Source organism: Carya illinoinensis, chromosome 9 (genome assembly GCF_018687715.1).
Source record: "Carya illinoinensis cultivar Pawnee chromosome 9, C.illinoinensisPawnee_v1, whole genome shotgun sequence".
In the NCBI taxonomy this organism is placed as follows: domain Eukaryota; kingdom Viridiplantae; phylum Streptophyta; class Magnoliopsida; order Fagales; family Juglandaceae; genus Carya; species Carya illinoinensis.
The window spans coordinates 10,711,110-10,850,406 of NC_056760.1; the positions used below are offsets into that span (position 1 = coordinate 10,711,110).

Below are 139,297 nucleotides of genomic sequence, written 5' to 3' on the forward strand. Positions count from 1 at the left end.
GCCTCAAGATCCACTCCACCCCACCGAAAAGTCCAAACTTTTTACTACCCAGAAGATTACTCACCTGCAAAAGCCATGACGATCGATCAAGATCTGCGATACCCGGTATTCATTTCTCACGTTTGATAGAGAGCTCAATCTCATTGATTGCTTGGAAGCACTAGAAGGCCACCAAAATGCCCACAAACCTATTGCAAAAGAAAATTCTATAGTTCACAAGCACTAGGAGGCCACCCAAATGCCCACAAAAGAGAGAGGACCTAGCAAAAAGAGGACAAAAGATAGCAGCACACATATTGGCCTCCGCAGAAGCTTTTGGGCACTCCCTCCACCAACAACGGCACCGGCACTACCCAAGCATGGCTTCTCTTCCTCTTCATGGTGCTAATTATAATAACAGATCGTTCGGAGTTCAGACGCATTCTATGATCCAAAAGCCTTCTCACAAATCATCTTCGGTTGGGTTCTGGGAACCTCAGGGCTGGTCAAGACCCCTCGTTGACCAACAACCAGCAGTTGAGAATTTTCACACAGCAGTAGGATCGCTTTCACGAGGCAGCGTTGGTAGATTTGGATTGCTAAGAATGATGAATGGTTCTCCAGCCCGTGATGATAAATTTAGTGGATTTTGGTCTGCAGATAGTGCTGCTCTTTACAGGATTAATCAAGAGGAGATGAAGACGCTTGACTTATCTCTCAAGCTTTAAGAGCTGCACGCTTCGTCTTTATTTTTTCTTTTTTTACGGAAATTAATATTGTATATTCAAAGCTGCCTTACTTAATGGGAAAAGAAACTTATTTGAGAAGAAATTTTAAATTTTTTGAAATGAAAATTTGAGAAAAAACTTGAGATTTTTTAAAATGAAAATTAATAAATTAAAATATGTATTTATTTTTATAAAATTTTTGACAATGAAAATTTTTTAATTTTTAAAATTTTTATTTTAATCGTAAAAGTTAACGAGACCTAAACAGTAGCGTGTAGAGACGTGTAGGGCCTTGATTTCAACTGACGGTGGTGCGGGGATCGATGAATTTGCTTTAGTAACGTGACAGGGACATATGGCATCATAGAATTGACCCCATCAATAACAAAGTGATATATCTTGTGTGAATGGAAGATTTATTAATGATTTCTCAGTACTTTTTTTTTTGATGTCGATCGACTCAAATGGGTTCAAGTTCTCGCCCTCATGACATTAAACAACAAAAAAATGGAAATTTCAAAAATTATGTCTGCCACAATGAAAATGCAAAACATGCCTTCCATAAATCTTATGCATGCGCCCCCACCGCATGCAATACTGTACCAGCACAAACGTCCATGCATGCAACAGCATAAGGATAGTAAATAAATATTTTATAGCCAATAATTATTGAGCCAATTGCATGCATGTCACATCAGCATTCCCTTCGATATAATATAAAACAAATATCTCCAAGATTCGTACCATGTGGTTTTGGGTTAACTATTGATTAGTGGACACATATGAAATATTATCACTCCACATATGAGATAGAGAGAGAGGGATCGAGATCAATTGCCTTGGAGGAGAAATTAAAAAAATTGTAAGGACTTGAAATTATTGAAGTTAAATAATTACATGATCTAATTAAAAATTGATAGATGGAAGAAAATCATGTCTATCAGCATGCAATACTATACCAGCACAAACGTCCATGCATGCAACAGCACAAGGATAGTAAATAAATATTTTATAGCCAATAATTATCGAGCCAATTGCATGCATCTCACATCAGCATTCCCTTCGATATAATATAAAACAAATATCTCCAAGATTCGTACCATGCATGCAATACTGAACCAGCACAAACGTCCATGCATGCAATGGCACAAGAATAGCAAATAAATATTTTGTAGCCAATAATTATCGAGCCAATTACATGCATGTCACATCAGCATTCCTTTCGATATAATATAAAACAAATATCTCCAAGATTCATACCATGTGGTTTTGTATTAACTATTGATTAGTAGACACATATGAAATATTATCACTCCACGTATGAGACAGAGAGAGAGGGATCGAGATCAATTGCCTTGGAGGAGAAATTAAAAAAATTGTAAGGACTTGAAATTATTGAAGTTAAATAATTACATGATCTAATTAAAAATTGATAGATGGAAGAAAATCATGTCTATCAGCATGCAATACTATACCAGCACAAACGTCTATGCATGCAACAGCACAAGGATAGCAAATAAATATTTTATAGCCAATAATTACCGAGCCAATTGCATGCATGTCACATCAGCATTCCCTTCGATATAATATAAAACAAATATCTCCAAGATTCGTACCATGTGGTTTTGGGTTAACTATTGATTAGTGAACACATATGAAATATTATCACTCCACGTATGATATAGAGAGAGAGGAATCGAGATCAATTGCCTTGGAGAAGAAATTAAAAAAATTGTAAGGACTTGAAATTATTGAAGTTAAATAATTACATGATCTAATTAAAAATTGATAGATGGAAGAAAATCATGTCTATCATTGTCCACGATCAACGACCTTGATCGTGGAAGCCCTGCCGTCCTCCGACTGAGCCAAAAGCCGGTCAATTCCCTTGGCGATCTCGTTCCCTTCACCAACAAAGTATTTTCCAGAAGAAACTCTTTTTATTTTATTTTATTCTATTTTTCAGGTCTCTCGTGAACAACTGTGTTAAAATAAATATGCAAAGGTTATATACAGAAAGATGCGATTAAACTGAAGGAATGTTGTTGGAGAGGTTTGTTTTGTGGGTGATTGATTATGTATGTTGTGGGACTAGGCTCTTTTCCATGCATGCTAGCTTTGTTTATTTTATTTTTATGAATCTTCATGGATAGCAAAAGATCATCATATAGATATAGGTCATGTGTTGACATATATAAATGATGAATAATCAGAGGGAATTTAAAAGGTTTGTGTATCGGCAGCTTGGATTTTTAGCTTTGTTAAATGCATCAATTCAGGTAGAGAAAAAATGATCTATTCTGGAGGGAGACATTATAACACCTAGGCCCAAAGATATACATATATATATTAAGCGAGTGCACCAGCTGGTTCTTTATAGTCCAATCAAATCATCATCATGATAAGTACCTAATCCACAAATTAGTAGCATGTAGTCTGATATGGATTGAGAAATTAGCTCAATTTGTTTGACATTTTGGCCTCTGAATTAATTAAGTAGTATGCTCTTGGGCTAGCTGCTGCTGCTATATATATATATATATGTTTTTTTCACCCTTTTATTTACCTAACCAAAGAAAAGACATTATTCAATAATCTTACAGAGCTTGTCTTGTCATTGAGGTGCACGACTTTATATACACATATATTATTGATGTCCACTCCTTTCACTTTATCACCCAATTATTGTCATGGAAGCTTGCAAATAATTACCGTACATGGGTTTGATCATCCGGTAATTTCGATGTACATTTTTTACTTGTTTCAACTTTTTGTTTATGAAAGCATGACATAAGAGTGACTTCATCCATGAATTAATATTGTAATGCATGAAATCGTAATTCGTAAAAGGATGACGGATTTTTTATTTTATTTTTTACATTTTTAGATAATTTAATTAAGATATCTTATTCCCTGAAAGCCAGAGAAAACATTATTACTGTTAGAGAACAGATCTGTGAAATATTTTAGAGAGCAAGAGAGAGGCTTTTTAAAATATTTATTTTCTCTAAATAAAACAAAATTATTGTTCTTGCTCAAGCCCTTTAATTGCTTGTCTTACAAGCAAAAATATTGAATTTAATATGCTAAGGTGGATGGAAAGTTTATATCGATAGGGGTCCAATCACTGATGATTTTAACAATTTTGATAACACATTGTCTAAAAAGTGACTTTAGTCATATCCAACAAATGGGTTTCTTTTATTCATCACTCTCAATACTGTTATGTTAAAAATTATAAATTATGCAATGAACTCCATTTTTTTATGTTTTATTTTAAAAGTTTTAAAAATCGTAACGATGAAATAATATCATTAGATAAAAAACTTAAAGCTAAAAGATATTTTAATTATATTTAAATATTAAAATGAGATAAGATAAAATGAATCAAAAAATTATAATATTTTGCTAAAAATTATAATATTTTGCTAAAAATATAGGTTGACAGTTTTATCCTAACACTCTTTTTTTATCATTTTATTAAGATATAAGTTTATTTAAAATTGCCTACTACTTAATTAATTAAATTAAATTTAAATTAAATTATGTCAGTTTAAAAAGTTTACAGCAACAATACTTGCTAGAAATGATTGATTGAAACAAAAAAAAAACAAGTTATGTACAGATGGATGACACTTTGAATTATGGAAGCTTAAGGCAGCTTCGAGATCACAACTGGATTGCTTGCCTTTTAGTGCGCGTCACCTTTTTCCTGGGGCCTCTCTCTTATATTTAGCAATTTAATTTTACAAGTTGTACGTACGATGTGGCCGATGCAAATATTTATCAATCGTTTTACTTACTTTGTTGCAAGTTGCTAAAACTTTGTTCCGATGTGCCTGCCAATATTTTAACGTTTTCTATCCATCCATTTCATTTTATTTATAATTATTTTTTATTTTTGAAATCATAAACTTTAGTCGAATCAAAATGTTTGGACAGATCAAAAACGATTGAAAAAAGCAAATACTACTTTAATTATAATGATTACCATCATTTTCCTATATTCAAATTTTGCCTAGCTTTTAATAAATATTATTAAAAATCTAAATATACATATTTTAATGCCAAGTGACAAGTCAATTATTGACAAATTAACACCGCGTATGGTTGATGGATTAATATTCTTTTTACTTTGAGTTAGAATTTTGGATGATAATTTAACGGAGAGACATTTATAAAAAAAGTAATGACATTCTTGACTCATGACATTCTTTTCAACACTTACCTACACAAGTAAAATTAAATCTATGTCATACATTTAAATAAAGAGTCTTTATATAACATTTCTTTATCTCAATTAATTATAACAATATTAATAATAAAAAAACTGCATGTGTATTGTCATCTTCCACTAAATTTTGTCTTTTGTAATAAAAACAATGGTGTCAAGTAATTGGGCAGATATCATACAAATATGACTACAGGTATACAATAATAGATTATAACTTTCGATATATTAAAACTTAATTCAATAATTTATTTCAAGAAGTCGATGTCTAATGTCAACAACCAAGTTAATTTATATTATATAGATGTATATATGTATATAATATAAGGCAAATCCAACGAATGGATCAAGAAGATTGAACTCAATCATACAGATAAGATATTACACAGATCTCGAACACAGGCATATCAATAATGCAAAAGTGGAAGTCTCGAAAGATTTTAGAGGAAAGACGTGGAAACTGTAGAGACTGATATCGAGATGTGTACTGGTTTGTGTCTATGTCATAGATTTAAATAAAGAGTCTTTATATAAAACTTCTTTATCTCAATCAATTATAACAATATTAATAATAAAAACACTACATGTGTATTGCTATCTTTCACTAAATTTTATCTTCTGTAATAAAAACAATGGTGTCAAGTAATTGGGCAAACATCATACAAATATGACTAAAGGTATACATTAATAGATTAAAACTTTCGATATATTAAAACTTGATATATTAAAACTTAATTCAATAATTTAAAATGCATGGGTGTATGCCAGCTATTGATGCTCTCTGTCATCAAATAAAATAAAATAAATGAGAAGATGCAATTAGACTCGGCAACCGAACAAAGCATCTTCACATGGCATCAACTCCAGAATAGTTTCGCGCCTTACGGTGCGCAATTATTAAGCAAAAAGTTGTATCAGAAAAGATTGAATACGATTTTATATATAAAAATATTAGTGATTTTTAGAGCTAATTAATATAAAAGTATATGTTTTTCTTGCATAACATGAATAATAATTAATAATGAATTGAGTTGATCATGATCAGTTTATTTCAATCTCTAACCAGCATGTTTCCTAATCGAATGGGGTCCCCTCAATTATTCGAACCCATCTTATAAAAAAGTATCAGTTACTATTCATGTGTCGGGAAAGAATCCAAAATTGATTGACGTGTTGAATTGAAGATTGTAAAAAATTAATGAAAACCGTTCAGTTATTTTTCTGTCGACTTCTCTCTCATTTTCTTTCTTTAATTTAGAAGTTTAAGCACAATTTTTATTTTTTATTTTTTTATTTTTTGCAATCTTTAATCAATCATAATTAATGTTTTTATATTTTTTTTGTTAAGACTAAATACCAATACTGTAATTGAATGATTGATTAATAATTAACGGGTAGTGGTGGCTTTGGTTTGAGATCTCTGTTGGTCAATACAGACAGGTAAGGTTATAATAAAGCATAAGATTTTGAATTAGTTGTTGGACGCTACAACTAATTTATCTTTGACTTAATACTTTAGTAATAGAAAGTAATTATTACTATCATTACTATCTTTTCATACATTTTATTTATTCAATCATTGGTCTTTATTTTAGAAAATTTTGATAATTTTCTAGTAATATTGTATCTAATGAATATATTTTTTCCTTCTCATTAGAGAAACGTGCCTTACACGTTGAGTGCCAACTAGTGTATCTATCTATAATAAAAAGCATATATGCTTCTGCTACAGTAATGAACAGTACAATCCCATTCCGTTTCCGTGTTTTATGTCTTTACTCTTTGTTTCAATTTGTGTATTCCATCCGTGCAAAAGTCTTTAAATTCATTGGTTGTGCAGTCTAAATATGCCGGTTGCATTGGTACCAAGGCCTACTCTTGTCCCCTCTTGTCAGTTATCAGATAAAAGCAGCAACTTTTCTCTCTCATCTCTCTTACTTTTCTCTCTCATCTCTCTCAACTCTTGTCCCCTCTTGTCAGTTATCAGATAAAAGCAGCAACTTTTCTCTCTCATCTCTCTTACTTTCTCCGTCGACAATCTTTTCTCAATTTTCTTTCTCCATCAGCCACCATTCTTCTTGAAGAAGCAGGAGCTGGGCTTCTCCATTCTTGGTCTCGCTGCGGTCTGGATTTTTTGTGAAATGTATATATATATAATTTTTTCATGTTGTCAAACATAATCCGAAATTTGATTTGAATTTTTTTGTTTTTTATTTACATGTCGTGATAGATCTTTATATCTTTGTTTTCTTTTTTCAAGTTTATTTTTTTATCCGTTTTCTATGTCTTCTACCGGTGGAGGCTGTGGGTTGAGAGACAGAGAATGGGAGAGGGACGTTGGGCTGGAGCAGTGGTGGATCGGGGTGGCTCGACTGCGAGGACCATGGTGGCTCGTGGTGACGCTGTAATCAGCTGTGGGCGGCAGCACTCGGCGTGGGTAGACGAATCTGTTTAGATCCAAGAGGAAGAGAGATCCAATGGGAGGGAAAGGGCTTGTCGTAGGTGGTCGGCATCGGGAGATTGGTGGCTTGAGGGACAAACTGGGAAGAGAAATGATGTCAATTTCGTCATGGCTACGGGTAGAGAAAGAGACAGTCCGATGTGGGGTCTAGCGTGGGGTGATGTCGTCTATGCTGCGATGGTGACTGCTGGACACGGTGGTGGTGTGTGACTGACGGGGGAGGCTATGTTGGGTAGGGGAATTTGGGAGAGAGAGGGTTGGAAATGGGGGAGAGAGAATGAAGAATAAAAAAAAAAATTGGAAAAAGCTTGGTGTGATGGATTTTAATCTGGGCCCTTCGTCTGAGTGTTTTTAAATCTAATCCAACGGTGAGAATTTAATTATGAGATTGAACCACTTTTTATTTTAATCACTTTTTTTTTCCTATTTTTTATATAGTTCCATTGCAAGGTTTTTATAGAATGTATCAAATAAAGATTGAATAACAAGTGCATTTAATATTTTTTAAGACTATTTGATGTTGCAAACGATATTATAATTCAAATCATAAGAAATATTATTATTTAATATTTATTACAGGGGTGATTATCATCCGTTAATCAAAAGGCTGGATTTAAATCTTTTCAAATTAAATTATTATACACTGAACAATAATATAATAATGTGCAAGTATATATAAAATAATAGTTTATATAAAAAGTCTTTTGGGTCAATGTGCAACTTGATTCTGACAATCCTCCTCATGTTGGTTGTAACGTCTTTTATGAGTGAATAATAAATAATGTGGTATATAAAAGTAAAGTAAAATGATAACAGTATTTGTATATAAAAAAATTTATATTTCATAACACGAAAAATAGAAATTTAATATAATTGATTTCAATTCATCGATAATTGTATCAAAGTTCGGGGATTTTATATAAAAGAATACAACATCTTGATAATTTCCAATTATTTTATTTGTAAAGCATCCATATCGCACAAAGTTAATGGGTTAAGTGTTCGTCTCTCTTATTACCTTCTCACCTTCTCTTCTTACAAACTTTACTATTTAGATTTGTTTTGAATCAGATAAGTGGATTTGGATTATGAGATGAGATTGGAAGATTTTAGAAAAAAGATGAGAATTTAATATAATATTATTAGAATATTATTTTTATTTTTTATTTTTTAAAAAGTTAAAATAAAATTTTAAAAATTTAAATTATTTATTATATTTTGTATGAAAATTTAAAAAAATTACAATAATGAGATTAGATATATTAACTTTTTTTCCAAACAAATAAAAAAAAAAAAGTCTATTCCAAAGGCTACACACTAAAGAATTAACTTTGTTTATATTTTTTAATTACAATAATTAATATGTCACATTAGTAATATGATCTAAAGATAATATAAAAAATAGTATTATTTAAATAATAAATATATATATATATATATAAAATAAATTAGAAGGGACGGAATGAAGATCGAGAATGACTTGAACAATAAAACAAGAATTAGAGAGTCTTGTACCTATTCATAATTTTTACGGTGAACCCCAAAACATTTTAAATGGCAAAGAAAACAAATTCCGTGATGTTTATATTATATAATATTGAATAAAGACAATGATGGAATATTCTACTTTATCATGTACTGTCTTCACAATTATTATGCTGGTGGAACAAAACTGTGTACTACTATCCAATTAAGGGGTAGAGGAGGGAAACCTAACCAGATCATCACATGGTGACTTGGTGCATGACTCTCTCAAAATTATATCATTCGTTAGGCCCATAATGTCTTCTAGATCTAAATTTAATGTATATTAAAGTCATAATTATCTTTTGAAAGTAATTTTTATTATAAATCCTTATGAATGATGATTATCGTCTGGTTATTAAAGTCTATAAATCCTAATCCTATTTCTAACTTTATTATTTTTCTTATCCAATATTATCACACACATCATTAATTCATAAGGGCAAACGTGCCTTGCACATAGCCCACTACTAGTATATATATATATACGTGCGTGTGAGATAGATTTGGTATATTACATAGATATGCAGTACTCTATGCATGGGTCTCTTAGAAACAGGCTAGGGTTCAATCCGGCCATCGCTACTAGAAATAGGATTTCTGTTACTAGAAAGTAAAACACTCATCCTTAATCTGTCAATTTTCATCGTTGCTGTCGTTAATTGTACGGATCATGATTAAGTTAAAAAAGTAATTAATTAGAACCCCCGGAGTACGTGCAACCTGATTGGCAACGCACGCCAGTCTTGCCCGATCAGTTGAATTTTAAATTTTTCTTGTTCAAAGCCAGTAGGAGAGAAAAAGCAAGTTTCATGCCCTTGTTTTCTGCAGACCAAAAACCCGTTTCACATGCAAGCACGTACATCGCTGGCCAGCTAATTAAGAGTCTTTTTAATTAATTAATAATTAATATATCATTTAAAAAAAATCTGATTATAAGTAATTTTACTCATCAATATATGCACACATTTAATATAATTGATCAAAAAGTTAAATTTTAATAAAATTTATATTAATTTAAATTTTAAATATAAAATTAATAATATTAATATATATAAATTTATTTATAAGTAATAAAATTCTTATTTTAATTAATGTATACGGTTGACTATTTGTTAATATTATTAAAATTGATCGTGACAAGATCAAAAGCATGCATCAAGCTGGTGGATGTCAGGATCTTGTACGTATTTGATTTCTTCTAAAACTACTCGTGTGTGCATGCCTTATTTAGAAGAAGTGATACCTTACAATCGGTTCATTATTTATTTACTATTTTTAATAATATAATATTTTTTAATATTTAAATCAATCACATCAAAACAAAAGTCAAATTAAAATTTAAAAAATATATTACTTTAATTTAAAATTGTAAACAAATTGTAAAGGAGATGGTAGTCTATCATTTTTCCTTATTTAGTTATATCCCACCAACCCTGCAAGGAAATAGACAGAAGAGAGAAGCAAATCATCATTAGTACGTAATTACTTCCCATGGTTGACGGACCACCTTTAATATATTACATATAATAAGAATATACATTTTCACATACAGTCAGGTACGGTGTGAGCTGTATAATACGCTTCCATGAAGCTGGTTACATTTTGCATGTAGGAATGTGACTGTGGGAGCTAATACTAGTTGCATTATGCATTATCAGATCTATATTAAGAATATAATATAAATAATTAAATTTATTTGTTTCCATTAAGTTAGGTTTTTGAGATATAAATAGTGATTTTACATGAAAATGATCAGTTTTGACGGTATAAAATTACCATTAATTTAATTATATAGAATTATAAAAGATCAGTTGTAAACTAATCATTCTCCATGAAGGGATATATGTTCTCTCATATCCTTCATAAAAAGGACTCGATCAATCTTCGTTCAAATATGGTTGCACACAAGTTATAAGCTCAACATGCTAAGCATATATGTTCCTGATATGGTTGTAATTTGGTCCCAGATTTCATAGTTTCAGTTAATCTTTGGGCTGATACAGATATGTATTAATACTTTTGCTGATGAATAAAGTGGTTTGGATTAATTTCTATCAATATATATATATGGTATACGATTGCAAACAGTACTATATATAAAGGTCAAAATTAAATTAGTTTAAGAACGTCCCGATCGAGGAATATTATAATTCCATGATTTCCATCCATATCATGATCAGAAAAACCGGTACAGAAGCACTTCCCTGGAGTATATATTTTGACCTTAATAATTTTCTTATATATTTAAAAAATAATATGATTCTCAGCATTGACTATGTGATCTTAATTTAGCCAAATACTTGTCACTTTAATTCCCAACAAATCTTCTTTAAATATATATATATATATATATTTAAAAATATTGTAGTTGTTACGGCTAATTAAACTTGTCAATAATTAAGTAACGAAGTTGGGCTAGATTAATGGATCATGTTCCCCTATATTGTTTGCATTTATATTTTTCAAAATTTAATTAAAGAGATATATATATATATATATATATATATATATAGATATAGATTTTAGAACTTTTAATATTTATTATTATTATTCGTATACAGTTTTAATATTAAATATTATGAGATTTACATATTATGTTACTTTATCATGTTTTAATTATAAGAAAATATTTAAGATAGATAATTATATAGAAGTTTATGTTTGATATTTCCAATCGTTTAAATTAATATAAAACGAAATATCACCCCTCCTTGGTTATTACGTAGTACATGCATATATCCTCATGACAAAAGCATCAACTTATATAGTAATATTAAATCAGCTTTAAATTATACATGAAAGCTAGATTTGTTTGTCATAGATCAAACAATATATTCCACGCTTTATTTTGCTTGCTTCCTATATATATATATATATATATATAATATTAAAATATAGTAGTATAATACGATCATCACTTGCTATGCATGCATGCTACTCGATCATGTATAATCTGTTTGCTAGTAATTGGTACGAGTAGATCATCAAAAGTGCCGGTCTGAGCTAGCGCCGATCATCTTTAAGCGTAGCTGCATAATCCGTACTGACATGAGTTTCCCTTCCTGCACTTGCTGTTGCACCGGCCGCAGTTTCTCGAATCCCTAGAGGGGTTTATGTTGTATTTATTTATAATAAACTAGCATTATAGTTTAATCATTGAGTCTATAATAAGATGTGCTATTTTATAGACACATGAAAGCTCCTACTCTCACCCCAATTAAATAGAACTAACTCATTGAGTTCTATTAGAGTTTTTCTTTTTTCTGGCCATTTTATCTCATCTCTTTAATAAGTAAGGGCTAATAGACATATTAGATAGAGAGAGAGGAAAAACTCACATAGAAAACTGGGTAGACAGTAATTTGCTCCATAGACACGAAAACTTTATTTTCTCTTTTGCAAGAACTCTTGGATTTGAATGGAAAACTCATCACAAATTAGAGACATGTTTTTTGTTAATTTTCTTCACAATTTCGACGAGAGATCTTGGTGATCTCGAATTTATTCAAAATCCAACAAGTGGTATCAGAGCCAACTTGTCAGATTTGTGAGGAAATAAGTTCCTGTAATATTTGTTCTTCGTATTTTTTTTTTTCACCACTCAAGTTCATCTTTTTTTGTTTTGTTTTTGGAGTTCTTGGATGACCAAAAATTTCGCTATTGAGTTTTCTGTTGCCAACGCCGGTGTATAGCTCACTGGAAATGTCAAAAACCGCTACTTTTGGTGGTCAAATTTTTTTTTATTTTTGTATCTTCGTTTTTTGACTAAAGTGGACTACCGGAGACATGGGAGGATGCCGAAAATGTCCTCACTGGCGTCCTCTCATTCAGATTGGCCGGAAAAACGATTCGGATGGCCAAATCGGTGGTCGGAATAGTGTACGAAACAGTTGCGGCACCGGAGTCCTTTTCGCTACAGTAACTCAGGTCAGACATGTTAATTATCTAGGTAGGGTTTTGATTCAAATCATGGGTTTTGGATTGGGTTTATTATAACTATATGGCCCATGTGTTATTTAGACCCTTGTCTAAGGGAATAGTTTTGAGAATAGTAAATATGGACAAAGCCCATATTTATGGGTTGATGGATTATATATATGGGCCAGTTTTAACCACCCAGTTTGACCCGGTTTTGACCACCCAGTTTGACCTGATTTTGACCATCCGGTTTGACCCATTATTAAAAAAATTAAAAATTAAAAAAAATATTAAAATAAATAAATGTAGTATAATAGCACTATTGTACTATTTGAATTTTTGTTTTATAATTTTACTCTCGAAATAAAGAATCTTATATGGAGATTATGTCATTTTGTTGTAATACCGATGGTTTGGGATGACTATGTACCCACCTCTCGTGGGACTAGTAATAACAAATTATCGAGTTGTTATTATTGATCATGCTTCCGCTTAATGATATTATACTAAGATTCATACAAATAGTGAATTTACCCTGTTGGCAAATCATTATTTGGTAGGATACTTAGAACGATAAAGATAATAGTTAAATACTTGGCACTTGGTGGCCTAGTCCTATCCTCTTGGCAGCGGGTCATTTTAAGTCCTTGTATTTAATTATTCTGCTTTATCATGCGTAAGAGTCTTTTAATGTATCTTGGGCTCTAGCATAGTATGTAAGAGTCTATTTTAAATAAGACTCTAGCATGGATATAAGATTGCCTTGAGACATTTATGGGTGCATGTTACTTATTCCACATGCATAATAATTTTTTTTTATTATATTCTTCTCAGCTTATGGCAATGCGGCTATGTCTCTCTCTTTATCTGTCATCAAGAGTCTGACATGAACCAATTATGAGGATTGGTATGAGTTTCTCATTATTAATTTGGCTATTATGAATTTGGATTTGACTTTGAGGATCGATGCGCCTATTGAACCCACTAGTGAAAATTCTGCGGCTGAAAAGACTCCCTATGAGAAATGGATGCATTCTAATAGGACTTGTCTCATAATTATGAAGTATACTATTGACAAGCTTATCAGGCTGAGCATATCTGATACTGATAGTACTAAAGAATATCTTGATGCCGTTGGGAAGAAATTTATTAAGTTTGACAAGGCAGAGAATGGAACTTTAATGAAACTTCTTACTACCACAACCTATGATGAGGTTAGTGGAGTCCGAGAGCACATCATGAAACTTACTCATTTCTTTAATAAGCTCAAAGGAATGAAAGTTGAGTTAGCAGATAGCTTTCTTGTATGACAAGTGCTTGAATCTTTGTCACCTTAGTTTGATGCACTCAAGACCACTTATAATGCTCAGAAAGATGAATGGAGTTTGAGTGAAATGACTGCTATTGTAACTCAAGAAGAGGAGATGATGAGAAAGGCCAAGTCTCATGCTGCCTTTATGGTAACTGTTGATAAAGGGAAGAAGAAGTTCTTCAAGAGTAATAGTAACAACTTCTATAAGATGAAGAAATATGGAAAGCCTCCTCAACAAGCTGGTATGAGTATTCCAAATAGGCCTAAGAAGGAAGTTTTTAAGAGAAAGTGTAACTTTTGTCATTTATTTGGGCACAAGAGTATTGATTGTAGGAGATTTAAGTCTTGGTTAGATAAGAAAGGTACACATTCGCTACTAGTGTGTTTTGAGTCTAATCTAGTCGATGTACATTCTGATACTTGGTGGCTAGATACTGGTGCAACCATTCACATTACAAATTCTTTGCAGGAACTAAGGAATCGCAGAAAACCAAATGACACAGAGTTAGTAGAAAATATGGGCAATAGGGTGAAGGTTGAAGTTGAACACATTGGTACAATCATATTTATTTTGGCTTCTAAACATATTTTGAACTTGTCTGATGCTGCTTTTATACCTTCCATCAGAAGAAATCTAGTCTCCGTGTCTGTTTTGGACAAATGTAGATATGTTTTTCATTTTGGAAATGGAAAATCTACAATCTTTTATGGCTGTATTATAGTTGGTATTGCTACCTTGTATGATGGTTTGTATAAAATCGACTTACTTCCTGCTTTAAATCCTATTTCTTCTAGTGTTTTTGTTGTGAATACTGTAGTTGGCTCTAAACGTACTAGATCCAATAAGAATTCTTCCATGTTGTGCCACAAAAGGTTGGGTCATATTTCTAGAGAAAGAATGGAAAGGTTGATTAAAGATGGCATTCTAATTGACTTGGAGTTTTCTGATTTTGAAACTTGTGTTGCTTGTATTAAAGGGAAACTTCCAACGAAAACCAAAAAGCAAAAGATTAGTAGAAGTCAGGAGATTCTAGATTTAATTCATACTGATATTTGTGGTCCCATTTCACCTGTCGTTTTGCAAAATTATAGATACTTCATTACCTTTATTGATGATTATTCTCGTTATGGTTGTATTGAACTCATTCGAGAAAAATCGGACTCATTGGAAGCTTTTAAGATTTTCAAGGCTGTTGTGGAATTCCAGAAAAATAAGAAAATCAAAGCGTTAAGATCAGATAGAGGAGATGAGTTTTATGGGAGATATGATGAAACTGGTAGAAATCCTGGACCTTTTGCTAGATTTCTTGAGACATGTGGTATTGAGGCTCAGTACACAATGCCTGGAACTCCTGAACAGAATAGTATTGCAGAAAGAAGAAATCGTACTCTCATGGATATGGTGCAATGTATGCTTAGTCATTCCACTTTGCCTGAATTTTTGTGGGGTAAGGCTCTAAAAACTGCTACATATATTTTGAATCAAGTGCCGAGTAAATCAGTTCCTAAAACTCCATATGAGTTATGGTCAGGTAAGAGACCTAGTTTGCATCATTTCCGTGTTTGGGGTTGTAAAGCGGAAATGAGGCCTTATAATCCTCAGCAGAAGAAACTTGATCCTAAGACCATTACTGGTTATTTTGTTGGTTCTTGTGTGAGATCAAGAGGCTCTAGATTCTATTGCCCTTCTAATGTTACTAGAATTATTGAATCAGATCGAGTCATCTTCTTTGAGGATGTTAGTGACAGTGAGAGTTTAGCGACACGTGAAATTGTATTTAGGGAGGAGCGTGTTGTTATACCTGTTCAGGTTACTTCCCCAGCAGTTGTTGCACTACCATTGACAGAGGGAACCAGTTGTCCAAGACCAGGTTGTTGATACTATAGCTGATGTTGATATGAGAACAGATGATATTGTTTTGAGGAGATCACAGAGAAGTCGTCGACCAGTAATTTCTGATGATTATATTGTCCATTTGCAGGAGCATGAGTTTAATACTGGTATGTCTCTTGATCCAGCCTCTTTTAATGAGGCCATTGATAGTCCTCAATTTTCATATTGGATAGATGCTATGCATGATGAGATGGCATCAATGTGTCGAAACGGTGTATGAGACTTAGTTGAACTACCATGTGGCTATAGACCAATTGGTTGCAAATGGGTTTTTAAGACCAAGTATAATTCTGAAGGTCAAGTAGAAAGGTATAAAGTTAGACTTGTTGCTAAGGGCTTTAACCAAAGAGAATGTATTGATTATAAAGACGCTTTCTCACCTATTTCTACCAAAAATTCTTTTCGGATTATTATGGCATTGGTAGCTCAGTTTGATCTCGAGCTGCATCAAATGGATGTCAAAACAGATTTTTTCAATAGACATCTATTTGAGAATGTGTACATGAAGCAACCATATGGTTTTCAAGTAGAAGGAAAGGAACACATGGTATGTAAGCTTAATAAGTTCATTTATGGGCTTAAGCAGGCATCAAGACAATGGTACTTGAAGTTTGACGAGATTGTTACCTCTTGTGATTTCAATGAGAATCTTGTTGATCAATGCATATATTTAAGGATCAGTGGGAGTAAGTATATCTTTCTTGTTCTTTATGTTGATGATATATTACTCGCCACAAATGACATTGAGCTTCTGTTTGAGACAAAACGCATGTTATCATCTCATTTTGATATGAAAGATTTTGGTGAGGTCTCTTATGTTTTGGGCATCCAGATTTTTTGTGAGAGAACTAAAGGCATTCTTGGATTGTCTCAGAAAATCTACATTGATCGAGTTTTAAGTAGGTTTAATATGCATTCTTGTTCTCCTGGGAAAGCACCTATTGTAAAAGGTGATAAGTTTTCTAAGTCTCAATGTCCTCTAAATGATAATGAGAGGACTCAAATGCAAACGATTCCCTATTCATCAGTTGTGGGCAGTTTGATGTATGCTCAAGTATATACACGACCTGATATTGCTTATGTTGTTGGTGTACTTGGAAGGTACTTGAGTGATCCTGATTTGGCTCACTGGAAAGCTGCAAAGAAAGTACTTAGGTACTTGCAAGGCACTAAAGACCTAGTGCTTACATATCAGCGATCTGACATTCTTGATATAGTTGGATATTCTGATGCCGATTTTGCAGGTTGTTTAAATGACAGAAAATCCACTTCTGGTTATATTTTTATGATGGCAGAAGGAGCTGTTTCTTAGAAAAGTATCAAACAGACACTTACAGCTTCCTCTACAATGGAGGCAGAGTACGTAGCTTGTTATGAGGCTACACGTTAGGCTATATGGTTGCGAAACTTTATCTTGGGGCTAGGTGTTATGAACACCATTTCGAGGCAGCTGAAGATATTTTGTTACAATTCTGCAACAGTTGTTTTCTCTCGAAACACCAGAATCTCTTCTCGTTCCAAACATATTGATATTAAGTTTTTGTTTGTTAGAGAGAAAATAGCCGAGTCTTGTATTTGTGTTGAGCATGTTTCCACAGAAAACATGTTAGCTGACCCACTAACTAAAGGTTTAGCTCCAAAATTTTTTCAGGAGCATGTGAGTCATTTGGGATTGTTAGAGTCTTCTGTTGTAATTAGTTAGTGGGAGTTATGTGATCATTGACTGTTTGCTTATATTGTTTATGCTCATATTCTGTTTTAAATATATCCATGTCAATGTATGCCTGAGTCACGCGCATGTTGGACAGGGCATACTTTATGTATTGAGACATATTGATTAGTTTCATGCCTAAGTCACGCGCATTTTGAACAGGGCGATTGTTTATATAATGAAACATTATGTTTAGTCTCATGCCTGAGTTACGCGCATTTTGGACAGGACATACTTTATGTACTGAGACATATTGATTAGTCTCGTGTCTGAGTCACGCGCATTGTAGACAAAGCTTATTACCTATTAGAGATAATCTATTTAGTCTATGCCTGAGTCATGTGGTTGTGAGTATAAGTTTAGTGTCATATATCTTGTCGATATAGTCACTAGACTAGGTACTACAACTGCATGTTTTTTTGGACAAGGCCTATTGTTTTAAAGACATTAAGTTTTGTCTCTGGGCTTCTTCTGGAAATAGTGTTTGGATTTATGTTATGATTAATTATAATGTTGTCCAAGTGGAAGATTGTTGTATTTATTTATAATGGACTAGCATTATAGTTTAATCATTGAGCCCATAATGGGATGGGCTATTTTATAGACACATGGAAGTCCTTACTCTCACCCCAATTAAATAGAACTAACCCATTGAATTCTATTAGAGTTTTTCTTTTGTCTGGCCCTTTTATCTCATCTCTTTAATAAGTAAGGGCTGATAGACATATTAGATAGAGAGATAGGAAAAACTCACATAGAAAACTGGGTAGAGAGTAGTTCGCTCCATAGACACAAAAACTTTATTTTCTCTTTTGCAGGAACTCTTGGATCTGAATGGAAAACTCATCACAAATTGGAGGTATGTTTTTTGTTAATTTTCTTCACAATTTTGACAAGAGATCTTGGTGATCTCGGATTTATTCAAAATCCAACAATTTATGCACTTCCCTCGGCAGCACATTTCGGAGTAGTTGCACTTCTTCCCGCACTTGCCACAGTTGAGTTTGTCAGCCATCAGATTAACGCATTGCTTGTTGCAGCAGTTTGGTCCAGGACTGTCCGAGGCGCGACAAATTCTAGGGTACTTATTGCAAGTACTCCTCACGGCCTTGACCTGTTGGGCAAGGAAGCGACCGTTTCTTTTGAGAAAAGAAGAGTGCTCATAATCAGCTTTATCATCTTTCTTTGCATTGACATGTGATTCGTTAATGGACGTTGGTGTTGCTGATGAAAGAGCAAAGGCTGTGCTTATTATAAAAACCAGCATGGCCATGATCAGCATGATATTTGTCGAGACGTTCATTGCCATAATGTATATAAATGTGAATGCGTATGTATGTGTGAGAGAGAGAGAGAGCGTACGTATGAGCAGATTGGGTTTGAGAAAGGATGTGAAGTTACTTACAACAGGGAATGAGTATATATATAGAAAAACTCTTGTTATAGTTGCCCAGAGGTCTCTATCAACAACTATATGAGATTCAAGTAAATGGAAGTTAGCCTGCAATTTGATCCAAAAATTCCAAATGTAAGAAAGAATTTAGGGGAAAGGAGAAGAAATAGAAGACAGGTACGTACGTATTTCTTGATTGACTAAGATAGATGCATTGTAGCCGGCGTACGTTTAGGAAATTACTTAATACCCTTGATCACCCAAATAGGGGGAAAAATGCTATTGAGCGCCTCATTTGGATTCAGAAAGATTTGATCTCATCTCATCATTATAATTTTTTTAAATTTTCAAACAAAATATATTAAACAATTCAACTTTTTCAAAATCTCAATTCAAACTTTTTCAAATCTCAAAACAATAATAATAATATTTTATTTAACTTTTATCTTTAATAAAAAAAATCATTTTATCTCTGAATCCAAAGTACTTTACCTAGAATTCCATGGTTATATATATTTGGCCACTAAAATCTCATTCATGTGGTCCTCAGATACTTAATTTATAAACAAAATATTACTTACGAGTATATTGTTTAGAAAAATTTTACTCATGATCATCCCTATACCACACACTTACTTTTATTTTTATTTTTTTATTTTTTTCCGTTAACAAGTATGTGGCATAAAAATGATGAGTAAAAGAACTTTTGTTGCTTATTTATATTTATATATATATTTGATCGACATGCTACTAAATATACATTAGATAACATAAATAAGAATAATGTTAGATATAGTCATGGGTTGTACAAGCGTCGTGTATTCTATTATTAAAAAACTAATTTTTTCATATGAGTTAGATATTTTTTTATTTTTTTAAAAAAAATGTGTGGTACTTACGTATCGTATAACTGTAAATATCATTTCTAAACTTTTATTTCTTAAGCGTGACAAAAGTCATAAATTCAAAACAAACAATAGAAATTTACACTTCTTAAAATGTATATATAGGACGTATCAAGGTTTCCTTAAGTTTAAACAATAAATAGCTTGAGTTTCAAATAAGATAGATAAATACATAAAGTGAACCTTATAAAATTTATTATATATTTAAGATTGCTCAAAATATTTATTATGCAAATAGCTATTAAGAAATATTATAGAATTGAGAAATTCAATTCTCAAGCTTGTGTCTAAAACACATGACTTACTAAAGTGTTTATATATATATATATATATATGAGATAATTTGATTTAGAAGATAAATTTTAAAATTTAAATATTATAAATTAAATTTTATCATTTAAATAATAAGAATTATGTGATTTACACACCAACTTAATAATATAATAATTTTATAATATTTATTTCATATATTTATTTCTCTCGTAACTTCATCCTTAATTCGTAAATTTAAGGGATTTTTTTGTATGGAGGCTACGTATACATGCACGACGAAGGCAAAGCCTATAGCCCACGTGGATGGCTAATAGAAAGGACTTTGAATTGATCATTGTTAGAATTAGAATTAGGGGTGAGTTCTTACCGGTCCGGTCCGGGGAGGTTTTGTGGACCGGACCGGACCTATTCGGTCCAGGATTTTCCCACCCTAGACCGGACCGAACTCCATCAGGACCGGTCCGGTCCGGTCCGGTCGGTCCATTCGGTCCAAGGTTGACTTTTTTTTTTTTTTTTTTTTTTTTTTTTTTTTTTTATCTAATGACATTTTTTTTAATATTTATGTAATTATATTGTAATATATTTAATATATATACATATAGTATTATATATATATATATTAGTAATATGCTAATACTATTAGTCTATTAGTAATAATACTATAACTAATAAATATATGTAATAATAACTATACTATAACTAATAACTATATGTAATAATAGTAATAGTGATAACTATATATTTATATAATATGCTAATATTTAATGACATTTTTTTAATATTTATGTAATTATATTGTAATATATTTAATATATATACATATAGTATACTATTGTATATATTAGTAATATGCTAATACTATTATATAAATAATATTTATTTTTTTTTATTTCTATTCGGTCCGGTCCGGTCCGGTCCGGGGTAAAAAACTCCCGGACCGGGACCGGACCGAATCTTTTCGGTTCCTTAAAAATGGGACCGGACCGGACCAGACCCAATTTGGTCCGGTCCAAACAATGTCGGTCCGGTCGGTTTTACCGGTCTGGACCGGCCGATGCTCAGCCCTAATTAGAATCAGTTACACAAGCACTCAAAAGTCAAGAGTTTTGCAAAGCGACATGTGGATTGATTTGCATTGCACGTCTCTTTTGGGCCAGAGTTTTGACTAGGAGGCAATGGATCTGGATCTGCTGGTCTGCCAGCTGGGAGTCCAAGTCATCCGGAGGGGAGGTTCGGCTATTTTGCAGTGAAAATCAAAGCCACCGATCTAGTCCACGAATTTTGCTGACTCATAAAATTTAAAGAGAAATACTTTTTGCAATCTGCAGATGTAGTCGACGTGCAGTCGGTTGTAAAAAAAAATTAATACGGGACCTATATGAAAAAAAAAATTATTTTTATAATTTTTTATAATTCATGTAGGTCCCCTTGAATATAAAAAAAATTTTTTATAATTTTTTTTATTCATTCCATACAGCCGACTGCACGCCGACTGCATGTGACGACTATATGTAGCAAAGCCCAAAATTAAAATAGTGGGCGATCACAATATCTGAGAGGGACTTGTCGGCTGCTATAATTTTGATTACCCCAAGCCCATCTCCTACTTGTTTGGAAGTTGTTTCGGCTTGGGCTCGCTTATAATATCATGGGCTCGGAAAATCCAAGATGGGTCCATTAACACATGAAGCTCGAGTTAATGGCATGGAGATTTTTTTTAAAAAAAAATTTATTTCATCCACCATGATAGGGTCTGCAATTGGGCTGGATTTTTTTTCCCAATCTGGCCCCGAACTCGAAAATTCGGATGAATTTGAATTGTTATCCACGTGGATTGAACCTGGGCAGATAATATGAATCTAGATCCGGTACAGATCCGGTTACATAACCGGTTATCCGTAACTGAGTTTTATTTTCAAACAACATAAAAATAATTTAATTTTAAAATTTTAAAATAAAAATAATATACGAAAATTATATTATAATAATATTTTAACTTTATAATATTATTTTTTATTTTTCCTCTCTCAAAACTTCATAAAAAATATTTTTTAAGATAATGAAGTGTTCCAGTAGGTTGGAGGTTTGTAGGCACCACACAAGTGACGTGCAATTGTCGTTTGTTTTCAAAAATGATATGAGATAAGTTAAATAAAATATTATTAAAATATATTATTTTTATATTAAGATTTAAAAAAGTTATATTAAAATTTAAAAAAGTAGAATTATTTATTTTATTTTATATAGAAATTTAAAAAAGTTGTAATGATTAATATGAGATGAGATGAGAGTTTTGTAAAAATAAAAAAGACTGAGTCTTCGTACTTTCGTGTCATGCACTATTTAGTAACTTACTAAAATTAAGCTGTTAATTCTTTTTTAAGATAGATTTATAATTTACTGTTTTTAAAGTTTAATGTCTTTTCAACTAATAACAACTTAGAGACCAATAACAAAAATTTCCTAAGAAATATATATATATATATATATATATATATATCATGTTGCAAGCTATAGTAATGGTAAATAGTGTATCTTACTTTGGTTTTAGCTCTCCTATTTGTATGTTAAGTCTAAATTTTCAAATATTAACATCTTATGTAGTTCGAGAAAAAGAAAAATATTATATGGAATATAAAATGTTTTTTTTTTTGTTTATTATCTTTCTTATTATTTTTTTTTTATCTTCTAATGTGATAGAATAAATTTATTATCCCAAAATAAAATATTATTAAAAATGAAAAATGTTTTTTTAGGTAAAAAAATAAAGAAGAAGCCAGGCTAAATTTCATTTAAAGAAAAATCTAATTGTAAGCATAATTGCGTACTAATATATGTATTAATATGGTGATTGGTCAAAGAATAGATTTTATTGAAAACAATGCTAATTTAAATTTTGAATATGAATGAATCAATATTAATAGATAAATTAATACGTGACTTTGCTTGTACGTAACAAAACTTTTCATTTAATAAAAATTCATTTGATTGCATGTAAAGAAAGTTAACCTTTCTGTATCCACAAAATAAATGTAAAAAAGGCGACCAGTTCAACCCGAAATTAATTTTGGCTGCTTGGGAATGATTTTTCCTGTTTCCAGCAAAGGAAAGTGCATAGAAGCTTTAGCTCTAGAATATGTATGGGCTAGGTTTGCATAATCTTTGTCAAAACTGGGTCCGGCAGAGCTGGTGGCTCATCTGATTGCCTCTAGCAAGATTTCGTTCTGTACAAGGTCCTAACACTCGCTTTTAAAAGGTCAAAAAAGATTATTCTGAGTACCAGATTATGGTCAGATTGTTTTATTGCTATTCAAGCAATTCAGAGTAGGTTACCTATTTCAATAAGAAAAGCACATATTCCTCACAACCAAGTACTACTTAACAAAAGTTTTAGGCCATGAAATCAATGTCCAACAAACTACTCTTTGTTGGATCCTGAATAACTGGGTAGTTTCATACAACATTGCTGATTTCCATTGCATTTAGCAACTAGAATGCAATGGAAATGGTTGAATTCATTTAAGACATTGATTGATGTTACAAATTGTTAGCGGGTGTGTTATATATATCCAAAATTGATGTTCAGATTTTAGATTTTTATTACTGAAAATTGTTAATCCATCTGAAACACATTCTTCAGAGAGAGCATGAATTCCCATTGCATTATGATTCTCAGTATGGTGTTCCCCCTCCAGTATTCCATCACTGCCCAAGCCTCTTCATGGAATGGGGGGCTCCCTCTCATACAAACAGAAAGAGGAATTGACTCCATTGTTGCAGATGTAATGCTTCAGATGCATGCCACTTCTCTACAAAGTTCTAATAGTACTGGGGTGACTATAAACCTGAGATCTGGGAAGGCGGCTCGTCACTTCAGGCATCATCACCACCTCAAAAATGTAAGATCAGTAACTTCTTTCCTAAAATCCCATTTGCCCTACAGATCAAATTCAATTGTCTTTATCCAATGTGAGACAATATATACAGTAGATTTATTTTCTTCAGCTAATTTTTGACAGGTTCAGGGCGTTTTAATCATTATAGGATGGGGAACAATGCTCCCCATTGGGGTAATGATTGCAAGGTACTTTAAGAACTTTCCCATCGCATGGAGCGAATGGTACTCGGTTCACATAATATTTCAGGGAATTGGATATACGCTGGGCACAATCGGATGGGGGATTGGGATATGCCTTGAAAACACTTTGAGGCTACACATCTCTAAAGCACAAAGAGTTCTGAGTATCATTGTATTTATCTGCACAACTATACAAGTGAGTCCAAATCTCTCCTCCTGAACAGTGCCTCAAAACTCAGTAGCTTTTTTTTTCCCCCCAGAGTTTAACATTTTAGCACTGCCATTCATCAGATGCTTGCCATTTTCTGGCAACCAAAGAAAGAAGCTGAACATCGCAGGTGCTGGGAGGTATACCACCATTTTCTTGGGTATGCAGTGATTGTACTAATTATAACAAACATATTTCTGGGGATCAATGATGAAGATCAAGCTGAAAAATGGAGATGGGTTTACGGGGTAATACTCGGAGTTCTAGCTTTAATAGCTCTAGCTTTGGAAACTTATAGATGGATTAAGTCCAATCAACTTCGGCAGGCGAACAGCAACATGTTCACCTTCCCCTGAGTTCTAGGCTCTCTGAACAAACAGAACCCCAAATAAATAATGATTTTTTTTACAGTAAACGTATTTTTCCTAGCTCTTTTGCATTTGTGTATCCTTTTTTTTTAAATTTTTAAAGTAAACAGGGTAAAATTAAAAAGAGCCAAAGAGGTGGTACTCTTGTGCAAATAGGATCATTTAAATTGAAGGATACAGAAGTGCTACAGGTATAAAGAATTTCACAAAAATAAATTTATAAAATGAAATGATTTCATATATTATATTAGATCTATTTTACAATCTAACGTATTATACTAAATCACGTCAATTTGTAAGTTTGCTTTTATGTAATCAGTTTGCGAATAAAGAATTTCTCATTTATAAATACTATGATATTTAATGCACTCTATGAGAATCTCAAACAATGCACACTATATATGAATATTTAATATCGTATTTTTTTCTTATATATAAAATTACCAATGAGAAAAATATTTTATGGTGAGTAATGCTATATGCAGTCGAAAAATAAGCAAGCGTTATGCAATCGTTTTGAAAAAAAGTAAAGTCTATTATTAAAAAATTAATTTCTTTTTATGTAAATCTTGTATTGATTTATTTATTTTAAAATAATTATACGACACTTACACATTTATTTTTATTTTTATAATTAAATTACTCTTTTCGTGAGAATATTTCGGTACGCAACTTTGAATGAGCCCAAGGACGTCTAAGCATTGATCAAATTGGGCCAAGGTCCGGACTGGGATTCCATTACAAGCATATTCAACTTCAGCTCGGCTTGCGTACGGGCTGACGGGCTGTCATAATATTATCTGCGTTAAATATTAGAGAATTTAAATATTATGAATAATGTTAGATATATAAATTTAAAATATGAAATTAAGTCTTCCGAATAAAATTAGACTTATAGTCAAATAAATGAGATAACTTATAGAGATATTATCATGATAACTTTTAAATAATATATAATTTAAGAGAGAATTAACGGAATATAACAAAAAAATTTTAAGTATGTTTAGATGTTTAAATTATCTTAAAATTTTGTAAATAGTAGTAAAATAATTTGAATAAATATGTTTTATTAAATTTTGAAAAACGAGAAAACAAATAATAAAAATATTTTTTTAAATAAGTATTTTATTGGAATTGATAAAATTAATATTATTTTTTAATATTTTATTGTATATAATTTTATATATTATTTTTATTTTAAAATTCGCATAAATTGTGTTAATTTTCATGTTTGAGTAATAATTATATAGTGATTAAATAAAAAAGTTAAAAAATTTAAAATTAAAAAATATTTATATTTAAATAATATTTAGAAATGAAATTATAAAACATTCTACGTACAACCGAGGTACGAAACCGTGGGAAAATGGGCTGTGCCACGTTAGTCGATATATTAAAAAAAACAGATGAAAACACGGGGATGGAGGGAAATTTCATATTTCAGAAGCTTTGTGATTTTGGGTTTGGGGGAGAAGAAAAACTCTTACGATTTTGGGTCTGGAAGATAGAAGAGATAGCCGCCGCTGCCGTTGTCTTCGAGTCTGGAAGAGCTCTTCGTCATCATCTTCGTGTGGGTCTGTATCTCTCTCTCTCTCTCTCTCCCTCTCTCTCTCTCTCTCTCAATGGATTGGGAATATTCCAGTCAAAATGAACGCGCAATTGGTGCTTTGTGTGTTTTTCTTTCAAACATCAAATTTTTCTGGCTTTGAATGATAGGGTTTTTTTGTGGTACTAACCATTTTGTCTTTGTTTTTGTTTTTTTGTTTTTAATTTTATTTTATCAATTCAAAGGCTGTTATGGAGAAGGTGAAGAAAAAGGAAGAATCCATGGCAATGCCAATGCCAGGCCAAACAGAATGCAAGGTTCTTATTACTCCTATCATGGTCTTTAACTGACATCCTTCCAGGCTACATTTTTAAAATTATTGTTTTGTTACTACCTATATCATTGCATGTATATTTTTTTTTTTTAGAGATGAGGACCCCCCCCCCCCCCCCCCCCCAACACAACACAAAAAAAAAAAAAAAAAAAAAAAAAAAAAAAGAAAAAGAGGCTTAATATTTGAGGGAAATCAATCATAGTTGATGCGCTTGTATATATTGCATTGTTTACCAATAAAAAAAAAAAATATTCGAGGGAAACCGTGGTGAGGGGGAAGTAATGTTTTTGTTGTGATACTATGGATTGTGGTAGCTTGGTTTTGATATGGTATTATGTGTTTGAGCTTAGTTTGGAAGGAAAGTAGTTCCATCAATCAATGATCTCTCTATCTCATTCAGGAATATTTCAGTCGAACAGAACAGGTAGTTGGTGCTTTGTATGTTTTTCTTTCAAGCATCAAATTTTGTTGGCATCATATGATAACATTTTTTTTTTTTACTAAATCTTTTTCATTGGGTGGTTCAATTTTATTGATTTGAAGGTTGTTAAGGAGAAGGTGAAGGAACCAGGCAAATCCACATAGAGGCCAGGCCATACAGAATGCAAGTTCTTATTTCTACCATCAGGGTCTGCAGGCTACACTTTTAGCACAATTTTTCCGCTAGCATGGATCGTATATTTCTTGCATTTTCCATGTGATATTTCAAATATATTTCGCTGATTATCTATGGCCCAAGATAAACCCGATTGATGTAAGGTTATTATCATATTAGTCATTCTTTGCACCTGACTCAAGATAGTTTGCTCAATATCTAGATGAATTGTTATTAACTCTGCCCATGTGTGTAAATAAGGAAGATTACGGCTTCTGTGTAACAATGTGGAATAACTAATTTGGATTGGACTATTTAGCCACTTTATGTAATATTATTTTCTTCTTTTTTTTTTTAAGAGTACTTTCTCCTTTTTGAAAGGGTAACATTTCCTACAAACATATTTTTGGTGACTTTTACATTTAGTCTCTTTTTGTGGCTCATTTTGACTGTGCTTTTTGAATGATGCATAAATGATGGTTTTCATCATCTAGTGGTTCTTTTCTTGTGCTCTGTTTCAGAGTTACTTGACGTCAGGGGTGTGCAAGTACGGAAGAGCTTGTAGATACTAACACACAAGGAGCAAAGCTTCAGGAACCTCTGTTATAGAGACCTGTCCTACGAAATTCCAATAAGCAACATCCAATTGTTTCTAGCAATCATGCATCAAGCATTAACATTAGTCATTAGCCTTTTTTTGGATGGAGAACTGCTTTGGGTAAAAACTGCTCCAAACCTTTTTTTGGTGACCAATTTCAGGAAGGGATGGGACCTCCGATTTCTCTCATCACTACAAGCTTCGCAACGAACTCGATAGTTCGTGTATTGGAACTGTGTATTGTGTATTGGAACCAATGACTATATTATATTGGACAATTATTTGTATTTTTGGATGGATAGCTTTTTATTTGTAGTTATTTTTGGATGGTATGAGACCTTTTATGTGGAAATATGATGTTGGTACTTGGTTGCAGGTGGTTCCAGGTGTTTTATATGTGAAATTTCAAGCTTAAGAAGTTTAGACTTCTTCCTTTTTTTTTCTATTGTATTGAATTTATTTTAGTTATTAATCTAAAGCAGCCATGGTCAGACCAACGCTACAATCAAATTAGAAAAAGAAAAGGTTCCATACTTTCTTATAAGTTTAAAGAGAAGTTCTCAGCAAGAATTTGATTCCATTATGCTTCTCTTTCTAAGTTTCTAATAAGAAACCCCAACAAAAAAAGTAGATACTAGATTCCAGCATAAAGAGGTTCAGAATAACGTGATAGAGAAATACAGCAAATGCACACATCCAGGACTTCACCCTGCATCCGTTCCCAATTAATCAGAAAATTCACCAAAGCAATGCTCAACATGAGTCACATTGATTTTTGGTTTTTGGAACAATAAGATCACCACCTAACAATCAATTTTTTTTACGTGTAAAAAGTGGCGACTAATTTTGTGATACACAGACTTAAGTTATACATTTGTCAGAAACACAGAGACTTAAGTTTTACTACATCAATCTATTAATAACTTAGATACTGTCAAATACCAAACAACATATACCAAGTAACACGACACAACAACTACAAAAGCCCAATACAGCCGGAGTAGTGTGCGTGAACGCCTTATTTCAACTTATTGCTCCAGAAGCACCAACTCCTTCAAGACCTCATCATTTCTATTGGATAGTACCATCTCTCTCATCTTGATTGTTGTGCCTCCGGCCTGTTTGAAAATCACACAAAACAATTTTAAAGTGGTTTAGCAAATTGCTTACGTCCACTGGAGCCTTTTTTATAGAATTTATACGAGATTTACAAAACACTCTAAAAATTCTATTTCTCTCTCTCACGTCCCTCTTTCTCTCTTCACCCACTGCATTTTTGCATCAGAGCTCTCTCCTATTTATAGGAGAAGAGCAGCTCACCTATTGCAGTTTCTTCTGACTTGGGAGAGAGTGGGTGGCCTAACAATGGTAGGTGGTGGTGGGTGAGCATGAGTTGGTGGCTGCAAACCCAAACTCATTTCACACTCACACTTGGGTTGATTTCAACAATCACCCCTTCCACCCAAGTGTGCCATACCAGGATGCTTACAAACTGATTCATTCTTCAAATGAATGCACCTCTTTCTTTGACATGAGAGACTTCTGCTATCGAATACGCTCCAATGTACCCGAGGGTGCTTAGCAGTGTTCAATACTGATCAAGTCCAAACAGTGTTGGAACTTGATCCCTGTGACGACCTTCGCCAACATATCTGCTGGATTATCTTCAGTGCCAATCTTCTGAAGTTTGATGTCATCTTCTTCTAATATTTCACGTACAAAGTGAAATCTGACATCTATATGTTTTGTTCGAGAGTGATATACTTGATTCTTGACCAAATGAATTGCACTCTGACTGTCACAGTAAATGGTAACCTCTTACTGTTTAAAACCCAAATCTGTTACCAATCCCTGTAACCAAATAGCTTCTTTCACGGCTTCTGTTACATCCATGTATTCAGCCTCAGTTGATGGTAGTGCAATTGTTGACTGCAAAGTTGATCGCCAACTAACTGGTCCTCCAGCCATAGTGAACACATAACCAATTGTCGATCGGCTTTTGTTAAGATCACCTGCATAGTCTGAGCCAACATATCCAGTTACTAGACTATCTTCACTCTTCTCGAACCTCAAACCAACATCTACGGTCCCAACAATATACCGTAGAATCCACTTAGCCGCATGTCAATGATCCTTTCCAGGATTATGCATATAGCGACTAACTAAGCTAACGGCCTGGGAGATATCAGGTCGTGTACACACCATGGTATACATTAAGCTTCCAACAACACTTGCATATGGGACATTCCTCATGTAGTCCCACTCTTCATCGGTTTTAGGAGACTGCAATGCACTGAACTTGAAATATGGGGCCATAGGAGTACTCACTGGCTTCGTCTTCGTGTCGATGTTGAATCGTTGCAGTATTCTCTTCAAATACTGTTTCTGAGTAAGGTGAACTGTACCTTTCACCCTATCTCTGCTGATCTCCATCTCCAGTATTCTTCGTGCTTCTCCTAGATCTTTCATTTCAAACTCATTACTTAACTGAGTTTTTAAGCGATCTATCTCTCCCTTGCTTTTACATGCAATTAACATATCATCTACATATAAAAGCAAATAAATGAAAGATCCATTTGCAAGTTTTCTAAAATATACACAATGATCGTATTGGCAACGAGTGTATTTCAGATCCAACATAAAGCGGTCAAACCGCTTATACCATTGCCGAGGTGACTGCTTCAAGCCATAGAGAGACTTCTTCAGACTGCATACCCAATTTTTTTTGCCAGCTTCTTTGAATCCTTCTGGTTGAGACAGATAAATCTCCTCTTCCAGATCACCATGTAAGAAAGCTGTCTTTACATTAAGCTGTGCTAACTCAAGATCATATTGTGCAACTAAAGCTAACAATATCCGAATGGATGAATGCTTCACAACAGGAGAGAATACTTCACTGTAGTCAATTCCCTCTGTCTGAGCGTAGCCCTTGGCTACCAACCTAGCTTTGTATCGCACTCCATTTTTAGCAGCTTGATCATCTTTCTGATTGAAGATCCACTTACAACCAATTGTCTTCTTTCCTTTTGGAAGCGGCACAAGCTCCCAAGTCTGGTTCTGGTGAAGAGACTGCATCTCTTCATTCATCGCCTTTGTCCATTCAACTTGTTCACTGGACTGTACGACTTCTCTGTAAGTGGTTGGGATCTCACCCCCTTCAGCTGGTAATGCATATGTCACATAGTCTGAATAACGTGTCGGTACACGTTTCTCTCGTCTCGGTCTGTTGGTTGCTATTGACTCAGGTTGACTTGGAGGTACTGTGACTAGATTTTCAACCTCATCTTGTCCATGCTTTCCCAACTTCTTTGAAATAAACTTCACACTCTGTGAATCATTTGATGTTTCGCCATCACTGCTGCCTTCACTGGAATCTTTATGCTTATGTGACTTAAGCATTTCAGATTCGTTGAATGTAACATCTCTACTGATGATTACCTTTTTGGACTCTACACACCAAAGTCTATACCCTTTTACACTGATACTAAAGCCCAAGAATTTTGTTTTCTTGGCTCTAGGATCAAGGTTACTTTCTTTAGCATGATAGTAAGCAGGACATCCGAAAATGTGTAAAAAGTCATAATCAGTAGCATGTTTACCTCTCCACATTTCAATGGGGGTCTTTCCATTATTGGCAGCTGCTGGTAGTCGGTTGATGAGGTGGCAGGCATAGGTCACAGGTTCAGCCCAAAATTGTTTACTGAATCCAGCATTCAGCAACATACATCGCACTTTTTCTAATAAAGTACGATTCATTCGTTCTGTCACACCGTTCTGCTGCGGTGTACCTCGTACTGTGAAGTGTCTGACAATTCCCTCTCTCCGGCATACTTCCATGAAGGGGTCTGAAGTGTACTCACATCCATTATCAGATCTGAACCGCTTGATCTTCCTGCCGGTCTGAGTCTCAACCATTTTCTTCCAATCAAGGAAGATTTTCAGCACTTTATCTTTATTCTTCATTGTATACACCCACACAAGACGAGAATAATCATCAACAAAAGTTACAAACCAATGTTTACCTCCCAAAGATGCATTTTGGGTAGGTCCCCAAATATCGGAATGCACATAGTCAAGTATTCCCTGTGTATTGTGTACTGCGGTTCCAAACTTGATTCGCCTCTGCTTCCCCAATACACAGTGCTCACAGAAAGACAGTTTACCTGTCTTGGCACCTTTAAGTAAGCCTTGCTTCACCAGTGTTTGCAAAGCTTTTTCTCCTGCGTGTCTCATATGCATGTGCCAAAGACTGGTGGTGTCGGCATCAGTCTCATCTAGCTTCTCACAACCTGTGGAAGCTCTTCCATCAACAGTACTTCCTTGCAAGAAGTACAAGTTTCCTCGCCTCAAACCCCTCATTGCCACCTGAACTCCCATTAATACTTTGAGAGTTCCGTCCTCAATGGCGATTCTGAATCCCTTTGAATCCAGAGATCCTAGTGAGATGAGATTCTTCCCCAAGTCCGGAACATACAGAACTTCTGTCAGAATCTTGACGCTACCATCATGCAGCTTTAACCGAATGCTACCTATTCCTTGAGTCTTACAAGCACTATCATTGTCCATAAGTACTGCTCCACCATCAATCTTTGTGAAGTCAGTAAACCAGTCCCGTTTGAGACACGTATGATAGGTACATCCGGAATCCATAATCCATTCATCGAAACGACAAATGGATGATGAACTTGCCAAGGCAAAATCTGACTCGTCATCTCTGTCCACGACATTGGCTGTGTTGGGTTGATTCTGCTGTTGTCCCTTCCGGTTGGGACAATCCTTCCTCCAGTGTCCTTTGTTGTGACAAAAGGAACACTCGTCTCTGGCGAGTTTTCTGCCGACTGATGAACCACGTGATGTGGCTCGGGTTTTTGAATGAAAACCTTTCCTCCTTCTGGGATACCTTGACTGTGGTCTCCCTCTTACTGTTAGCGCTTCACTTGATGTATCTTGGTGTACCTGTTTATCTTTTCTCCGGTACTCATTGCTAACATCTTCAAAACTAATCTTTTCATTCCCATACAATAGAGTAGTAATTAAATACTCATATGTATTAGGTAAGGAATTCAACAGTAGTAAAACCTTATCTTCATCTTCGATTTTAACATCCAAGTTTAACAAATCAACAAGAATTTGATTATAATTATTCAGATGTTCAGACATTGAAATACCTTCACGAAATTGGAATCTGAAGAGCTTCTTCTTCAAGTGCAAACGGCTCTCAATGCTCTTCTTCATGAACTTATCCTCCAATTTCTGCCAAAGTACCCTAGCATCTGTCTATCTCATGACAAAATACTTTTGTTCTTTGGTAAGGCATAATCGGATTGTACTACAAGCTTGAGTATTAAGCTTCTTCCAACCCTGATCAGTCATATCATCTGGCTTTCCTCCCAACGCAATATCCAACTCTTGTTGGATCAACACATCCATGACTTCACACTGTCACATGCCGAAGTTGCTTGTTTCATCGAGCTTTTCAACTTCAAACTTGGCATTTGACACAATGGACCGACGTCCCAAGCTACTGGCATGTTCAGAGCTCCTGTCTCTTCCAGATCCTTCCATTTGAATTTAGAAAATTTAGATTTAGAATTTCAAAATTCTAACCATACGGATGAGTCTGGAACGATCCAAATAGTAGGAAAGCACTATTTGATTGCTAAAATCGGCCTCCAAATGGCTTAGATCAAGCCGAAAATGGATCTGAAAAATGGATGGTTGTGATCTGTCTGGCGCGTGGGATGCACGCGCTGCACAGTGCGAGTGGGCGCGAGTTGGCGCGTGGATTACACGAGCTTCAGCACTGTATGCGCGTGGGGGCGCGTGCCTTTCACGCGCGAAACCTCTGTAGGGCGTGTGGGGGCGCGTGAGGCGCGTGTCCGTCACGCGTCTTCAACCTCTGGCACGCGTGAGGGCGCATGGGTGCGTGTGGCTCAGCCGTCTTCCTCCTCCAGTGCGCGTGGGGGCTCGTGGATGACAGCAGTGCACGCGCGGACCTTCTAGGGGCGTGTGTGGGCTACTCCGACCTCCATTTTTTATTCCGTTTGCGGCAACGGATTCGTCTCGACGCAAGGAACACCCTGGAGTTGTCAAAAATTGATTTTGAGCAACTTGAATTTTCAGACAGCTCGAACCAGAGCTCTGATACCAATTGTTGTGCCTCCGGCCTGTCCGAAAATCACACAAAACAATTTTAAAGTGGTTCAGCAAATTGCTTACGTCTACTGGAGCCTCTTTTATAGAATTTATACGAGATTTACAAAACACTCTAAAAATTCTATTTCTCTCTCTCACGTCCCTCTTTCTCTCTTCACCCACTGCATTTTTGCATCAGAGCTCTCTCCTATTTATAGGAGAAGAGCAGCCCACCTGTTGCAGCTTCTTCTGACTTGGGAGAGGGTGGGTGGCCTAACAATGGTAGGTGGTGGTGGGTGGTGGTGGGTGAGCATGAGTTGGTGGCTGCAAACCTAAACTCATTTCACACTCACACTTGGGTTGATTTCAACATTGATCTCATCCACCTTCTTGCAGTATTTGAGTACCTCAATGTGGCTTCAACCTCACAGAAGCAGAATTTCTTCAACCTCAATGATGAAGAAGTCCTTGATGATTTTGATGATGATGACATCTGGATGAAGGCCGTAGAAATGAGCAAGTAAGCAGTGTAAACAACCCTGACTGAGAAGTAGAGGAAAAGGTAAGCAGTGCAACATTCAGAGCAATGCATACCTTTAAGCAGTGCTAGAGCAAGGATCTCAAAAAGTAATGAAACTATTACAGAGAACAAGATAAAAACCTGCAGACTAGGGTAGACCAATTGTAAAACAGAGGCAAAAAAAAAAAAATATCAAATAATGTATAGTTAATAATGTAAAACATAGGGCATGTGGCAATCTGAAGGCTCATTGAACTGTATTGTAACTTACCATCACCTCCCAACTAACTTTTTTTTATAAGTAAAAATTATTGTGTACTTGAGCAATGCCTAGTTTTGTAAAATAAAAAATCTTTGTCATGAGTTATCTTAGTTCTTTACATTTTCTTTTACAAATCTTCTAAACTATAAATCCTATGACTAAATCTTCCAAAACTATAAATCTTAGTTCTGTACATTTTCTTTAACACATCATTGAATTACATAAGTATCATCATCTATGAATACAAGAATATGAAATTATGAAGGTAAAAAGAAAGCTTTTTTTTTTTATAAGTAAACTTTCATAAAGGAAGCTAACAATTCATCAGGTAATTTAGTTGCATCTCTTGTCACCAATTCATAATTAATTAATCAAAGATTCAAACATAAACATATGCCAGTGATCAATGCTGTCGTACAGGTGAAGCTGCAACAAGCCTCCTCAACCGATTTGCACTTGCTGGCTGCAAAGGGTAAAAATCAGTATTTAGATTAAAAAAAAACTTCAAAAAAAAAGAGGAAGAAAAACAGAAAATGATAGAAGGTTTACAGCTATAATTAGCTCACAACTCTATCCCACCAAGTGCTCACTAATTCCATCCATGTTGCTGCCACAAAATTATTTCTTCAAAATAATGCTAAATGAGATGTAATACCTTTGCCAAACAACGGACATCCCCCTCTCTCTTAAGCCAAATTAAGCCCTCAGGTTATTGGCCACCAAAGTAAATATCCCAAAAACAACGGTAAGAACAGGTCAATTTCCACGAAAGTTCCTCCATTGAACATCGGAGATATCCTGTACCAAGGAAAATTTAAAAGAAAAAGAAGGAAAGGGGAGGTTGAAACGCAAAGCTTTGGTTAGGGTTTCGGGTAAGGAGATTGCGTCGAAGGGAGAGGTAGAGCTTTGGTGTCTTTCGGCTTCGAAGGGGGAGGCAGAGCTTTCGGTTTCAATGTCGATTTTGAGTGGGAAGGTGGGGTTCCGTGAGAATGGAGCTTTCGGCTTCAAAGGTCCTTGGTAGCAGGTTTCGTGTGGTAGATTTCGAGTGAGGAAGGTGGAAGACGAAGGAGCGAAGATGGAAGAGAGGTCCGGAAATGGGGGAAGGGGGGATTTCGAGTATGAAATGAAATAAAAAGGGGGAAACGGAAGAAAGAGTAAACGACATCGTTTACATTTTCCACGTCGGATGCGGTTTCCCCGCAGTTCCCCTGGCCAGTTTCCTATAGAGTTTTTCAAAAAATTTCGTGAGAATTCTCATATTTGCCAAACATGCATAGTGTCAGGATGATAGTTGTTAATCATAGATTAAGGTACGTTTCGATAATGAGATAAGAAGGGAAATTATTAAAAAATTCTCATAATTTCTTTTCCAATCATAACCAAAACATAAAACACTATTAGATTTCAAATCTTTAACATTTTTCATCTAAGGCCAAGATCATTCATTATAGATTTTACAAACTTTAAAACAAAACTAAAAAATCAATACAATTTTTCAAATTTAAAAAAAAAAATTATATTCAAATAATTTGTAACTTTATAATATTTTTTTCTGTAACTTTTTCTCTCACATTTTTCAAGATCTAATAAAATATCTTAATTCAAATTATTTTTCTACTATTTACAAGTAATTTTACTTCTATTCTAAGTAGGAGTGGCAATTTGTATTTAGGGATGGTCATGGAGATTCAACTATATGAATCAACCTAAACATAATCTGTTAAGTTAAATGCGTTAGACCTTTAAATTCTAACATGCCCCATTTAAATAAGGAGTAAAGTTATGTCTGTTTTGACCCATTCAATAATTAATTATAAATGTGTCAATACGACATAACTTATTTCAACTTTTTTAATGTAAATGGATTTTACTAACCCGCAACCCATTTAACTTAATTAACATAATTTTACATGAAAGTTAAAATTTATATTTAGTACTAGCCATAGTATCTTGCAAAAAAAAAAAAAAAGATTAATTTTTTTTTTTAAGCAAGCAAACTTCATTAAAATAAAAGATGATACAAGTTAGAGAGAGTGAGGTTCCCCAACAAAACACCCCAAAACAACAACTACAATGCAAACAAGGTGGAAAAAAAAGAAGAAAAGAAGAAGAAGAGGGTTTTAAGACTAATTTATTGGTCTCTACCCAGGTCTTACAAAGAGGACACCGTCTTAAAAGACGTTTTGAAAATAAGCGACCGCTTGAGGTTGGTGTAAGTGGAAGCATTATAGTTGAAAGTCTTAAGATATTTATTGGTGAGGTCCTTAACCTCTTTAACAAGATCACTGATTAGGAAAAGTAATAATCCGAATAAACTGACATCGAAAGGGCAGATATGCAGTGGCGGAATAGCCAACTTGCACCTCTAGAGTGGTGCTTGAGGACCATGCGCTAGTAGAATGAAGGTGGGGTCATGCCGATTTGAAAGATCGGAAATGGTAGAGTCTGCTAGTACGGCGTGTGTAGCCAGCGGAGTTGTCAAAATGTAGTCGCGCATGAATGCCATGTGTGGAAACAAGCTAAGCGTGAGGGTCACGCGTCGACATTTTGAGTGCAGTTTCACGTCGTTCCAGTCTATCGGCAGGAGGGAAACGTCGTGGTGGGGTGCGTGTCGACTGTTCATGGTCGGTGAGCTGCAAATCTAAAAAAATCTAAACCGGTGGAAAAACAATACCATATAAGTGTAACAGCCGCTAGAAATTCAATTGTGGAATTTCTATTGACTTTAGGAATCTCGTGAAAACTCCGTAAGTTTACACAAATTGATTAATCGCATAGGTTTTAGCATGTCAACATAGTTAGTGTTATCCCTCACTATGGTGCTAGAAATGCGATTTTAATTATTTGAGATAGTTAGAAGTGTCAGAATACATTATAGTCTACACCACTAGGCTTAATTGAATATTGAAGATTTTTCAGTACTAAGTTTGTTACGTTTATTTTTGGTGTGAATAGTAAGCTCGGTAAACGTACTAAGCGCAGTGTTTTTCAAAATCACAGTATGTAATGTTCAAATTAGGTTAGCAAAATTTTATTTAGACACATGAAAATATTTTAGCCACCTTACTCTTCCAAATCTACTCCACATTTGGAAAATATATTGAGCTGATTTTTGTAGACATTATTGGATAGAATATTTTGAGATAATCTTTTATAGATATTTTGGGTAGGAGAAAACCACACTCAACTCTCAACTCCAGCCTTATCACCTCCCTTATCTCGTCCATAAGTATGTCCAGCCAGCACCCATGAACTTATCTTCAATTACACCTTCCAATAAAAGATTATCAAACACTCTCTCTCGGACAGCTTTTAGGAGTTCTTTTGCACGCCCATTTCGAAGCTGTTGTAAGTGTTTTATTATAAAGTCTCTTTCATATAAGTTGTTCTTTTTTGAGTCTAGTTTACATGGATATCTTATTTGCCCTATTTGAAGATCATTTGGTCAGTCAAATATTGTGTAAACTATAGAAAGGTCATTCTGAAAGATAAACTGGAGAATATGTTATAGTTTGGAGTTTTTGACCAAGCTAATGGATAGATATTGGTCCGAAATTTTTATGGAGTATTGTTAACATGTATATGTGACTATTGGTTGAGTATTTTTGCATGATTAAAGGTTTTGATGAAAGATTTTCTTAGATTTAGAAACTTAGAAACTGGAAGAAGAAAAACAGTTTCTGTTTTGAGAAAGTTTAACTCTTTGGTGGTCTAAACCTATTCTAATGACTTTAATAATTTTATTAGAGGATCCTAAGGATCTTATATACATGTTATATTATTATTTTGAAGATATTTGATATTAGTTTCAAAGATATGAAATTTTATGCAAAGAGATATTCAAATAAGCTAAAGTGTGGATATTCTTGGCTAAATTTATGTTTTGGTTAATTTCTAACCATGTGATCTTGAATTAGAAGCTTATATATGTTTTAGGACATTTTTTTAAACCATGTGATGGTTTGGTTTGAAGATCATATATTTATAAGTCATAGATCAAGAGATTTATCAAAACTAGTTGAGGAAAAAGTTTTTGTTTTTGGACTAAGTGTAAAACCAAAAACTCCAAATGTTATTTTTTGATTTTGGTGACTTTGGTTTGATGATTTAAAGCATGGTTGATGTTAGGATGATATTATGAATATGTTAGAAGTAAGATTTGATTTTTGAAACTCTTGGAGATGTTTTGATTTAAGGTCAAAACTTGTGATTCAAGTGCTTGGATCTTTTTACAAAAAAAAGTTTGGTGTTGATTATTAGCTTTTTCTAAATGGATGTTTTAAGTATGGTTTTGAACTTAGGATTGGAAGATGTTTGTTGCAAAATTTTGGTTTAAGGATGAGTTTTGAAGTTGAAAGGAATTGCAACAAAAAATCAAGGGAAATGGCCTATGGATGTTTCGGCCATAATGTGTTTTCTATAGTTGTGTTTTGTTTTAAATTTTTCTGAGTTGATATTTAAGTTTAGGACAACATTTACATAAGGAATGTAAATTTTGGAAACTTTTGGAGTTAGTATGCAAAATCCTTAAGTTATGGGTAAAACGGTCATTTTCCCACATGTAGAGAGTAAAATGAAAATTTTACTCTTTAAGTTAGTATTTTCCATATTTTAAATTATTAGTGATTTAGTTCTAACTTTTAGAATTACTAATTACAGTTCCTCGTGATCGCACTTGAAGTTTTATAAGAAACGCGGAGATCGAGGTAAGTTAGCTTTTAACTTACTAGCAGTCTACTATGTATGTGTACTAAGTAAAGGAACTACAGTGTATGTATGTTATCATATATGTCATGCTATGCCAAGTTATCACGTAATTGTCTATTATACAGAATTTATTCTGTCATCAATTTTTATCTGTTACATAATATATTCTATCATGTATTACTGTACATTACAAGTATGTCATGTTAAATATATTGTCTATTATATGTTATGTCATGTTACGAAATGTTTCTATCTCAAGTTGGTCATGTATTTCAAGTTATGTTCAAATCACGTTATGTTACGTCAGGGCTCCAGTCCTTTCGTTTTCCAGTCACGTTTCATCTTGAGTATATTCAGTTTGTGTAGAATACATGGGGCCACAACAACTGTGGAGTATGTATTTAACTGCATTGTGATGTGTAGAATACATGGGGCCACAACAACTGTGGAATATGTATTTACACGTAGAATACATGGTGCCACAACAACTGTGGAATATGTATTTTTCATGTTAAGTCAAGTTTGCGTAGAATACATGGGGCCACAACAACTGTGGAGTATGTATTTACACGTAGAATACATGGGGCCACAACAACTGTGGAGTATGTATTTTTCATGTTAATTCAAGTTTCAGAGTAAGTTCATACTAAGTCAAGTTTCAGATCAAGTTCATGTCAAGTCAAGTTCAGTTCATGTTTCAATTTAAGTTATGTCAATTATGCTATGTTGTATGCTAAGTTATGCTTTAATTATTTATGAATTTGATTATGCATTTATGTTTTTACTGTCATCCATGCATCATTAGCATGTGTGGAAGTTTTTTGATAACTTGCTGAGATTTGTAATCAAATCTCATTGTGGTAGTCCCAACTACCATTCCCCCCGAATGGTAGATCTTGTTACAGGACCTGAAGGAGGATCAGGAGCTGACCAACTAGACACAGTCGATTGAACGACAGTGCGTCGTTAATGTTAATATAGTAGTTAAATTACTACTTGTACGATGGAGTTGCATCTCCAGTACTTTTGGATCATAACTATTTTGGACTAGTGTTGTGATTTTAGTTGTTCAATAGGTTTTTATGTATGAAGTATGTTTTAAGCATTTGAGATATTTTCAATTTGGTGCATAGTATTGCTAAAGAAAAAAAAATTATCCGTTGCGAATATTGCATATTGTTAGATGCATGTTAGGAACATTGCATCTTATATATCATGAACGGGGGCAAGTAACCTTGTGTTGCATGTCTCGACGCTTCAAATTTCCGTTCGATCCCAAACGGAATTTGGGGGCGTCACAGGGTGGTATCAGAGCCATACGTCTCTGTGCAGTAAATCCACATGTCCTTAGGAAATGCACCAAATATTAGGTTTGAAATTTAGTTGTCATTAGGCTTGAATTTCTTAAAGGTATGAGAGGTATTATGTGATTGTAATATGTATACTCGTGTGTTACAGGAAGGGACAAATGACTCATGGTAGAATACCTCAAAACCTTGAAGGTGGTATCAATCAGGAGAATCATGATTCCCCGATGGATGGAGGATTAGCTGAAGTTGTGCGTATGCTGACTGACGTGCTTAGACATCAGCAACAGCAACAAGTGAACGCACCTAGACCTGAAGTTAGGGGTTGTCCATATAAGAAGTTTATGCTTTACCGTTACCCAAATTTTTTTTGGTAATGAAGGGCCACTGAGAGCCGAGAAATGGATTATAGATCTCGAGAGAACGTATGAGATTTGTGGATGTCTTGAGGACCAAAAGGTTCTATATGCTGGATACTTATTCCAAGGAGAAGCTGGAATATGGTGGGATACACGTAGGCAATTTCTAGTTAGGGAACTAGGTAGAATGACTGCATTGTCTTGGGAGAGGTTCAAGGAAGAGTTTGACAACAGATTCTTCCCAGACTCTGTCAAACAATTGAGAGCCCTGGAGTTTACGTCCTTAACACAAGGTAGTTTGACTGTAGAGCAGTATGCCGCTAAATTCATGGCATTGGGAAGGTTTGCACCACACTTGATTTCAACTCAAAAGATGCAGGCACAAAAGTTTCAAGCAGGACTTCTGCCTAGAATCCGAAGTCAAGTAGCTTGCCTTAGAATAGAGAATTACCAAGAGTTAGTAAATGTAGCGACAATAGCAGAGGCTGAGCAGAAGGAATTGGCGATCCAGAACATGACCGATCGAAAGAGGGCCATGCCATTTACTACAAGCAGTAGTGCTGAGAAAAAGAGGCCTTTTTCTAGTCCGGAGAAAGGCAAGGAAATAATGATTGGAGGACAGAAGCCGTCCTTTTATTCACCATGCCCTAAGTGTGGTAAGTTTCATTCTGGAGAATGTTACAAGGGATATGGAGTCTGTTACCGATGTGGAAAACCAGGACATATGATTAGAGATTGTCCTAACGCCAAACAAGGTAGTGGAGCTGGTGATCGCAAGCCAAGGCCCCACATCCTGGCACGAGTGTATGCAGTAACACCCAGTGATTTTGATGTTGACGCACCTGAAACTGATGAAGCTAGCGTCATGACTGGTATTTTTTTTTTATTTTATATTTATTTTTCTTTCCTTTTATTATTTATGATGTTGCAGGTATTATGAATGTGTTAGAATTAGTATTAATATTGGTGTATATATATTTTTTTAGGAATGGTTAATTTGTTTAGGTTCTCGGCTTGTGCACTATTCGATTCAGGTGCGTCGCAGTCCTTTGTGTCTGCAGCGTTTGCACGAATTTGTAGTTTGCAAACTGAACTATTACTACGACAGGTTGTAGTATTAATTCCCGATGGGAATACAATATCTTGTACCCGTTTAGTTAAGGATTGTCCGTTAGAGCTAGAAGGAAGGACATTGAAGGCTAACTTGTTAGTATTCGGTCAGATGGAATTCGACCTGATTTTGGGGATGGACTGGCTTTTCAAGCACTACGCTAAGATAGACTGTCGGAAACGAGAGCTTGTGTTTGAACCTCCAACTGAAGACAGGATGAGTTACGCAGGAACATCAGTTAAGGCCACCCCACCTTTGATCTCGGCGTTGCAAGCTAGGAAGTGTATCGATGATGGAGCCTCAACGTTTCTATTGATAACTGTAGAGGAGACAACCAAAACTATAGGAATCCAAGGGATACCTGTGGTTGAAGACTTTCCTGAACTTTTCGTTGATGAGTTACCTGGTTTACCACCAGATAGAGAAGTAAAATTCCAAATAGAGTTGGAGCCGGCAACAACTCCGACTCACAAGGTGCCATATCGTATGGCCCCTACCGAATTGAAGGAGCTCAAGCTACAATTGGAAAAACTTTTGGAGAAGGGTTTTATCCGCCCTAGTTCTTCGCCGTGGGGAGCACCTGCGTTATTTGTGAAGAAAAATGATGGATCTATGAGGATGTGTATAGACAATAGAGAGTTGAATAAGGTGACAATTAAGAATAGATACCCATTACCCAGAATCGATGATTTGTTGGATCAATTGCAAGGAGCAGCAGTGTTTTCAAAGATTGACCTGAGATCCGGGTATCATCAGCTAAAAGTCAAGGATCAAGATGTGCTGAAAACTGCCTTTAGGACAAGGTATGGCCACTTCGAGTTTTTAGTGATGCCTTTTGAGTTAACCAATGCTCCAGCCGCATTTATGGACATGATGAACAAAATATTCAGACCTTATTTGGATAATTTTGTTGTCGTATTCATTGATGACATCTTAATCTACTCTAAGAACAAGGAGGAACACAGACATCATATAAGCATGGCTTTAACTATACTTAAGGATCAGAAACTTTATGCCAAACTTAGTAAGTGTGAGTTCTGGCTCGAAGAAGTAAAATTTCTAGGTCATGTGATCTCTAGTAGAGGAGTAGCAGTAGACTCGAGCAAGATTGAAGCCGTAACGAACTGGCAGAGACCGACCAGTGTGCATGAGATCCGAAGTTTCTTAGGACTAGCTGGTTACTATAGGAGATTTGTGGAAGGATTCTCCCGTTTGTCTGGACCACTCACCGCCTTGACTAAGAAAAATGTGAAATTTACTTGGAATGATAAGTGCGAAACAAGTTTTCTTGAGTTGAAGAAAAGACTTACCACCGCACCGGTACTTACACTGCCGGAACCTCTTAAATCTTTTGTGGTATATAGCGATGCATCTAAGGCAGGACTCGGATTTGTGCTAATGCAAGAAGGGAAAGTGGTTGCTTATGCTTCACGACAACTGAAGAATCACGAACAGAATTATCCTACTCATGATTTGGAATTAGCTACAGTAGTTTTTGCTCTTAAGATTTGGAGACATTATTTGTATGGCGAGAAGTGTGAAGTCTTCACGGATCACAAAAGCCTAAAGTACCTGTTTGAGCAGAAGAATCTTAATATGAGGCAAAGAAAATGGCTGGAATTAATCAGCGACTATCAGTGCGACATCAAGTATCATCCTGGAAAGGCCAACGTGGTAGCTGATGCTTTAAGCCGCAAGAGCAGACAAGAAGCTTCATCAGTTCCTTCATCAGAAGTAAATTCCCTCTTATGTAGTATGAGAAAACTGTTGATTAGAAACTGTAGTCAGGAAACCATGTTGACTACAATCCAAGAATTCATTCCATTGGACTGGGAAGAACTGAAAGACCGTCAAAAGAAGGACAGTAAACTTGCAGAAATTGTAAAAAAGATCGAAAAGTTAAAAGGACCAGTGGACTTTAGCCTCAGAGAGGATGAGACTCTGTATTACAAGGACCGAAGAGTCATTCCAGCATATGAAGAGTTAAAGGAAAAAGTACTAAAGGAAGCTCATAACACACCTTACACTGCTCATCCTGGTAGTACAAAAATGTATCAGGATTTGAAACAGTCTTTTTGGTGGGAAGGAATGAAGAAGGACGTAGCAGAATTTGTGAACAAATGTTCTGTCTGTAGATTAGTAAAAGCAGAGCACCAAAAGCCAGCCGGTAAATTGCAGTCATTGCCAATCCCAGAATGGAAATGGGAGGATATTTCCATAGATTTTATAGTAGGCTTTCCAAGGACCTCAGCCGGAAATAATACTATCTAGGTAATAGTTGATCGTCTGACAAAAAGTGCTCACTTCATACCCATCAAGAATACAGATTCTCTAGAAAGATTGACGAGAATTTATATAGCAGAGATTGTCAGATTGCATAGAGTGCCTAAGACGATCGTATCAGATAGAGACCCTCGTTTTACATCACGCTTCTGGAAAAGTTTACAAGAATCGATGGGCTTTAGTCTGAGGTTTAGTAGTGCATACCACCCACAAACAGATGGACAGACAGAAAGGACGATTCAAACTTTGGAAGATATGCTAAGAGCCTGTGTTTTGGATTACGAAGGGAATTGGGAGAAACAATTACCTTTGGTAGAATTTGCTTATAACAATAGTTTCCAGGCCACTATTCAAATGGCACCATATGAAGCCTTGTATGGTAGGAAGTGTAGATCACCTCTGTATTGGAATGAAGTAGGGGAAAGCAAAGTAGTTGGACAAGAAGTCTTACAAGAGATTAAGGACCAAGTACACTTGATTAAAGAAAAGATGAAAACAGCACAGAGTCAACAGAAGAGCTACGCTGATAATCGAAGGAGGAGCATAGATTTTAAAGTTGGAGATTGGGTCTATGTGAAGGTATCTCCTATGAGAGGAGTAAGTCGTTTCGGAGTGAAAAACAAGTTAAGTCCGAGATATGTGGGACCCTATGAGATAGTGGAGAAAGTGGGAGTAGTTGCATATCGTTTGGAATTGCCAACTGAGTTCCATGGAATTCATAATGTTTTCCACGTGTCTTCTTTGAAAAAGAGTTTTGGAAATCAGACACCAATGATAGTGGATCCCGATAGCATACCTTTACAACCCAACTTGACCTATGAAGAGAAGCCAATGCAAATTCTTGACTGGAAAGATAAAGAGTTGCGGAACCGTAAGATCCCATTGGTCAAAGTACTTTGGCAAAATCATAATATTCAAGAGGCGACTTGGGAGAAGGAAGTTGATATGCGAGCCAAGTACCCCCAGTTGTTTGACATCTAAATTCAGTCTTGCAGAGTTGTTTTGGACTTTTGCTTAATTGATACTTTGTGGTTCACTTGTACGGGACTGACAATATCAGACGTTGTACTTCTTTATTCGAATATCAATAAAGTATATGTGTTTCCTTAACTTTTGAATTGTTACTTATGTCGATTTCGAGGACGAAATTTTTTTTTAGGAGGGGAGATTGTAACAGCCGCTAGAAATTCAATTGTGGAATTTCTATTGACTTTAGGAACCTCGTGAAAACTCCGTAAGTTTACACGAATTGATTAATCGCATAGGTTTTAGCATGTCAACATAGTTAGTGTTATCCCTCACTATGGTGCTAGAAATGCGATTTTAATTATTTGAGATAGTTAGAAGTGTCAGAATACATTATAGTCTACACCACTAGGCTTAATTGAATATTGAGGATTTTTCATTACTAAGTTTGTTACGTTTATTTTTGGAGTGAATAGTAAGCTCGGTAAACGTACTAAGCGCAGTGTTTTTCAAAATCACAGTGTGTAATGTTCAAATTAGGTTAGCAAAATTTTATTTAGACACATGGAAATATTTTAGCCACCTTACTCTTCCAAGTCTACTCCACATTTGAAAAATATATTGAGCTGATTTTTGTAGACATTATTGGATAGAATATTTTGAGATAATCTTTTATAGATATTTTGGGTAGGAGAAAACCACACTAAACTCTCAACTCCAGCCTTATTACCTCCCTTATCTCGTCCATAAGTATGTCCAGCCAGCACCCATGAACTTATCTTCAATTATACATTCCAATAAAAGATTATCAAACACTCTCTCTCGGACAGCTTTTAGGAGTTCTTTTGCACGCCCATTTCGAAGCTGTTGTAAGTGTTTTATCATAAAGTCTCCTTCATATAAGTTGTTCTTTTTTGAGTTTAGTTTACATGGATATCTTATTTGCCCCATTTGAAGATCATTTGGTCAATCAAATATTGTGTAAACTATAGAAAAGTCATTCTGAGAGATAAACTGGAGAATATGTTATAGTTTGGAGTTTTTGACCAAGCTAATGGATAGATATTGGTCCGAAATTTTTATGGAGTATTGTTAACATGTATATGTGACTATTGGTTGAGGATTTTTGCATGATTAAAGGTTTTGATGAAAGATTTTCTTAGATTTAGAAACTTAGAAACTGGAAGAAGAAAAACAGTTTCTGTTTTGAGAAAGTTTAACTCTTTAGTGGTCTAAACCTATTCTAATGACTTTAATAATTTTATTGGAGGATCCTAAGTATCTTATATACATTTTATATTATTATTTTGAATATATTTGATATTAGTTTCAAATATATGAAATTTTATGCAAAGAGATATTCAAATAAGCCAAAGTGTGGATATTCTTAGCTAAATTTATGTTTTGGTTAATTTCTAGCCATGTGATCTTGAATTAGAAGCTTATATATGTTTTAGGACATTTTTTTAAACCATGTGATGGTTTGGTTTGAAGATCATATATTTATAAGTCATAGATCAAGAGATTTATCAAAACTAGTTAAGGAAAAAGTTTCTGTTTTTGGACTAAGTGTAAAACCAAAAACTCCAAATGTTATTTTGTGATTTTGGTGACTTTGGTTTGATGATTTAAAGCATGGTTGATGTTAGGATGATATTATGAATATGTTAGAAGTAAGATTTGATTTTTGAAACTCTTGGAGATGTTTTGATTTAAGGTCAAAACTTGTGATTCAAGTGCTTGGATCTTTTTACAAAAAAAAGTTTGGTGTTGATTATTAGCTTTTTCTAAATGGATGTTTTAAGTATGGTTTTGAACTTAGGATTGGAAGATGTTTGTTGCAGAATTTTGGTTTAAGCATGAGTTTTGAAGTTGAAAGGAATTGCAACAAAAAATCAAGGGAAATGGCCTATGGATGTTTCGGCCATAGTGTGTTTTTCATAGTTGTATTTTGTTTTAAATTTTTCTGAATTGATATTTAAGTTTAAGACAAAATTTACATAAGGAATGTAAATTTTGGAAACTTTTGGAGTTAGTATGCAAAATCCTTAAGTTATGGGTAAAACGGTCATGTTCCCACATGTAGAGAGTAAAATGAAAATTTTACTCTTTAAGTTAGTATTTTCCATATTTCAAATTATTAGTGATTTAGTTCTAACTTTTAGAATCACTAATTACAGTTCCTCGTGATCGCATTTGAAGTTTTATAAGAAACGCGGAGATCGAGGTAAGCTAGCTTTTAACTTACTAGCAGTCTACTATGTATGTGTGCTAAGTAAAGGAACTACAGTGTATGTATGTATGTTATCATATATGTCATGCCATGTCAAGTTATCACGTAATTGTCTATTATACAGAATTTATTCTGTCATCAATTTTTATCTGTTACATAATATATTCTGTCATGTATTACTGTACATTACAAGTATGTCATGTTAAATATGTTGTCTATTATATGTTATGCCATGTTATGAAATGTTTCTATCTCAAGTTGGTCATGTATTTCAAGTTATGTTCAAATCACGTTATGTTACGTCAGGGTTCCAGTCCTTTCGTTTTCCAGTCACGTTTCATCTTGAGTACATTCAGTTTGTGTAGAATACATAGGGCTACAACAACTGTGGAGTATGTATTTAACTGCATTGTGATGTGTAGAATACATGGGGCCACAACAACTGTGAAGTATGTATTTACACGTAGAATACATGGGGCCACAACAACTGTGGAATATGTATTTTTCATGTTAAGTCAAATTTGTGTAGAATACATGAGGCCACAACAACTGTGGAGTATGTATTTTTCATGTTAATTCAAGTTTCAGAGTAAGTTCATACTAAGTCAAGTTTCAGATCAAGTTCATGTCAAGTCAAGTTCAGTTCATGTTTCAATTTAAATTATGTCAATTATGCTATGTTGTACGCTAAGTTATGCTTTAATTATTTATGAATTTGATTATGCATTTATGCTTTTACTGTCATCCATGCATCATTAGCATGTGTGGAAATTTTTTGATAACTTGCTGAGATTTGTAATCAAATCTCACTGTGGTAGTCCCAACTACCATTCCCCCTGAATGGTAGATCTTGTTACAGGACCTGAATGAGGATCAGGAGCTGACCAACTAGACACAGTCGATTGAACGACGATGCGTCGTTAATGTTAATATAGTAGTTAAATTACTACTTGTACGATGGAGTTGCATCTCTAGTACTTTTGGATCATAACTATTTTGGACTAGTGTTGTAATTCTAGTTGTTCAATAGGTTTTTATGTATGAAGTATGTTTTAAGCATTTAAGATATTTTCAATTTGGTGCATAGTATTGCTAAAGAAAAAAAAAATTTCTGTTGCGAATATTGCATATTGTTAGATGCATATTAAGAACATTGCATCTTATATGTCATGAACGAGGGCAAGTAACCTTGTGTTGCATGTCTCGACGCTTCAAATTTCCGTTCGATCCCAAACGGAATTTGGAGGTATCACAATAAGTATATTCACATATAGGTAGAGGAAAGAAAAAAAAAAAAACCGAGATAGAGAAGAAGATGAAGCTGAGACTCACAATTATTTCTCATTCTAAACAATTAAACGAGGGGCACTTTGGTATGTTTAAAAATATTATTTACTAGCAAAAAAATATCAATAGTTTTTTAATTTTTAACCTATAATAAAATCCAATATTACAAGCTCAATAATAACAAATGTAAGCATAGTTTCATAATTACAATCCCGACAATAAAAATATAAACATATTGAGAAATATCAGCATTAAAACCAAATAATAATAAAATTTAAACAACTTATTGCGAATTGATTTTGAATTAAGTGATTTGACTTATTTATTAATTATATCTTAACGGGTCAACCTATTTTGACCCAAACCATTTTATATCAAGAAAAATGTTAGTTTATCCCCTGGGTTTGATCACCAATGCAGTTCATTTTGATTTTTTTTTAAATGTTAAAAAACTTACTATTAGTAAATTTGTATTTTTTTTAATTTTTAAAAATATTTTTAAAAAAGAACGAGCTAGTGGTCATTCCCGACTGTAAGAAATGGGCAGAACAGTAGCATCATCCTTATATCAAATTCAAATCTATTAATTTCATGATGTGTTCATATTAAATTCATAAATCATATAACATATTGTCATCTCTAATTCTTAAATACCCCAAACGTCCAAACATCCATTCAAATGTACTTTTGTGTAAAGCTTAGATCCAGCTCCTTCTGATCAAACACGATTTATGAGCACAGTATAGTGAGTAAACATACCAAATAGTCCACAAAATAAACGCAACGTTTAAGAGTATGTTTGGCAACATTTTTCAAGTATTCTCATGTATTCATTTTCTAACATCACTCAAATATAATATTTTTTAATTTTTAATTTTAGTTTTTCTATTTAATCAATACATAATAATTACAAAATTTTCAAACTCTCGCACAAAATATAAAAAATAATACCACTTTTTTAAATATAAAAATTAATTATATTAAAAAATTATATTCAAATAAATTTTTAATTTTATAATATTCTTATTTAAAATTTTCACTCTACTTTTTTAAAACTCAATAAAACCTCCTAAGGACCTTGCTTCTCTTATGATTTTGACTATTATCTCTAGAAAAGTGATTGATATCAAAGAGAATCTATACATATTATTAATTCAAATATTTTACTAATATTCACATATAAAAAATAGAGTTTACATTTATAAAATATGCAATCTCCACAAATATTTTACTAATATTCACATATAAAAATAGAGTTTACATTTATAAAATATGCAATCTCCACATATTTGATTTGAAAAATAATAATAAATCTAAAATTTAAGTTAAAAAAATTATTTTTTAAATAATCACCTTTCACTATTTTTTAAAAGAAACTACGTTGCACAAAAAACTTTACATTGCATTAGCCATTGACATCCATAATGATATATTCTGAATATCCAGACCGGCCTAAACAGTCCCGGGGAACAATCTGGAGTGCGACTCTGACATGGCCACCTCCGCAGCCCCCACGGAAGGCGTCGCAGCAGCTTTCCGGTCCGTGCTTCAACGTGCCCATCTAGCCGCTGAGCGTTCCGGTCGTGGGTCCGACCGTGTCCGAGTGGTGGCTGTGAGCAAGACCAAACCGGCATCTCTTATCCGCCAAGTCTACGATGCCGGGCATCGGTGCTTCGGGGAAAATTACGTTCAAGAGCTCATCGAGAAAGCTCCTCAGGTTCGTTTTCTTTCTTTCTTTCTCCTCTCTGGGATTATTAATTTTCTTTTTTATTATATGCAATTGGTCCGCAACCAAACAGAGCATGAGTATCAAGGTATATATATCTCTGAACCAATTATTCTTTTGGTTTATTTAAGGGCCCCAAATTATGAAAATTGTAAAATTTTCTTTTTTCTTCGAGTCCTCTTATAATAAGAGTTATTAAATTAGGTAATTTGTCGTCATTTGCAGCTTCCAGACGATATCGAGTGGCATTTCATTGGGAATTTGCAAAGCAACAAGGCCAAGCCTCTTCTGGGTACGTTACTAAGAATAGACCATGTTGTTTTGGGTGAGAAGGAAGCGAACCCTCTTTGCCTAGCAAGTAAATCAATCACATAACTGGGTTTCTTTCTGGAAACTTTAAATTGTTTTAATTTTGCATTTTACTATTCTCTCTGTTGTGACGCACTGGGCAACTGATTCATTTTCTTTTTTCCAATTTGAAGATTTAGGCTGTGTTTGGATGTTTAGCTGAGTTGAGTTGAATTGAGCTGAGTTTTTTATGAATAATAGTGAGTTGAGTTAGTGGAGTGAGTTATGTGGACTCCATCTAAAATAAGTTTAAATTTGTTTGAATGTTAAGATGAGTTTAGTACTATTTATGGGAAATTGAAAAAGGTTGTGGGACCTACTTATAAAAATGTATTGAGTTGAATAAGGTTATGAATCCCACGTGTAAGAAAGTTTTGAGTTTAGTAATTTAAGAATTGGATGTTTGGATATTAGACTTAATTTAAAATTAGATTAAACTGAACTCAGTTGAGTTCAACAACTAAACTGGGCCTAATACTCTTCAATGTAGCTTAGACGTTTCTGCAATGATGCGTTATTGGTCATTAATTATCTTCTAACACTGTGCAGCTGGTGTACCAAGCCTTTCAATGGTCGAGAGTGTAGATGACGTAAAGGTAAATGCTATCTCCAATATATAACAAATACATTTTGTCCAAAGGTTTTGATGCTTGGTGTCAGGCGTCTCAGCTAAAACTGGCCTGCTTAGCTGCTTGGCTTTTAAGCATGTGCAATACTTAAATTTTCAATAGGATGAAAACCAATAAAGTTATCTAAAAGAAATTCTTTTGGCTTTACTTGACGTTGGTCTGTTTCTTTCTGATTTTCTACACTTCATTTGTTTTGCAGATTGCAAATCATCTTGATCGTGCTGTTGCGAGCGTTGGGAGAAAGCCTTTGAAGGTCATGGTCCAAGTAAATACTAGCGGAGAAACATGTAAGTTGATTATGTTCACTGACTTCATGGCATTACTTAGATTTGATTCATTTTCTATTTGTTATCTGCAATCTATGATAAATCTACCTGTCCTTTTTACTGATTTGGCTTGGATGACGTAAGTTCCAAAGTCCCGTGATCTTTTTGGCTGCTTGAATGGTAGAATAACACACTAGAACAACTTATCTGACCATGTTGTAAAACATTGTATTTGTAAATCATAGTATCAATCAGCATTTGGGTAAATTCGTTATTTTAGGTTTGTGATTCGTTTTTTATGTGTGTAGTTTTTGTTCACTCACTCCCATCTAAGTTTTTACTTGCTGTTTTGACTATAGACGTGTCTCATTTGTATTTTAGCATTTGCCCCTTGTTCGTGGAGGTTATATAAAAATTCTGTTTGTGAGACTTCTAGTTTATGTATTATTGTATCACAAAATCATGCAAAGTTCTGTATATGTGTTTTGAATGGATTGTATTGCACTTACCCAAATGGTCGGTTCCATGGGTTTGCTAAAGTGATTTGGGTGGTTGGTGGCCTTTTCGAGAGTTGCAGGTCCTTGATACCGCCTGAATGATAGCTCACGCACAGAATGTATAACACATGTAACTTCTTTCTTCCCATTAAATTGGCAACCATCATATGGATGTGGCACACCTGAAGAATTGCACCAACTGATTATCTTAGCCACCCTTACCTAGTTTTGGTTCAAGATATGCTTGAGGGGCGTGTTGGTTTACCATCTGCACTACATTCTGAGCAACTCTGGGACTCTAGGTTGAGAAACTAGGTTGAAGAATCAATCTTGAATCTACAGGTGCAGTAGATTCATTCGGGTTCTCAGCAAGATAATTTCGTCCCTAACAAGTGGTAGTTATTATCCTAGGCATTTATAGAATAATCCTATCGATTCATGTGCCATTTTCATCCGTGATTTTCTTGCAGCAAAATTTGGTGTTGAGCCCTCTGGGTGTGTGGAACTTGTAAAGCATGTTAGTCTGAGCTGCCCAAACCTTGAGTTCTGTGGGCTAATGACAATTGGTATGCTCGATTATTCATCGACCCCAGAAAACTTTAAGGTGACACTCCCTGCAAGTATACATGGATTGAAGTCTTTTTTCCTTGTGCTCCTTTAATTTTCTGAACTTGTCTGTTTCTTCAGTCATTATCAAACTGCAGAACTGAGGTTTGCAAAGCACTTGACATTCCAGAAGAGCAATGCGAGCTTTCAATGGGCATGTCTGCGGACTTTGAGCAAGCTGTAAAGACTTTGCTGCTCTTTTTCATACATTAATTTGGCTATAATGATAGATTTCTGATTCTTTGTTTTTTGTATTCTGATATCCTATATTTTAGGGCTAGGAGTTTAAAACCGTGGAATTATGCTATTCTTCACAGAATAGGACTAAGAAAACATAAACTTGAACTCAAACACTACTGCTACCGTGTTAGCCTGTTGCATCATTTATCATTTTTCTGAAAGAAATGGTTCTAAAACTCTATAAAGAGTAGAAGTGAGAATTTTAACTAGAGGTTGCACCATTGCTTGGAGTTGCCTCTTATGTTTATCATCATTTACGCAGACTGTACACTATCAGGGGAAAAGATTTAGTTGAGAGATTTTGCTTATAATTAGAAACTTCATGGTTTTGCAGATTGAAATGGGCAGTACAAATGTGAGAGTCGGATCCACAATATTTGGAGCAAGGGAATACCCAAAAAAGCAGGTTCAAACTTGAAGAATTACGGGAACTATGGATCTTAAACCCAAGAATTTTGGACTTGTTATGTTAATGATTTTATGTGTTGTTCTCTTTGTAACTTGAATATATCAATTCAACTGTAATAAACAGTCCTTACGAGCGATTATGGCTGCTAAAGAGCTGTTACATCTGCAGCGATATTTGAAACTGATAAATTTGCACGTTCTATTCAATGAACTTCGAGCAGACTAGCAAAGCCTAAAGGAAAATGTCACTTTGCTTAGATGATGAAGAAACCTTCACTATAATTTTCTGGTTTTTGAAAACTCCCCCATCCATGTGCTCCTGCTTGTTTTCAATTTTCAAAGGAAAGGATTTTGTTGGTAAAATTTAGAACTTGTACGTTGTATCATTCAACTATAAAAAATCATTTAAATTCATAATATTTTTTTTTTAATTTTAGTTTTTCTTTTCAAAAAGTTATGTTGCACTTTCATTTTATATATTTTTTAAATTCAATTGTGATATATAAATGTAACGTTGAGGACACACGTGTGTCATGTGATGCTTGTTTAGGACCAGTTTCGAAAATTTTACGTTCAAAGACGATTTCAATTTCCTAGTAATTGATGACCGAACTCGAGGGTTCAGAATGGGAGAGACATGTACTAAAGTGGGCTTTATAATATTCATTTGAGTATTTAATATTGCTTAAGAAAATCAATCAAAACAATTCTATACGTTATGGGAAGCATTTTAATTTTTATGTATATATTATAAGACTAATGCTATTTATTATCTTAATTTTTATCATTCTCTTATTATCTTATAATATGATATTAGATGATTTGAAATTATTTATTATATTTTATTTGTAAACTTTTCATTTAAAGTGAGATGATAAAATAATTATAAAAAAAGAGATGATAAATAAATTTTTTTGGCATTAAAAATTTAAGACACCAAACTTTTAAGGAATCCAAATCCCTCTGTTCAAATCCAGTTTATAATTTGGCCAAACCTTGGAACACTCGAGACTAGACCGAACTCAAGGCAACTTGTTGAACCCTCAGAATCAAATTATTTGCAATCGATTGCACGTTAATCTGGCCGAAGACAGCAAGAGACTAGAGTCGGCAAGCTATTACAGAACGCGAGCCTATACGATAGGTGGAAGGATTGCTTGTTTTGGGTTAAGGTAAGGAATTGGGCAAAGGTGCTTCGCTGCCCGATCCCGAACCGAACCAAACTTGTTTTATGCGGTTCCGTTTCCACTTCAGAGTATAGGCGCCTTCCCGCTCCCCATGCTTTCAGTAGCGGCAAGAGAACTCTCTCTTACGCCATGCCTTCTAACATGAATTATGAGCAAACTAAAACCTTCTCTCTTCAACTCCTTAAAACCACCGCCGCCACCTCACCCTACGACCACCAAGTCATTCAACGCTGTCATCAACCGTCTCTCATCCCAAGGCGCCCACCGTGAAGTTCTTCTCACTTACTCCTCTATGCTGAGTACCAACACCCCTCCAGACGCTTTTACCTTCCCTAGTCTGCTCAAAGCCTGCACCTTTCTAGACCTGTTGCCGCATGGCTTCTCGCTCCATCAACGTGTCATTGTTAATGGGTATTCTTTGGACGCTTATATTGCATCTTCTTTGATTAATTTCTATGCTAAATTCGGATTCACAAGCACTGCTCACAAAGTTTTTGACGTGATGCCCGAAAGAAATGTTGTTCCTTGGACTGCGGTCATTGGATGTTATTCTCGCATGGGTGATGTTTGTACAGCGTTTTCGATGTATAATGAGATGCGGGGCCAAGGAATTCAGCCCACTTCGGTTACATTGTTAACCATGCTCTCTGGAGCTCCTGAGCTTACCCATTTGCAGTGTTTGCATAGTTGTGCAGTTTTGTACGGTTTTGAGTCTGATATAGCTTTGGCGAATTCTATATTAAACGTGTATGGTAAATGCGGAAGCGTTGAAGATGCTAAGAACTTTTTTGAATTTATGGATAGCAGGGACATAGTTTCGTGGAATTCTTTGATTTCGGGCTATGCCCAGATAGGAAATACTAGAGAAGTTTTTAATAATTTAGACGGAATGCGAATTGAAGGTATGGAGCCTGACCAGTTGACATTTGGGTCTCTGCTGTCTGTGACTGCAACACAAAGCAATCTTAAATTGGGCAAGATGGTGCATGGTAAGATTTTGAGAGCTGGATTCTACTTTGATGCACATGTGGAAACATCACTTGTGGTCATGTATTTAAAATGTGGTAATATCGACATTGCATGTAAGATATTTGAGCAGATCCCAAGTAGGGATGTAGTGTTGTGGACAGCAATGATCTCAGGGCTTGTGCAAAATGATTGTGCGGACGAGGCACTTAAAGTTTTCTGTCAGATGTTAAAATCAAGAGTGGAGCCAACTACTGCTACGATAGCTAGTGCTCTTGCAGCTTGTGCGCAATTGGATTCTTTTGATCTGGGCACCTCAGTTCATGGTTTCATATTAAGGCAAGGAATGACATTAGACATCCCTGCTCAAAATTCTCTTATAACTATGTATGCCAAGTGTGGTCATTTGGATCAAAGTTGTGCAGTTTTTGATAGAATGGCCAGAAGAGATTTGGTTTCTTGGAATGCAATAGTTGCTGGTTATGCACAAAATGGCCTTATGTGCAAAGCCTTGATCCTCTTCGGTAGAATGAGGACAGCCCTCCAAAAACCTGATTCAGTTACGGTTGTCTCCCTTCTCCAAGGCTGTGCTTCAATTGGGGCACTCCATCAGGGTAAGCGGATCCACAACTTTGTAATTAGAAGTTGCCTTACACCGTGTATCTTGGTCGACACAGCTTTGGTTGACATGTACTCTAAATGTGGTTACCTAGATACTGCCCAGAAGTGTTTTGACGGGATGTCACAGCAAGATCTTGTCACATGGAGCACAATAATTGCAGGATATGGTAGTCATGGCAAAGGGGAGACTGCTTTGAGGATGTATTCTGAGTTTATTCGCACCGGAATTGAACCAAACCATGTCATTTTCCTTTCAGTTCTCTCGGCCTGTAGTCATAATGGGCTTGTCCACCAGGGCTTGAGCATATTCCAGTCTATGACAAATGACTTTGGCATTGCACCAAACCTTGAACACCGTGCTTGCATTGTTGATCTCCTCAGTCGTGCTGGAAGGGTGGAGGAGGCATATAACTATTATAAGAGGTTGTTTCCAGAACCATCAGTGGACGTTTTAGGCATACTCCTTGATGCTTGTCGGGCCAATGGCAAGGATGAAATTGGTGACATAATTGCCAGAGATGTTCTCATGTTGAGGCCTGTAAATGCTGGAAACTATGTGCAACTGGCACACAGCTATGCTTCGATGAATAGATGGGATGGCGTGGGTGAGGTGTGGACCCAAATGAGGTCTCTTGGCTTGAAGAAACTCCCTGGATGGAGTTTTATTGAACTATACGGGATCATTACAACCTTTTTTTCAGATCACAATTCACATCCCCAATCTGAAGACATAGTCTCAATACTGGGAACTCTTAGCTGGGAAATGCGAAAAATGGGCACAAACTATAAGACAGGTCAAACGCATGATAAATCCTGAAGATGTTGGTAAGAGAAGCCAAGCTTTTGAAATCCCTCTCAGACAATGTGTGTGTTTGGTGCTGGGATGCCTGTTGTGTTACCGGATAAGGAACCTGGAATCTTATTTTTACTGGAAGATGCCTGTGAACTTGAAGGGCACAGTTAGTGCAGGATTTGACTCGATCTTGAAGCTCATACGAGTTGCCGTTGAGCCGTGTGGGAATGTTATGAGTCCATTATAGATACACAGTTCTGCAAGAAGAAAGTCCAGCTACGATTACTCGAGCATTTGATACATTGAAAGCTATATTAATCATTTTATGGCAATACCCACGAGGTGATCAGGGCATGCCCATGATGTGCCTCCTTATTTATGCTGCTTAGCTAAAGACCTCAAATTCTGTTTAACAAATTCAGTTTTCTTCCCCCTATTTCATATGGTCCCTTGATTCAAGATAGTTTTTTCAAGCGTTGAATTATCTGAACTAATAGTAATATCTCAACTTCACTTAAAGAAGAGTTGAGTGTCTATTCCTCCCCCTCACTAAACCAAGGTTCAAAACTTGGATCGTCTTGGGGCATTAGGTTGTCATGCGTGTGTTTCTATGCAAGGTGGTTGATTCACTATAAAATAGCTTCTATTGTCAAAATTGATACTAAGACTACTGCTTAATTGAAACCTTGAACCAAGCAAGATCTTATATACGTACGGTAATTGGGATTTTCATCATGAAGGATTATAATAATTTCCTGCATGCATTTTTCTGATATAAAAATCTTAATACGTCAAAACAAATTGTGCATCATGAGCATAATTAATTATGTCAAACAAATTAGAATTATATCTAAAAATTGCAATTTCAAACAACTCATTACTATGGTAACTCAAATTCGAGTCTTGGATTGAATGAAAGAACTCATTTCCAAAGCTGTAAATTTTTTCAGAGCATGAAAGCTGGAAAATGTACGGATGCATATTTTTCTAGAGCAAGTATAAATTCATAAGTGACATATTTTTTCTCGTGTTTAGGTGGTTGAAACCAAATAATCAATTAAATACTGACCGTATTAATTAATTTTTTTTATAAAAACTTAAAGAGTAATGTTAGGTATAAATTTCAAATAGACAAGTCATGCAGAACCCTTTTATAAAAAAAAATGGGTCATACTAAAAAGTAAAAATAGTAAGTTTTTTATGCTTTTTAAAGGTAGTTTATCTATTTGGGACTAGTAAAAATTATTTCTCAAAATTGAAATAGAAAATCCAAAAAAAAAAAAAAAAACCCCCAAGACAACATCCATATTGATCAACTGATTGACCATTGATCACTAAACATATTCTAATAAACCATACAATTACTTAAAACATGTTAAAATAAAAACCTTGAATTTGATCAGTTAGGTCTGGTCTCTTTGTGGGTTCTTTAATTTATTTCTCTTTCACCTTCTCCTTATCGACCTTCAAATCAATAAAACGAAAAGACCCAAAAATCTGCAGTTATTATTATAACTAATTTACGTCTCTATATATAATACTTGGTCAACTCGGCATTTTGATAACTTTTATGCAGGCTACGATGTACCGACAAACAATGTTAAAGAACAGTACTTGAGATCCGATCAAATTCAAGATGTGATCTTTTTGACTGGTTTTCCTTCCTTTCTTCATGGATTGACAGCCATGCAGCTTGAATCGATCGGTGTATTAGTACTAAATCACGTGATCTTTCTCCTTGATTTAAGAAAATATTTGTACGGCTCTAAAGTAATGTATGTGCAAGCTTTTCATGATGAACCATACTTTTTTATAAAGTGCAAATACTTACATACTTTAAAGTTGTATATATATAGCATTAGTCAAAATTCAAAAACTAGCTTGCCAGATAATTACGTTGAGAGATCATGAACGTGGAGTTATATATGCATGCATGAGTCGTTTTCCCAAATTTTCTGCTTTGCATATGCACATAATTCCTCTGTTACGTACATTGACCAGATTTGATGCCGTTTGAAAGGTTATAAGGAACCTCTTTGTGAGAAGTTGCGTATTTTTGGCCATAAAACCGTAAAACAACTCATTATAGTTAGTACTTTCCATTATATATCTTTTATATATGTTGTGGGTCAGACTACAACTGTTAGCTAGCTCACATTTTCCGGTTTTGAAATTTGAACGCCTTTCTATTCCTTGTTATTAAACTCTCAAACAAGAAAGAAATTAATTAAGTAATATTTAAATCTCCCGTACCATCATCCCGACCTTCAAACAAGTTGTAAAGAGGCAAAGATCATCCATGACCTTTGTCCGAAATCATGAGGTTCTGGTCCAGCAAGCTAGCAAAAGCAATGGCTTTAGTACTTCCAGCTCGACGCTCTCTTAATTTTTCGATTGTCGTGACTTATGAAAGCGAAGCCAACTGCACCAACTGCGCGCGGACGACGTTTCATGTGTGTATGTAAAATAGCAATCTTTCACACGCACATTCATATATAAATCATTCCCTGTAACCAGCCAGTCATGTATACAACTTCCCGCGAGAGAATCATGGGAAGCTATTCTCCCATATTGTTTGATTCGTACTTAACCGTAGTAGTGCTGCTGCTAATTATAGGGGTCTCATTTGGGGTAAATGAAGAAGCTCAGCTTTCTTACGACCACTACAAGTTTACATGTCCAAGGGTCGAAACCATAGTGCAGAGGGAAATGCTAAGCATTTTCTTGACTGATCCTACTGCACCGGCGGCCTTTCTCCGGCTCTTTTTCCATGATTGCCAAGTTCAGGTAATATTGCTTCCGTACATTTATTTATTTCCCAGTACTAGGTCCAACTAAACGACCGACCAGCATTTCGATATTCCTTCATCTCATGCACATGAATAACTCGCATGCAAAATCTACGTGAGTGGGTCACATGCCACACCGCAGGTTTTCACAGGGCCAGCTAAATACAAATTGTGGTGTAAGATAAAATTTAAATTAATCATTCATAATTATAATATAATAAAATATAAATTATTATATAGAATATTTTTAAAATTTTTAATAAAATGAGATTGTATTTAAAATCTTTAAATAAAATTTTTTTGAACTTATTTTGAATACTACAACTAATTAAAAGGAGGCCTCAATTCAAATTTTGTATCTCAATTTATTAAGATCTTAAAAAATTATTTAAAATATAATTTATTCTATTAAATATTAAATTTAGCATTATAGATCCTTGCATATATTGAAAAATATAAAAATTATTTAAAATTTTATTTAATGAAATAATTTTTAATTTCTTTCATAAAAAGAAATTAAAAAAAAAAATACCTCATTTTTAATTTTGAGGGCTCACAAGGAGTGGGGCTTTAGGCAAAGGTCTTACCATTGAACCGGCCCTAGTTTTTTACGTGTATATTGCATGCACGTACGCTTGCCTATCCAACCAAAGTACTTGTGGTACTCCTTTCACTTTAGCTGAGTTTAGCTTATGTTTCCCTCGATCGATCCTTTGTTTAACATCTAATTTGTTCTGTATCGATCATCGCCAACCAGAAAATCATTCTAATTAATTACTTCTTAAGTTTAGTTTTATGATCTGGTCATGAGTTATATATGAACAATATAATGGAATATTATAGCTAGTTAGCTTGTTTATCCGAAGATTAATGACATGAATTTATATGTAGGAAAGAAAAGAGGTCAACATCGCATATAAGTAGTGTGGCTAATATATATATATATATAATATTTATATTATTGGAGGTAAACACATCACCTTAAAATTCCTCAATTGAAGTAATATCCAATTAACGTACAGCTTATCGATCGGTCTCCATAACAATTTAATCATCTTCCCGGCCTACATGATGCACTTTCCATGGAAATTATAGTCTTTCATGATGAGCTCTTTGATCATTCCCTTTTCAATTTGCTTACAAACTTGGCCTACAGAGTGTATTTGCCTGAAGGTGCATGCTGATCTGCCCTCTCCCTCCCTCCATGTGCACGTACGTGTTTAAATTAAAGCTAGCTGTACGTTTGATACATGCAGGGGTGTGATGCATCAATCCTGCTTGATGGAAATGACTCAACCAACAAATTATCTGAAATGGTTTCTTCAAGAAACTTTGGAATCAGAAATCGGGAAACGATCGGCCTCATAAAATCAAAATTGGAATTTGAGTGTCCCGGGAAGGTGTCTTGCGCAGATATCATAGCCTTAGCTGCCAGGGAATCGGTGTCATTGTCAGGACCTCGCATCCAGATCCCTCTGGGAAGAAGGGACTCTACCACTTACAGTTCCCAGCAGGCCGATGCAGATCTTCCTCCACAAGGAATAACAGTCGACGAACTCATTCATATTTTCGACTCTAAAGGGATGAATCTTGAGGAATCAGTCGCCATCTTAGGTACGTAATCAATGGTGGAGTAAGGAATTTACTCTAGGGGGCTAAACAAAACTAGAATAATATACATAAAATATTATTTGTTCTACTTTTATATAATTTTTTTTATGATATATAATAATCTGATAGGAAGATTTACAATAAAAATAAAATACGTTTAATAAAATTTATGTATTAAAAAAGTATTTGATATGTCAAGAACAATATATCATTGAAATAATATAAAGACATTCATACAAATATAATAAATAAAAGAAATATAGAGTGTCTAAAATTGTAACTTGCATTCTTTAAAATAAATAAAATCAAAATTCTTAATTATTTTTCTTTCAATATAGACAATGGAAAGATGTTAGAAATACTACTGATTATAGTTAGAATTTTTTTTAATTTTATTTATAATAAAAGTATGTATTTTATTTTATATAATATGTGTTTTATTTATTTCATTTTTATATAAGATTAAATTTTATGGAGGGGACAAAATAATTTTTAGAGGGGCCATATTATGATAAATTAATATTATTTTATTAAATAAAAAAATTAACATATATATATATATTTTCAAATTTCTGAGGGGGGCCATGGCCACCCTGCCCCAAGTACGTAATACCTTAATATTCCATTATTGAGGAACTGCTTCACAAAATTAATAATTAAGAACATGACTTGAAATCTATCATGTGCAGTTTTTTAATTTCGAAATCTCTACCATTAGAATAATGCTAGATCCCCTGCTGGAAGTGGTTTTTTTTTTTTTTTTCCTTTTTGTTAGTGATTAAGAAATAGTTTTTTAATATTATTGTGAATTTTTTATTTTTTTAAAAATATTTAAAAGTATTAAAAATGATGTGAAAATATATATATATATATATATATATATATAAAAGCCCCAGCGGTGGCTCTAGCAGGCTCCCTACCATTAATATTCTCAAATTCAGTGGCATGAATATGAAGTACTATTCAGACGTACCATACGATAAGTCTGATTTCAAGTTTGTTCTCTCTCTCTCTCTGTGCAGGTGCACATACGCTTGGTGTTGGACACTGCCAAAACATAGGAAGCAGATTGTACGATCCCCAACCTGGCGACCAGATGGATCAAAAATTCGAAGCTTTCCTAAGAAAAATATGCCCGGGAAGAATTCCCTTAACAAACTTATGCTTCGCACCCAACGATGGAACCCCCGCCATATTCGATAACCAGTACTACAGAGATGTTCTAAAGGGTAGGGGCTTGTTTGGTATTGACTCAAATATCTCAAGAGATCCACGAACTGCACCCATTGTTAGACAGTTTGCGGTTGATCAGAACCACTTCTTCGGAGTCTTCTCTTCTGCTTTTGTTAAGCTTTCTTCAACCAATGTTCTAACCAACGGGGAGGGTCAGGTGAGGCGGCAGTGCAACCGTATCAATGTAGATGAAAGATGATATATAATTCCGAAACGTACTTAATTAATAATCAGTCCTTAATTTCCTGCACTAATTATATATAAAAATATATTTGCTAGCTTATATATAATCAGTAATATTGTTGTTCATGCATGTCTAGCTACCTAATTATTTATAATCTTGCTTTGTATAAAGTCCATGCATGGACATGTTTACGTACGTCGATCCCTGTAACCGATGACAATATTGAAACCTATCGACGATCATCCTGATCGTACGTGTTGTATTGATTTGTGATGAAAACGTACGAAGACTGATTCGAGATTAATGAAATTGCTGAAATTTAAATTGGAGTTTTATGGATACTGATGATGTATGTCATAATATATGTAAATATGCATGGAGAATTACATTCATGACTTCGTACGTATAGTCAATGCCAACTGCACCCAAAGTATACTTAGCCGCGGCCATCTATATAATAAACAAACATTGGTCCCCACGGACGCTTTTGACCTTTTCAGAGAATTTTATTTAAGACATTTAATTTAAATTCTTTTTTTTTTTTAAAGAGAAATAATTAACTATATATCAACATTGTCAAGTGATTATGCTTAATTGATATATATATATATTTTAATTTGCCAAACAAGACTTTCAATCTTCTCATGGTAACATGATATTAAAACCACAATTTCTATTTTTTTTTTTTTAAAAAAAAAAAAAAAAAAAAAAAAACCTCTTTCACATGATTAGAACTCACGACCTTACCCTTACTTAAAAGAAAGAAGATATGGCGAGTGAACTGCAAGCCGTTAACCAATTATGCTTAATTGAATTGACACTACGTTTATATATATTTTTTAATATTATTATTTTAAAATTAAAAAAAATTAAATTATTTATTTTATTTTATGTAATAAATTAAATAACGGATAAGATGAGGTGAGTGGAAAAGAGATGCGAAAACAAACAATCTTTGGGAGTCATTATAATTTATGTTGTTCGCATTCAAATTAAGACCGTTTCTGCCTTTTACCTCTTCTTGGGGGGAATGATGGCTGCGGGGTTGGAGCTGGTGTTGCCTCTGGGAGAAGCAGCGGAGACGTTCCAACTTGAGAAGGCCGTGTGTAGCCATGGGCTGTTCATGATGGCACCTAACCAGTGGGACCCTCTCTCCAAGACCCTTCTCCGCCCACTCCGCCTTCTCCATTCTGATACCCAAAGCTCAGTCCTTGTCCGCATCTCCCAGCACCAGTGTCACCCACACTCCCTCCATGTCCGCGTTTACGGAACCCACTCCCTCTCCGCTCGACATCGACAGTCGCTGCTGGTACCTCCTACTCTCTTTTTCGACCCCCCTTCTGCCTATTATCAATTTGGTAGGACTCATGACACCAAATTATCTGGGTATTGTGACCAAAATTAGTTCTGTTGTAGGCCCAGGTGTCAAGAATGCTCCGTTTGTCGGAGTCCGACGAGAGGGCTGTTAGAGAGTTCCAAAATATGTGCAACATTCATGGTGAAGAAGAGCATAGGGCTGAGGATACAAGCTTTAGTGGCAGGGTGTTTCGGTCTCCTACATTATTTGAGGACATGGTCAAGTGTATTCTCCTCTGCAACTGCCAGTGAGCTTCTAACTTTCACATCTCAGTCGTTCCATATTACTCCTCCCATACCAGCTACATTTGCTGATGTTATAAGTGGTTTCAATTTTTGTTTTAAACTTTTATATGTTAAATTGTGATAGAGGTGTATAGAAAATTGGCGACTATGTTACATTACAATCAGCAGTTATTAACATTACCGGTAGCAATGCCTGCCACCCGTATGGCATAATCACCATCTATATGTGACTAACCAGCCGATACGAATTATAAAAAGGCTACTCCTTTTCTACTGGTATTTCACTTCACGGGGCTCTTTAAAACTCCTACGTCTCTTTCATTTTCTTTTCATCTCTGATTTTAGGTATTGAGTGATCTAGTCAATTGCTTCTGGAACTAGGCCTGTCCGATACCTTTCAACTGATTGCTGTTGTTTAATCACCGGGTTAACGTCTGTTGTGCCCCCTTGGATATCATATAAGGCATGACTTGAAATTGATATCGTTAAGAAATCTGGCAAGTTTTATTTATAAAACAAAAGGATCTGACAAGTTCAAACAATTTTGGTAATGACATCATAACTGGACAGTGAATTTTTCGTTAGAAATTTACCTGATTTGGGTTCAACACTTGCATAACCTCCTCGACTAATTTGGTGTGCTAAGCTCTCCTATTAACTCAGTCAACACCCTTGGCACACGCTACTTGTTAACAAAATGGGGGAAATGGCTTGCAATAGAAACTCAATGATGATAATGAAGAAGTTATGGCATTGGGATTAGGGCCAAAGTACTCTACAAAAGAAGTGAGCAGTGTTGTATAACTAGTGTTGAATGTGAAGAAACATATTTCTTCTTGGCTGCAAAGTGAACCTGACTACTCCAGCAAGCATGGAAACTTGTGCTTTTAAAGAAACTTGACGATAACATTCACAACTTGAATAGGTGGTCCAGGACTTTAAGCATGGCTAGAGCACTTTGTGAGCTTCAGTTGGAACTGCAGAGTCCATCATCGCCTGTGTCAGTAGCTGAGTCTGGAGGATCAGTTACTGAGACTAGAAGTGCCAAGTCTAAGAGCCCAAAAGCTGAGGATGAGAAACTCATTCCAAAGACACCCACAGGAAAAGAGAGGAAGAAAAATCTTAAAGGATCCAAAGTTTCCTCGCTTTTGACAAAGCCTGGGGAGACCATAGCAGAGTTGGAAGCAAATGCTCATCTGAGTACAGCTTCTGTCCAAAGCAAAGCTGAAAACTTGAGCCCAATTGTTCTTCCAATTAATGTAGAAGATGTTTCATGTCAAAATTGCAAAAGGTGTCAGGCTACTGGGGAATCGTACAAGACTTGCTCAGCTTTGCTACTTGATCAGTATTCTGAAGGGCGAGAATCTCATGCCTATGATATGGTACAGAATTTTCCTAGCCCTAGAGAACTGGCAAACCTTGATGAAAGTTTTCTGAGAGAACGATGCAATCTTGGCTACAGAGCAAAGCGCATACTGAAACTTGCTCAGGGTATTGTTGAAGGCAGGATTCAACTAGCACAACTTGAAGAAGCCTGTAATGGAGCAAGCTTATCAAGCTACGATAAATTGTCTGACCAGTTGAAAGAAATTGATGGATTCGGTCCTTTTACACGTGCGAATGTGCTTATGTGCATGGGATTTTACCACATTATTCCAACTGATTCTGAAACTATTAGGCATTTAAGACGGGTATCTTTTTATTACTTCCTCATATTTTGTCAGAACTGTTGAAAATGTGCTTGATACGATTGAAGTTTTCTCAATAAAACATGCAGGTCCATGCAAGAAAATCCACACTTAAAACTGTAGAGAGAGATGCTGAACATATCTATGGGAAGTATGCACCATTTCAGTTCTTGGCATACTGGTATATGGTCATAATACCACAAATCTAACGTCATTTTAACTATTATCTTCTTCATTTTTTCCTACATTGCTTTTGTAACCCTCCATAATTATTGCTGCTGCTTAATATCTGTCTTGATTAGGTCAGAACTCTGGAACTTCTATGAGAAAAGGTTTGGGAAGCTAAGTGAAATGCCGTGCTCTGATTATACCCTAATCACTGCAAGTAACATGAAGATCAGCACAAGAGGTACCGACAAGAGGAAGAAAATATGCGACTAAAGAAAAGCCTAGTTTTGGCTTGCATGAGATAAAATGAGCGAGTGGCTAGTATTCCTGCTGTGTTGTGTGATTCAGTTATTATTATACGAGTTTCAGACATGCTAAAAATTGCTTTAAGGATTTCAACATGTTTGATGCATCATCTGCCATTTTGGAACTTAATTTTATTGAAGTGTAATTTAAGTTCCCATGTCAACGAAGCTTTACGGTGGCCATCCAAGCTCCAACGAAGTGAAAAATTGTGTGCACACTATGAAGTAAAGAGTAATAAACCATAATGACCTGCTTAGCTATTCAGTATCATAGCGAAATAATTTAGAAAGATCGAGCCCGAAGCCTATGAATTGCTCTTTGGATCCAACCAGACTTCTTGATTTGCATGGTATCATGTCGCGGCCCTGATTTGTTTGAAGCACCCGATGGCATTCTCTAATGCTGTCCATTTGATTTAACAAAACGGCACCATCATCTCAACTTTTTCTCTTCTCTTTTCTTTTCTTTTCTTTTGTGCAATGGAAAGATAAAAGAAAGAACTGAAGACATTAATAAGTTGCCATTATGGATTTCATCGTAAATTCAATTTACTTATGGAGGGCGAGGGAGGGAGTCCGGTCTTGTATCGTTTCTGACCATTACGTACACACCGTGACAGCAATGAAATGAAAGAACATTTGTAACTGAAGCTTTACTCAATTCTGGTTTGTCTTTTTCTTTTTTTCCCTTCCCTTGGCAATTCTGGTTTTCCTTCTTCAAAAGCTCTGCTTCTCACAAGTAAAGTAGCAAGAACATGTGCACTCAGCCAACCCGAGCAACAAACTTGATGCTAAATAAAGTTAATAATGTATAAAAGCAACTAAAAGATGATATTGCCCTGAAATACACCACACACACACACACACACCATCACATATAAAAGGTATGCATTCCCTAGTTGCTGTATCTAAAAGATTTCTTTAATGTGCATTTAAATCTGGACTGGTCAGATTATCGACATGCTTGTAAATATTCAACTTTAGCTGGAAAGTTTATTTGCAGGAGATATGCGTTCAGAGACATATTTCTTTAGCCACCTGAAGATGTGCATCCAACAAATTGGCAGGGTGGATCCCCAGTTGGTGGCTACATGTAAACTCATGGCTTCTGCTTCTGGACTGAACTCAACATGGCCTTGCAGGGGCTACCGGGCACCTACCTTAATGTTTTCACGATCCAAGATAACATTCAAAATCTTTCCAGGGACATAAATTCTCTTTTTGATAGCCTTCCCAACCAAATATCTGGAGATTTTTTCATCCTCTGCCGCTAAATTGAAAGCATCCTCCTCTTTACACCCTTCTTCAACCTGTATGGTACCCCTTGTCTTGCCGTTGATCTGAACAGGTAAGACAATAGTGGAGTTCTTCAAGTAAACGGGGTTGGCCTGCAATTAAAGCATATAAATGTAACCGATTATATTGAGCAAAAGGCCCACACTTTTCTATTCGTAGCACTAGCACCCTTATATCACAGGCAAATAAGATATGTCAGTCGTTTCTTTCTACTCAACATTTGGGACACAGACAAGAAGCCATGTGCATTTCATACGTATGCATGTGTAGTATGGGTCCACGTGTGGTGTGTACATGTTGAGCCCCTCTGTTCCAAGAGCAACTCAGTTGCAGTAAATAAATGGTTATTCAACTTATTTGGGCATTGATGATATCCACGTGGAATGTCTCTGAGCATATATTAAGTGGAGCTACATACAAACTTTTCAAAGTGGATAAAAACACAGCAAACTAAGAAGTTGTAATATTATCATAAGCACATCAGAATAACCCTATAGTTTTGTTATGCGATATACGAATATGGATAATCCATACAGCGTTATAGTCCATTAAGAGTTGGAAGATATTGGTTATTAAACTGATAAGCTACTCAGAATTCCAAATACTTTGAAGAGGTACATATAATAAAATAATACCTTTGGGAAAGGCTCATATGCAAGTGATCTTGAGTGTCCTAAGCGAAACCAGAGCTCCTCTGCCATGTGAGGTGCATATGGTGAAAGTAACAACACAAATGCTTCAATGATCAATCTTGGTTGTTTATCCCACTGAAAAAGAGAAATAGAAAACAGATAAGATCAATAAGAGAAGCAAAAATTTTAGGGAACTAAAATCAAGAAAAGAAAAGAAGAAAAGACCAGGCAGATGGGGATGAATTCTTCAAACCATCAATAAATATTTTTTTAAAAATCACTGTACATTATCATAAAAAAAATCGTGAATAATATTGCCAAGCTTGCCGGTATCAAAACAACAAATGGCACTTCAAGCCATCATGAAAGATATAGATTGCAAAACTACCTCACTCACAAGATACAGATAATACGTTTATTAGGTACTCTCCCCATGAACTTGGGCTTTGCGTAGATTCTATTGATATTAATGTACATTTAGTAATAAAAAAATAACAATAATCTTATTAGGTCCATGACACAGCCAGCCACCTAAGTCACAAGTCTCTAAAATTTTCAAGGAGAAAACCTTATATGCTGCATTAATGAACTCCATCATTGCAGAAATTCCGGTGTTGAACCTTGTCCCTTCAATTTCCTCTGTTACCTGCAAATTGAGAACTCATAGGTCAGAGGGTTCTTATCAAATTTTATAAATAACACATACATAAAAATATGATGCACCGCCACTCCTACACAGGCGACAGACTCGTATCTTCCATGACCTTTTTTTTATCGGCAAACAAAATTTTATTAATCATAAAATAGACAAAGGCCCGAGTATATGGGACATATACAAGAGCATCACCTATGCATGCTAGTTTAGAAATTCGAGCCCAATATGATTCTAGCACAAAGAGTCCTAATATTCCTTTCCTTGGAAGAAGTATCAATAAATATGAGCCCAATATGGCAAGCTGTTAAGACTCTCTCTTAACTAAATTTATAATCTTTAAGCAAAATATTATCATCTTAAGCCTTGCAGAATCACACATGCATTTGCGCACTAGCCTTTTTGGGATTTTTCAAGTAACCGGGAAATCCCAACGTCCAATTACAACTATATTAAAAACCACAATAAACTTGTATCAGTAGTAATACCCAGGCCACTCTACTTACACATCCAATAGACATAAAAATATGACATGTGCGGAATTCTAAGATTTTCCTTTACGAATAAAGATCATTCATGCACAAGTTTACAAGAGCTTTTCTGAACGTGTATAGAAAGTTATCTAACCTATACTCCAATGTAGCACAAGATGGTTGCCCACACCCACAACCTATATGCAAGTCCCCGTGACATTTTTTTATAAGTAAAATGAGTGCAAATCCATGTAACATATGTGTGTAATCAATACAAGGTAAGTAACATATGGTAGTGCAGATCCAGTCTCAAACTGCAAATAAAATTGAGACTCACAAGTGCCGAGAGAGAGAGAGAAAGAGAGAGAGAGAGAGAAGGTGGGGCTGGGCATCCAAAACACATTATAAAGGGAAGCTACATTCTTAGAAATTGAGATGTGACCTTAGAAATGCATTTATGGAGGGAACGAAGTTGTTCTAAAGTAGGTTCTTCATCACTTGCCACTGTACCATCCATGAATGTACCATTAGGTGAGGGTAAGCCTACTATCAGTCTCCAACTTCTTCCTAAAAATCGATGGACACCTTCAATACCACTAGTGTTCCAAGTTTTCGAGTCCCTAGAAGCAGAAGAAAGTGCAACATTATGTAAGAAATGAGCATAGGTTCGTCAGTGCTATTTGTACAAAAGCACTGACAGATTGGTCAGGAAAAATTTGTTCCAAATAAAATAAAACAAAACATTCAACGGAAACCTACCTAAATGGTCCCATAAACATTTCATATAGGCGAAGGGAATCTGCACCATACTCAGAAACAACATCATCAGGATTCACAACATTTCCCCTACTTTTACTCATCTTGTGAGCACGAGCCACCAAACGAATTTTGGGATTATCTTTCAGCACAAAAGAATCCCCAGATTTCACAACCTAGAGACGATGTATGATGTCATCAAGAGAGAGAGAGAGAGAGAGAGAGAGAGAGAGAGAGAGAGATGAAATTCCAGCATACAGCCTTGTTTCTCTACTGAAAGTGAAGGAATCCATTAAAATGGAAAAGGAAGTATATCTATTTAAGCAACCAGGACATACTTTCTCCTCAGGAATTTTTTCTTGAATACTTTCACCCAGCATATCAGCATACTCTGCAGATATAAAGTTCCCATCTGAATTGCGAAAAGCCATATATTGAACCTGCAACCCGAACAATTAGAAAAATGGAATGGAGTATTACTTTATGCATAAGAAACTATGCTTACTTCTCCAAGGATAATGCCCTGATTTATGACACACTGGAAGGGTTCCTTGGTGGACACAACACCAATGTCATAGAGAACCTGCAACAAAGAAGTGCCATCAGATTTGTTAAGTATTGCAATGACATTGAAAATAGAATCTACACAACTAATTCACTGTCAAAAGATGGTTTATGAAGCTAGCAACACCACTCAGACCCGGCCACCATAGCTCAATTTTTATTTCTGGAGCAAATAAAACCTAATATTGATAACTCGACTTGCTCCACAAGCGTGTAAACCAATTTAGAGAGCCTCTAATATCACAAGACATGCACAATTTGTGATCCCAGACTCCAACAAGAGTTATGATATTAATAGATTATAATGCAACATTAAAATGACAGCAGGCATGGCAACTCTAGAAACAGGTGTGATTTTCTGTAGGTCAAAAACCTTGTACCCTAAGGAATTTGAAGAATAACATGTTCACAAACCTTGTGCCAGAACCTGGAATAAAGTAAATGAAGAACAGCATGTTCCGCACCGCCAACATACACATCAACAGGGCTCCAATACCTGGAGAAGAGAATATGCTTCAAAAGCTAAGAAATTACATTATTTGTAATTAAAAACAGATTACCCATATAGCAACTCAAACTCCCTAATTGTGTGAGAAAATTAAGGAACATAAGCATTGTGTCTGTAAAAGCTTCTATTACCTTTCTTTTTCCTTATCAACCAATTCTTTTGAATTTTTTGGATCCATAAATCTTAAATAGTACCTGGACAGGATAATAAACACATAAGATTTCAATTTTAACAAGCATTTTATATTTGAATAAGTAAAAGGTCTTGCATGGGATGGGACTCATAACAAATACCATAATTAAGAGCTAAAATAGAGATATTAGCCAATGAAAATCCAAACTATTGAATGTCATATCTAACGCATTACCAACAAGAGCCAGCCCATTGTGGCATGGTGTTTGTTTCTCTTCTAGCTGGCTTTCCAGATGAAGGATCTGTAGTTTTGATCTGAGAATCGTTCACAAAAGTTAAGGCGAAAAAATTTAATGAGTGCTAGAGGACTAGTCAAAAGTACTACTGAATATAAGGTAGAGAAATTGAGAAGAGACCAGGTCTAAACTCTCAGAGAAAACAACACACATCTAGCTTAGTGGTGGTTAATTGGTTTACCTCTATTATTCAGCATCAAAAACCAATCTCTAATTAGGTGTTCCTCTTATATACTACTATGTGCTAGGGCTATACCTTTTGCCTTTTTTAAATCATGCAACTGGAAGGCTCATATGTATTCCTTTTTCTTTTTCTTTATTGCTGGGCAAAAATTTAACCAAATACCTCCTGGTGCCCATCCCAACTATTTATCACATGTACAAATGCTCACAGCAGGATCATATCGAGTTTAAACTGTTCTGATATTTTGATTACATGGTACTGAAAAAATAATTACATAAGGGCATATGTTTTGGTTAAAGAACAATATATTCTAAACCTGCAAAAGATGCTCCGATTTTATTTATTTATTTTGACGAGTTAGATACGCCAGGAATTTTTACATTAAAACAAAATTTGCTATGATTTATGATAACATTGAGACAACTGTATGCATCACCAGAATTCAAACAGCCAAGATATAAAGAACACCAATTCAAACTACACAAATGAAAGGACAATAAAAAGTTAAAAATACCCAAGACGCTGCTTTAGCTAGTGGTGGTTCCCCCGTCCCTGTGGGAGTAAAGTCCTCCAATTCCGGTAGGGTGAGAGGCAGTTCTTTTTCAAGAAGTGGAATAGTCTCACCAGAATCATCCAAGAAAATGACTGGGATAGGCTCCCCCCAGTAACGTTGCCGAGCAAAAAGCCAGTCCCTCAACTTGTAGTTCACCTAGAGAAAGAAAAGTTCCAGGTAATGCAATATCATCTGTACAAAAGGTAGTGATTAACCAAACCAGCAAACACACACGCACCCACTACCCCCCCCCCCCCCCCCCCCCCCCCCCCCCAAAAAAAAAAAAAAAAAAAAACCAAAAAGCCCCAAAGAGAGACCCCAGTCCCATCTTTAATCTTCAGAAAAACTGCAAAAGGCACCTTTTTCTTCCCATTTCCAGTTTTCTCAGCCCACTCAATAACTTTAGCAGTAGCTTCTTTGCTCCACAAGCCATTAATATCAAGCCCCAAAGTTGAATTTGATGAATTTATAATTGTGCCTTGACCCGGAAAAGCATTTCCATAATCATTAGGACTCTTGTCATCTGGCGACACAACCCAGCGAATAGGTATATCATACTTCAAAGCAAACTCATGGTCACGAGTGTCATGCGCAGGTACAGCCATAATTGCTCCAGTTCCGTAACTGCACTAACAATGAAGTTTTCACATTTCAGTCATACCGAATAAAAACTCTAAAAAAGCATGTCAAGTGATCAACAGGTCTACTTCACAATTAAAAAAAAAAACACGTGGGTAAAAGTTGCAACTCCAGCATACATGCATCTGCCAACAGAAAAAGTGCTATAAAGAAGGGAATAGATGAAGTACAAACTACACACCTCCCAAGGACATAATCAGCAACCCAAATAGGGATAGCTTCCCCGTTGGCTGGATTTCTTGCATAACAACCACTAAAGACCCCAGTTTTTTCCTTCTGAAGCTCAGTCCTCTCAAGGTCACTCTTCCTTGTGGCAAGATCTTTATATTGCTCCACCTGTGATCGATGTTGTTGTGTTCTAATTACCCATGGTTAACAAACCTTTTGAAACAGATTAATCAGGAGAACAAGAAAAACATACATATTTCTGCTGGGCTGTGGACACCAATGATGACAACAAAAAATGCTCCGGTGCCACAACTAAGTAGCTGCAAACAAAGAACTGTTAAGAGTGAATCCAAATTCAAGGACAAATCAATAGTATAGATGATGCATGCAATTCACAGAAAAAACATAGGCAACAACAATGTGTAAGAGGAATACGTTGCTCCAAAGATGGTATCAGGCCTGGTAGTAAAAACTGTAATCTTTATATCACTTTCTCGTCCATCATTGTCAAGAACAAAAAATTCCATCTCAGCCCCTTCTGACCTCCCTATCCAGTTTCTTTGCATTTCCTTTACACTATCAGGCCAGTCGAGGTCATCTAAATCTTCAAGAAGACGTTCAGCATATGCAGTAATCTTGAGCATCCATTGCCTCATTGGCTGCTTGGTAATAAACAATGACACTGTAAAATTATAAAAACATTCAAAAACCAGAAATAAGAGAAAGAAATTCTGAAACTACATGGTGTTAAAAAATCTTGAACCAGCGTACCTTTCTTATAACTGGATGACCCCCACGCTCACTCACACCATCTATCACCTCCTCATTTGCCAAGACAGTGCCAAGAGCAGGACACCAATTGACTGGCACTTCAGCCTGAAAATACATTATGTCAGTTCTGTTTTATAGTTGGCATTGAAAATAGTGCAGGCAAGATCGTCTTTGACCTGGTATGCAAGTCCTCTCTTTAACAGCTGAAGAAAGATCCACTGCGTCCATTTATAATATTCTGGTTCTGTTGTAGCAATTTCACGGTCCCAGTCATATGAAAAGCCCAATGATTTAAGCTGCAAATCAAATAAGACAATAAGAAAAAAGAAAAATCACCCCATCTGCTGGAAACTAAGAGAGGTGCTACTTGTGATGCTGATTGATTAAAATGAAAGAAATATATATTTGCATTGATAATTTTCAGAATTTGAATATAGACTCGCAGACAGCCATCTGTCTAAATTCTGTTATGAACATATCAAAACACAGAGTGGCTACACCAAAGCCCACTAACAGTAAGCTCTTCATGTTAATAGTCTCGTGATAATCAAATACCATGTTATATCATAATCAGGTCCAGACACTACGAACCACGACCGTTAAATAGAATATCAAATTAATAAATTTCCATGTTTCAAATTTACCATCATATAGAATCTCAATAATAATGCTCAAAAAGAGGCATTCAATTTTTCCCGAGTGTATCTTGGAGTTGCACTCAAAAGAGTTCTATACTTGTAATTAAATGTTAAAATTCAGGAAAATTCCAGGAGAGTTCAGTTCCACAACTACCATTGAGCGATAGATTGAAACATGAGAACTCACTCTTCATTATCAATCAAATGCATTACCTGAGATCGAAAGCGGTTGATGTTCCTCAATGTTGTAATTTTTGGGTGAGTTCCAGTCTGTTGGAGACAAGTAATAGTCAATAAAAAAATTTGCATAACCATACACCAAATCAATAAATCAGAATGGCAAAACAAATCACAAACCTCAATTGCATATTGCTCTGCAGGCAATCCAAATGCATCCCATCCCATTGGGTGCAAAACATTGTAACCCTGCATGCGTTTGAATCTAGCAAGAATATCGGTGGCAGTATACCCCAGTGGATGGCCGACATGTAGCCCAGCTCCACTGTACCAGTTGATTTAAATGTGCACAGTTACCTCAGTCACAACCGCCCGACTTACAAAAATTACATTACTTAGGCTACAAACAATCACGGCACGTAAAATCACATCATGTTAAAATTCCCAGTCAATCTCGATTGCTTATACCCTGCGTAGTTACCATAAAAACCTCAAGCAGTGAATATTTCACTGAGCGATTTGCACAACACAGACAAATTAAAACTTGGCCTTCTGAATTTTACGGAGTCAGTCCCATAACCAGATAACCCAAATTACCCAAAAGTTCCAACTGCTGATATCTAGTACTTTTAGCGTAGTACTCTTTTACATTTCTTTCTTTGTGTGTGTGTGTGTGTGTGTGTGTGAGAGAGAGAGAGAGAGAGAGAGAGAGAGAGAGAGAGAGAGAGAGAGAGAGAGAGAGAGAGAGAGAGACCTGGGATATGGGAACATGTCGAGGACATAAAACTTAGGTTTGGAAGTATCAATTTCATCTGGTGTTCGAAAAGTCTGATTCTTCTCCCAATAATGCTGCCACTTGGGCTCGATTACGTGAAAAGGGTAAGCCCGCTTCACAACCGGTTGTCGCTTCTCCTTCTTCTCATCTTCTTCTTCTTGCACTTCATTTATCCCCCCAGTAACCGAGCTTTTGATAGAACTACCATAACCGTAGCTCTTATTACACTGTCTGAGACAAAAAGTGCCCTTCTTGGTGGTGAACTTCCGAGACCCAAAACTTTTTGCGGGTGTGGAAAAGAGAAATGCATGTGAACGCAGTGGGAGCGCTTGGGTTTGCACATGGGTCTGCAAGTGAACTTTCATTGCGCACAAGGCTTAAACAGAAGAGGGAGAAGACGGATTTGAAGTACGAGCGTGGCAGACTGGCCACGGATTGAAGAATGGGATAATGATATGGTGGCCGTTAAAATTAATCGGCTGGTTTTATCGATCACCTTTTGGGCCGAAGGCAGAATGCAGGGACAATTCTAGGCCCAATCTATTATTGGGCTTCAAGGATCACTTGGAGTTGGTTCAAGTTTTGGGCAATCCATAACCCAATCATATGTTCGAGATATTAAAAAAAATATTTATCCATCATTTTCGCATACCACATTTTTTTTAGACAAATGATATTTGCAGTCGTGATTGTACAAACGATGTACAGTCATTTTAAAAAAAATAAATTAATATGAGATCCACATGAAAAAAAAAACTAACTTTTTAATCGTGAACCCCACTCTTTTATAAAGCGTTTACGCGACATTTACAATTCTACGACTGTATGTAACATTGCTCTTTTTTTTATTATTAAATATATAATATAGGGATAATAAATAAAAAATTTTAATTAATTTAAAAAGAATAAAACAAAAATAATTAAAAATAATTAAAATAAGTGTGATGTGTGGATATGATAAATGGCAAAACTCTGATATTAATCATGTGAATTGTCAAATCTCTTGATCCCTGAACTTTTCCATAAAACGTGAACAACAGATGTGGTAGATCCATAGACCTTGATGGAGCACTATGCTTCTAAAGATTTAGGATTTTTATAATTTTATTACTTCCTCCATAGTTTTTCAAAGATGCAACGATGCAAAAAAGATGGGATTATTTTATTAAACTTCAAAATGTACAAATCTCAAGGGGCAATTGGCCCCACATCTTACAATGCAGCTCTGCCCATGTACACGATCTTATTCAGGACCCCAAATTGGGGTAGCTTCCTAAGTATTCCTCTGGGTTGGGGTTGATAACAAGCCTTCTAAATCTTTAACGGCTTGGTCAACCGCATAGATTATCATTTTCTTTATCTGTTGCACCCAAAGATCACACAGGAAATTGTTTAGAATTAGACAGACACACACAAAAAGATCACTCCAAAGACTGGAGACAAAACAAAGAAAAGAGAATAATGTCAAGGAAATCCACTTGCAAAACTATAACTAACATAGTGCGCGGGGAATAGACCTTTTACCTCAAGTTTATCTTCTCTGGCTTTGTGGTTTTTAGGAAGTTGTCGAAACTCCTCAGTTAAGCGGAGGCACTCATGGACATTTTCAGGAGAGACGAAGTCAACGGCAACTTTTGTACATGACTGTGCATGTGGAGATATAATGATTAGAATCATACAACATAACCTCAATGGCCAAAAAACAAAAGAAGAAGGAATACAATCCTGACTAAATTGAACATAAACTTTTTCAATTTGAGTACCTTGAGATTCCTAACTTGGTGCGGACATCCAGCAGGAATGAATACTGCTTCTCCAAGTCTTTGCTCAAATGTCCACGGTTCCACACCTAGATGTATGAAACAAATGCATAAACAACTATGCATGGGTATCACAAAAACACTATTGCCTTTTCTCGTGCTTACCAAATTCTTCTTTTAGCTTCATTTTGTGCTCCGAAGTTAAATAAAAAGATTGGTCATGAATTGGGTGGACGACCTAAAGAAACAGTAAGCATCAGAACTTGCACAGGAGATATGGATGATCAGAAGCTTTAGTTGCTATAAATTACCTGTTCAACAGGAGAACAATAGGTGTGCCTAAATTCATTTGAGTGATTTCTAAGATAGGCTTCTAATTTTGGCACATCTTCTCTCCGAAAGATATCCCACAGAGCACCACCAGTTTCTTCTTCGGTGGATGAAGACCAAAGAGTAGCCAACTCTGTCTCAGATTTTGAAATCTCTGGTTTTCCATACATTTCAGAGGGGAACGCACTTATATCTCGGATATCTGAGACCTCCTGCTCCTCATTGTCACCTTCAACAAGTAGGTCAGCTTGACATTTTAAACTCTCTCTGTCTAGCCGCTCCTGGTCATCTTGGACCCTGTGTATTTCTTTTAACCTTGCAATTGCAGAATGCTGCTCGTGACTTAACACTACTTCTTCTGTATGTGTCAAAATATTAACCTGCACCAATCAGCTTGTCAGAAGGAACATTTTTTTTTATAAGCAAGCAGCTTGTCAAAAAGCATGTCACCTTGTTGCTGGAATGATTCAGAAGGCCAAAATTTACAGAAGTTTTTCATCATAAAAAAATCAATAAGAAAATAGTATTTATCACATCTCACATTGTAAAAGCCCACCAATTTAATAAGAATACAAATGATTGGGTACATGGTTAAAAATTCACATCTTCCAACTGATTATGTACATTTACAATATTTTCTAAGAGTCCAATATTTACGTTGTCACACCTTGCCATGCAGTTCACAATCTCCTGTTGCCTATAGACTTCACCAAATCCATCATGTCTTCTGAACTTCTCTGTTCAGATATGTAACACTCCGCATTGAGCATAAGAAGGAATATAGGAAAGTGATGAGTGTGATCCTACATTGCCTAGGGGAGAGAACTTTCTGTCCTTTATAATGATTCCAAGGAGCTCCAATTGTAACATCGACCAGTCCCTTTAAAGTATGGGCTTAGTTGTGGCTTGGGCCTTTCTTGATTTATTACATACTTATTATCAGTGGTCGTTTACGTCATACAATCTTCAAATGCCTAGCTTGCCTGCTTCCCTCGAGAGCCATATGATTTTTCCACACCTTTGGTTTAAAATGTCATGCACCCCACCAAATACCAATTAAAAGTTCTTTCACATGAAAGTATTTTGTGTCAAGACTCAATTGTCCCACAGAGGAATTTTTAGTAAGAAAGAGAACACACTATACGATGTGAGGGCCATCGGTAATCTTCCTACTTGAGAGAAGGCCTTTGCTTTCCATCCCGTGGTTTTCTTCTTAATCCTTTCTTTGATTTTCTTACCAAACTTTTTTTTAATGTTCCAAATGTGTAGGTCAAAGCATTTGGCATTCACAAATCTTCTCTCTTTCCTTTTTCAGATTAAGCATTTGAGATATTGTTGTCAAGCTTGTTCCTTGAGGAGATTTTTGCTTAAGTGAATGGCTGATATCTATGTTTGACCAATCTAAGACAATTTTTGAAGGGTGAGCTTTCTGCCAGTCGAGCCACATTATCCAGTCCTGCATTATCTGAGGGATAGTTGTCTAGGTGAAAGATCTGAGGGAGAGTTTGAGGGAGGTGATTTTGGAGAGACCAATGCCAGGTTGATAGACGTTTCTCTAGGGAGCTATAAGAGAGGGTGTAATGAACAAATTAGCAATCCCTACCACAACATTTGAAATTGTTAAAAAGCAATGAGAATTTCATTTTCTGGTCTAAACAGGAAAAGATAAACAAAAAAAAAACTGATTATGATGCAAAAACTAAACTTCTTGAGTCTAAAGTACAACCAAAATGTCAGTGCATACAGTGCACATTATATTGTAAAAAGTTAGTTTGTGAAGACATACCGCATCTGACATATCACAATGGAGCTTAGTTACAGAATCCCCTCGTCCAAGCTCTTCTACAATCCCATAACCAATATATGTTTTTGGACCCAGATCTGGTTTCAAGACACCTGGAGGCAACTTGACAGCTACATTAAGGATACCAGCCCTAGGATCTGTATATTCCGAAAATGGTAATGCACTTATAAATTCATCACAATGACGGGGCAACAGATCCTCAAACTTGTCAGATGGGGGCCAGTCCTTTAGCTTGAGCATCTCTGGCCAAAAGTTAATGTATCTCCTCCCTTCTCTGTAACCTTTGAAAAACTGACGAGTACTGATCTCTACCTGCATGTTCGAACAAAATCAGCATTCAAACAATGATATCGAGAAGGCATATACCTAAAGGCTAAGTAAGAGAAAAATAAACTTAATAAAGAAAATATTTTCAAATTTTCAAATGAAAGCCAGATAAATCATGGATTTGGAAACATAAGAAGGAATGTGATGGGTGTTGGGGTCTTTGTGGTTGTGTGTGCATGAGGGTGAGAGAGAGAGAGAGATGCGTATAAAACAGAAGAAAAAGAAGGAAATGAAAATGGGACTGTGCAAAGTGGAATAGGTAACTAAACCTCACAACCAGCCAGGCAATCAATGGCCTTCACTTCTGACATTTTTGAGCTGATCTCTGAATCCACATTTTCACATAATGCACGCCAGATGACCATTGGCTCCCAGCTTAAACCTGGTGCCTGTTCAAGAGCATCTCGAACTATAACAGGTTCACCACTAGTCCAGAACTGTCGGAAGTGAAAAAGCTTTCCTTCTTTAAGAATGTTGTCCTTTAGATCTGGACAATACAAGTAATTGTCATCAGAATCTACTCTAGAAGCTGCTCTTCGCAGCATCTTCTTGCTCATTCCACTACATTTGCGCTTGAACATTCTCTGTTGAGTACAAAACCTCTCCCATATATCTCCTGCTTTGGCTTCTAAATTTGAAATCCACCCCTGTGGAAGGATATGTTTCAGCTCCAATACACATTTACCACACCCACCAATTTCCATTGGGGCACAAATAACACTTCCGTCATCATTATAACTCCACTTGGTAAAGGACTCGTGATGTTCCTTTGAAGGTTTTGAAAGAGAAGATTTTGGAAGAGAATATCTACCATGAATGTATTCGTTACCCCTGTTTATGTATTGAAACTTCATGTCAGCACGGCTTGTAAGGCTTCCCTTACGAATTTCTTGGCAACAACTGAGACAGAGTTCATAGGAACATTCTGGGCAGCTTCGATGAAGGTCTGTGATTGAAGTTGCACAATGATCACTGCTCCAAGACCCCATAAAGAAAATTTAGTAAAACAAAATACACATTGGACTTGGACATGAAAGGGCATGAAAGAGTTACAGAATTTAATAAAGAAGAGATGCTCACCAAAAGACACGTTCATTCTCGTGACAAAGGGCTTGTGGTACTTCAATTTCAGAATATGATTTTCCTACCATAAATATTTCCCATAAGCAATTTCTAAACTTTAAACAGAAAACTCAAATCCATAGCTAAAAACTATATGTGTGTGTGCGTATTTATATGTGTATACCTCGAATATTAGCCTCAATCTGTATCTCCCCAGTTTGCTCTTCACAAATTTGTTTCAAATGCGGAAGCAAAAAATATAGTAAATACTGGAGATGCTGGATCTTTTCATCATTAGGGATATCCCTCTTTAAAGTCTGAAGCTTAGAAAGATTAAAAAAATAGATTGTTTCATTAGATAAAGTAGTTTGAAATCATTGACGATACGATAAGATAAATACCATACCTTAATCATCCCACTTGAGTGCAAGCACGCATTACAGTTGCAGTTTCCACGACAATATGGGCAAAGCTCTGAAATTTCTAATTCTTTTAAGTGAGGGTACCTATAAACACAATATCAGCCAGAATGATACGGTTAAAAATAGCTATTTCAGACTTGAAGGGGTAAAACATGTCTAAAGAAAAGTTTAATATAACTAGAATATCATACCATTGCTTTATACATTGAATGCAATACATTTTCTGTTTGCAGTTGGTGCAAGGTACAACAGTTCTTTTCTTCATACACTGATGACATTTTAAGGGATCCGTGGCAGTATTCTGTTTAAGACAAAAGTTAGGCATGACTTTCAGAGTACAAAGAAAAGTATTAAAAGAAAATAAAACAAAAATAATGATTTATTCGACTGAAATGGAAATACAAAGATAATTATAGGATCTTAGAAGGAAGGACATAAATAAAGATAGATTACCTTCGTACTTCTTGCACTATATCCATCCTTACTTGCCGGACACACCTTAGTATTTCTTAACTCATTAATTTTTTCTGTTGCATCCTCTGAATTTACTTTAGTCATCGCACTGTCCAAACTCCTAGTTCTTTTCCGCTCTTTTGCCTTAAAGAGAAACATGGTTTCTTCATCTTCTTCAAACACATTATCAAACCAATCATCTTCAAAATCCCTTTCTTTGTTTGAGGCATTGCGGCGCTTCTTTAGAGTTCTTCGACCACATGGGGACTCACTTTCCTGAGTATTCTTTCTTTTCTTAGATAAAAGTTTTGTTCTCGCCCCTGAGGACCCAGAATAGTAGCCATTCTCTTCCTTTTCAGATATTGACGGTTTACTTCCATGTTCCAGGATTGGTTGAACTCTTCCATTTCTGGGAACCCTAGACACCCTTGAGAATTGAGAGACTCTCCGCGAGTCATTTTGATACCGGCTCAACTTTTCTTGGTTTGCAATCAAAACCTCCATTCGTCTCACTGTAGATTTTACGAGGAATAAATGATGCTTTTTATTCATTGGCGTCCAGAAGGCAGAAACTCAGTTCTACAGAAGCTTGAAGAATTAACAGTAACATATTGCGATCAAACAGAAACCATCGGGAACCAAACCCCAATCAATTACCAAATTCTAAAACATCACAACTCTATCCAACAGGAACGATTCGTAAAACAAAGGGTTCATTCTTAGCCCAAAATATTTCCAAGTTAGCTCAAGAGGCGAAGTTTCGCTTATACAATTATAAACTGAACACCAGCCCGTTACAAAACGGAGACAACCCAACAATCTTCCCCTCAAAAACCCGCTAACAGACGCACATCCACATGCACACATTTTTATTTTTGGTAATAACAAATTTCTACATACGGCACAGTTGGAGCTCAAGAGGAAAGAGAAGCCACACGCAGAAAATCTCATGGCATTAAATAAGTCTGAAGGAAAAGAAATCCGGGATAGATTCTCCAATAACTATTTTAAGATATATGACAAATATGCAAAAACTGAAAAGAAATTCACCAACGATCATCAATGCCAAGAGCTTTCTGAACAAAAATAAAATATGATTAGCAGCGAAAATAAACCCCGAGCAAATTGATCTACAAAGAGGATCAGAATTCAGATTTCCAACAGTATCATACAATAGCTTATTTTAAGGAATAGAAAAAAAGGGAGCTGAAACCAATGAAGAATAATGATTAGAATTTAGATTCTCAGCAATTTAACGCCACAAACTACTTTTTTTAAAATAAAAATAAAAAAACAAAAGAAAAGAAAAAAGAAGACAGAGATGAATGAATCATGGGAAACAGAGAATTCAGATTCTCAACGATCTCATGCAAGCAATTTTTAAGGACACAATAAAAAACAAAGAGATAAAGAAACAGAGGCGGAGAATTGAATCATGGCGAGAGTCCGATTGACGGATCGAAGACCGTACCTGATTCTTGAGAAAACAGAGCAAGAATGTAATGTATGATTACGAGCTCCGAGTACGGGGGGTTGATCGGAGTCAAAGATATCGAATCCAAATTGATCGCACAGTAGATTTCAAAACTTGTATGCAAAATACGGATAATGAGATAGAGACGGTAAAAGACGAAGACATTTTACGGATTAACGAGGGGAACAGGAAATACAACTTGTGATTTAGCTTCGTACGTGGTTCGGTCTGTGAGGTGAGACGCTCCTGACTGAATAAATTCTTTTTCCTTTACCTTCTTCCTCGATAAATTGGTTTCCTATATATAAAAGGAAAGGAGAATTATGACAGACACAATTGATTTTTGGCAGAATTAGATGGTTCTTTTTTCTTCTTTTTTTTAATGCCAGTTTTATTTTTCAAATGCATTTAATATTTGTATTTTCATTTCATTAATTAAAATGTGTAAAAATCCTCTATATTTTAATTACAAAATATTGGATGTATTTATGGTAAATGAATCTACAATATAATGTTAAAAACAAGGATTTTGCACTGAATGAAAATAAATATTTTAGATATTGCGTATTTTATATATCAGAGGATGACGTTGTGCCGTTCTTTGGGAGCACATGGTTTTGTTTTGGTAAACAAGGGTAGTTGGGTATTCTCGTCCTCGTTCTGTGCTTCTTGACTTCTGGTGGTTGAATAGATGGCGTCTTTCAAAATGAGTTATTTATTCTCTCGGGTGCTTCTAGAGTCACCAAAGGTGCTCCCGAATATACCTTTCGAAAGGTGCATTTCAGTTTTTTTTTTTTTTTAATCATCATAAACATTTAAAAAAATTATTAAAAAAATCACAATATTATTTAAAAACACTTCATTTATCACTAAGTAAAAATAAAATTAAAAAAAAAAAAAAAAAAAAAAAAGGAATTCGGTACACTTATTCGGGATACCAATTCGGGACTTATAGCATTGCTGTCTTTCTCTCAGTTCCCACGTCAAGTGTTGACTAATCCAAGGAACGTAGTATGACCGTTGGTTCGAGAAAGGCAAGTTCAAGACGAGAAGGGTTCGGGAAAGGTGGTTCGAGATAAAACAACAGAAGTCATCGTCTGAGTCAACTAGTTTGAGGGAAATAATTTTGAAAGGCCGGGCTTATGTATTGGGCTTAGTCTGAAGCAGCAGTGGGTCTTGCCTCAAGTAATTAGTAGCGTTGTTGGGCTGGGAGTCTGTCCCAGGGCCTAGAGTCCATGTTGGGTTGTTAATGTCTTTTTAATTCCTTTTAGTTTGTGTGGCCCACGGCCTTGTCTTAAGTCTGTTACGCCCAAGACAGCATATATGCTGAGGGAGTGTCCTGCAGTAGATTATTCTGGAAAGTTTATGAAATTTTTCTTTTTCTGTCTTGTCTCCCCTTTCTCCTGGGAGCACCCCTCGAAGAGAGCAAACCCATTTTCATTATACCCCCACATTCACTACAATTTTATTAAATAAGTTCTTGTTTGATAGAGGTGTCAAGAGGATCTTTCAATTTACAGATCAGTTTAGAAATACTCAATACACGCAAAATGTTGCATTCACCAGCCTGTAACCTAAGACGTCACATGCGCACCTTGCCTCCACCAACTGCCAGAAAGACAAGATGTTGATTTCTACTTGGAGTTCCTTAAAGTTTAAGGTTGTGAATACTCAATACACCACAAATTTTATATTTACCAGCCTGTAATCTGAGACATCACATGCTTGCCACCAACTGCAAGAGAAACAAGAGATTGCTTGCTTGAATTCCTAAAGGTGGTTGTGACCACTTATGTTTGCCTGTATACACTGGTCGTGCTCTTTAATTTACAATGCCATCGTTTTAAGGCTTTGGGTGTTCTTGAATAGCCTCAGGCAGAGAGGGGGAGGATGCACCACTAACTCTGCTGGGTACTGGTGTATTCCTTCGGGACTGGCGTTTTGTGGGCACAATTACACTCTCTTTCTCCCAGTTTTCGCTATTTTCTTCCTCATATTCGTCATCATCTACGCTGGCTTTAAAAACTGGATGTATGTATGAACTTTGAAGATAGCCTTTCATGTTTATGCCGGGTTCCCTTGCACGTTCTAAAGTGTCTTTCATCATTGCTTCCTGGACCAAGAACATGAAATACTGATGACAATGAAGTGAACTCACAGAGAGAGAAAGAGAGAGTAAAACATAAAGTGGAAGCACTAAATATGAACTGAAAGTGATAATATCATATGAACTGAAAGTGATAATATCAAGAACATAGTGCCCAGTTTACATATTACATTGAGGACATAAAGAACTAAAAGTAGAAGAACTAAATATGAACTGAAAACACGAGAGACGGAATGTAGCATCTTCATTGAGTGGAATTCATCAAAAGTAGAAATATATATAGTCATATTTCAGCATTCCATAACAGAGTCTCTCGCACACAAAATACAGATAGACACGGGCCTATTGCCACACAGCCACAGAGTTCAATTCTATTTTACTCTTTTCTTTCTATAGAATCCAACACTAGGTTTCAAATGTCATCAAAAGCTAGAACCAGTATATGATGACGTTGGGATGAGGTTATGATGTTATAATTAGACAAGCACAGTTCTGGAAAATTATAGTCTTGACATGAAAAATGAAGTATTCTATGCATACATACTGAGATCCCAGTGGAGAAAAATCCCATTTTTTTCTCTTTTTTTAAGGTTTTTGTTAAGATCTTCCATCCCTTCCAATTGTGTTTTCATCTTAGTTAACTTTATCTTTGCCCAATTAAAAAATATGAGAGAAAAAAAAAAAAAAAAAACTTAGCCCCCACTCACATACTATGCAGTTATATGCATTTCAATAACAAAACTACCACAGCTCATTAACTTCAGGAAAAGGTTTAAATGCAGATTGCTGCAGTGATGACGAAAAAGCCAGCAACTTTCTATCAATATGCATGCAGTTATTTGAAACAATAGATAACTTTGCAAGTTGTAATTTCTGACAAACCTGTAAGGGATATTTAACAAATGCCGATTCAAAACGGCCTTTGCAGAACATATGGAACCATATGGTTAGAACTGGAAGTGCAATAAGAAATGGTGTTGAAAGGGCAGCTTTTTTTGTGCTCAACAATCCCATAAGAAGCACTTGTGAAATCACCAATGCAGTTAAAATGCGCCCATGGACATCAGGCCAAAATGCTGCCGCACTCTCATACTCTTGGTTATAAACATTTATGATCTGTATTTACAGAAATAGGGTGTTTAAGAAACAACTGAAATGAAAAATATCTATAAGTGAAAAATATCTAGCAACATTTTTTTATGAGAAATGATACTTGCAATCATGAGTATACAAATGTCATGCAATCACTTTGAAAAAAGTGAATAAATACGGGACCAAAAGAAAATTAATTTTTTAATAGTAGACTCCACTTTTTTTCTAAGCGACTGCATGGCGCTTACACACTTTACAACTGCATAAAGCATTACTCTTTTTTTATAGGTAAACACTAGGTGAAAAATACGTAACAACATAATATATGGTAATGCTAAACAAAGAATAAATATGTGAAAGTACACACATTCGAGGAGTTCTATAAATCCAGGATTTTGTTGAAAAGTCTCAGATATGTTATATTAACTAATTAAGATTGATGACTGTAATGCTTACAAAAATTCCACGAACACTATCTACTATCTACCACACAGGAATTTCAGTTAGTTGATCTAATATCATAATCATTTTGATCGACATGATTAGACTTTTTGAAGTGGACTACACTGTTTAGAATAAAATGCATCCTCATCTACCTTCTTTTGATTTCATACCAAATAACTTTAAAAATACTGCTATTCTTGAGAACTTTAAAAAGTAAATCCCCTTGACTACCCATGAAAATTTTCAGGTCTTTGCTCCTAGTTAAATCTTTGGACTGGATGTACACACTACAGTGTGGAAAATCTGAACTCTCTCAAGTTAAATTTTATAATTGATTATACACAGAAACACGAGCTAAGATTTCATGAATTCTGGTTTCACTAGAGTAAAATAATTGGACACTGAGCACCGAATGAACACCTCCCTGGAAGTTTTCTTGAAACTTTCAACAATTTATAATATTAAATAAAATGTTGCATATTTTAAATTAAGATTTTTTTTTTTTTTTTGCCTCATAGATTACTTTGCTCATAACTATAAAAGTTGGAACCATTTGTCGGACTTAAACTGCCATGACCAAAAGCACATGTACTTTAAAACCTAGCCTTAATGCATAAAGTTATATAGTGAAAAATACAATTCCGTACCTGATGACGGAACACAACATAGGCAAGGCCAAAGAAGATGATTATGAAAGGAAGTATGGCAGGTGTCACTGTAGCATACACGAAGCCCAGCAAAAAATAAAATTGTATACGAGGTTCTCCTGTGTTGAAACCAAGACTTCCTGGATCCATTGCCTCCTCCCTGTCCTTTTCTGTCTTCACCAGGAAGAAATTCTTCAGGTGGTAAATAATAAGAGGTTTCAACATTAAAATTTCCCCAGCTATACCAGCCCATCCATCAACCATAATATAAGTTATGAAGAAAGTTGCTTTCATTGGAATCGCCACACCAATTGTTTTAGGTATCCTGCCAGAAAGAAAAACATATATGCTTAATTGTATACAATCAAATTCTGCAAGATGAAGCCATGGATCAATTATCTAAATAAGCTTGATATATGAATCACATTTTGTTGTAAGTAAAATAAAATCTATAGAAACAAGTAACAAGGCATAACCCAAGTACATGGGAAGTATACAACTAAGAGCACCAAGTTACAAGTTAGGAGCTAGAGATGGGTACAAGAGAATCATGAAAGCCATCCCCGATGAAAAAAATAGCAGAAGCCCAAAGAAATAATATATGAATGTGAATGAGACATGCCCATTGTGATTATCGTAGGTAATGTACTTGCATCAAAGGTGTAGTAAAAGATTTCCAGAATTTTATGCTAGTAAAAACAATTAAAAAAGCAATATAAATAAGAATTGCCGAAGACAATCCAAGACATGGGCCATAGAAAGCAAAGCCACATCCACAAAATAACTATAGCCTTGTGCTCATGCACTAAAAATAGAAGCCACATAACGCCCACCAAGATACTCATTCATGTGCTTACAAGATGAGCTACTTCATCCAACTCTTTTTTTTATTGGTACCAGGTGCCTGGAATAAAGTCCTGACTGATCCTAGGGGTGTGGCACCATACCATTAATTACAATGTTAATCATAAACTCCCAATCAGGTTCTTGCTAAGGACTCTATAATATGGTTTATCCAAGTCAATAATTATCGGATATCACCTGCAGCCTCTGTTCTACAGAATTTTTGTTTCTAAGTTATAGTGTCATGTTAGTTATCAAAAAGGTTTTAGTGTCATGCATGTAAGTTGCTTTTTCCTGTACAGAAACGATCAACTTTAAAAAGATAGATACATAAGAACTTCATACAGCCACATAATTTGCCTAAATTCCTTTACAACAGTGGAAAGCTTCATTAGGAAGGCTCGTGATTGGGAGGTTTGCGTCTTACACTGAATTTTTTAATTTTCTATACTTTTTTCGAGCTGATAATGCAGAGGCAGACAAGATTGTTTGATTCTAGTAAAGGAAAATTCTCTGTGCTCATACTCTGGGGCCCTCAATACTTAGGATAGCAAACACTTCCCTTGGAAGAATATTTGGAAGAGTAAGGCGCCTCCTTAAGGCTGTCGTTTGTTTTTGGACTGCATCCTTAGGGAAGATTCTGACCAGAGACAACCTAAGGAAACGTGGGTTTATCCTTATTGACCGGTGCTGTATGTGTATAAATAGTGACTAAACAGAGGATCATTTACTTCTATATTGTGAGTCTGCCAAGGCCTTTTAGAATGATTCTTTCAGTAGAGGGGGATTAGCATAGGTTATGCCTAGGAGGGTGGTTAATTTGCTAGCTAGTTGGAGAGAACTTAAGGCTATTCCCCATATTGCAGTTGTATAGAAGATGGCTCCTATTTGTATACTATGGTGTATTTGGAGGGAAATGAATGACCGGAATTTTGAGGATCGGGAGCGATCTTAGAAAGAATTTGAGATTTTTTTCTTCAAGACTTTATTTGCGTCGGCCATAATTATAGATTTTAATGGTCTCAGCCTGCATGATTTCCTTGTATCTATTTCTAGTTCCTAACTAGGTGTATTCTCTTGTATACTTCCTATGTACTTTGGCTATAACTATTTCAATATTAATAAAGTATCTCTCACTTACATATTGCCAATACATAGGATTTTATTTTGGTAGGGCTAGGCTAAGTCCAACTCCGAACTTTGACTTTGACAAAAGTTGGAGAAAAGTTAGGATACAACTCCGATCGAAGTTGCCGGAGTCGGATTCGAAGCATTGAAGCCACAGAGAGAGAGAGAGAGAGAGAGAGAGAGAGAGAGAGAGAGAGAGAGAGAGAGAGAGAGAACTCGGTTGGCTTCGTTTGTGACGCATCGAATGGAGACATCGTCGATGCTGCTAAAGCCACCGTGATGATATGGAGCCTCAAGAAGGAGGATTGTGTCATCCTTGGAAGATGCCTTGATCAAAGAAGAAAAGAAATGGGAGGAGACTCAGTGTTGGAGCAATTGAGACGGACAAAGATGAAGATTCATAATTACCCTCTAATAACCTGCCATGATTGAAGCGGAAACTAATCAAATCAAAGAAACTAACCAGTCAAAAAGGGAAAAGTTAAGCCGTCGATGAACAAGAACGAGCGGTTGGGATTGGTACCTTGAAGCTAACACTCATGTGGCTATAAAACTAGGCATGTACACTCACCCTAGAACCAATGGCGGAACCAACAATTGTGTTGAGGGGGGCCAACTTTTCTATTGTATGACACATTTATGTAAAAAGTAATGCTAAATACAGGGTGTGGCTATAAAACTAGGCATGTACACTCACCCTAGAACCAATGGCGGAACCAACAATTGTGTTGAGGGGGGCCAACTTTTCTATTGTATGACACATTTATGTAAAAAGTAATGCTAAATACAGGGTGTGCAAGCTCTACACACTCCCTTTGAAAAAAAGAGTGGAGTCTAACATCAAAAAATAATCTTTTTCATGTGGATCCTAAATTTATCTACTTTTTTCAAATGAAGTGGGCGGAACTTGCACATGGTCCTAGGACTGCAAACATCAATTCTCTATATAAATTAAAAAGAGATTGAAAAATTATAAAAACATAATAACTACAAATTATTTTTCATATAGATCATCGACCTTAAATAATTTTTCTTATATTTTCATTTTGGATTCCATATTAAGAACCCAATATTGTATAACAAAAAACTTTAGGATTCATATCAATAAGTTTATTATTTCTCCTAAATTTAATTTTAGAAAAACCACATCCTTGAAAATAAATAACATATAGAAATTAAACAAAATTTAAGGATTATAAAAAAAATTGGAAAGAGACATTTCTAGATATATTGAATTTAAAAAAAAAAAATTAGAGAACATATGGAGATTATTATTATTATTATTATTTTTTTTTTTTTTGGGGGGGGGGGGGGGAGGGGGGGGGGCTATTTTCTATATTTATAGGATTGTGCATAAAATCCAAGGGTTATTATATGATTTCAAAAAGTTTTGGGGCTCCGCCACTGCCTAGAACCAAAAATCTAAAAATGGAAAAAAGCGAAAACGACGTGATTTGAGCCTAAAGCAGTGAGAGCATGTAAAAAGCAAACTTGATAAAGTTGGTTCATAAGAAAAACAACTTTACATTGGTCCAAATAACAAGCAACCTAGTAAAAAGGAATTAGCAAACTCGATAAAGTTGGTTCAGACAGATTTACATACACTGGAAAACGGGCTAATAGAGAATAGTAAAGTTTAAGGCAGCGGGAGGGGGGAGACAATGAAGCAGTGATGCAGAGACTTGCTCCAAAATTTTTGCTTAGTTGGAGTTTAGAGTTCGGAAGTCAGAGTCGATTTCGGCTCCAACTCCAACAATATTTTTCAAAGCAACTCTGACTCTGAATTCAGATTTTTATGATTCTGAGGGAGTTGGAGCCGGCGGTGGTTTTGCCCAGCCCTACATATTGGAGTTAACATAATGAGCATCTGCTCCTATGCAAATCGGTTAAGATCCAGACACTCAAGCAAGTATATATATCTCTACAACACTAGCATGCACACGTATCCACAAATAAAATTATAATTTTTGCCAAAAATAAAGACACTGAAGAACAAAGAGAACAGTAAATCTTTGAGAACAACATACTCGCTTGGTGATTGGTGAATAAATGAATCTAGCTGTTCGAATGCACTTCCAGCAATTATGCTCCCGAGGAATACATTCACAAAATTGAAAAGATAATATCTAGAGGCCGATCTCCTTTCAAGAGATGATAGGGAGATAAAGCCTTCAAATTTAGACATTATCATCAATATTGTTGGCAGAAAAATCAGGAATAACTTCAACACAATCCCAGGTAGAAAACCTTGGATGACTGATTTAATGAACTTCCTGCAATGAGTCGGAGCATTGTGAGTTATTTGTAGTATTGCAGACTAATTACAAATCAAGAGGCCTGAGGGTAAGAGCAAGCTTACTTTTCAACAACAGGCTTCAAGAAGGGTGCTGCTTTCTCCATTCCCTCGAGACTTGCTAGAGATTGTACAAATGCAATGGGGATCATGAAAAAGAAGGTCAAGAAGAAGAATGCAACACCTATAATTAGCTTTCTAACTGTAAGGGAAACATATGGAATAGCCAGGTTTTCCCAATACACATCACGTGGCTCTGGGGCCCAATCTGTTAACCAAATAGTTGGATCTCTGGATTGTTGTGTTTGGGCACAAACAGCGGCACCCCATCGAGTTTTGAAAGAAACAAATGCTGCAGGCATTATAGACTTCGGATCGTTTGCAACTTTTTCCCTCTCTGCTGCTATCTGAAGGAGTAGTGATCCCTTTCTAATATTAAACCTTGAAGTGTATTCAAATCACATACAAAACAAAAATTGCACAACGGAATGCTTAAAATTAACTTAAACCTAAGTGGATCTAAGAATGCAACAGGTAGCACCACAAAAGTCCATAAAAAGTCCTTGCTAATGTAAAGTTTCTCAAATAATTCAGGACAAACGAATGGAAAAATCTTCCCAGGATGGAATAAATGTCTAATGTTCCTCCCAAATGAAAATTTATAACCATCAAATACAAAATTCTTCCAGTAGAAAAGGGGGAAAAAGAAACCAAAACAAAAAAATGTCCCTTGGAAAAGCATTTGGTGGAATAAGTTCCCTCTATGGTTATGATCATGACCAGACCTTGTGGAAGAAGAATGGGAGAACTAGCAACCATCTATTGCTCCATTGTGATGTAGCTAGGGTTTTGTGAAAGTCGATTTTTCTCCTCCTAGAGATTGAGTGATGCCCCCAAGGGTGGTGGAGCTATTGGCGGTTCAAGGTGGTAGACCGGAAGGCAATTATGTATGGAAGATGGTGGCTCTGATGTGCTTAATGTGGCGTATATATAACAAATGCAACACCTACAATTGTAAAGATCAGAACATACAATTTTTATTTTTTTTTGATAGGACCAGAACATACAATTGGTCGACCACTCATGACACTCTACAATTGTAAAGATCAGAACATACAATTGTTTTTTTTTTTTATAGGACCAGAACATACAATTGGTCGACCACTCATGACACTACCAGATTTTCTTCTTTTGTAAATTTTCTAAACTCTTCTTCTCTTTTCCCTTCTTAGATAGGCATTCTCCTATATACTTCCAGTAAACTTGGGTGCTTTTGTACTTTTAAAAAAGATTAAATATTGTTACCTATAAAAACAAATGTCCAAGCATGCCCCATTGACTAGTGGGTCTCTTTGCTAGAGTAACGTGATACTTGAGTTGGGAATCATGGGAAACTAACGCAGAAAGATATTCACTTACTCTAAGATGACAGAATGAAGCATAAGGTCCTATCGGGGCTCTTTTTCTGAGTTGGAGGTGGCTAGGAAATGATCATGGGAAATTACCACAGAGAGAATACATTCATAATGTTAATAAAAATAATGAAAAATACATTCAAAGGTCTGGTACTTACTTCTTTTGAAAGTTTCTCGATTTCAGACCCATGATGGTCAATTGCATCCACTCTATTTCCCCAAAGCCCAAGAAAACCAGTCTGGAATTGAGCATGTATGCACAAGTTGGGAGTTAAAAAAGATACTATATCTAAATACTTTTTTTTTTATAGGTAAACGATAGCATTAACACGAATAGGCATGGCCCAAGTAAAACAAGAAGTTATGCAAGAGATAAAACCTATCTAAGTTGGTAAAGAAGACAAAAGAAAATCGTGCTAAATACTCGTAGAAGGCTACTAAAGACCAATCAGATTGCATTAAAGTACCTTCATGAAGGGCCTCTTAGAAGGATCTCTAGAATATTTATTATTGTAGTAAACAAGCCAGTTCTGCAATTTTTTCTTCTTCTTGACCAATGTGGCGAGCTTGTTTGCATTGTATACAACCTTCATATTGCAATTAACATACTTTTAAGCCAGTGAAGACATAAGCACAATAAGATAACTGTAGTGTGTGGTAATAAAAAATGATGATCGCTTATCTATTTCTTGCTCAGGAATCATAGATCCCTACAATAGTGGACCCCTTAGCTTGTTTGCATAAGGTCTCACAGCTGCCATTCAAAAAAACTTGAGTTTTCTGGATGGCAGGAGTTTATTTCTCCTTGATGCAAATCAGAGTCTGTGACAATCATCAGTTTTCAACCAAAAATCCACAGAATATTTATTCTGTTTATCAAAAACCAACCTGATGAGTAAGATAGTGATTTGGATGGTTGACTAAAAAAAAGTGCTCCACAAGCTCACTCACGGATTCATCAGGGTCAGGCGGAACATTTCTGACAAGGACCTGAGAACAACCAAAATTCGCAAGACAAGTTTGTATCAGGACAGGGAATATAAAAACTGCACGCTTCTCACATTCTAACAATGGTAACTTGATGGGTAAAGAGCAAGTGCATGAGAGACTTCCTAAATTTTGGATAGTGTATAACAAAGCATTAACATGAGCATGGATTTTCCAAATAAAGATTGTAGAACTGATATATCTATATCCCAAATACTTCGTGACCTCCTAAAAAATATAATTTTAATGCTTCACTTCTTCCGGGATAAATTATATATAATATTTATATATTTGAATGGGGATAATCTTCATGATTTTCTTTTAGCTTTTCCTAGTTCCTAGTTTCTAGCATGTATTTAGGTGTTTCCGCTTGTATACTTCTTGTGTACTTGGGCTATGCCTATCTACTTGTCTTCATAAAATTTCTTATTACTTATAAATATATATATATATTATATTCCCCACCACCCCCAAAGGCCAAAACATGCAACAGAAAGTAGTGAAACTCTTTAAATATTTGGGTAAACAAAGGCAGCAAAGGAACTCCACCATTTTGTTATTAAAAAAATAAAAAAGAGGAGTCACTGGCGAGCCTCTATAAATAGTCAGGAAGCTGCAAAGATCAGTTCATCATATTTTTCGATATTAAATAGTAAAAATCTGAACAGAATCGTAAGACAGAATTTGTCCCACCGTAAATTGATTGGGACTGCGTTTTTCTGATGCAAGAAACTGCAACCGCATTAAGGCAACTTTCTCATACTCCTTTAGCAGCACATAGCATGCCCAGAATGTAATGGCATAAGCCAACAATACATGGCCCCAAAACCTGTGATCCAGGACTTTGCATGATTATTATGTTCAGATTCTGAAGACGCAGCAAAATATGAATAGTTCAACTGTAATGAAATTGCTTTAATCTGATTTTTGGATGATTCCACTGATGGTAATGCAAATACAACTTCTATTTCTGGACAATAAAAAAGAATTCAACTGAAAGCATGATAAGTTGTTTGAGCAAGATTTCATAACCATGGATAATTTAACTCTTGGCAAATAACCAATGTAGTGAAAATACCCAGAAACTAGGGTTTCACTAGAGAACCACAGAACAATTATAAAATATTAGAAATTGTTCAGAATGGTTAATTCATTCATAGAAAAGATAAGGCAAAGAAAGTCAGCAAGGAAAGAGGGTTTCAAACCTTTGTGATCGAAGTGGGACATTTGAAATGGAGAACTTGTCAATGTCACTAGAAGTTACATTAGCTATCTTGCTGGCTAGCTCTAAAGTGCTATTTGTAAAGTTCACTGGCACTAAGATAGCCCACACAAGGAAGGCTATAGGAACAAAGATCTTGACTCTGCAAGAATGATTACAGAGAATCAGCACTATATAATTAATTGAGTACTACATTTTCAAATAAACTTTCTTCCAAGTCAATTTTGGCATCAAGTGCTACATACCCTGTCAAGTATATACGCAAGTAAACAGCAGAATCCAATCCAGCATGGTCAATGAGTTCAGGTTCCGGCATTCTCAGTGCATCTGGCATCCAATTCAGAAACCTTAAATATGATCTATAGTCCAGATTGACAAACTTGCTTACTGCTCCTGACGATGTTGGGTCTGTTCTTAGACCCTTAAGATACCACTTAGGGAAGTACACTCTATCATTGAAAGGTTGAAGCCTTAAAATGGCAAATACCACAAAGAAGATGAATGCGGAGAAAATGTTGATAGCTGCCGAAACTCCAATATCTCCAAGTGTAGCCATTTATATTTTATATATCGTCCAGAAAAAGAGTATTTCCCTGTAAAATGTGCAAGAATATAAAAACCAGGCTTTAAGCAGATAATAACAAACTATATTTCAGGCTTCAAACAATATTCTAGAAATAAAACATAAAATCCGAGTTCCACGTCTACTTTAAACCATATACCATCCAATAGCATACATCATCACCATGACCGGTACCCTTCTTTTTATTATTGTTGTTGTCGTTGTTGTTGTTACTATTAGTGCAGCTTCTACTACTGCTATCATAACATCTCCCATGAAATCTGGTAAAGCAATCCAACAGCACAAGTTTCCGATGACAGCTTCAGTTTCTCCCCATCAAAGATGTAAAATTTGTACTTTTTTTTTAAAACAGAAGCGTACGCAATTCAATTCCCACAGCTCATCATTAAATACGAAAACATATTTTTGCAAATATGATATTTTAAGTCCAATAAACCGAAAACTAATTCAATAAGACATCAAACAGATATCATAACTCACCCAAAATAAGAAGATATATAGAAATATTCTTCGAATGATCACAAGGATCGAATTTTCTTTTTCCGGGAAATAGTTTCCGGAGAAACTAACGCAGCCGAAGTAGAAGAACACTTATTCAATCAGAGCTAGTTCAATACCATTTCAGATTAGAAAAAAACATCAAATAGAACTAACAAATGCTTACACGATCTTAACCAAATCAAAAGCAGAACCAAAAAGTAAAGCGCCTATAAAGCAAAATGAAGAAGTTCATACTCCGTACTCAAACTACAAAAAGTCCGTTACACAAAGAGATGGCGATCTGAAACCGAATCAGGGAGCGTTTGGATTCCTTGCAAAACCAAACCCCATTCAGAGCCAGAAGAATATATTCCTCCAACCCTTCCGAGGAAACCAACGTCGGTACGCTAAACTGCGCTTCTCTTACCTTTTTATTCTTAATGGCACAGAGAAGTCAGTTCAAACAGTGTGATTTGGTGCAATTTAGAGGAAAGCGAAATGATTACGCGTATTGAAAGGGAGATTTCTTCGTTCGGAAACAAAGGAAACGGAGAAGGGACTAGACAGTGTGTGTTCTTCGTGCAGCGCCTGACAGGTGTGGGTACTTTGGACACTTTCCAGTTTTCACAGATATTATTCTTTTATAAAATTCTAAAAGCTCTTTTATAAAATTCACAGATATCTGATTTTAGAGTCCAACTGTCCCTATTTGAGAATCTGATTTTTCTTCTTTTTTTCCCTTCTAATTAATAACAAATCAACTCCTTGCGACGTCGGCAACCTGCCATGTGGTCCTCCTTTGCATTAACGGCTACTTTTTGTGTGGTTTTACCGTTAGAGAGCGCGGATGGAAAGAACGATGACGTGTAAAACAGTTTTTTCTACTTCTAAGGCAAACAAATTATCACCGGAATATCTTATACGTCAATGACTACAAATATTATATTTTAAAAAAATTAAATATTTTTTTAATATTGAACATATTGATTTTATATAAGATTTATTACAATAATAATAAATAAATTTTATATAAATATAATAAAAAATATTATTTATACTTATAATTTTATCCAAATGTTAGTTATTGAAATGATAAAAATTTTAAAAGTAAAGCTAAAAATAAAAATAAAAAAATTGATAAAATGAGACGCATATTCAATATATATAATATTATCTCTAAAATTATATGTACATGTAGTAGTACTATTTAAACATAAAATATGTTCATTGAGTTTGTGAATACATTCTTCTCGTTAAAAACAGTACCTTTTTTATATTTTATAATAAATATATGTGTTATTTTATTATCAAGATAACGTGTAACCATCCACATTCTTTAAATTGTAAAATATTTAAATTTTAAAAGTTATTTTTTAAAATAAATTATGATATGTAAATATTTAAATAGACGTTTTGAGAATATAATTTTTTTAAATATATAAGTTTTTTAAATTTAATTTAATAAATAAATTTGTCCGTTTCGTTTGTGGGGCGTGAGATAACATATGGGGAATTCTTTTCCTTGGGAAGGACCAATGGGCAATGGATAAGGTGGGGGTGACTTTTTGGATAGGTTAGTGAAGCCAAAAGATAAAATGAAACAGGAAAGTTATGTGTGGCGCCAGCAAAAAATCTACACACCTTCCACGTATCACTATTTTTTTATTTTTTTCTTTTATCAAATATTTAATATAAAAATAATGAAAAAAAAATTGAATTAATTAAAAAAAAATAAACTCAAAAAAATATTAAAAATTTGAAAAAAAAATAGTGTATAGAAATTAAGAAGTTGTGTAGTATTACTCGTGGCAATAGATAGAGGGGGTCGGTGGGGCCTTGGAAGTTAGGAGGCAAGTGGATGGGCGTAGTTAAAGAAAGAGACTGTTTGATGCTGAAAACTTAAAAGGGTTGGTTTGGTTAACGTGTTATTTCGTATAATTATTATAATTTTTTTAAATTATTAAATAAAATATAATTCACGAGATTGTAAAACACAACGTACATGTTCATCCACGTGTAATAATATAACAGGAGATTTTATTGTTACACGGTTAAGTTGAAATGAGCGATTCTTGAATGGCCTATATGAGATTTGACAACTCCCTTGACGTAAACTTCTTCGCATCGAAAACCTCTTCTTCTTCTTATCTGTTTCTTCTCAGTGTTGGAAGTTCCTTGAAGGATAAAGATATATTTCATGAATTGTAGGATTTTTCTTTTATCATTTGTTAATAATATCAAAGCTTTCAAAAGCATCCGAGCAATGGTATCAAGTTGAAAGATGGAAAGCATGAATTTGCTTCAAGAACATGGGCATGGATAAGTGTTTCAATCCATGAGCTGACTTTTACAACATGTTACTGTATTCTTATCCTGTTTATTCTCCCTTCCCTTCCCTCTCTGTCACTCTCTCTAGTTTCAATTTTCCAAACCCCCTCTATTTTTAAATGTGATTGTAGAGCTTAGAAATGTTAGAAATGCAAAAGTAGAGAAATATTTTGGTTGGTAGCTGAACGATCTATTGGGATGGGGGTTCGACAACAATTTATGTGTAGATTCTTCGGAGCGGGATGGGTTTTGGTGTTACCTGGGTTCAATTTGCTTCTCTTTCAAATTTGAAATGATATATTTTCAAATCGATTTTTGTTTTTTCTTTAATAATATATCAGCTGACTTCAGCAATTCTGCAAAATATACCTAACGGCGAGTTCCTATAGAAGATCTAAAATATAATAAATAATTTAAAATTTTCAAATCTCAAAATAAAATTAATATTAAAAAATTATATTATAACAATATTTTATTCAATTTTTAATAAAACATCTCATTTTATTTCTTTTGTATTATATAACCAAATGAGACCTTAATTACAAGCGTATAATTAAGAAGTTGGCATGACATTTTCTTCTTTTACTATCAATAAAATCCAAGTTTAAAACGTTAAAAGTAATATTAAGGAACTGTTTGAATAGTAAAACGAGATAAGATAGTTTTAAATGAAAGTTAAAAATTAAAAAAAAAATATTATTATAATATTTACAAAATTTTGAATTATTTATTATATTTTACGTAAAAATTAAAAAAAAAAAAGTTATAATATGCCCAAACAAAATCTCACACATTCTTTTATATAAAATATTACTTACATTATAATTTAAGAATATTTTAATAAGCAGAGCATAAAGTTTGGCTATCTTCCAAATCATTTTCAACTGCATTAATTGATACGATATATTTTGAAAGAGTTTTTGTATTTAAGCATTCGACATTAAAAAAAAAACTTTAACAACAGTATTTTTAAAAAATTTTAATCAAACTTTCCACTAAAGTATTTGGTCTCCAACATGTATTAGTTCTCCATGTGCCAAACAAATGGAGATGGGTTCAAACACATCATTATCTAATGCCACAACGCAGTGTGTCCATACAAAATTACACGACTTCTATCATCCATTGAATCATCGTGATTTTTTTTCATATTTGTCATTATATGGAAATAAAAAATAATAAAAAAAAGGCATGATGATGTCCCCAAGTTGCTTATCTTCATGTCTACTTCTACCGACTTGGGGTCCAAATTTAGTTCTCGAAAAGTATAAAAATATATATATATATATATTTATTTATTTTTAAAATATTCTTAAATATTTAAAAAAAATAAAATTTACAAATTAATAAAAAAATATTTACTTAATTATTAAATTTAAAAAAAATAAAAAACAAAATTCATCTATCAGAAGAAATGCTCAGTACCTATTTCGCGAGATCCTAAGCATTTCTCTTATCTTAATTAATTGATAATTTGATCATAACATTACGTGGGACCAAAGATGTAATCACATTGAATTGAATAATAATTGAAGCGGTAGCTGAGAGTCTTTTCAGGGCACTGTTTGACAGAACCTTATGAAATCAAGCAACCATTAGCTATATTATATGCAATATATCTGTTTGATTCGGTAACTTTGATAATGGATGTGAAGGAATTAGGGCCCAAATTACCACTAGAAATGGGACTTTGTAAATTGTGATGGCTGCATTAGACCTAAAACATCATGTAGATTTTGTCTGTCTGCATCTTTGGTGCTGAAAAGATTTCCTTTTTAATCCAAAATTTTTGAGAAAACGATGTCCACTTTGACATGGAATCCACTGATACTCCAAATCGAGCTAGTTCTTGTCAGATATAGAATTCTCTGGTAAAACCCAATAAAAGCAATTGAAGTAATAACAGTGTCTATTAACAGGGGCAACATAATTCAAGTTTCGAAGTTTTTGTTTGAACATGTTGCTACTGGGATTTCTGACACGAGTCGTTTGTCATAACATGGAAGTGTTATCATAGCATGTGACACATATTACACCAAAGTTATGTATTATATATTACACAGGAGGGAGGGCCTCCAGATTTTGTAGCATCTGGCAGACTGACACAGTTGTGTCTGCATGTCGGCTAACTCCTGGCTGAAGTTCTCAATGCCAGCGTGTGGACCTTGATTTTCATCGAAAGAATCAAAATCTCAGTACTCTCGAGTCTTTAAGGAGAAAGTATGGCGTAACATACTTAAGATGCATCATACTTATTAAAAAATCAAATTACAGACTTTCACATTAACATTAACAATATAATTGATGTGTGAATCAACACTTCTCAATATTCAAACATACTCTTATTCTTATTAGAAGGAAAAATCATCTCCTGGTTGAGTTTAATGAATAATTTATCAACTGAGCCTAATAAGAACATCTTCGAATGTAGTTTTTTACCAAAATCGACGCTAACAGATGGAGGTGTTCTTAGATGACAAAAATTGAGTGCAACATACTCACAAGTTAAGGATATTACATTAATTAAATTAACAAAGTATTTCAACTACTTCATGGATTTAGTTGTTGGGCCACAACTCCAGCAGCATAAGAGAATATAAACAACAATAGATGGGAAAAAAACAACCCACACAAATATAAAGTACAAGTAGGAAAGGCATAATCCGAAAAAGATTCAATATTCAATATCAAGTACAAATATAGGTACACTTTCATTTTCCAACAACTACTCTCCTTTATTTTTTGGAGGACAAAAATGTACGTATTTTAGGGTGGTGGCCTTTCCCTAACTATAGGTGCACTGTATTTTGCATCTTCCTCCACCAGTGTTCCTCAGTAAATATATGACTCATTAGTTATTTATCTTGAAAATTTTGCTCCGAAACCCTTTAGCATATGGACCCGTGGCCTGAGCTAACCAACACCAGCCCAGGAAGCCTAACTGTGCAGACCAGGTTCGCCTCCTAAGATCCAGCTTCGGTCATTCTCGCTATCTCCTCCGCACCTAATATTCTTTGTCAACTGGTCTTTCCCTAACCTATTATAAATATATATATATATATATATTTGCAAAATGATTTTGCTGAAATAAATACATAAATTTACCCTCTAATAAAATACCCAAAACATATGGTTTATATATCAAAATAACTAATTAACTATATAATTGGAATTCTATAAGAACTTTATAAAGAGCAAAACTTCTCATTTCTAATTAATGTCAAATTAAATGCACTATCTATTCTTATTTTTATGATATGAGATATCACATTACAAGTTACAACAATGTTAGGTAAATACATTTTTTCACAGAATATAAAAAAATCAACGCAAGAACATTAATGTTATGACCACTAGCATTGGTTATTTATCTTCATCTTCATCTTTAAATTTAAATAATATGACCTTAAAATCATCTACATTAGCCGATGGATATCTAAAATTATACATAACTATGAACCGTCATTCTTCAACTTTGAAGAAGTCCTTTTCACTCTTCAAATATTATTTTTAATATTTTTTTTCTCTCTCATTTCTGTAACTAGAAACCTAGTGTATGTATGGGCCATGGTAGCACAATACATAAACTATCTGCTAAAACTGAGCACCAGTAAAAATTGAGTAGTGAATTATTTTAATGTTGAAGACGCGATCTCATCTTTTCTTTTTTGAGAAAATAATCCCATCTTGTTCGAAGCTTTTAATTGGGAAAAATATAACACATAAAATATGACTACATTTTTTTTTTTCATTTGTGTAAATATTTTGAGCAAAATTAAATATTTACAGAATTAAAATAGATTATTTAGATTTATTAGAGAAAAAAATATAAAATAATTAATATTTTATTATTTAATTTAAAAATATATAATCTAATGTGAAAGTTTTTCTTTATATATAAAATCAAAGATGTGATTTTATATATAAAGATACATAAACCACTACTAATGCTCTAAGAGCACTCCCAATGGATTGTCTATCCTATCTTTTAAAATACATCATCAAAACTCACTTTTTTTATTTTACATATTGATTTTTACAATACACCATACATCAGCTTATCTATTTTTTCTCTATATCATTTAAATATTATATTTTTTAATATTTTTTATTCATTTTAAATCAACTGGAGTCAAAAAATTGCGGCTGAAAGGGAGAAAATAGCAACTGATGAGAGAGAAATTAATTTAATATATTTACAGCTTCAAACAGTTTTCTCTATATTTAGAAGAATTACTGTAGTAAAATGTAAAGTAAAGATAAAGTAAAAGATCCATTAGAGGTAAGTTTTGCACTAATTTTTTTATATTTTAAAGGTAATTGTATTTTACAGCACCCATTGAGAGTGCTCTAACAAGTTAGGAGTACTGTCTATAAAAAAAAATTGCTAAAATAATATTAATAAATTAAAGTTATTAAAAATAATACGTCAAATTTAATTATAATAAAAAAATATTTAAATCATCAAATTATATTATATTATTTTGTTTTATAATTTTTTATAAATATTTAGTAGATCATGCCGGCCGAATGAACCCAAAAGGCGGAATGAACGCAGGAAGATACGGACAGACGGTGTCCGCAGTGAACGTGAACTTCCCTGAAAAGGTTTGGCAGTTGGACCTTTCGGCTCAGACATATTTTCTATCAAAAATTTTATGTGTAATGATTTTTGCTTTTTTTTTTTTTTTTTTTTTTTTTTTTTTTTTTTTATATTTTATTAATATAATTAATTACGTTATTTTTTAATATAATATAATTATTTTAACGAAACACATAATAAAGTACATAAAAATATATATATAAAAGAGAGCAGAAATCATTTTCTGCACACTCAGAGCTGAACCGGGAGATATTTTCTTTGCTTTAGATATTACAGTATTCTTGGGCTCACCAATCCCTATAGTCTCCGCCACTCCGCTCCGATACCGTCTATGGAGTCCTCTGCAGTTCTCCCTCTTTCTCAGTTCCCCTACTTCTCCCCGCTGAAATCCGGCAGAAAGAAAACTTATCCTTCCTGGCCATGCAGGCCAAGGAGCTTTCAATCCACTCGCTTGCATTGCCAAAAGATGTATGTCGCCGGTGAGTATTTATCTATATTATACAGACACACATATATACATATACTTCGATGGGGGTTTTGAGTGTATGCATATGACACTGTGTTGTGTATAAGTCTTGGATTTTGTATTTGATTGCAGGATTTGGAGAAGCATCACCAGAAGCAAAAGCGGCAAAAAACCTCCATAATTTCTTCACTTACATTGCAGTGAGGATTGTCACAGCACAGCTTCAGGTTCCTCTTCTCACGCCCTCGCCCCCATGTTTTTACATTCCTTGTCTAGCTTTTACTTCTCAATATTTAGTTAATGATGCTTGCTTAATCGCTTGTTTGAGTTGAATTTGTATGTTCTCTTTTCAATGATTAGAGGCTCTAAGGAGACGGCTATAATCGCCTTCAAAACCTTCGCATATTATGGCGATTTTCATCGCCTTAACCGATGCCATTTGTAACAAACCCTAAGCGAGACGTTACCTTAATGCTTATATAAAGTTTTGAATCAATAGAGTGTTTTATTAATGGCTGTCTTTCACGTAGTTGGGCAATGGTACACCATTTTTAGTTTTTGGTAGTTTGGTTGTAAGGCATTCTGCCTTTGAAGAGCATAAGAGGTTGTTTGGATAGTAAGATGAGATGAGATATTTTAGATAAAAATTGAATAGAATATTATTAGAATATTATTTTTTAATATTATTATTATTTGAAAATTTGAAAAAGTTGAATTGTTTATTATATTTTATGAAGAAATTTGAGAAAGTTATAATGATGAGATGACAATCCAAAGGGCCTCTAAATATATTTTATCCTAAAAATTAAAACTGTTTGTGTTTGATTAAGGATTGAAGACAGATTGACGGTACATATATAACATAGCCTGTTTGGTTGGTTAATTCACTCTGTTGGACGATTTTATCAATAACCAGCTGTTTGCCGGAGCAGAGCTATAACCCGGAGGCATATGAGGAGTTGATGGAATTCTTGAATAGCCACTCTTTAAATGATGGGGACAAGTTTTGTGCCAGTTTGATGAGAGAATCTTCAAGGCATAAGAGTTTAGGTGAGTTAATGATGAATACAGTTCCAGTTACAATTTATATACATGTAAGATGTCCTGTATTCCAGTTTTTCTGTGCACCGACTCTGAGCAAGCCAAGTATAAAACTTGCATAGAGAATGGCTGTATATGATTATGTATTTTTAGCACGTAAAAGATCTGACCTTTTGACAATATTCATGACTTTCGATTCAATCTATGGGCATCCCCATGTCGTCTATGGTAATTGCACGACAGCTCTTCGTATCTTGGAGGTGAGTAAATTAAATTACTTGTGATGGTTTTAGTTGTCTAATTATTCACCAGCTCTTTAACATCATTTAGGGATTTTTTCGTCTTTAATTAGGTTCGATCTGCTTATTGTAAAAATGATTTTGAATGGGACAACTTGAAGCGGCTAGCTGATAAGGTCAGCAACCCAATTTAACAATTTTCTTTTTAAGCAAAATCCTTCAGTGTCATTCTCAAAATTCAGTTCCCATGATATGTGGGCATTTGGTTTCTCTATTAAATTATTGCAGATGGTGAATGAATCTAACACAAGACTCATGAGGGATTATGTCTTGGAAACCAGTCATGCAGACAGTGAGAAGTAATTGATCGCTACACCTGCTTCTCTAAGATGTGAATGCGAAGTTGTAGTCAAGCAATGTGACATCAATGTAATATATGTAAGGATTTTAGAGAACTTGATTGATTACTATTAATAGCCATACACATATTGTATATTCTTTACATAATGGGGAAGCGGCAATGCAAATGTCTTCCACCAACTCTTGATCAATGGCAATATATTAAACCATGTTTCATCCCACTCCATCATTTCCCCGTTAAACCATTGGCTGCTATTATCCAATGTATAGATGAGTGTTATTCAAGGAAAAAAATTTGCTAATATTCTCCTCAACACAAACAAATATTCATCTATACATCAAAACAAAAATATCTCTTCAGCAAGCTTCCTAATCTGTTCTTTGTTCATTTTCCTTCAACGGCTGCAAACCAGAGTTAAATAGGGGATATAAAATATACAAGAAATAAAAGGCTTAATATCGAGCATGCGGGTTTGCTTGCTCTCACTCCATCTGTGCATGTAAGTATCAACTCATACTTGGGTAAACTTTCATGCACGCTATATTACCCCAACATACCGATGGAGGTCAGCTGAAGCACGGATATGCCCTTTGCTGAAATATGACTGAGCAAACTCTTCGATATTTTCTGACCTGCGATTCAATGTTCAAGATAATCTTCGTTTAAGATCAGAATGCAAATTGAAGTTAATATTGAGACTTCATGCACTGGAACCTAACAGATGATGTTTGGTCCTAAAATCAATTTAAGCAGGTACCCATAAACGCCTGAGCCTTCTTTATTGTATATTTAGGCAGGTATTCCCCCAAAATTTCATGACTATTGTGGTCGTTTTATTAAGGATGGAAGCAGGTCTTTCATATCATGGAAGCCGTATGAGGAATCCACTTGATGAAGGACGTGTCTTTCCTCCAGAGAATTGAAGATATGATCACACATACACACACACTCAGAGAGAGAGAGAGAGAGAGAGAGAGAGTGAGGAAGAGGGAGGTTACCGGTATACGTAGTTCACCATTATGCCCCCACTTTGACGAAGACCTTTTTCTGATCGGTCTGCCATCCAATTAATTCTTTCAATCATCTGTCCAATTGAAGAAATTCTACAATAAGTGAAAGGAAATTTCCAACTTGGGAAACATGCTGTTTTTGGTCATACAAAACATCCGATCCCATGAGTACAGTTTATTTGTTGCTGTTTAAAAATGTTTCTCCTTCATCAATTAACCAATATGGGAATTACACATCGCCTGAAACATATCCCACCCTACATCTAAGTGAAGATCAACCCGTGTCACTGTCAGTTTCACCCAAAAAACAAGTCATTGCCTAGAAGTTTACGAGACATACTGCTCCATTTTGTAAGTGGAAATTTGCAACAGAATCCAAAGCTTTTCCTCTCTTCTTCTCTTGCAGAAGGTACCTGTCAACAGAAAACAAGTATCTATTAATTGTATTTCAACGCAATGCATAATAGAGAGAGCTTTGTCCAGCACTCCAGATCTCATCACTCAGATCTCACTCCCAGGTGATGTTTATGATTTACCTGGCACACAGTCGCATTAAAGGGGGTTTTAATATGGAAAGAAACTCAGCCGAATTGGTCCACTCATGGTTTGTTGAAGTCAGCAAACTCAACATCACTTCCATGCCATTTGTCCCAGCTGCAATACCCCTGTAACAAAACATATGATGAAAAGAGGGAGAGCTAAAACTAAATTATGAGGATGTGCCAGACACAGGATCTTTCCTATTGATTGACCCAAGGGCTCTAGGAAAAGCAATTCATATGTACAATCACTTTGTTTTGGAGGATCATCACAAATCCATACTTATTAGTGCTTGGTACCAATAATTTGTTGAAGGTGGCCTGACAGCTCCACAAACAGTTCCAAAAGTTTCGTCTTCCTTCTATCTAAATGTAATGTGGCTCATTTTTATTTTAATAAGTAAAAGATATTATTAAAGAAAGGAGAAAGAAAGAAATCAGGTTTACAGGTGCAAACGCTCAGAGGTTCACATAATTTATTTTCATGTGACACAAATGAAAATCTCAACGAGTTCCCTTCTAATAAAAGGAGGATAATTTTGCCGCAAAAGAAAAGAAAGAGGATTAAAAACAGGGAAAGAAAAGATCAACAACTAAATATGGACCTGAAATGCATTTCTAATCTCCAGAGCAAGACAATTTTTATTGACTTGATGATAGGGTATCATTGCTATCAACAGGTATACTAGAATGAACAAGAAGCTTACATAGATGAATCCATAAGCGCCTTTTCCTCCTCTGGTTCAAGTATGTTCTCCCGGAAAGTGGAACTAGATCCATCTGCTGATGACTCTGGCATATCTTCCGCTTCAGCAAACTTTGATTGAGATGCCAATTTAGATAGGAGCCATTGCATGAAACCAGGGATGGGGCTGAGAGTTGCATATGTCTGGAGAGAAATTATTAAACATGTGAAACTTACAGCTACCTTTAAGACGTATAAAATTTGAACTCACATCCCATCCAATTGGGTTTGATTGCCTTTTTTTCGTTTTTTTGTTTTCCAAGTATTGCATATGCAATATATTCTAAGAGTACAAAAAGAAAAACTTAGGATAAAATTATGTTAATGTTACTAGCTCTGCCAAAATAAATAAAAGTTAGTATGGCAAAATTTCTAAAAAAAAATATCATCTCAATTAATAAGTAAGGGAGAGAGAGAGCACAGAGCCATAAGCTTTTCATAATTAACCAAAAAAGATCTATTAACATCAATGACCAAGAAAAAAAACTGAATTGAAAAGACAATTAGCCATATATAAAAATGTAATAACATTTAATGATACATGATTTCATCTTAATAAAATCTGTATATCGATGTAAAAAAAATCTGTGTATCAGGAACTATCTGTTTGAAGCAACTCCTAGATCTTCACATTCATATAGGTCATCAAAGCTACAGAAATACTCACAGATATTTGTGGCATGTCTCTTTTCACCAGTGTTATCACACGTTTAATAAGAAACTTCCCTAGGTTGATCCCCGATAAGCCAGGCTGCAAATTTTCAGAACTACATAGATCAGGGATATGGATGTAGACTACTAAATCAATATGATTGATAAATGTTAGTAGATAGTTTAAAGAATACAGATATGATTGAGACCGTCCACATCTATTTATTCATGAAATTTTTTATTTTCTTTTCCAATTCAAATAAAATCCCATTTCCAATGCTTACATATCTTTATACCAGAAAAGGTACTAACAGGAAAGAAACATCAAAATCATCAGAAATGGAGCAGACCACAAACAAAATGAAGAAAAATCTTTCAAGCTTATAGAGAAATTAATGGTGCAACCAACTAATGGTATGGCAGTGTTATTAGGGAAAAAAACCCATAAAATAAGTTTTGCATATGTGGTAAGAAGCAGTCTTGCCAAACTAGCATCATGAGATAAAAAAATAAAAATACCAAGTATTACGTCTTTAACACACTTCCATATTACTCATCTAGAATTAATATCATACCTGAGTTGATGATATAGAGTAAAATAATGCACAGGTAGCCTCAGATTCAGGTATGGGGGGTTCATTCCACAAAACTTCCTATTAGATGAAAAAGATTGTTAATTAGACTTCACCCGTGGAATTAGGTAAGATAAGGTTAAAGAAAACTAACCTGTACTGTTTGAGCCACATTCTTCAGAAGTGCAACTTCAATGAAAATGAGGGGTTCACCTAATGCAAATTCACACTCAGTCCACATTAATTATTCTTTTTATAAGTAAGAATAAAATTTTAATTATTGAAAACAGGCATAACCCAAGTACATAGGAAGTATACATGGATTACAGCTAACATCATCTAGCAACTAGAAATGGATACAAGCAAATTATGAAAACTATCCCCATTACAATCAATGACCGAAGCCCAAGTAAAGAGTCTGCATTAATTATTTTACACACATAAAAAAACAAGAGTACTTTCATATTAAACCCATAAGGCTGAGTACAGGACAGGATTTAGATTTCCACATTACTTGCATGTCAAACGTATGGGCCAGAGGAAAAAGTTCCATCCATAAAACAACTATGACTCCACGATATTATACGTCAAACTGCCTGCTGCTATTGTGGTAAGTCTAGAACACATTCCTGCTATTGCCTCAATCGAGACTCGCCTACTTGCAAGCTAGTAAAATCAAGAATGGAAAACTAAATTAAAGTTGAAACATAATTGAAATAGTAAAAATTGAGTTGAGTTCAATTACAGCTCAACTAAGAGAACAAGCAGTAAATACTGGATTAGCAGATTATTAGTAAACTGGCAAAGCTAAGAAGTTGCAGTAATAGTAATTGTCTATATGATGCAATTTCAGACTAATGCTAGGGGTGCATAGGCCCTTGGCAAGGAGTTTCCCGCAAGTTCACGTCGGGTAATTCAAGGGGAAAATCCCTCAGTCCAATGGCCCCTAGAGATGGTTTGCACCCAGTGGGATTCAAACCTTAGGCCTGGAGGGAACATACCACCAAAACCAAGGCATTTACCACTTGAGCCAACCCTTAGGGGTTTTCAAATTATTGTCATACAACTACTATGATACTTATAATAAAACAAGAGGCTGGGTTATCCCATATCCATCTATCTGGTAAAACCAGTAAACACTACATAATTAAAAGAAACAACCGAATTGCCACATGGATGTGAAACCTAGATCTAGAAGCCAAAATAACAGACACATAAACTACTACAATGAAAAAGGATCTGTAGAGGGATTGCTGACCAGGTATTGCCGGATGTAGATATCCGAAACAACGACGGCCAACTCCCAGTCTCCTCTTTAGATCTATAAGATTGCTGATTGGATGCACTGCCTATACAAATTATTACAGAAAATGAAATCCATGCCAAGCAGCATCGAAATCAGAAGGCAGTGCAACAAAGAGAAAAATACCTCATAAGCCACGATTTTCTCCAGCAAAGAAGCAGGATCATCCCATGTAATTTGGTGAAGCTCTAAGGCAGCAGGACTAAGCCACGTACTAAGTTTCTCCTTTAAATAGGAATCCAATGCTCGCAAAGATGCAATATTTTCCTCTCTGCATTATTTAGAAGAATCAATTCATCATGTTTTAAGTTCCTTGCTACTATTTTTAACATTAACCTTGGAACTCGCCGTTTATGTGTTCGAATCTGAAAAATGTAATATGATTATTATTAATAAAAAGTAATTGAATTTAAGCTCTTATAAAGGCCAGTTCCCAAAGAAAATAATTTTTTTATCATAAACAAGTTAGCATTTTGTATGCAGGAAAAAAGTTGGAATTTTGTAAAATTGCAAATTGCATGTAAATTGTTCAAGATAGCAGCTACTGAAATTTAACATATTTTCCAACATGATTATTTGGTTAACAAAAATATTAGCGCTAGAATCAAACCACATGGACCCTAAGGATTTGTCATCGGTATTCCTCGCAGATGTAGAGCTTGTGTATTACATTCGAGTTATGATATGAGTATAGAGTGTCACATGGACCATAACCTTACGTGAGAATGGAAAGAATATCTGCTCGAAGAATGGACAAGAACCTCAACCCTCCAGGGTGTGTGTTGAGACGCTCAAAGAGAACCTCGTACACCGGCTTGAGAGCATGTCTCAAGTTACGCTCAGTACGATAGAAAGTTGAGAGCAGGCCTTCCTCTTCTAGCCCCCTAAATTGAGCATCCTCGCCTGAACTAGAAGCTTCAACTCCAACACAAATCTCACAAAAAATTAAAGATAAAATATTTATACAGTGATGCAAAACTCACCACTAGCTAGCTCAAGCCCGAGATATTGCTTTAACAATTCACGAACTTGTGTTCTATTAAGATCATACTCTTTCGCAAGTGCTAGAAGTAATCGCCGGCGGTTTTCATAATCGAGGCTAAAATAACCCTACATTAACAATTTCATTACATGAATTGAAACCAACGTTGCATAAAACATGATAATATGCATTTACCGATAATATTATAGAAACCGACCGAAGAAAAATCATTAAGCACCGCGTCCAAAACTTCTGTTTTGTTCATCGATATAGCCGAGTGCATCGACTCACGTACAAGCTCAAATTCCCTGAAAAAGAAGAAAATTAACCAAATAAGAAGCAGCTTCAAATAAGGTATTTTATATATAAAGCAAGCATTTGAATCGTATTTGAAGTATAGACCTTTCAGTGCTGAGCTTGTCATTTCCTTCGACCGGTGCATGTTTTATAATACGTCCAACTGAGTGATTTCCTTGCGGATCTCCCTGAGAATTCTGTAACATTAATTAACCTCGTTCTGTTATTGAGTACGTCGAGGAAATCCAAAATATTCACAATAACTCAACGAAAATTTCGCATAATCAAAGTTCTAGCCAAAAGCAATGGAAGATTTGGGAACAAAATTTGAGTTAACCGTACTCACAGAGAGAGGGGATAAAGAGAGCTTCGTAGGATCGTTCGGCCTCATTCTGGTTCGCATCAAAATGGCCAAACCCTTCTTGTTCATGCTCTATTCAATGGTCTATTGGGAAAGACAAGATATTATCTCATCTCAAAATATCTTTCTCGCAAAGAAGTGAAGAAAGTCAAATTGAAGTTGAGCTCTCACAGTTCGGCTGTTCGTACATCGCCGGTCCGAAATTGCAGACTCCTTTCGAGTGTCCGTTCGGTACAACTGAAAGGAATCGCTACGGAACGGCAAATTATTTAAAATGAATAATGTTAGGGGTGCGTTTTGGTGATCACATATGATTTGAGTTGATATTTAAATAGTAGTATAACGCTCTTACCACGTAAAAAATCCGATTGTCGCCACCGATTTTCTTTTTTCTTTTATTTAGTGATTAAAAAAATATTTTTAAATGATGTTGTAATTTTTTTAAATAAAATATTTAAAGAAATTAAAAATATACGAAAAATTTAAAAAAAAAAAACTTTATCCTATTCGATAGAATTTTCTCTGTGGATGTAGAAGGGTCTTAAATAGTAATTTATGAATTTTATTTAGATGTATTTAAATGTATCAAATAGATTAAGATATTTATTAAAATGTATAAAGTAGGTTGAGATATATTTAATATTTTATCTTTTGTTTTTTTTAAAAAAGGAAGCTATGAAGCTTTTTCCATTAGTTCAAATTGGAATTCATGGAGGAACAATTACATCAAAATGATTAAGGCATCTTGTGCCAAAACATGAGCCATAACATTACCACTTCTCTTAACATGAGTGACATCTCATTTAACAAAACTGGTTAGCTGACCATTTTCTTCTTCAAAGTTTAAATTGTTTGTAAAGAGTCCCCTTTAAGGATCATCTTGGTAAGCCCCAAATCCAGCCCAAATGCAAACTGCTTGCAATGCCCCATACGCTTCGGCCATTGAAGGAAGAGGAAATAAACATTGATGTTTCCTTAATGTAGCAATAATTCTCCCCTTAGAATCTCTAACTACAATGCCAATCTCAACTCTTAACTTGATTTTTGTCAACTGTTGCATCCCAATTAAGTTTATAATTGTGCATAGGAAGTGGCTGTCATTGGATATTGTTGCTGCTGCTAGGTTCTGAAGAGACTCTTTTCTGCACTTCCAGTTCTTTCAACGTGTTCAAATTCTATTGAGCCATAAAAACCACTTGATTAGGGTGCTTAAAATCTTGGTTGAACATGAACCCATTTCTCCTCCACCAAATATGTCTTGCAACAACTGTAAACTCTCGTAAAAAATATACATCCATGGAGTCAGAAATAGCCTCGAGTATTTCCAAAAAGTTCAGCTTGGAGAAATGGTTTTTTTGCAATCTTTTTTAACTCTAACACCAAAAATCCTTTGCTGCCTCACATTCCCATAGAGCATGTGCTGTTGTAACTTGTCTCTTATTCAATGGTACAGATTGTATATTTTGAATGATCTACTATCTTTCTCTTAAAAAGATTAGATTGAGTAGACAATACTTCTAAATAGGCCCTCCATAGAAAAACTCTATCATCTAACGTGACCTGCCATAGGATTTTTTATACCTTTTTAAAGTCTTTGCTTCTTGAGGGTTGCCCCTTTGTTGCTTGGTTCAACTCCTGATACATATGGTACGTACTTCTGACCGTGAATATGCATGAAGAGGTTCCTTTCCATATCATCCTATTAGGACTATTGGATGAGCTTAAAGGTATTTGAGCAATAGGTCAGCTTCTTCTTTGTAAAAAATCTGCTCCACAAACTCCATATCCCATCTCTTCTCACCTATAAGTTCTTAAACCTTAGCATTGCCATCAAGATGTGCAACTGAGCTATGAACAATTGATGGAGTGCCTTTTGGAAGCCATTTGTCACCCCATATTCTAACTTCTTCCTCCGTTCAAATTCTCCAATAAGTATCAGTCTCAAGCAAATATCTTGCTTTTAGAATACTTCTCTATATATAAGAGGATTTTTGCCCGAACCTTGCATTCAAGAAAAAAGAATCCTGAAAATACTTGGCCTTAAGAACTAGTGCAACTAAGAAAAAGGGATGCTGAAGTCATCCTTGTTTTGCAAGCATTGCAAGATTAGTTGTGTTTGAGTGTTGAGAATACATCAACACTTATCGACATACTTTACTAATATTCATTATTTTATTATTATTTTTTATTATTATTTAATATTATATTATTATTTTTCACATATTTTTTTACTATTATTTACAACATACCTCAACACCCAAAGCTTTTAGATCTCGAAACCCCATCCCACCATTTTATTTAAACTTTCCCATCTTGCTCCATGACACCCAATGAATCTTTCTATCTGCCTCTTGCTGTCCCCACTAGAAGTTGTGCATGATACTATTTATGTTTCAAAGCAGCTTGCCAGATGAGACAACACTATTAAATTAATCATTAATGAAATTTACTATTCTTTTAACTTTTGATAAAAAAAATTAAACATAACCTTATTGTACTCCTACGAAGAGATCAGTGGCTCCACTCAAACATAAATGTTACCATGTATTAATAAAAAAAGAAATAATTTTATTCAAAATGATTTTATAAATTAATATGTTTTGACGTGGTATATTATATTTACTTTAGAGTAAAATTACTTTTATAATCTAATATATCATATCAAGTTATATAAATTTATGAATTTATTTTTATAGAAATTTCTCATTCTTCATAATAACTAATTTGTTTTATCTTCGATAGCGATACATGCATACAAAATATGTAAAATACTTATTAATATATGTTTTTAAACATAAAGATATTAAAAGGTCGAGAATAAAATGTTAAAAATATCTATATTTAGACAAATGATATCATGTGCGACCTGGTAAGAACCTCGAGGGGTGGTCAGCCACCCTTGAAAACGTGTGTGGCTCTGCCTCTCATACAAATGCCTAATATTGGGATGTATTTGATTCGTAAACTAAAAATTCACATTTTTATTATAGAAATGTGTGAAAATTTTATTTTTTCTTTATGATATCTACATTTTTATAAGAGATTTGTATATAGATTCGTGCATTCGAGGTTTATACCTGACGTACTCTTCCTCAAATTGATGTTGGAATCTTTGCATGACGTTTAGGAAGCTGGAACAAAGTTGTTATGTCAGAAGTGTACATTTTATTCTGTCATCGGTACGGCAGCCTCATCCTCCAAACAGCCAGTCCTTTTTATGGTGCTCGCATGCTTAAACAGTTCAACTTTTGATGGATGTCTCACTTTACTATTCAAGAAAACGAAGAACAAAGTGCACGTCTGACTGGCAGACAACCTTTGGGATTCTTTACTTGCTTTAATTTTCCATAGAAAAAAAAAAAATAATACCGGTTCTATTGTAATACTTTGCTCCATCTTTGTACGGTTGTACCATCGGTCTCTGCAACCAGCAGGTTCAAGTGTATGGCTGACTGCTTTCTGCCAATTTTCCTTGGGAATCCGGTCTTCTAATTTTGCCAATTTTATATTCAAGTTGGTGTAATAATTTGCTTTGTTATTTTAATTAAATAATAAATCTCTTAAAATATATCAAATCGATATATACTATTAAAAATAATAAATATAGGATGAATAATATTTCATGGATAACAAAAGACGGTGCAATAAAATAACCTCAAAATATTAAAATCTGTACCCAATAATTATCGAATGTCAAACATCTTTGCCATGATAATGTAAAATATCAATAAATAAATAAATAAAACAGCTTTTCAAGTAAACGTGATGATGTATTCCTTTTTGTTTTTTTTAAAGTAGGAGATCCGAAGCCAGCCCAGGGTCAGGGGGACAGCCAGAAACAGACCCACCTGAGCCCACAGGCGTCATACGTCTTGCACAATGCAAAACCAACCTTTCTTTCTGTTTATATTATTTTTCTCAATTTTTCCTTTAATCTCGTTATTCTGTTTCGCCGACACACGTATTCATACACTCTTTCATCTCTCTCTCTCTCTCTTCCATAAGCTTCGAATCTTACTCTCTGTCCTTTTCTTCATGTCGATGTCTCTGACTACAGGTCTTGATCTCAGCCCCAACCTTTTCTTCATCTTCTTTGGCAGCAGGTCCATGCTGCTCGGCTGTTCTTGCCTGCGCTCTGCCTCCTAAATCCAACCTTTGATCGAACCGCCCGTGGACAGGCGACTTGAACAACAATGGCTAATCAACACGCTGCTCTTTCAGTATCTCTGACTCGCCAACTCCTTGAGTTTGTGTTAATTACGCTGATCTTTGCTGCTCTGCCTCTTGTTCGAGGAGCTACTGACCCTTCTGACGGTACATTTCATTGTCATCTATTTTTACTGTTGTCAGTTTGCGTTCACTCCGTATTTATAATTATTGTTAGATTTTTTTTTTTTTTTTTTTAAACTACGAAGCTTTTAAAATGGAAAATACGGATTTAGATGTTGATAAGAGTGACATGAGATCAGGAAATGAGCATTGACTTTCTGGAGTTTCATTTAGACACCACCACCCCCCCCCCCCCCCGGCGAAGCACTACTTGTACCTTGTCAAGAAAACGAGAGAAAATAAAAGAAGATGAAGTTGTTATTTTTTTTTTATTAAAGAATAATACTGCCGGTCTAATGAGGCCTGAGACTTTATTAGCCTAGGTTGAGGTTGAAATTATGGTGAATTTTCAGTGCCATTCAGTTATTTTGCGACAACTTTCTCAGCTGCCTAATGCATTATTTATCTGGTGCGCATGTCTTTCTGTTTTTTTTTTTTTTTTTGGTTTTAAGTTTGATTGGTTGCTTATTTTGAATTGCAGTTCAATCTCTTCAGGTTCTGTATGCCGCGTTTAACAGTCCTTCTCAACTAACTAATTGGAAAAGAAGCGGCGGTGATCCGTGCAGCGAGTCATGGAAAGGGATAACCTGTGAGGGCTCAGCTGTTGTTTCTATGTATGAATATCTTTGGAAAATGTCTCTCTTTGAACAGAATTTGATGATTCGATCAGTTTAAATTTAATTAATGGATCCTATCATTGTTGACAGGGAGCTATCTGAATTGGGACTCAATGGAACAATGGGATACTTGCTTTCGGATCTTAAGTCATTGAGAAAACTGTGAGAATGTTATGATTTATTTTTATTTATTGGTTGTGTGGAACTATATTAATTTTTCAGCTAATGAGTTGTTCATTAATTTTTTTGTTTGTTTGTTAGTGATCTGAGTGACAACAGCATTCATGATACGATCCCATATCAGTTACCGCCAAATCTTACAAGCATGTAAATATCAAAGTCTTGCTGATTCTTTCTATAGTTTTGAACCTGTGATTTTGTTATTTTACGCAATACTTTTGGTTGATTGTTTTATGCAGAAATCTTGCAGGCAACAACTTAAGTGGGAATCTTCCTTATTCCGTTTCTAGTATGGTTTCTCTCAGTTATTTGTGAGTAGCTTCTTTGGATGTTATGAGGTTTCAATCACTTGGGCAATTCAGTTGCAATATGAGGCCTTCTTATTGCTTATTTAAGATTCTATCGTTTTAGGAATGTTAGCTGTAATACGATTTCCCAGTCAATTGGAGACATTTTTGCTAATCTTGCTGGCCTTGCAACCTTGTAAGATACCTTTCTTCAAACTACAATATTCAATTAGCTTATCTTTTAGTAGAATTTAGTTGTCAAATGGTGCCTAGTGACTCCATTGTGATACTTAAACCAAGTATTTTGACCCTTTCGAGTTTTGAGTAACCACTAATACTCATCCTTATTCTCATATAATTCTCACTAATAGATTATTCCACCTTGCTTGTGAATGTAGGGATCTCTCTTTCAACAACTTTTCTGGAGATCTTCCTAGTTCCTTAAGTTCACTGGCCAATCTCTCTTCTCTGTGAGTATTTTAAAGTGATAAGTTGTTTTAAAAAGCCTTGTGGAAAGAAATGATCGGAGCTTTGAGGACTGTGAGAGGACAATGGAGGGTCTTAGGTCCTTTTCCTGTAGTTTTCTTTCTTTGAATGAATGTTCATGCCTGCTGTATATCTATTTTTCAAGACTCTCTTGCTCTTTTTCCTTTATTTTCTAGGTAATACCCTGTGTGTACTTGGGTAGCGCCTTCATAGCTTTCTATTAGTAAAATTATTAACTTATCCCAAGAAACAAGCAGGGATCTTTCTATAGAAGTATGTGGGTGCAGTTGGAAGCCTTGTGGAAATCTTGTGCAGTTTGTTTTTAACTTCTCATGGTCTCTGAACTTGTGGCAGATATCTGCAGAACAATCAATTGAGTGGTTCTCTTAATGTTCTTACGGGCTTGCCTTTGACCACTCTGTACGTTCCTTTCCTTTGGGGTTGCTTTATCTACCTTAGTTCCTCTTTTGTTCTTACATGCTATCTTTTCTACAGCAATGTTGCAAACAACCGTTTCAGTGGATGGCTACCTCAAGAACTTAAAGTGATCCCTAATTTGTTGTAAGTTTTCGTGCATATTGTTTCTTATACCACAAGCTGTTTTGTAACACAACCTTTTGCAATATTTATAAGTTACCCTCTGTAAACAAAACAGATATGGTGGAAATTCATTTGACAATGGTCCTGCTTCTCCGCCGTCACCATATACGCCACCTCCTCCAGGCAGATCAATTGCTAATCGCACTCATGCTGGATCGGACACGCGTACCACACAGGGTTCTACTGGTGAATCATCCCATGCTAATAAGGGGTTGACAGTTGGGGCTCTGGTCGGCATAATCTTGGGTTCCATAGTTGTTGCTTTAGTTCTGCTACTACTTCTTGCCTTTTGCATTCGAAAAAATAAACGGAAGGATGCTGGTGCTAGAACTCGCAGGGGTAGTCTCTCGGTTGGAACAAGTAATGGTAGCATCCTTTTCCTTGTTCTTTTTTCTCCCAAATGCTGTTTTTCCTTTTATTCTTCCATTCAGTCGCATTTATTGTAGTGGGAAATTTAGATTTTCTAGGGCTATAATTCTATGGAAGTAAATCTACCTAAAGTTCAAGAAGCTTAACATCTTTTAGAGGTTTATGAAAATAACAAATTCATTTTCTACAGATGCAGTTAAGTTAGATGTTGTAAATAAATTTACGTAGTTTAATCTACTGTACTATGGAAACATGAAAGTTATGGAAATGTAAATTTCTTCTCCTTTCAAAATGGTTTAAAATCCATCATTTTAGATAACATCCTCATCTGTTTTTGCAGTAAATACTGAGGTGCAAGAGACGAGACTAAAAAGCACGCTTGCTGTTACAGATCTGAACCCCCCACCTGCTGAAAATCTGATGGTTGAGAGGCTACAAGAGAAAAAGGTATCTGTGGAGAGAATAAAGTCACCCATCACTGCTACTTCATATAATGTTGCTTCTCTCCAAATGGCAACAAATAGCTTTAGTCAGGAATTTCTAGTTGGCGAAGGTTCCCTAGGTCGTGTTTACAAAGCAGAGTTCCCCAATGGAAAGGTGATTTTCCATATTATGGTTTTTTTATTAAAAAAATTGTCCTTGTAATAATTTCCTTTGTGTTGTCATAACATCACCCTCTCTCTGGGACCATGGTTAGGATATTTGATCTTCTGGTAGTAACGTCGGATTCGGATGATAGCGAATGACTCATTTTTTCTTCCATTTTATCTATAATAGGTAATGGCCATTAAGAAGATCGATAGTGCAGCACTTTCATTACAGGAGGAAGATTATTTTCTTGAAGCTGTTTCAAATATGTCACGCTTGAGGCATCCAAGCATTGTCACACTGGCTGGATATTGTGCAGAACATGGACAACGTCTACTAGTTTATGAGTATATAGGAAATGGGAATCTGCATGACATGCTCCATTTCACTGAAGATGGCAGCAGGACCCTGACTTGGAATGCCCGTGTTAGGGTAGCACTTGGCACTGCTCGAGCCTTAGAGTATGTTATGTGTAATTTTCACACACACTCCCTGTCTCTCCCCTCATCTTTGTCTTTCTGAGTGTATGTGAGGTGGAGATATGCATTCCCAAACCCAAACACATACTCCAATTTCCTTTCTAAACAATAGCTCCTTTCTAAACAATAGCTTTGACTAGCAGGTACTTGCATGAAGTTTGCCTGCCATCTGTTGTACATAGAAACTTCAAGTCGGCAAACATTTTACTTGATGAAGAGCTTAATCCCCATTTGTCTGACTGTGGTTTGGCTGCTCCAAATCCAAACACAGAGAGGCAGGTAGATAAGCAGAGTTATGTCACGCGTGTGGATTGATTAACAAATTTTGTTTTGTTTGTGCATTTTGGTATGTAAATGGGTGCATTTTGTCCTGTGCTGGCAGGTTAATTATCTGTACTTCATGTTTCACAGATCTCAACTCAGATGGTTGGTTCATTTGGTTATAGCGCACCTGAATTTGCATTGTCAGGGATATACACTGTAAAAAGTGATGTGTACAGTTTTGGAGTGGTGATGTTGGAGCTTTTGACTGGCAGAAAACCACTGGACAGGTAAAGCTGCTCTACATTACCAAAATGGAATGATTTTGGCAGATTCTTCATTATCTTAGGGCTAATATCTTTGTAAAGTTTTCCACTTACCCCACATTCTTCTGTTGTTTAGTTCAAGAGTGAGATCAGAACAATCACTTGTGAGATGGGCTACTCCCCAACTCCACGATATAGACGCCTTAGCAAAAATGGTTGATCCTGCCCTGGATGGCATATATCCTGCAAAGTCTCTCTCACGCTTTGCCGATATCATTGCCCTCTGTGTTCAGGTAAAATTCTGTACTAATGTTAAAATTTATTTTATGTTGGGCTTAGATTTTGATGAAGAAAGGACATTACGTATTTATGGCTTATTAAAGCAGTTCAGTGCTATTTGCTTCACGAAAGTTTATCTTTTTGAAGAAGAAAGTTTAAACTTTACTACAGATTGACAGATATCCTGGTGTTTTGTTCCTTCTATCGACTTGGGTGATCTATTTGACACTTTTGTTTCATAAATTCCAGCAGTCTTAGTTGATTTCTTTTCTGTGGATTCTTATCGGATTGTTCCCCCAACATTTTTCACAAAGTTACATAAGAAATTTATTAAAAAAATAAATTCGGTCTATGACTTTAAGTTTCTGCTGTTCCATGAAGCCGTTTCTTTATAGAATCATGACCAGTGTAAGAACAATATATGCAATATGCTAAACAAAATTTATTTTAGAGCTAAAGATATACGGGAGAAGTAATAATCACACTAAAGGTGGATAGTTTGTTAAAGAAATATGATAATCTACTGCTTAATATGTTACCAGCTTTTGAAATTGCAGCATTTCCATTTATAAAGAAGTTACAACAGCTTTGATAAGCTTCTGCATTGCCCAGTTATAAAAACTGTCAGCTATCTTGGTCCTATTTCATTAACTGCCACATGATAGGCTAACCATTTGTGGAAAGCACAAGCCAAGATGCAGGGAACTATTTGAAAAGAACTTAGTTTGTATAATACATAAATTTAATTTTCTAGATAGTCGGAAACCACGAGCATGACTATTCATGTTGGAAACCACTATCATGTCTATCTTCATTTTAATTCATGCCAAGGAAACTCTCAAACTCTTTTTTCTTTTTCATTATTTTCAGATATTTTTTAAAAAATGAAAGTTCTCTAGTCAAATTGTCTTCAATTTAGTAGCATAGTTTTGCAAATAATATGTTCTCATTCTTTAGAACCTTCAATTTACAATTTTTTGGTTTTGTGTATAGCCGGAACCTGAGTTTCGTCCTCCCATGTCTGAGGTTGTGCAAGCGTTGGTGACGTTAGTGCAAAGGGCAAGTATGGTCAGAAGGCGTTCGAGTGATGAATCTGGTTTTGCATACAAGATACCCGAGCATGAGGCCATTGACATGCCGTTATAAAAATGGCGTGGCCATGTTGGACTTACAAACAGCGATGCAGTTTTGTATGAACATCAGATCAGATATGTAATTATGTTCCCCAAGCATTTCTTTTATCGCAATTGAAGACTATATTTTGGAAATTAAGAGTGTATAGTTAGCTGGAAATGGTGTTACATAGTGCGGCATACTAGAAATTTTTAACTAAATTGAGAAAATTCATGAAAATAAAGGTTTGGGTTCATTTGAAACTCAGATTGATCTCACTAATGGCAACTATCACCATTTTATTGACAGTTTATATAAGATTACTTATTGATCAGTTCTTCTGCTTATGAGTTGGTGTGAATGTCAATTTTAGACTTTTTTAGTCTCACTTTGACCCAGAGATATCAAAGTGAGAATGCTGACACGAGTAAAGAGAAATCTTGCCAAATACACAATCGTCTAGCTTTTTTCATGAGTCCACGGACAAATTTTCCTAGTCTTATGGAAAAAGGAATGCAGTTTCATCGCTTTCAGTAGCTAGCCGACCTTCCTTTAGTTCTTATTGCTGCATTAGTTTAAAATGACCAAGATGATGGCAAAAATGCACACATTAATTATGTGATTTCCTGGCATATTCACGAAGCAGGTTTTTGCATATTTTTGGATAATCAGATATCACATTTCATTGGGTGGAACCTATACGTTGTAATACTTATTTTATTTTTTTCAAATTCATTTGAGGTCCGCTACGGTGTTGTTTTGTGGTACAACTGAGGAATATGTTCTTTTAGAGTATGGTATTCTAACATGTCAACTTTTTGCTAATTAATGCTATAAGCCAAAAGTGGTGCATTGGATTAGGTATCCAATAGCCTATAAGCTTTTAACAGAATTTAACTATAGTAGCTCAATATATATAAATATATATGTAGATGAACAATTACTTCTTTGGTTGTATGTCGAGCTTGGTTTGTGAGCAGAAAATAAGAAATAGAGAGTTTTCTCGACTATTGCTAGCTCAATCCGTGCTTGAGGTGCGCTCAATAGTGGGCTCGAGTGAATCTCATGCAACAATTGGCTCAAGCGAGACACAAATCCTAGTGTTTGATTGAGTTGCATTTTTTTTTTTAACCCCTACCCCAAATTAATTAAAAAAACCATTATGTATGGCGGATGAACACATTTGCTTGAGTTGCGCTTGACACACTGTTGAAGCTAATATCAATTAGCTATTCGCTCAATGTGCGCACAACACGCCACTCGAGCGAATGATCCAGTTTTTGCCTATTAAAGTTTCTAGTGCCGTTTACTACAAATATGTTATATTTTGACTTCTTTGGCATAATTTTCAGTAGTTTTCAATGATAATAAAGAGTCGAAGTGAGAGTGCATATTATAAGAGAGAAAAAGTCATAGAGAATGTGAGTTGAGATTGAGTAATTATAATCTCTTCTGAATTAATAAAACTTTTGCAATTATATAGACATAAGCATATTGCCAAATAATGTTAATTGTGTGTCGTGTGATTTTGATTCGTTGCTTACTTTTATTTGTTTGCCATGTGTTTCTCAGAACATAACTTAGTCATCCACTTTTTAAGTTTATTTTCTTTCTTCTTAAACAGTTATGTTACTTTTCTCATCCTAATTTCTCTCGTTCGTTGCGCGAGATTGATTCATATATTTACAAATTCTTCAATTTTTCTCTATCTATTCTCCAATCCAAATATAGGGTAAAATATGTACTTAGAAATTTATCGATTAGTTTGCTTTAAAAATATAAGTAAGAAATAATAATTTAATTAGAATAAATGATATTGTCGTTATGTTATGAATTATAAAATTATTAAAAAATGTGTTTTATAAATTATGATAATTAAAATAAAATAGATTTTATTTCATTAAGAATATAACCAATTGGCAATAGACATGCAAAATATAACAAAAAAAAAATCTAAAAAATTGAGAATAAATAATATTTTATTATTATATAGAGTATAAATAGATAAAATTTTGAGTGAGATAAGCAAAAGGAAAAAAGTGTGATATTAGATAAAATTTACCCAATGAAATGGCCAATCCAATACTACATTTTTTAAACCCAACGCATACCCATTGGCATATGTTTGCTAGTTATGGTAAATAATTAACTTTTTTTTTTTTTTTTAATTTGTCAAATAGTATTTACACTCTATAATAAAATATACAAATTTTTATTTATTTATTTCCAATACACACAAATTCACGATGATTATATTCATGCATACCAATGTAAATGATTTTTTTTATATAAGTATGTTTTAAACATTAAGAAAAAAATATATAAATTCATTAATAATTACTTTATTAATTATTAAAAAATAAAAATAAAAAATATAAATAAAGAGAGAGATTTGAAATTCATATTATCATTTTTCTATCCATTATTTACTGTATGCTACTTCAGCAAGAATTCCCGAAGACGAGCAAAATGTCACTAGCAAAGACAGAGAGGTCGGTCACGTGAGACGCCTAGAATACAAAGCGTGCGGTGCGTTGGATAGATTCTTTAGGAACAAGTGCTGTTTATCATCCAGCTAACCATACCGGGAGTTTATTAAACGGCCTTCAGACAGTCACGCAGTCCGACTGTTCCATTTGTGGCAATTCCCACGTTAAATTTCGCACCCCAATCCTCAAATTTTAAAGCTTTAAAAAGAAAACAGAATTTCCTTGCCTGGTATACCATGGCCTCAATCCCTACTACCCTCTCAGACACCGCTCTCGAATCTGCCGGTAAAACGAACGAGCAAGAACCGCATGAGCTTGGCGAGGTCGGGGTTTCTGATCGGGCTGAGCTTAACAAGGCCAGGTCCGGCTCGTTTCACGCCCGGTCCAACTCACCCACTTCGAGGAGCCGACAGGACTCGCCGAGTCACTCCCCGAGGTTCAGCCCGAGTCGGCTCTCGAACTCTGACCGTTCCCAAGCGTCATCTTTTTCGGATCTCAAGTTGCTAGGGTTTCTATGGGACCGGAAGCTGCAATTGAAAGCTCAGCAAAAGGGGAAGAGGAAGGCTGCCAAATCATGGTATAGTAGAAAGCGTGTGAAAGGGCTCGTGGCCCTAATTGGATTGGTGGGTTTGTTTTTCTTGGTGAATTGGATTATGCTTTTGCGATTACAGGATCAAGCTGTTGATTCTAAAGCTGAGAATTCGAGTTCGGTTTCGGTCCCGCAACGTGAAGAGGTTTGTTTTTGTAGAAATGGAAAGTTTGTCATTATTGTTAGACTAGTAATGATTCGGAGGTTTGGGATTAATTTGGAGAAGACTCGAATTTTAGTATGTAAGTGACATTTATTTACATTTTTGTAGGAATAAATATGTATAATACCAATATTTTTCGATACAATCAATTAATTATTTCTCAGTGCGCATCAATATGAGAAAAATGTAATATGTATGTGCAATTTGTAAGAAAAATCATTAAATTGTTACTGTTCATTGGCTATTGGTCGTGTCATCTTGAAACCAGTGTGGTGGAATTTTAATATGGTCGTTTATGGAAGAGAAGACAGAGAAAATAGATGCAGTTCAACAAATGTCAGTGTCATGAGCTTCTACTTTCCCTTTTGATTCTTTACTTGAAATGTTTGCAGGAAAAATGGAGGAAAGGTAAAGGCAAAAGACCACAGAGAGGTATCTACGGCAGGATGTTGGCTTTGGCTGCCCATGCCTTGGCCGAGGTATTTGGATATTATTTTGTATGCTGACTCTGGAAGTCCTAGAAAGCAGATTTTTTTCCTCTTTTAAGGTCAGTTCTTTTGCCTGATTTCATTGGCTTTGTATTATGATCACACAGAGACAGAATAAACCCGAGCCAAAAGACTTGTGGCAGGAGCCATTTGTTCCCGCTTCTGCTTGGAGACCTTGTGCTGAACAACGGAACTGGGAACCCAGTGGTCTCTCTCTCTCTCTCTCTCCGTGTGTGTGTGTGGCCCGCCCCACCCCGCCCCGGGGGGGGGGGGGGGGGGAATATATTTAAGGACACTACAGCTGTGCATGTATTTGTATCTATGTACTTGGGCATCTTAAAGTTTATTGAGAACATTGATCTAATGGTTAAACTAAAAGTTCAAGATGGTTCTAACTATGCATTTTTTGTGATACTGTGATAGATGGAAATAATGGACACATTTTGGTAACTGCAAATGGTGGGGTGAACCAACAGCGAGTTGCTGTAAGTAATGCTCTTTAAAAAGAAAAGGGGCCATGCAGGGGGGAAGCTTTGCTTCTATAGGGCTAATTTATGGTAGAGTGTCTTTCTGTTATCTGAAGTCTTTCTAATTTGCAACAGGTTTGCAATGCAGTTGTGGTCGCACGATTACTTAATTCAACTCTGGTTGTTCCCAGATTTTTGTACAGTAGTGTATGGAAAGATAAGAGGTGACATGCTTCTTTCTTTCTTCGTTTTTTCTAAGGGTGCTCTTCTTCCTCAACAATCACATAATATTATTTGTTTCTTTGTGCGATAATGAATGTGCTTTTCCATTAGAAAATTGCGGCATTTGGTGTCTGGCTTCAGGGTCTAGAAATCTTTTTTTAATGCTGTTGTTGGAGTATGCATCAGAATCATCTTGCAATACAAATACAATGAAGTCGCTTGTATTTTCCCACTTAAACTTCATATTTGAGCAATCAACTCCTAAACTTGTGGTTAGTTGCAACATTTCTTGGCATTTAACTTTATTTTCCCCGTAAAAAGTATATTTTTAGCCTTAGTTAAAGAACATGCTTCTCACATTTATCCCATAATCACTTGCTTATTTTTCTTTAATTTTTGAAGGATCATACGATTAGCCTGTGAAAATTAAGACTAAACATAACAGAGATTGAGAAAATTATAACATATGATCATTGATAAATTAAGATTAAATATGAAACAAAAATTTTCTACTGTTTACAATGTTTGAGGATTGATAGCTCAAATGTAAGGTTTAGGGAACATTGCAAATTTTAAAGTAAAATTGAAATTTATCCCTGGTTTTATAAGAAGGAATTCAGTATTATTTAGTAAAATCTATTGTTTCTAGATAGGCTGCATCTTTAAAAAATTTTATTTTTGATTTTGATGGAAAAATGACAATATCAAATTGTATAATTTCATAGTCAATTCAGCGATATCTATCAGGAGGAGCATTTTATTAACTACTTGACTCCTGATATTCGGATAGTGAAGGAACTTCCTAAGGATCTGCAATCATTAGATTTGGAGGCTGTTGGCAGTGTTGTAAGTTCTTTATCCAAATTTTCTGAATGGTCATAATGGATGATTATTAACTCCAGTGTCATGGTGTTGATGAAATACCGTTCCAGGTGACGGATGAAGACATCACGAAAGAGGCCAAACCAAGTTTTTACTTAAAGAAGATTCTCCCTATTCTATTTAAGAATAGAGTCGTACATTTTGTTGGATTTGGGAATCGATTGGCATTTGACCCAATTCCATTTCAGTTGCAGGTAAATCACTGGCTATTGACCTCTAGTCTATTAAAGTTACTGATAGATTATATAAGCAATATTGCTTGTTGAAAAAATATATTGCAAGCAATATTTGTTGGGTTGTTATGCTAACTTGGTCTTCCTTAGTTCATTAACCTCTTACCTACTTTGCTTCTCCTAATTGGGGAACTTCATATAGAGACTTCGATGCAGATGTAATTTTCTTGCACTGCAATTTGTTCCAAAAATTCAAGAAACTGGTGCTTTGCTTCTTCAAAGGTTACGCCGGCATGTAGGTCTCCCTGGAGCACTGGATCGTTATCTTATTGGTTCATCTGCAGCATCAAGTAATAATGAAAGCAGTAGCGGTGCTAAGAAAACTTCCAAATATCTAGCCCTGCACCTGAGATTTGAAATTGACATGGTAGCTCATTCTTTATGTGAATTTGGTGGGGGTGAAGAAGAGAGGCAAGAGTTGGAAGCATATCGTGAAATCCATTTCCCTGCATTGACACTTCTCAAGAAGACCACAAAGTATGTGCCATGTCATTTTTGCTTTGTATTTATTTCATGTCCGTAATTTGTATGCTAATATTTTGGTGAGCTTATTTTGCTGTTAATATGTGATTCTATTCGGCGGTTGTTCTCAATATTTTGTGAAGTTTCCAGCAACATTTTAAAGACATAATTTTACTAAGCAAAGAGAACTTTTAAGCCCTTCTCACAAACTTGTCATTAAGAAGCAAAGAAAGGAAAAATTGAGAAGGAAAGCATTTATCTTCCATCAACTTTTGTCTGTATCTAATCATACTGTTTAATCTTTGCAGGTTACCCTCTCCTGAAGAACTCAGGTCAGAAGGCCTTTGCCCTCTAACACCTGAGGAAGCAATACTTATGCTTGCTGCACTTGGTTTCAGACGCAAGACACATATATTTGTGGCAGGTTCACAAATATATGGGGGTCAGTCTAGGTTGGGAGCTTTGACCAGCTTGTATCCTAATTTGGTTACTAAAGAAAAGCTGCTTTCATCGGCTGAACTTGAACCATTTGTGAATTTTTCATCTCAGGTAATAATGTTGCTTTTATTATTGTGGCTCGCCAGCTCGAGTGTGCTTACATGCTTAATTTAATTGCTTTCACTTGTAGGTGTTCAATGATGTTATAACTCCCTCAGTTCCACCATAAATGTCCTCTTCTCCCTTTTTGTTGTCTGTCTCGTTTTAATTGCATCTGTGTTTTTAGGTTTCTGATGCTCATTTTGGCTTTTGGAAATAGTGATGAAACTCCATACTGTTGCGCACATGATCAAGAACTTTTGATTTTTTAAATGAGAGAACTGAGTTCTATTTCTTAAACACTTTGAATTGAACTTTTGATTGGTCTTGTGGAACTAACAAAGGCTTGTTAAATGGGCTCATAACTTCTGAACTGTAGGATTTGCACTTGGAAGATTTTCAGGAGTAACTACTAAACGATTTGTGGTGGAATCTTAAAATGCCCTCTCAACAAAACGTTGCTAGAGCAAAAATTTGTCTTGGTGTCTCTGTTAGGAATTTTGAGTAGTTGTCACCCCTGAAGAAGACACCACACCTGTTAGAGGTTCATTTTTCTAACAAAACCAATTTTAAATATATGCATGAGATATGACATCCTCATCAGTTGCTTGATAGATCTGAAACAAATGTCATTGGCAGCTTGTAAAAAAATTAATCATGATTGAGAAGACTTAAATGGTATAAATTCACTTTAAATGCTAAATCTCTCCCAAACCATGACCATCATAGAAAATTATCATATCGGTACATCTTTAATATGTAAAAATATTATGGTAGGCTTTTCTGCAAATATTGTCAAGTATGCTTGCTTTTGCAACCTATTCCAGATCTCAACCTAGTTTCATGCGGTGTCTTTAATAGTGATGTTTCTTACTTCATCAGTTATTCTTCACAATTTCATCATCAACAGAATTTTTTGTTTATTTTATGTACCATACACAATATTTTTATTTTATTTTCCTTGGGAGGATAAAATAAAGTTATGTTTGGTACCCATAATTGTCATTCCTATTTTTTGTTTGGTTATAACACATGATGTTCTCACTGGATTAAATCAAATTTCCAAATATTCAAGCGGCCTTTCCCAAAAAAGAAACTGCTCTTTCTACTTTTTCACCTAAAAGTTTAAAAAAAAAATCATGTTGCCATCCCAAAATATCTTAGATTTTTTTTCTTATTTATTTTAGTTTGAAAAACACCCAAGGTGATCTCTTGAAAATTTTCATTCCTACCCTGGTAGGTTTGGATACAAAAAGCCTTTTAACTCATCTCATCTCATCTAATTATTACAACTTTTTCAAATTTCCACATAAAATACAATAAATAATTCAACTTCGTCAAATTTCAAAACAATAATAATATTGAAAAATAATATTCTAACAACATTTATTCAAATTTCACCTTTCATCTCAACTCACTATCCAAACCTCCTATAATTGGTATTGCTCTTGTTTTTTAGAAGAATAGGTATTCTTCATTTTGAGCAGCTATTCTTATGAATAACTATTCCTTGTTATAAAACAAACCTACTCTCTACGGAACTGTTACTCCATTCCAAAGATCTGTTCTGTGTACCGAATGGACTGTAAGGGCTCTTTTGGATAATGAGATAAGATGAGAATTCTATGAATAGTAGTGAAATGGTTTGAATTAAGTTGCTTTATTGGGTTTTGGAAAATGAGAGAGAAAAAGTTGACTAAAATATTATAAAGTTAAAATAGTGTTAGAATATTTGAAAAAGTTGTATTGTATTTTGTGTTTTGTTTAGAAGTTTGGAAAAATTGTAATGATTAAATGAAAAAGTTGAATATTTGAAATTGAAAAGTGTTTGTATTTAGAGGATGTTTGGGGAGGAAATTATAAGAAATTTTGAAATGAGATGAGATGAGAACCATGAGGTGAGATCATCTCACTTCCCAAACAAGCCCCTAGTCTTTGCTGTTTTTGCACTCTTATCAACCTCTTAAAGAATAACAAACTTACTTCTGCAGTTAGCGGCTCTGGATTTCATAGGCTGTACTGCTGCAAATGCATTTGCCATGACTGATTCAGGGAGTCAGTTTTCATCTTTAGTGTCTGGATATCGAATATACTATGGTGGAGGGAAAATGCCAACAATAAGACCAAATAAACGCAGGCTTGCAGACATCTTTTTGAAGAATTCCACCATAGAATGGCGCGTGTTTGAACAGAGAGTGAGGAAGGCAGTTAGACAAACTAAACATGTCCAGGCAAGGCCGAAGGCGAGGAGTGTTTACAGGTTTCCACGGTGTAGAGAGTGTATGTGCAGGACCGATTAATGTGTTTGCTGCGGCTGGAATATTAATACCAACAGTAATATGTGACGTTAACTGTTCATTCTTTTGTGATTTATTGAGCAATTATGACAAAAACATTCAATGTACATCACTTTTTGAAAGCTGAACTGAAGTTACATGATATACAAGTTGCCGTTATAAGCTACTGGGATCATATCCCTCTGCCATTATAAGCTCTCGGTTAATATCATACCAGTTGGCCATGGTTGAGATTGCAGGGTGCTATCATTGATGGAGTCCAAAAGGATTATATTGTTTGATGAGTGCAGCTATTCCTGCAATATGATGTTTTTCCATGCTGATACTGGACAGTAGTGCAAAATTGTTTCCTACATCATCAGTCAAATTTCATAAATTCTTTTTTCTTAATTATCATAATAAGATTAAGAAAAATGGGAAATCATTGAAGAAGGCGGCAAGCAACTACTGCCATGATTATTATTTTGCATGCGCGCTTGCATTATATTTATGCACACATGCAAAGGATTAATGCATTGTTGCAGAAAAGAGTAAGTACTCATGGAATGCAAATCCAACTACCAGCTCAGTGCACTAGACGGTTGCTTCACAGGTTTTCTCCTCACATTAACTTCTTGACTAAGAAACCATCAAAGCTAGCAACTTTTAGCAAAGAAACATATGAGGTATTTATTTTTTCTTTTTTTGTCTGGATCTTTATGAAGTACTGGGAATCAGTCTCGAGTACTCTTGCTCCATTGCCGATATCAAATCTGTTAAAAGTTTCCACAGTGAGATAACCAGCCTTAGAAACAGCAATTCTACTTCAAAAAAGCAAAAGAAAAAAAGTTGAAAATATATATACATCCAAATAGTTATTTTGTACAATTATGGTGGGCTTATTTATAGATTAGATAAGGATTAACATTGCCCGATTCAAGTCCTGCAACAGATAATAGATGACAGACGGCACACGTAGTCCCATTCCACTACCTCGTCCATAAGAGGAGCCATTGAAGACAATGGGAACTCCAGTATTTGGCGGAACCAAGTAGTAAGGATATTGATTATAGTACATGAAGTTAAGTGCATGAAAAATGGTGAACTTGAAAGCATCTTCTCCACTATTCCACCACTTGTTTATGGGAAAATTATCAAGTATTTTTAGAGTATGGATGACTATAAACAATTTGAACAGCATGGATCTGGCATATCTCGGATCAAATGATTTAAGACACAAACACAATATTAATAATCACAATCGCTATTGCAAGTTCACACGCATTCACACACACACACACATATCTTAAAAGTAGGGTAAGTTTTTACCTGACACGTCCAACTGCATCAAATTAGGGTGAGAGGAAGTCAGCCGATTTATTAAGAGTTTCAGCCGCTTCAGTCCCATCTGAGAAGAACCTTGTGTTAGATGATAAAGGGTAGAGAGCTGCAAGTCGTCTATATTATTGTTTTTACCTCACATTGTCGTTTTACACTCTTTCATTTATACAGCTGTAAATATGGAATATTATTTTCATTTTTCTGTTAGTTTGTTACAGACCCAACGTGTATATAGGCTACAACCTTCTTTCCTTTTGGATGTACAGTGTAATACACAGAATTGTTTTCCAGCGTCTCCATTATTGCTCTCTGTTTTCCTTCTTGTTACCAGTAACTTACATGGTATCAGAGCCAGTGAGAGCAAAGATGGAGAACCTAGACTCGCATACCCCACCCAATTCACCCACTCATTCAGACCTTCATAACCCTCTATCCTGCTATCTCAATCTTGCCGATCCCACAAACCCTTACCGTTTAGACCACGGTGACAGTCCTTCAATCATTCTCGTCGCCAATCTACTCACCACTGAAAACTACACAACTTGGTCCTGTGCGATGATGCGTGCTTTACGAGCTAAAAATAAGATCGGTTTCATCAACGACACCTTAACAAAACCCACCCTTCCCGATAACCACTTACTTGATCTCTAGAATCGATGCAATGATATGGTAGTGTCATGGATCCAAAATTCCATCACTCCCTCTCTCAAATCCAGCGTTGCCTTTGTGGACGATGCATACGAGATTTGGCTTGATCTCCATGAGCGGCTGTCTCACTAGAATAGGCCCTGAATCTTCCAATTGAAGAAAGCTTTGGCTTCCCTTTCCCAAGACCATGACTCGGTAAGCATCTATTATGGAAATTTAAAGACTCTTTGGGATGAAATGGCAATTTACGACCCCCTCTCAACTTGTACTTGTGGTGCCATGAAGGCTCTTTTGGACAGATCCCAACGGGATTGCGTCTTTCAATTTTTGATGGGGTTGAATAACTCTTATTCACCCATTCGTGACCAGATCATGCTTCTAGACCCCCTTCCTCCTGTTTCTAAAATTTTTTCCTTGTACAGCAACAAGAGCGCCACCACCAAATCACCTCTCACCCACAACCCTCTGAAACACTAGCTCTTGCTGTCAAGAAACCTTATAATCCCTCCAAACCATCTCCCAAAAATCAACCCAACCTCAGAAAGGATCGCCCATTTTGCACTCACTGCAAAATTTCAGGTCACACTGTCGATAATTGTTTCAAACTTGGTAATGCCGACCCTCCCCTTTGTACTCATTGTAATATGATTGGTCACACTGTTAAAAGGTGTTACAAACTTAATGGGTATCCCCCGGGTCACAAATTCCATACCAAACAGCCAACTAGTTCTCATGCTAATATTTCTATTGCTGCTGAATCTGATGGTGTTGGTGAGGACAAGGTGGGTTTGACAAAGTTCTAATATCAGCAGCTGCTAGCTCTACTCCAATCGCAGGATCATATCTCGGCTAATGGTCTGCACTCCAGTTCTTCCAATAATCAAGCCTCCCACTCCAACATGTCTGGTATACTTAATTGTTTTTCAACACACACACACACGTTCCTTTAACTTCACCCAACAACACTTGGATAATTGACACTGGTGCTACAGACCATATGGTTTGTAGCACCTCCCTCCTCTCATCCATTAGTTCCACAGTTGCATACTCTGTTAAACTTCCCAATGGAAGCTCAGCATCCGTGACCCATATTGGTACCGTTCATTTAACCAACACTGTTATTCTCAGAGAAGTTCTTTGTGTCCTTTCTTTCAACTTTAATTTAATTTCTGTGCCAAAATTGACCAGATCTAACAACTGTTGTTTTCTATTTTTTTCTTCTCACTGTTTCATTCAGGACCTACATTCTTGGACAACGATTGGGAGGGGTGACCTGCTGCATGGACTCTACTATTTCCACTGTTCAAACGTACCCCCCGCTGCCCTTACCAACTATTTCTCCATTTCCAAACACAAACCACCCATTAATCTCACACACTTTGTTCTACTACACAGAATACTACACCATACAACCTATGGCATTGTCGCCTAGTTCACTTATCCAAAAATAGATTTCAATTAATCAATGATTTGCATGTAACCTCTCATAGCTCTCTTATTAATGAAATGCCTTGCACCTTGTGTCCTTTGGCCAAATTCAACAAATTACTTTTGCCTAAGAGTGTACATTCTTCCTCTAGGATATTTGAAACCATCCACTGTGATATTTGGGGACCTTCCCCAACTATTGCACATGATGGTTCCAAATATTTCTTAACTATTGTAGATGATTTTTCTCGTTCTACATGAATTTATTTACTTAAAACCAAGGCTGAAACACGCAGATGCATTGAATCCTTCTATCATTTAATTGAAACACAATTTAACATGAAACTTAAAATCTTAAGAAGTGACAATGGTGTTGAATTTCAAATGAAATATTTTTTTAATAATAAGGGCATCATTCATCAAAGAAGTTGTGTGGAAACCCCTCAACAAAATGGCATTGTTGAGAGGAAACACCAACACTTGTTAAATGTCACTAGAGCCCTCATGATTCAATCTAGTTTGCCCCATAAATATTGGAATCATGCTGTCCTTACAGCAACCTACATCATCAACAGACTTCCTTCACCCCTTTTAAACAACATGACACCATATGAGCTCCTTTTTAACCAAAAACCAACCTATGCTCATATGAGAATTTTCGGGTCTTTATGCTTTGCTACCTCTATTTCACAAGGCAGAACCAAATTTCAGCCTAGAGGCTGTGCTTGTGTTTTTATTGGCTATCCCTTTGGAGTAAAAGGCTATAAACTTTTGGATATTCAAAACAACACCATTTTCATTTCCAGAAATACTATTTTTCATGAATTTGTGTTTCCATTTCATACCATTAACTCTAACTTCTCTGCCTCTCCAGCATTCTCGTCACTTATTTTTCCCCTTAATCCACCTTCAACATCACCAGTTGATCCTCCCTCCCATACACTATCACCCTTTTCTCTTTTGCCTCAACACCATCACAACACTTCAAACTCTTCTAACCCCCTTCCTACTACTGAGTCCCAGTCACCTACACACACCCTTACACCTACCCATACACTTACACAATCCAACCCGACACACAACTCTGCCCCTACACCTTCCCCTACACAATCCAGCTCACCACCTAACTCTATTCCTTCCATAAATCCTACTACTGCCCCACCACCTACCCTTAGAAGATCCTCTAGCATTAGAATAGCCCCCCAATATCTTAGGGATTACCACTGTCACCATGTCATGCAGAACCCTTATGAGCAATCAAATTCCAAGAAGGCTCCTGTTCAAAATGGTAAGCCTTTCCCTTTATCTCATTGTTTATCTTCTCATCGATTTAAACCTGTTTTTCAAGCTTTTACCACCTCCATTTCCTTGCATACCGAGCCTCACTCTTACAAACAGGCCATTAAGGATCCTGCTTGGTGTAGAGCTATGGAAGCTGAAATTGCAACTTTGGAAAACAATCACACTTGGCTACTTACTGATCTACCAGCAGGAAAAAGAGCAATCGATTGTAAGTATGTTTACAAGGTTAAATTCAATTCTGATGGCACTTTGGAAAGATTGAAAGCTAGGTTAGTAGCTAAAGGGTACACTCAAGTCGAAGGGGGTAGATTATGTTGATACCTTCTCATCTATAGCTAAAATGGTCACTATCAGATTTTTACTCAGTGTGGCAGCTATCAAAAGCTGGTTTTTACATCATTTCGATGTAAACAATGCTTTCCTGAATGGTGATTTAACTGAGAAAATTTACATGAAAAAACCACCAAGATACACCAAGGGTGAACCTCACCAAGTTTGCAAGCTCCTTAAGAGCCTTTATGGCCTTAAGCAAGCTTCACGCCAATGGAATTCTAAGTTGACATCCTCTCTTCTTGATTTTGGATTTATTCAATCAAAATCTGATTATAGTTTGTTTACCAAACAAGAAGGAGATTCCTATATTGCCATCTTAGTTTATGTTGATGATATCCTCGTCGCTAGCAACTCAAATAGTTCAATCTCATCTCTTAGAACTTTTCTTAATAATCAGTTCAAGATACGGGACTTGGGCTACTTAAGGTATTTTTTGGGTTTAGAGATTGCAAGATCATCCAAGGGTATCCACTTATGTCAAAGGAAGTATGCCTTAGACATTCTTTCAGATTCGGGTATGTTGGGTTGCAAACCTTTAAAACTTCCCTTGGAACAAAACTTCAAGCTTAGCAAAGAGGATGGAACCCCTATTTCTGATCCTAGCATTTATAGTAGGGGTGTACAAGAAACCGAAGAACCGCTTGTGACCGACTCAGACCGGCCGCCGGAGGCTGAACCGGCCGTAACCGCCAAGGAACCGGTCGGCGGGCGGCAACAATTTAGAGAAACCGCCTATTGTTGGTTCGGTCGCGGTTTGAGGCCGGCTCAAACCGCTGAACCGGCCGATGTAATAACACTCTTTTTTTGTTTTAATTTTCTCAATATGAAACGACGCCGTTCCACTTAAGTTTAAGTGGAACGGCGTCGTTTTACCCTAGGTGTTTGTCTCTCACACAGATTAAACGACGCTGTTTGTTATTAAACCAAACGGCGTCGTTTTGTCTATAAGGTGAGAAAAAAAATTAGAACGGCATCGTCTGGTATTAAACCAAACGGCGCCGTTTCAAAATTACACAGTCGTCGTCTTCCTTCTTCCCCGTTTCTGCGTTTCAGTAACCCTCTCTCTCTCTCTCTCTCTCTCTCTCTCTCTCTCTCTCTCTCTCTCTCTCTCTCTCTCTCTCTCTCTCTCTCTCTCTCCTCTGCAACTCTTTCTCTCTACTCTCTCAGATGAACGACGCCGCCGGAGGGGAACCGAGAACCGACCGTAAACCGCCAGAGAACCGCCGGAGTCGATATGGCCGGTTGTCCTCTCTCCTGTCGGCCGGTTACGGTCGGTCCGTCCACTATTTTCCCCCTCATCGGTCGGCGGTGGTTCTGCCCAAAAACCGCGCCGAAGGGGTCGGTTTTCACCCCTAATTTATAGGAGACTTATTGGACGGTTATTATACCTTACAATAACTCGGCCAGATATCAGTTTTGTTGTTCAATTGTTAAGTCAGTTCATGGACCAGCCTAAATCCACTCATTTGGCTGCTGTGCACAAGCTTTTGAGATTTATTAAAAACTCCCATAGACAAGGAATTCTCCTCTCCTCCTTATCTCAAATTCAGCTAAGGGCATACTGTGATAGTGATTGGGCCTCTTGTCCTGACTCCCGCAGATCCACCACAGGCTATTGCATACTTCTAGGCCATTCACTAGTCTCTAGGAAGTCCAAGAAACAGAATGTAGTCTCTCAGTCTTCAGTTGAATCTGAGTACAGATCAATGGCCACCACTTGTTCGGAGTTGACTTGGCTTCGCTATTTATTACAAGATCTTGGTCTCCATCATCCACAGCCTGCATTCCTCTTTTGTGACAACCAAGCTGCGTTACATAATGCTACCAATCCAGTTTTTCACGAGAGAACAAAACATATCGAGCTTGATTGCCACTTAATTCGTGACAAAATTCAAGATGGAAGCATCACCATTGCACATGTAACTTCTCAGACACAATTGGCTGATTTGCTTATCAAAGCTTTGCCCTCCTACCTCATGAACTCACATCTATCCAAGATGGGAATAGTTAATCTCTATTCTCCATCTTGCGGGGGGGTGTTAGATGATAAAGGGTAGAGTGCTGCAAGTCGTCTATATTATTGTTTTTACCTCACATTGTCGTTTTACACTCTTTCATTTATACAGTTGTAAATATGAAATATTATTTTCATTTTTCTGTTAGTTTATTACAGACCCAACGTGTATATAGGCTACGGCCTTCTTTCCTTTTGGATGTACAGTGCAATACACAGAATTGTTTTTCAGCGTCTCCATTACTGCTCTCTGTTTTCCTTCTTGTTACCAATAACTTACACTTTGCTTATCGTAAAAAAACTTCTCCGTTACAAGAATTAGCTGGGAATCGAGGACCCGTTTTACATTATCAAGAAAAGCCTGAATTATTAGATGTAAAGGCTAGATCCATATGTATATATAGGATCATAAACGAAGCTTGAGGGAAAGGGGTCGAAATGGTCGATGCCAATCTCTTCGTCTGCATTTTTGTCAGCTCTTTCCTAGGTCCATAGTACTCCTGGTAAACCTTGGAAATGAGGAGTGCATTAGTCATCACTCCTTGTATCAACTTCACTCCAGGAGAATGTTACAGTTTTCTAGCCTGAGGTCATAAAGATATAACTAGGAAATTTTTCAAAACCTTCAGTTTGTTTTTACATTTCTTTCTATGGAATATATGCTCATATAAATATAATAAGAAAAATGAATACATAGAACCATGATGGTTCAAGTTAATAATGAGCCAATGGCTTCTGCTGCCGCTTTTTTTTTACTTCGTCATGCCTTGGAATACCCCAGTTTATGATTGATTCTCTTCTAAATAGTTGCTCAAATGCACCTCAAAATATATAGAATTATTATTATTTTTTATTTATACAGATTTATCTCCAGCGCAACAATCTTCC

At 35.4% G+C, this 139,297-nt stretch overlaps 14 protein-coding genes and 1 long non-coding RNA gene across 42 annotated transcripts; 10 read left to right on the plus strand and 5 right to left on the minus strand.

Annotated features, from left to right (window-relative positions):
* The first annotated feature begins 359 nt into the window (after positions 1-359).
* On the plus strand, positions 360-707 carry LOC122276789 (zinc finger protein 3-like). The gene has a single exon (XM_043086693.1). The coding sequence runs from the start codon at positions 360-362 to the stop codon at positions 705-707; it is 348 nt and encodes a 115-aa protein (XP_042942627.1).
* Positions 708-23,742: 23,035 nt separating this feature from the next.
* LOC122277288 (cytochrome b561 and DOMON domain-containing protein At5g35735-like) lies at positions 23,743-25,118 on the plus strand. The gene is made up of 4 exons (XM_043087239.1): positions 23,743-23,886; positions 23,973-24,231; positions 24,352-24,606; positions 24,702-25,118. The coding sequence occupies exons 1-4, from the start codon at positions 23,867-23,869 to the stop codon at positions 24,972-24,974; spliced, it is 807 nt and encodes a 268-aa protein (XP_042943173.1). The 5' UTR covers positions 23,743-23,866; the 3' UTR covers positions 24,975-25,118.
* A 9,456-nt stretch (positions 25,119-34,574) lies between these two features.
* Positions 34,575-36,204, minus strand: LOC122277457. Its single transcript, XR_006229014.1, has 3 exons — positions 35,526-36,204; positions 35,395-35,439; positions 34,575-34,862 (listed from the first exon to the last, which is right to left on the minus strand). It is a non-coding gene; the product is annotated as an uncharacterized LOC122277457 (long non-coding RNA).
* Positions 36,205-41,536: 5,332 nt separating this feature from the next.
* LOC122276790 lies at positions 41,537-50,720 on the plus strand. The gene is made up of 4 exons (XM_043086695.1): positions 41,537-41,691; positions 41,788-42,160; positions 42,458-43,051; positions 50,676-50,720. The coding sequence occupies exons 1-4, from the start codon at positions 41,537-41,539 to the stop codon at positions 50,718-50,720; spliced, it is 1,167 nt and encodes a 388-aa protein (XP_042942629.1).
* On the plus strand, positions 50,649-54,186 carry LOC122275006 (pyridoxal phosphate homeostasis protein-like). Its single transcript, XM_043083901.1, has 7 exons — positions 50,649-50,946; positions 51,181-51,247; positions 51,853-51,899; positions 52,132-52,219; positions 53,166-53,299; positions 53,383-53,481; positions 53,876-54,186. The coding sequence occupies exons 1-7, from the start codon at positions 50,722-50,724 to the stop codon at positions 53,957-53,959; spliced, it is 744 nt and encodes a 247-aa protein (XP_042939835.1). The 5' UTR covers positions 50,649-50,721; the 3' UTR covers positions 53,960-54,186.
* Positions 54,187-54,925: 739 nt separating this feature from the next.
* LOC122277802 (pentatricopeptide repeat-containing protein At4g04370) lies at positions 54,926-57,979 on the plus strand. The gene has a single exon (XM_043087966.1). It carries the CDS (start codon positions 55,285-55,287, stop codon positions 57,538-57,540), a length of 2,256 nt encoding a protein of 751 aa, XP_042943900.1. The 5' UTR covers positions 54,926-55,284; the 3' UTR covers positions 57,541-57,979.
* Positions 57,980-60,063: 2,084 nt separating this feature from the next.
* Positions 60,064-63,649, plus strand: LOC122275041 (peroxidase 29-like). The gene is made up of 3 exons (XM_043083968.1): positions 60,064-60,303; positions 61,562-61,919; positions 62,939-63,649. The coding sequence occupies exons 1-3, from the start codon at positions 60,067-60,069 to the stop codon at positions 63,346-63,348; spliced, it is 1,005 nt and encodes a 334-aa protein (XP_042939902.1). The 5' UTR covers positions 60,064-60,066; the 3' UTR covers positions 63,349-63,649.
* A 640-nt stretch (positions 63,650-64,289) lies between these two features.
* Positions 64,290-67,260, plus strand: LOC122275799. 2 transcript variants are annotated; one of them, XM_043085055.1, is made up of 5 exons: positions 64,290-64,642; positions 64,750-64,937; positions 65,861-66,626; positions 66,713-66,804; positions 66,926-67,260. In XM_043085055.1, the coding sequence occupies exons 1-5, from the start codon at positions 64,364-64,366 to the stop codon at positions 67,062-67,064; spliced, it is 1,464 nt and encodes a 487-aa protein (XP_042940989.1). In that variant the 5' UTR covers positions 64,290-64,363; the 3' UTR covers positions 67,065-67,260. The 2 variants fall into 2 exon arrangements, with proteins under 2 accessions (XP_042940989.1, XP_042940990.1); XM_043085056.1 differs by having other exon boundaries at positions 66,931-67,072.
* A 599-nt stretch (positions 67,261-67,859) lies between these two features.
* On the minus strand, positions 67,860-76,773 carry LOC122275798 (leucine--tRNA ligase, chloroplastic/mitochondrial). 3 transcript variants are annotated; one of them, XM_043085051.1, is made up of 20 exons: positions 76,290-76,773; positions 75,716-75,860; positions 75,572-75,628; positions 74,897-75,016; positions 74,721-74,825; positions 74,385-74,608; positions 74,203-74,269; positions 73,963-74,117; positions 73,502-73,766; positions 73,104-73,298; positions 72,345-72,424; positions 72,109-72,171; positions 71,884-71,965; positions 71,411-71,488; positions 71,244-71,345; positions 70,909-71,081; positions 70,592-70,769; positions 69,593-69,670; positions 69,028-69,159; positions 67,860-68,484 (listed from the first exon to the last, which is right to left on the minus strand). In XM_043085051.1, exons 1-20 carry the CDS (start codon positions 76,673-76,675, stop codon positions 68,242-68,244), a joined length of 2,928 nt encoding a protein of 975 aa, XP_042940985.1. In that variant the 5' UTR covers positions 76,676-76,773; the 3' UTR covers positions 67,860-68,241. The 3 variants fall into 3 exon arrangements, with proteins under 3 accessions (XP_042940985.1, XP_042940988.1, XP_042940987.1); XM_043085054.1 differs by having other exon boundaries at positions 75,716-76,004; positions 76,290-76,433; XM_043085053.1 differs by lacking the exons at positions 70,592-70,769; positions 70,909-71,081.
* A 678-nt stretch (positions 76,774-77,451) lies between these two features.
* LOC122275861 (lysine-specific demethylase JMJ25-like) lies at positions 77,452-84,232 on the minus strand. Of its 4 annotated transcripts, none has more exons than XM_043085158.1 (13): positions 83,940-84,232; positions 82,469-83,047; positions 82,207-82,316; positions 82,000-82,099; positions 81,778-81,916; positions 81,612-81,675; positions 80,801-81,503; positions 80,187-80,516; positions 78,382-78,780; positions 78,236-78,308; positions 78,074-78,159; positions 77,835-77,954; positions 77,452-77,670 (listed from the first exon to the last, which is right to left on the minus strand). In XM_043085158.1, the coding sequence occupies exons 2-13, from the start codon at positions 83,018-83,020 to the stop codon at positions 77,584-77,586; spliced, it is 2,763 nt and encodes a 920-aa protein (XP_042941092.1). In that variant the 5' UTR covers positions 83,021-83,047; positions 83,940-84,232; the 3' UTR covers positions 77,452-77,583. The 4 variants fall into 4 exon arrangements, with proteins under 4 accessions (XP_042941092.1, XP_042941093.1, XP_042941091.1 ...); XM_043085159.1 differs by having other exon boundaries at positions 81,778-81,910; positions 82,469-83,056; XM_043085157.1 differs by having other exon boundaries at positions 82,469-83,056.
* Positions 84,233-85,382: 1,150 nt separating this feature from the next.
* On the minus strand, positions 85,383-97,815 carry LOC122275863 (calcium permeable stress-gated cation channel 1). 5 transcript variants are annotated; one of them, XM_043085163.1, is made up of 12 exons: positions 97,611-97,815; positions 96,366-96,713; positions 96,104-96,262; positions 95,592-95,727; positions 94,800-94,901; positions 94,379-94,498; positions 94,070-94,150; positions 92,563-92,903; positions 92,231-92,476; positions 88,233-88,557; positions 86,932-87,165; positions 85,383-86,055 (listed from the first exon to the last, which is right to left on the minus strand). In XM_043085163.1, exons 2-12 carry the CDS (start codon positions 96,674-96,676, stop codon positions 85,786-85,788), a joined length of 2,325 nt encoding a protein of 774 aa, XP_042941097.1. In that variant the 5' UTR covers positions 96,677-96,713; positions 97,611-97,815; the 3' UTR covers positions 85,383-85,785. The 5 variants fall into 5 exon arrangements, with proteins under 5 accessions (XP_042941097.1, XP_042941096.1, XP_042941095.1 ...); XM_043085162.1 differs by having other exon boundaries at positions 97,446-97,815; XM_043085161.1 differs by having other exon boundaries at positions 97,439-97,815.
* A 6,511-nt stretch (positions 97,816-104,326) lies between these two features.
* On the plus strand, positions 104,327-106,441 carry LOC122275865 (chaperonin-like RBCX protein 1, chloroplastic). Of its 2 annotated transcripts, XR_006228711.1 has the most exons (7): positions 104,327-104,593; positions 104,713-104,807; positions 105,513-105,630; positions 105,865-105,881; positions 105,974-106,036; positions 106,149-106,282; positions 106,395-106,441. XR_006228711.1 is itself a non-coding variant. In XM_043085170.1 (6 exons), the coding sequence occupies exons 1-6, from the start codon at positions 104,446-104,448 to the stop codon at positions 106,221-106,223; spliced, it is 516 nt and encodes a 171-aa protein (XP_042941104.1). In that variant the 5' UTR covers positions 104,328-104,445; the 3' UTR covers positions 106,224-106,441. The 2 variants fall into 2 exon arrangements, 1 of the variants encoding a protein (XP_042941104.1); XM_043085170.1 differs by having other exon boundaries at positions 104,328-104,593; positions 106,149-106,441.
* On the minus strand, positions 106,306-112,990 carry LOC122275864 (malonyl-CoA decarboxylase, mitochondrial). 3 transcript variants are annotated; one of them, XM_043085168.1, is made up of 16 exons: positions 112,667-112,990; positions 112,426-112,508; positions 112,241-112,331; positions 112,025-112,151; positions 111,761-111,944; positions 111,168-111,312; positions 110,997-111,087; positions 109,893-109,951; positions 109,742-109,819; positions 109,183-109,266; positions 108,478-108,659; positions 107,768-107,896; positions 107,572-107,644; positions 107,220-107,305; positions 106,769-106,853; positions 106,306-106,622 (listed from the first exon to the last, which is right to left on the minus strand). In XM_043085168.1, the coding sequence occupies exons 1-16, from the start codon at positions 112,748-112,750 to the stop codon at positions 106,590-106,592; spliced, it is 1,614 nt and encodes a 537-aa protein (XP_042941102.1). In that variant the 5' UTR covers positions 112,751-112,990; the 3' UTR covers positions 106,306-106,589. The 3 variants fall into 3 exon arrangements, with proteins under 3 accessions (XP_042941102.1, XP_042941103.1, XP_042941101.1); XM_043085169.1 differs by having other exon boundaries at positions 106,779-106,853; positions 112,426-112,517; XM_043085167.1 differs by having other exon boundaries at positions 112,426-112,517.
* A 3,520-nt stretch (positions 112,991-116,510) lies between these two features.
* Positions 116,511-122,882, plus strand: LOC122277813 (protein STRUBBELIG-RECEPTOR FAMILY 8-like). Of its 14 annotated transcripts, none has more exons than XM_043087990.1 (16): positions 116,513-116,995; positions 117,492-117,624; positions 117,718-117,789; positions 117,889-117,954; positions 118,047-118,118; positions 118,219-118,290; positions 118,493-118,564; positions 118,935-119,000; positions 119,076-119,141; positions 119,236-119,546; positions 119,941-120,146; positions 120,327-120,598; positions 120,760-120,895; positions 121,028-121,167; positions 121,280-121,436; positions 122,416-122,882. In XM_043087990.1, the coding sequence occupies exons 1-16, from the start codon at positions 116,875-116,877 to the stop codon at positions 122,566-122,568; spliced, it is 2,115 nt and encodes a 704-aa protein (XP_042943924.1). In that variant the 5' UTR covers positions 116,513-116,874; the 3' UTR covers positions 122,569-122,882. The 14 variants fall into 14 exon arrangements, 13 of the variants coding, with proteins under 13 accessions (XP_042943924.1, XP_042943923.1, XP_042943925.1 ...); XM_043087989.1 differs by having other exon boundaries at positions 119,236-119,540; positions 119,890-120,146; XM_043087991.1 differs by having other exon boundaries at positions 119,236-119,540.
* A 2,212-nt stretch (positions 122,883-125,094) lies between these two features.
* LOC122276170 (O-fucosyltransferase 15-like) lies at positions 125,095-131,530 on the plus strand. 2 transcript variants are annotated; one of them, XM_043085723.1, is made up of 11 exons: positions 125,393-125,601; positions 125,696-125,758; positions 126,169-126,255; positions 126,372-126,471; positions 126,688-126,749; positions 126,867-126,955; positions 127,679-127,799; positions 127,886-128,029; positions 128,211-128,545; positions 128,839-129,079; positions 131,059-131,530. In XM_043085723.1, the coding sequence occupies exons 1-11, from the start codon at positions 125,539-125,541 to the stop codon at positions 131,365-131,367; spliced, it is 1,614 nt and encodes a 537-aa protein (XP_042941657.1). In that variant the 5' UTR covers positions 125,393-125,538; the 3' UTR covers positions 131,368-131,530. The 2 variants fall into 2 exon arrangements, with proteins under 2 accessions (XP_042941656.1, XP_042941657.1); XM_043085722.1 differs by having other exon boundaries at positions 125,095-125,758.
* Positions 131,531-139,297: the final 7,767 nt, after the last annotated feature.

What these genes read in the sequence shown, in the direction of transcription:
- LOC122275863 (XM_043085163.1), bottom strand. Translation starts at nt 96,676, where the DNA reads ATGGCTACACTTGGAGATATTGGAGTTTCGGCAGCTATCAACATTTTC. An exon ending in TTGAAGCCTGTTGTTGAAAA is followed by an intron (nt 92,477 to 92,562) that starts GTAAGCTTGCTC and finishes GACTCATTGCAG; the next exon opens with GAAGTTCATTAAATCAGTCA. An exon ending in TTGTTAAATATCCCTTACAG is followed by an intron (nt 86,056 to 86,931) that starts GTTTGTCAGAAA and finishes TTCTTGGTCCAG; the next exon opens with GAAGCAATGATGAAAGACAC.
- LOC122277288 (XM_043087239.1), top strand. Translation starts at nt 23,867, where the DNA reads ATGTTACAAATTGTTAGCGG. An exon ending in ATGTTACAAATTGTTAGCGG is followed by an intron (nt 23,887 to 23,972) that starts GTGTGTTATATA and finishes CACATTCTTCAG; the next exon opens with AGAGAGCATGAATTCCCATT. An exon ending in TTATCTGCACAACTATACAA is followed by an intron (nt 24,607 to 24,701) that starts GTGAGTCCAAAT and finishes GCCATTCATCAG; the next exon opens with ATGCTTGCCATTTTCTGGCA.
- LOC122275799 (XM_043085055.1), top strand. Translation starts at nt 64,364, where the DNA reads ATGATGGCTGCGGGGTTGGAGCTGGTGTTGCCTCTGGGAGAAGCAGCG. An exon ending in ATTCTCCTCTGCAACTGCCA is followed by an intron (nt 64,938 to 65,860) that starts GTGAGCTTCTAA and finishes CAACTTGAATAG; the next exon opens with GTGGTCCAGGACTTTAAGCA. An exon ending in CTATTAGGCATTTAAGACGG is followed by an intron (nt 66,627 to 66,712) that starts GTATCTTTTTAT and finishes TAAAACATGCAG; the next exon opens with GTCCATGCAAGAAAATCCAC.
- LOC122275798 (XM_043085051.1), bottom strand. Translation starts at nt 76,675, where the DNA reads ATGAAAGTTCACTTGCAGACCCATGTGCAAACCCAAGCGCTCCCACTG. An exon ending in ATTCCAGGTTCTGGCACAAG is followed by an intron (nt 71,489 to 71,883) that starts GTTTGTGAACAT and finishes TCTTTGTTGCAG; the next exon opens with GTTCTCTATGACATTGGTGT. An exon ending in TCATTAATGCAGCATATAAG is followed by an intron (nt 69,160 to 69,592) that starts GTTTTCTCCTTG and finishes TCTCTTTTTCAG; the next exon opens with TGGGATAAACAACCAAGATT.
- LOC122275861 (XM_043085158.1), bottom strand. Translation starts at nt 83,020, where the DNA reads ATGAATAAAAAGCATCATTTATTCCTCGTAAAATCTACAGTGAGACGA. An exon ending in GAGAATGAACGTGTCTTTTG is followed by an intron (nt 81,504 to 81,611) that starts GTGAGCATCTCT and finishes GTCTTGGAGCAG; the next exon opens with TGATCATTGTGCAACTTCAA. An exon ending in ATTGTTCTCCTGTTGAACAG is followed by an intron (nt 78,309 to 78,381) that starts GTAATTTATAGC and finishes CTGTTTCTTTAG; the next exon opens with GTCGTCCACCCAATTCATGA.
- LOC122275864 (XM_043085167.1), bottom strand. Translation starts at nt 112,750, where the DNA reads ATGAACAAGAAGGGTTTGGCCATTTTGATGCGAACCAGAATGAGGCCG. An exon ending in AGAAAATCGTGGCTTATGAG is followed by an intron (nt 111,088 to 111,167) that starts GTATTTTTCTCT and finishes TAATTTGTATAG; the next exon opens with GCAGTGCATCCAATCAGCAA. An exon ending in ATGGTGAACTACGTATACCG is followed by an intron (nt 106,854 to 107,219) that starts GTAACCTCCCTC and finishes ATTGAATCGCAG; the next exon opens with GTCAGAAAATATCGAAGAGT.
- LOC122276170 (XM_043085722.1), top strand. Translation starts at nt 125,261, where the DNA reads ATGGCCTCAATCCCTACTACCCTCTCAGACACCGCTCTCGAATCTGCC. An exon ending in CAATTCCATTTCAGTTGCAG is followed by an intron (nt 128,030 to 128,210) that starts GTAAATCACTGG and finishes AACTTCATATAG; the next exon opens with AGACTTCGATGCAGATGTAA. An exon ending in TTGTGAATTTTTCATCTCAG is followed by an intron (nt 129,080 to 131,058) that starts GTAATAATGTTG and finishes TTACTTCTGCAG; the next exon opens with TTAGCGGCTCTGGATTTCAT.
- LOC122277813 (XM_043087987.1), top strand. Translation starts at nt 116,875, where the DNA reads ATGGCTAATCAACACGCTGCTCTTTCAGTATCTCTGACTCGCCAACTC. An exon ending in AGCTACTGACCCTTCTGACG is followed by an intron (nt 116,996 to 117,491) that starts GTACATTTCATT and finishes TTTGAATTGCAG; the next exon opens with TTCAATCTCTTCAGGTTCTG. An exon ending in GGCACTGCTCGAGCCTTAGA is followed by an intron (nt 120,599 to 120,759) that starts GTATGTTATGTG and finishes TTTGACTAGCAG; the next exon opens with GTACTTGCATGAAGTTTGCC.
- LOC122275865 (XM_043085170.1), top strand. Translation starts at nt 104,446, where the DNA reads ATGGAGTCCTCTGCAGTTCTCCCTCTTTCTCAGTTCCCCTACTTCTCC. An exon ending in TTGTCACAGCACAGCTTCAG is followed by an intron (nt 104,808 to 105,512) that starts GTTCCTCTTCTC and finishes TTGCCGGAGCAG; the next exon opens with AGCTATAACCCGGAGGCATA. An exon ending in TGAAGCGGCTAGCTGATAAG is followed by an intron (nt 106,037 to 106,148) that starts GTCAGCAACCCA and finishes AAATTATTGCAG; the next exon opens with ATGGTGAATGAATCTAACAC.
- LOC122277802 (XM_043087966.1), top strand. Translation starts at nt 55,285, where the DNA reads ATGAGCAAACTAAAACCTTCTCTCTTCAACTCCTTAAAACCACCGCCG.
- LOC122276789 (XM_043086693.1), top strand. Translation starts at nt 360, where the DNA reads ATGGCTTCTCTTCCTCTTCATGGTGCTAATTATAATAACAGATCGTTC.
- LOC122276790 (XM_043086695.1), top strand. Translation starts at nt 41,537, where the DNA reads ATGACTGCATTGTCTTGGGAGAGGTTCAAGGAAGAGTTTGACAACAGA. An exon ending in AAATTCATGGCATTGGGAAG is followed by an intron (nt 41,692 to 41,787) that starts GTTTGCACCACA and finishes AGCTTGCCTTAG; the next exon opens with AATAGAGAATTACCAAGAGT. An exon ending in GGGGAGCACCTGCGTTATTT is followed by an intron (nt 43,052 to 50,675) that starts GTGAAGAAAAAT and finishes CTGAATATCCAG; the next exon opens with ACCGGCCTAAACAGTCCCGG.
- LOC122275006 (XM_043083901.1), top strand. Translation starts at nt 50,722, where the DNA reads ATGGCCACCTCCGCAGCCCCCACGGAAGGCGTCGCAGCAGCTTTCCGG. An exon ending in CGACCCCAGAAAACTTTAAG is followed by an intron (nt 53,300 to 53,382) that starts GTGACACTCCCT and finishes CTGTTTCTTCAG; the next exon opens with TCATTATCAAACTGCAGAAC. An exon ending in CTGCGGACTTTGAGCAAGCT is followed by an intron (nt 53,482 to 53,875) that starts GTAAAGACTTTG and finishes ATGGTTTTGCAG; the next exon opens with ATTGAAATGGGCAGTACAAA.
- LOC122275041 (XM_043083968.1), top strand. Translation starts at nt 60,067, where the DNA reads ATGGGAAGCTATTCTCCCATATTGTTTGATTCGTACTTAACCGTAGTA. An exon ending in TCCATGATTGCCAAGTTCAG is followed by an intron (nt 60,304 to 61,561) that starts GTAATATTGCTT and finishes TGATACATGCAG; the next exon opens with GGGTGTGATGCATCAATCCT. An exon ending in GGAATCAGTCGCCATCTTAG is followed by an intron (nt 61,920 to 62,938) that starts GTACGTAATCAA and finishes CTCTCTGTGCAG; the next exon opens with GTGCACATACGCTTGGTGTT.